The 139,787-nt window shown below is 52.0% G+C and overlaps 6 protein-coding genes across 7 annotated transcripts; 1 reads left to right on the forward strand and 5 right to left on the reverse strand.

The window, feature by feature from the left end:
• The first annotated feature begins 11,919 nt into the window (after nt 1-11,919).
• On the forward strand, nt 11,920-21,463 carry SLAMF8 (SLAM family member 8). Its single transcript, XM_060008650.1, has 5 exons — nt 11,920-12,042; nt 14,865-15,191; nt 18,497-18,802; nt 18,884-18,988; nt 20,729-21,463. Exons 1-5 carry the CDS (start codon nt 12,003-12,005, stop codon nt 20,791-20,793), a joined length of 843 nt encoding a protein of 280 aa, XP_059864633.1. The 5' UTR covers nt 11,920-12,002; the 3' UTR covers nt 20,794-21,463.
• A 15,733-nt stretch (nt 21,464-37,196) lies between these two features.
• On the reverse strand, nt 37,197-45,169 carry VSIG8 (V-set and immunoglobulin domain containing 8). The gene is made up of 7 exons (XM_060008664.1): nt 45,014-45,169; nt 41,214-41,389; nt 40,456-40,657; nt 40,114-40,332; nt 39,242-39,367; nt 38,729-38,906; nt 37,197-37,828 (listed from the first exon to the last, which is right to left on the reverse strand). Exons 1-7 carry the CDS (start codon nt 45,060-45,062, stop codon nt 37,546-37,548), a joined length of 1,233 nt encoding a protein of 410 aa, XP_059864647.1. The 5' UTR covers nt 45,063-45,169; the 3' UTR covers nt 37,197-37,545.
• Nucleotides 45,170-53,319: 8,150 nt separating this feature from the next.
• On the reverse strand, nt 53,320-94,428 carry CFAP45 (cilia and flagella associated protein 45). 2 transcript variants are annotated; one of them, XM_060008689.1, is made up of 12 exons: nt 94,254-94,428; nt 75,366-75,491; nt 72,766-72,902; nt 70,557-70,701; nt 70,051-70,221; nt 68,144-68,322; nt 66,223-66,352; nt 62,369-62,515; nt 59,769-59,882; nt 58,982-59,175; nt 53,867-54,091; nt 53,320-53,519 (listed from the first exon to the last, which is right to left on the reverse strand). In XM_060008689.1, exons 1-12 carry the CDS (start codon nt 94,335-94,337, stop codon nt 53,441-53,443), a joined length of 1,731 nt encoding a protein of 576 aa, XP_059864672.1. In that variant the 5' UTR covers nt 94,338-94,428; the 3' UTR covers nt 53,320-53,440. The 2 variants fall into 2 exon arrangements, with proteins under 2 accessions (XP_059864672.1, XP_059864663.1); XM_060008680.1 differs by lacking the exon at nt 94,254-94,428 and adding an exon at nt 81,500-81,526.
• Nucleotides 94,429-96,537: 2,109 nt separating this feature from the next.
• Nucleotides 96,538-104,300, reverse strand: TAGLN2 (transgelin 2). Its single transcript, XM_060032419.1, has 5 exons — nt 104,191-104,300; nt 98,854-99,060; nt 98,206-98,380; nt 97,797-97,899; nt 96,538-97,490 (listed from the first exon to the last, which is right to left on the reverse strand). The coding sequence occupies exons 2-5, from the start codon at nt 99,031-99,033 to the stop codon at nt 97,349-97,351; spliced, it is 600 nt and encodes a 199-aa protein (XP_059888402.1). The 5' UTR covers nt 99,034-99,060; nt 104,191-104,300; the 3' UTR covers nt 96,538-97,348.
• Nucleotides 104,301-107,003: 2,703 nt separating this feature from the next.
• On the reverse strand, nt 107,004-122,713 carry IGSF9 (immunoglobulin superfamily member 9). The gene is made up of 20 exons (XM_060008710.1): nt 122,656-122,713; nt 122,229-122,417; nt 117,203-117,355; nt 116,165-116,319; nt 115,822-115,939; nt 114,077-114,218; nt 113,833-113,985; nt 113,605-113,692; nt 112,260-112,400; nt 111,612-111,728; nt 111,252-111,402; nt 110,932-111,055; nt 110,547-110,722; nt 110,059-110,309; nt 109,765-109,849; nt 109,492-109,668; nt 109,252-109,294; nt 108,072-108,923; nt 107,704-107,831; nt 107,004-107,473 (listed from the first exon to the last, which is right to left on the reverse strand). Exons 1-20 carry the CDS (start codon nt 122,711-122,713, stop codon nt 107,292-107,294), a joined length of 3,483 nt encoding a protein of 1,160 aa, XP_059864693.1. The 3' UTR covers nt 107,004-107,291.
• Nucleotides 122,714-131,233: 8,520 nt separating this feature from the next.
• SLAMF9 (SLAM family member 9) lies at nt 131,234-134,012 on the reverse strand. The gene is given in 5 exon segments (XM_060008722.1): nt 131,234-131,439; nt 133,170-133,436; nt 133,439-133,478; nt 133,480-133,514; nt 133,967-134,012. Coding segments are annotated over 5 exon segments (594 nt in total).
• Between the last annotated feature and the right edge of the window lie 5,775 nt (nt 134,013-139,787).

The following is a 139,787-nucleotide window of genomic DNA, read 5'->3' on the forward strand; positions in this document are numbered from 1 at the left end:
GGAGGTTTGCTATTAAGTAGACGCTGTATTTGAATTCCCTGGCCCTGTTTCTGGCACATGGTATGTTGTCAAAGTTATTAGCTTTTCCTCCTTCTGAAAAGCAGCCTGACTGGTGAGTCTGAGCCCTTTCGATGCAAGGATGGGACCCATCCTTTCTGACCCTGCTTCCTCCCAGTTTGTGATTCCCATGGAGCCATCCTCCCCTCTGGGGTATTTTTCAAAGGAAACGTCCCATAAAAGTTAACCGTGTCCAGGGCTTCCCTGGTGGCGCAGTGGTTGAGAGTCCACCTGCCGATGCAGGGGACGCGGGTTCGTGCCCTGGTCCGGGAAGATCCCACGTGCCGCGGAGCGGCTGGGCCCGTGAGCCATGGTCGCTGAGCCTGCGCGTCCGGAGCCTGTGCTCCGCAACGGGAGAGGCCACAACAGTGAGAGGCCCGCGTACCGCAAAAAAAAAAAAAAAAAAAAAAAAAAGTTAACCGTGTCCAGACCTGTGAATTAACCGTCATTAACAAACCAGCCTCAGACCTCCAGCAACCTCTCCTGGCATTCTTTTTTTTTTTTTTAGTTTAATTTTTTATACAATTTTTAAAGGTAATTTTATACAATTTTTTAAAGGTAACTGACATTCTTTCTCTCAGCCTCTCTGTCCCCACTGTCCAGTCTGCTCTCTGAGGGTGCTCAGTGAATTGTGCCTTTGCATCTCCTAGGGCCCCTTCCACCCCGAATCTGCCCCCAGCCGCAGGTGGAGAGGAACACCCACTGTATGTCAATGGTAAGGACTTGCAGTAGCACCAGTGTCTGTCCATAAAGGCAGAGAAAGGCCTCTTAAGGGGAGTCATGAGAAAGAAGGCCCCATGAGCCCGAGGCTCAGGAATCAGAGTCATCTGGGGAAGGAAACAGATGGCTTCTGGAGAGAGCTTAAGGGGCCAGTGCATGGAGCTGGTGGTGGGAGAGGGAAGCAGGAAGGGATCCCAGCCCCCAAGAGGGAGGTGTAGACCCAGGGTTAGCAAATTTGACCATGGGTCAAATCTGGTCCACCAAGTATTTTTGTAAAGAGCATTGTGTATGTGTCATGTGTGGCTGCTATCACACTACAGAGCCAGGTATTTGCAAAACCTAAAATATTCACTACCTTTTTTACAGAAAAAGATTGCCAACCTCTAGTTTAAACAATGTCAGGGCTGGGGAAGCTGCTAGAATCTGCTGCAGGGGTCAGGCACCTACTACCAAGATGGATATCCCACATTAATAACTGCTTCCCACTGCCAGTTATCTATCATCATAACAGCCCCTAATTAGCTTCCCTCCATAAGTGTTTCTAGGTCTTGAGGTGGGAGAGCAGGTGGGTCCTATTCAAGCTGCAGCTGCGTTCCTTCTTTCAGTTCATTGCCAGAATGAGAACGATGAAGGGGTTATCTGCTCTGTGGTACGTACGATCCCAAAGGAGAGTGAAAGGTGAGTGATCTCGGGTCAAACTTGACATCTTTGCTAATGTAAAGGGGAAGTTTGGGGCCTAGGGTGAGGTATCACTACCACCATCATCACCATGACAACTGTCATCACCCTGACCACCATCATCCCCCTGACCACCAACATCACCCTGACCACCAACATCACCATGACCACCACCAACACCCTGACCACGGCCACCTTCACCACCACCACCATCATCTCCTCCTTCACTACCACCATCACCACAAACAGCGCTATGTCCACCATAATCACCATCATCTACATCATCTCCACCACACCTCCACTGTTACCATCCCAACTAGGGAGGAATTTTTTTTTTTTTTTTGCCCTTTTCTGAGCATTGTGGAGCAACAAAGGAAAAACAGAAAAAGAATGATACAGTTTGTCTTTGACCCTGAGTGTAAGTCTAAACAGGACAGCCTCAGCTCTAAGAGGAAGCCATAAAGACCATGAACCCCGGCCGCAGATACCAGAGTCAAGACGGCAGGCATGGGGAAGGCTAGTCCACTCTCTAACAGACAAACAGGCAACATGGAATCATGAGAGAAGTGTGGGAGTCAGTCAGAATTGAGTTCTGTGGAATGTGGAGTCAGTCAGAATTGAGTTCAAAACTTGATTCTCTGTACTCACTGTGTGCCTGTGGGCAAGTTATTTAAGCTCTCCGAGCCTAATCTATAAAGTGTAGATAATGCCTACTTTGTAAGATTATTATGAATGGCTAGGAATAGAACCTGGGTTCTAGAATCCATAAAGATTGTCTGGTATGCAATAGGTGTTCAAAAATAGGGAGCTTGTTTTATGTCTCACCTGTGCTGAGATTTCAATTCCTGGTCTGTCAAATGGATCTGAGTCAGTCTAGGGACTCTGCTCCCACCCATAAAGGGCACTAGGGAAAGTGGACAGCCAGGACGTCTCTTGGACTCAGGGCACTTCTCCCAGGACCTGACCGGTTGCTGGCCAGAGCATTGCCAAGCAGATGGGAAAGCACACGTGGGTCCAGTTCCTTCCTGAGAAGAGTCACAATGAGGACTTAAACATAAGAAAGGAAAAATGAAGCCAACCTCAGACTCCATGGTTTTCATTAGCAAAATAAGGAAAATAAGAAAATGTGATCCTTTTAATCCTAGCAGGCAACAAGGGTGAAGGCATGATGCGGGGCAGGGTTGGGGTCTGGGACAGTCTGCTTGCAGCTCAAGCTCTGAGCAGGCTTTCCCTGTTGGGTGGGTGCAGGGACCTGAAACCCAGAGTAAGGAGAGCTGTTATGTTCCAAGATGCATAGAAGAGGGGATACTGGATCTTTTATCAGTGGGAGAATGCTTCACGTTCACAAAGATTCAATATTTGCCTACGGTTCCACTTCTTATGGAAGTGACTGTGGAGAGTTATTCACCTCGCTGAGCCTCAGTTTTCTCTTCCCACTGTGAGAAGGCATCAATACCCCCTACTTGGCAAGACTGATGTGAGATTGGATATACAGAATTATAGTTCTGTTAGCAGTATACTAGATAGATCAGCTATATAATTTTCACAGCTAAATGGTTGCCTGGTGCAGAGTGGCTGTCTAATGGAGGAGTTATTCTAGAAGTATCTTGAGCACCTTCTTATCTCTTGCTTCACACCGTAATCCTGCAAGGCAATCACTGTCAACACCACCACCCTTTCCTGGTTGAAGCAGCTGAGACTCAGAGGCCAAGTGACTGGCCTCCGGTCACACAGCTGGGGTCTCCTGATTCCCAGGCCCACCTGCTTTCAGCTTGAGAGCGAGAAGCCCTGAGAAGTAAAAGGGGGAGCAGCCCCCCACCCTGACCGGCCTGTGCTCTCTGAAGGAAGGTGCCACGAGGAGGCGGGAAGGGGACACCCTGTGAACCCAGTGCCCTAACCTTACTGCTGCTCTTCCCCACAGCCAGGCCTGCCCAGTCAGCCCGGCGGGAAACGGTGAGATGGGACCCCTGCTCTTTGCTCATTCTCTGTGTGACGTCTGCTTCCTCACCCTGACCTGACTCTCCCACAGGACATTTCTGTCATCTACGCTGAGGTGAGACGCCCTCAGCTCAGTGAGGTTCCAGCCAAGGGGCTGAAGAGAAGAAGCAGGACCCAGCAAGATCCCGTTGGTAACTGCGGGGGGGTCCTCTGCTAGTGATGGCATCTCCTTCCCCCAAGACACACAGCCATCCGCAGCCCCCAGTGCTCCCCAGGAGACCAGGGGACCCCAGCCTCTTCTGTGGTCCTCCAGTTCCCCAGCCCAGCAGCCAGAAGCCCCGTTTGGGGAGCACATCAGAAAACTCTGTTACCCCTTACATGTTTAAAAAGATACATGGTTGTAGAATCTATTTGTTAATAAAGGTGTATCAATTTGTTCCATATTTTTCATCAGTAGCAATCATTTGGGCTGCCTGATAATTTGGTCTGGTTTATTCAAGGAGAATGGACTCCCTGTGGACCTGACTGGTGATGAGGGAGATGAGAGGGCGAGGAAGGGGTAGAGTTGCCGGGGCAGGGGGTGGGAAGGGAGGGGAGTCCAGTCCACAGCCAGAGTGCTCAGTGAAGGATTTATATGTTTGCTCCTGTGAGGCCCTGGCCCCAGCTTGCAGGCCTCTGCACTGGAATCATGGGGAGTGAGGTCCAAGTTAGCAACTCTGGTACCCTCCTCCCCTAGCAAGAAGTCTGCTTGTTCAGAGCACTCTTGGCCCCTCAGAGCTGCAAACATCTTGCATTTCCCCTTGAGCTTATTAGAAATGCAGATGCCCAGATCTGCTGAATCAGAATCTGCATTTCAATAAGATCTCCAGGAGATTTGCAAGTACATGAAAGTTTTTTTTTTTAATCATCTTTATTGGAGTATAATCGCTTTACAATGTTGTTAGTTTCTGCTGTATAACAAAGTGAATCAGCTATATGTATACATATATCCCCATATCCCCTCCCTCTTGCATCTCCCTCCCGCCCTCCCTATCCCACCCCTCTAGGTGGTCACAAACCATGAGCTGATCTCCCTGTGCTATGCGGCTGCTTCTCACTAGCTATCTATTACATGAAAGTTCTAAGAGCCTGGTCTACCTCCAAAATACAAACGTCATGGAAGTTAATCAGTCCACTTGCCTTCGGGAGCTTAATTGCCTGTGGTTCTGCTCTGGGTAAAGACAGTGGATAAGGCAACCCATGCTAGCCTTTTTTCTCACTTGTCTTCTACTCCGTTTTCTCCCTTCCCTCCTCCCAACCCAACCCTTCGTCTTCCTCATCCTCCCGTCTCTGTCATCACCAGTCAAAATCCACAGTCAGAATACACCAGGGTCCCCTCCCCTTTGCCTCCTTGGTTCTGCCAGGATGACTGAGAGGCACACACCACCTAGAAGCACAGGGTCTTCACTGGTCAATCAGGAAGCACCCCCGACCCTAAGCCCCCGCCACGCCCTCTGTAAATGAGGCGCCCCCTTCTAAAAAGTGAAAACATCTCCAGTCGTCCCCACAGGCCACCTGCTTCCTGAGCTTTCATACCTCCCTCCTCCCTGCCCTACACCCGAGAACTCAACGCCTGGTCCATGGACTGGGGGCTGTCTGTGAATTGGATTTACCAGTCCAGGCAAGATAATAGAACAATCACAAGCAAAAATTTAGGAACTTTTATAGCAATCTGACAGAGTAATTTTATGTTTGTTTAATATAATCATAAAAATTAAGGCTCATATATGGTACCTCTCTTTTAATTTTTATTTTTGGTAATGTGTTTTTATTATAATTTACAAAGTATAGCTCCACAGTGGACTGGAAAGAAAAACAGGTCCTTCAACACAGGAAGGTGAGAAGTCCTATCTTACACACACACACACACACACACACACACACACACACATTCTCACTCACACACCACTGGCCTGGTCTCTCAGACACTTCGCTCTCTCCTCAGACCCTTAATTTATAAAAGAATGAGCTGGGATTTTCCAAAATGAACAATTACTAGGAAAATTAAAGGAAAAGAGAATTCCCCAAAACAACATAGAGAAAACAGAGTTTTCAGAGGAAACCCACACTCTTCAGCCCAGACTCTCTCTGGTTTGCCTGATATCAGCACACCCAGCCCCAAATCCCATCTCCAGTCCTCAGAGCAGCCAGCTACTTCTGTTCCTAGAGGATGCTGGCGGAGAGCATCCGCCAGGAGAGGAAGGGCCACAGCCAAGGGAGGATGGGACCCTCACAGTTCTCCAGGGCCAGACCCTGCAGACGCAGAAAAAGGATGCCACATTGCCCAGCCTGCCACAGTGCTGCTCCCCACAGGAATGCACACAAGCTGTCTCCACACTTGATCAAGGCTCTGAGCTATGAAACCTTATTTTTCTCTCCAAGTCAGAGCTAAATGCAGACACATATCCAGCAGAGGTGAGTTGGCTGTGCCTCATCTAGGGACCTGTGCTCTGTGGGGTCGTATCACTTACAGAGTAAGAAGAAAAGAAAGAACTTAGCTGGGATGAGGATGGAGAGGCAGCCTGGAGCTGCCCCCTTAAGGTAGAGAGTAAGAGGACAGCCAGCAGCCTCAAGGCTGCCCTCTGGTGGCCCTCTTGGGTAGTCAGGGACCTGACCACCGGCCTGCGCTGTGGTCTGATCCGTTCATCGGACAGCTTCTTTGGAAGATATCATTAGACACCCCATCTTTGCCTTGTATGTGGCTACACCATTTAGATACAAACAATAAAAATGGAGCATGGCCTTTTCCTGAACCAGGCAGGTTGCACATACTGGAATTTCTTTCAGTTCCAGGTTTGTTATTTTTAATTTGGCTAGGAAATAGACCTCCTACCTTTTTATTTAAATAAGCACCCACTAAACAGCTCTGTGTCCTTCATCTTTGTATCATCTTTGATGACGGTAAGTACAGACAAGGTGCACAGCACGGGAAAGACCCAGGCTTTCCCATATCATATCTCCGTCTACACTGCCGGAAGGAGCTGCACCCAGCAGACCTGGAGCGTCACTAAGGCGGCTCACTCAGCACGCACCACTCTCTGTGAGTGAAGAGCCTATGTTGTACTCGTTTCCGGAATTCTCTCCCATGTGACGTACAGATGAATAGTGACTGTTCCTTTCATGGTCAGGAACGTGGTCACTGTCCTCATCTGCATATGTTCCTGATCTCATGGGGCTTACACAGGCTAGGTGTTCAATAAACGTTTGCCCGGTACATTAGTGTGCACAAGATGGGGATCCAACAAATGCTGGGTAAGTGAGTGAATGAAGAAATGAGTTTCCAGCCTCTGGCTCTCTACCTCAACACAACACAGTTGTGGCTTTGTTTCTTTTTTGTGCAGCCTTCCTTTGACTCTCTGGGAAGGTATGTCTTTGCCTCAAAAGCAGACCCTACCAAAGCCTCAGATGCCTCCCACCCAGTCTCCCACGAGCCATCTCATAGGCTCCTTCTTTTCCCCCCTCCTCAGTTTCCCCCCTTGCAACTGTGAGCACCATGCCCCTGGTCCATCGAAGGTTCCATTCCCTCTAACTACTCCCAGCAGGGCCAAGATGAGGGTGAGGCAAGAGAAGTGCCCCGGGCACAGATACTGAAGAGGGAGTTATCTTCGGGGCTGTGCATACATGAGAGTGCCCTCTGGGGCAGGTAAAGTACTTCCATTTCACACATGCATGCACTGCCTCAAACCCAGTCTTCATCCACATGGCAGCGCCACTGCCCAAGCTGGCTGCCAAGGGAGGGGCGCACATGGGCTCCCCTGCCCAGGGCAGCCTTTGGGGCTGGCATGGTGTCGGCTGGCAGATGGTGCAGGCAGCTGGTCCACTCTATGGGAACTGCGCCGGTGAAGGTAGACACAAAGACAGGGCTCAGGTGGGGGCCTACCTGCTCCCTCAGCCCCATCCTGCACAGCCCCCTGGAAGTGGCACCCAGAGGCCCACCCACCCTCCAGCAACACTCTGCCCTCTTCCCTCACCCCTGCTTTCCAAAAGCCTGCTGAAGGCCCCTCCTTCCTGCCCGGCGCCGTTCCTCTGCCTCCTTCTCTGCCAGCTCCCTTCTCTCTCCAAACATCTCACCTTTTCTTTTCCCTTCTCCACTTCCCCCCATCCCAGGAGAAGCAAGGCCCCATTCTGCCCTCAGGCCAGTCCAAGGAACAAGGACGAGTGTGAGTGGACAGGGACAGGGCATCACTTGGACCACCCTTCACACCCCATCAAATTCCACCCAGCCCTGAATCTCTGCACCACGCTGCTCTCAGGGCTAAGGGTTGAGCTCAGATGCTGGTTTGGCCACATTTTACACCTGCTCCCCCACTACCCCCACCCCAGCCCACAGCGCAGGTGGGCTAATGGCAGGTGCAGCCCACGCTGCCTGGCAGATGGCGCTACCACTGCACCTGCCTGGGCTGCGGCAGAGGCTCCCGGCTTCCCAGAAAGGCCCCAGGGAGGCTGAGCGCAGCCCCGGCTGCCAGCTTCTCTCTTAATTAAAGAAGGTGGGGAGTGGCCCCTTTGAACTTACTAGCTAATTTACTCCATGCACTCCCCCTGTGGCTGGGTTATTAATGTGGTCTGAACCAGTAATTAGCACTGGAAGGGGGGGAACCTGCCACCGCAGACTTAACCCTTCCTATGCCTCCATCAGTCCATTCTTCTCCAGCTGTCGCAGGGCTGCTGGAAGTTTTTCTTTTGGGGGAGGTGGGTGGGATACTTTCAGGTCCTCACCCAACCTCCCCCTTCCCACTTTCTCAGCCTCCCTGAAATTCCCCTAAAGGAAAAGGGCTGGGGTGGTGCATAGAAGATTGCAACTCATTCGCTGCTTGGATGGACCACTATGGACCACCCCTTCTGCTGAGAGGGAGTGTGACTGCCCACTGTCTCCTCCAAAGGAACTCAGCATCCGTATTGCCAGCATTCACACACCAGCCAGACTCCTGCATTCCACGGCCACCCCAGACCTGGCCTTGACATTTCAGAATCATTCAATCCACTTCAACACATGCTTGAAGGGTACCACCTCATGGAAATCCTGTCCTTGGCGATATACAGGGTGCGGAAATGAAGGGGGTCTGATCCCCGCCCTCAGGAACTGGGAGAAGAGAGTTGAAGCAGGGCGGCTAGCACCTCAACACTCCTTTACCTGCATTTGCCCAGCTTTCCCTTCTTCCCTCTCTCTGGCCACTTAGTAACAATGGTTAATTTTTTTGAGAGCTGATTGTCAACTGAAATTAAAATGCACAACGTGAGTTTCCTTTTTATTTGGGGACTTACGGAGGACTAGAGCCCGGGAGACAGCCTCTCAGATAGCTCTGAGGAACTGCTCTGAAGAGGTAGAGGGGGAGGTCAGCATATACGTGATTTTGGAGAAAGAGTACGTGCAATTAAGCACACATCTTGGTAGAAGGTTACTGCTTGTCACGAGGCACAGCTATCTTAGTTAATGATTTTAGTGCTTTTATAAGTATGGGAAGATGCAAGAAATTGGCTTCATAAAATATCTGAGGGTCTGTTCTGCCTGTTTTTCCAGAGCACAGAATGGCTCATCTTGACTGTCCCCCTGAATTCCTTTCAAGGTGTGTTGTAGGTCAGCAACTGCAGTAGCCAGTAACTTGTAGAACTGGATGGTGGGCCACATCCTTTATTTGACCTGACTATGCACCAGACCCTATTTTAAGTGGTTTCACCCTTACGGCACCACGAAGAGGTAAATACTGTTATTAATTCCCGTTTCGTGAATGAAGATGCCGAACACAGAGCAGCCACTTTGCTCAAGGTTTCACAGCCAAGACCTGAACCCAAGAAGCTTGACCCCAGAGCTTGAGTTCTTAAGTCCTACCCTCACCCTCATCTGTTTATATCCTAAGGCTCACCTCAAACACTACCCACTCCATGAGGCCCACCTGGCCTCCTAGCCCCCCAGCTGGCTCCCACCCATCCACCCTCGGGCTCCCATAGCATCCCATGCACGCAGCTGGCATTGCTCTGACCACACTGATTGTAATTACTGAGTTACACGTCTGTCTTCTCATCTAAACTGCAGACTCCTTGAGGGCAGAGGCTGTGCCTTTCATCTTTGTGTCCCCAGCACCTGACATGTAAGTAGATGCTCAATAAATAGCTGACACATGGATGATGGAATTGACAGTGGAGTCACAGATCAGTCCTCTCCCTTGGCCTCTGTGTCCCATAGGCGGGTGGTGTCCGAGTTCTGTCACAACTCCAGCTCTGCCCCTTTCTCTCTAGAGAGTTCTTTTCTACTCCAGTCAGGACAATCACAATAGTTGCTACCCAGACCTCCCTGCCTCTTTTTTCTCCCCCAATCAGCCCTGCACGCTGTCCTCCCACTAGCAAGTTAGCCCCAAATGGACAGCAGCCCCCTCCCTCCAAGCAGTGCTTCTCAGAGCCCTCCCTCCATTCACTAGCTCAGAATCACCTGGAGTGCAGTGTTTGTTAAAACTACAGGTTCCTGAGCCCCAGCCCAGCCCTACTGAACCAGAATCCCTGAGAATCCAAGTTTTCAGCACGGGTGAGAGTGGCTGGCCTCCAGAGTAAAAGCCTAAACTTAACTCAGTACTCAAGGACCCCATAATGTGACCCCCAGCCTCCCTTTCCATTTTACCCAAGACAGCCCTAAAGGATCCCTCCCTCTGCTCCTTCACTGTCTCTGGAGCCCACACGGGACCTCCCCACTGCCAAGCTTTCCCCTCATGCTCAGAGCCCACCCCCAACCTCTGGCCCTCCCTGTTTTCTAAGCCTATCCAACTCACATCTATCTTCAAGATGCAGCTCAAATTCCACCTTTTAAGGAAGTGTCCCCTGCCCACATCCACAGAGACCTCTTCCCATGCCCTCTTGCAGCGTGGACTGTCTGTGCTTTTTTGTTTTATATATATATATATTTATTTATTTATTTTTGGCTGTGTTGGGTCTTTGTTTCTGTGCGAGGGCTTTCTCTAGTTGTGGCAAGTGGGGGCCACTCTTCATCGCGGTGCGCGGGCCTCTCACTGTCACGGCCTCTCTTGCTGCGGAGCACAGGCTCCGGACGCGCAGGCTCAGTAGCTGTGGCTCACAGGCCCAGCCGCTCCGCAGCATGTGGGATCTTCCCAGACCGGGGCACGAACCCGTGTCCTCTGCATCGGCAGGCGGACTCTCAACCACTGCGCCACCAGGGAAGCCCTGTGCTGCTCTTTTGCACAGAGCCGTGTCTGTCTGTTGTGGGCCTTCCCTTCCCGGGCATATCTTGTTCCTACAATTTGGTGGTGAGTAACTGGAGGGCAGGAACCCTGTTCTGGAATCCTCCTGCCCACGTGCCACCACGTCTGCCTCGTTCCCAGCTGGGTCCAGAGCAGAGCGTTCAGTTTGACCGACAGGTCAGAAGCTCTGCAGGACTAGATACCACAAGCCACGCTCAGGAAGCTCGGAGATTTTCCTTATCTTCTCGCAAAGCCTTCCCTGACTAAAGAAACCAAGTTACCGCCGCAAGTGAGAAGAGAAGCGGAGTTAGGATGGAGCGACTGGCAAAAGGGACCACACTTGGAAGGCTGAAGCTCCGCTCATAGCTCTGCTTCTCTGTGACCTCCGAAAGGTGCTAACCTCACTCTGGTTTTCAACCTCCCCCATCTCTAACAGGGTGATAATCCGATCCTCTCAGAGGAAAGTTGTAGGGCTTCCAGGAAGCAAAATAGGCAGCAATCTCTAGAACTCACACCCCGGTTTAACAAATGTCCATTAAGCGTCCATGACACGCCCAGCACCGAGGGGTACACAGAAATGAACATGAGACCTCGGCAACAAACCGTCTGTGGAGATGAGAAAACTGCTGCGAAACAGTGTGCTAAGAGTTATGACAGGAACGGGCAGGCCCTGGGCACCCAGAAAGGAAGGTTCCTCAGGCTGCCTGTGGTCAGGAAGCCTGGAACAGGAGTCCAGCCAGCTGCATAGCCTGCATAGCCAGGCCACATCCAGAAGGATGAACGGAACAAGTACAACGAGCGGAAGTGTGGAGTTGGCAGTTCTGAGAAGAGGCAGTCCTGGCTTGGCGTGGCTGGAGAGCGGAATGGACGTGGGACGGCAGGCTGGAGAAGCAGGCTGGGGTTGGACTTAGGAGAACCTTGTACGCTAGCCAAGAGTTTAGTCTTTATCCTGAGGGCGGTGGGAGGCTGCGGAAGAATTTTAAGCAGAGAGGTGATGATGGGAATCGCAGTTAAGAGGGTTCTCTGTGGTGACAACAGGAAAGGCAGGGGGCAGCCGGGCAGAGTGGGATGCGGGGATGCCTGGCGGGAGTCAGCGAGGAGGATGTGGGCTTGTGCGGGGGGGACTTGCCGTCTGCATTGGCCAACCATAGGCATTTGAAAGAGGCTGACTTACAAGAATCAGCTCCTGAAAGAGCCCAGCTGGACCCGAGGCCAACTTCCACTTTCCTCTGGATATTTTCACTTTCAGGGCGGCCTGTTCTGAGTCAACATTCCTCCTTCTAACCATGGGACTTTCCAGAAGGACCACAGCTCCTTCCATGCATCCACTTGACCTGGGATGTCCTGGATTTGGCTGTCTAGCGACTTTGCCTGCCTCTCCGGAGTATGGCCGTGTGGTCCCTGTGCAGTCTGCTTCTCTGGGAAGGTAAGTGGGGCAGGCGGGTGGCCTGGCCTCAGAGAGCTGAAGTCCCTTCCCCAGACATCCGGGCAGGATCCTCTCCCCAACCCGAGTGAGAACCCAGGAGCTGTGGAGGGGCAGGGAAGACTGAAGCAAGTTCTTGGGCGACCTTAAACGCTAGGCAGAGGCAAAGAGATGCAGGATCCTGGGTAGAAGGGTGGCAGCACAAGGAACCTCCATGTCCCTGAGACACAAGCTGTTTTGTGGCCCAGGGAGGTTAAAACTGAGGCTGGTGGTACCATTGTTGTTTTTTTTTGTTTTTTTTGTTTGTTTGTTTTTGCGGTACGCGGACCTCTCACTGTTGTGGCCTCTCCCGTTGCGGAGCACAGGCTCCGGACGCGCAGGCTCAGCGGCCATGGCTCACGGGCCCAGCTGCTCTGCGGCATGTGGGATCTTCCCGGACCGGGGCACGAACCCGCGCCCCCTGCACTGGCAGGCGGACTCCCAACCACTGCGCCACCAGGGAAGCCCCCCATTGGTTTTGAAAGAGATGGTCGTGAGAATGTGAGGGTCTGGCAGTGTTAACGCATGCAAATTCTAAATGTGGTCTGGGGAGAGCAGGGGAGGGCAGGGCCCTTACAATCTGAGGATGTCTTTCCAACAGCCTGTGGGAGAGCTGAGACTCCTCCCTGCAGGTCTGTGGAAGTGGACATTCAGGAGGGATGAGAGACAAAAGCAAGTTAATATATTGCCTGTGGACTTGGGGTGGTCGATAGCGGTGTGATGTCAGAAGAGACAAATCAGGTCTCTTCAACACTGGGCGACACCACCCCCCCCATCCTGTCCGATGCCTGACTTCCCTCCCTTGGTTAACAAGTGGTCAGTATGACAAGGGCCAGCGCTGCTAGGCCAGGGGATGGGAGCCATGGGGTGTGGCAAGTACTCAGACACTTTTGTTTGTGTCAGAAGCTCACAGGGACTTCAAGATGATTTTGTCTGATGTCCCCACCTGAGTTCCTGGCTCCAAAAGTCCGCAGATTTCAACATTTCTAAACATGTGAAGGAAATCCTGCCAAAAAGAGGGAATCTGTTTGGTTCACAAATCTTTCAAACCCGTGGACATGGGAAGCAAAAAGAATTTTTGTGAGTGGTGAAAGAGATGAGTACCACTGGTTGAAGGCACCCCCTGCTTTACGAATGGGACAACGGAAGCCTTTAGAGGGAAGAGGCATGCTGAGGATTGCACAGCTTGTTAGTGGCAGAGCCAGGGCAGGATAGAGCAGGAGTCTGGATTGACATCCAGTGCTATGCTCTCTTTATGTGACGTCTCCACTGTGCCTTAACCCTGAAGGCATCCCCAGTTAGGACTGAGACGACTGGGGCTGGCAGGGCAGTGAGACGGACAGGAGACTGGAGCTACCAGCGTCTGGCTGAGTGATCATCCAGAACACGGCTCCCTAACTAAACTCCCAGCACTTGGGTGCGTTCTCCATCTGCTTTTATTCTGCTCTGAACCCTCGCGCCCACCACTGTGCTGGGTACGAGGGAAGTCCTCAGCCAATTTCGTCATACATTCAGTATATCTTCTGAGCTTCTCCTACATCCCACTCCTAAACTGTGTTGGGCACAGGAAGTACAAACATGAGAAGAGGAACTCACAGTCTCGTGGGACTCATAAACACGTGGTCACAATAGAGGGATAGGAGCGTTAATAGTGGTGATCCCGGCCCGCTGTGGGAGCACAGAGTTTGTAACCTGCAGTGACAGATGGCAGAGGCCAGGGGAGGCAGTGATGCCTCAAGGAGGAGCAGAAATCAGTCAGCAGAGGAGTCAGAGGGGCACTTCAAGCAGAAGTGTCACCCCCACAAGTCACACTGAATATGTTCCCAGCAAAACAGCCTCTGGACATCTCACCCCCATTCTGTTTCTCCTCCTGTTCTGGATCACAGAGAATGGCATCCAGTGGGTCCCAAGGACCTGGGAGCCATCCTTGACTCCTGGCTCCCTCACTCCCCAGATCTAATCTGTTACCAGACCCCACTGACTACACACAATAATCTCTCCATTCCTCCCACTTCTGCCTGTCTCATCTGCTCACTTCCTCAGTACAAGTTTCCATTGTACGTCCAGTACCAGTACAACCCCACTCTCCTTGGGATTAATAGACGCAGCCTAGGTCTTGCCCCACCTCCCGTGCAGCCTGCACACCTCTGCTGGAGCCGTCTTTCTAACCATGGATCTAATCACGTCACTCTCTTACTTAAAGACTATCCAAGGCCCCCCCATCGCTCTAAGGATAAAGGCCAAACTCCAAAGTTGCTTTTAGGGCCCTGCAGGATCTGGCTCCCACAGACTCTGCAGTGCTATTTCTTACTCCCTCTGCAGAGAACTACTTTCAGTTCCCCACAGTGCACCGAGCTCTCTCACCGTCCGGGCCTTTGTGTGTGCTGCCCACTTCGTCTCTAACACTTCCCCATCCCCACTCCAGGCCGCCCTCTGCGTGACCTGGCTGATTCCCATTTCTCTTTCCGGTCTCAGCTTAACCTTTTCTTCTCTGAGTCCCTCAAGGCCTGGCAAGGTCACCCTATCAGCCTACCTGTGTTCTCCCGGGGCACCCATTTTTGCCACCATGGTAAATTGCTGTCTTAAGAGTCTGAGCTCCATGAGCACAGGGACTGGATTCCCTTCCTCACTGTTTTATTCCCAGTCCCTGGCGCAGTGCGCTCTCAGCTTGGGTGGAGGGAGTGTGGAGAGAAGGGCCCTCACTTGCTCCGCAGCAGCTCAGCTGCACGCAGGAGAGAGATGAGGACGTTTGGGGCAGGCAGAGTGATGGGGTTCTGTCCTTTCAGCACTACTTCCCTTCATTGTAACCGGTGCCCAAGTTCAGGGCCAGGTGGGGGGCTCGGCGCTGCTGGTGGCAGAGCGCCCTCCCGGCTTCCAAATCCGAGAGGCCATCTGGAGATCCCTCTGGCCTTCAGAGGAGCTCCTGGCCACGTTCTTCCGGGGGTCTCTGGAGACGCTGTACCACTCCCGCTTCCTGGGCCGAGCCCAGCTGCACAGCAACCTCAGCTTGGAGCTGCGGCCACTGAAGTCTGGAGACAGCGGCAACTTCTCCGTGCTGCTGGTGGACAAGGAAGGTCGAGCCTGGACCCAGACCCTGCAGCTCAAGGTGTATGGTGAGTGCACCTGACTCAGGCTCTCTGCCCCACCTCCTCCCACAAAGCTCCGGAAAGGCATCCTGGGTCCTGGAAACTGGGGAGAACTGGGGTCTAGAAACCTCTGGCCTCTGACCTCATGGCTGATTCAGGGAACAGCTGCTTCCCCACAGACACAGGTAAGAAAACTCCTCGGGTTCTCGCAGGTGAGCTTCTGGCTGGGGCAGCCAGGCTTTTCCGCCCTATTGTCCTGGTCTGAACTCTAGCTTGGTCTTTTCTTATCTCAGTGGCCTTGGACACAATACTTACTCCCTGACATTGACCTTTCTCACTTGTAAAACCAGTATAGTAATATTACCATGAAAATCCCAATAAACGTAAAATCAGTGGCATTTGAGAAAGCATCTGGGATAGAGGCTGGCCTAGGCATCATCAATTCTAAGATAACAGGTTATAAGACGTGCCATTATTTTATGCACCACCAAAAAGAAAAATAAGTATTGCAATTAAACTATGACACAATGTTTTTAATTTAAAAATTCATTTTAACTAAAGTATAGATTTTTTTTTTTTTTTTTTGCGGTACGTGGGCCTCTCACTGTTGTGGCCTCTCCCGTTGTGGAGCACAGGCTCCGGACACGCAGGCTCAGCGGCCATGGCCCACGGGCCCAGCCGCTCCGCAGCACGTGGGATCCTCCCGGACCGGGTCACGAACCTGCATCCCCCGCATCAGCAGGCGGACTCCCAACCACTGCGCCACCAGGGAAGCCCCCTAAAGTATAGAATTTTTATGTCATATTTCTTAAAAGAGCTCTTTTAGATGTATTGAGAGATTTTAAATTTACATCATTCATGGATATTCTCTGTTATTTGTTATTGCAAAATAAACCATCCCCAAACTTACTGGTTAAAAACAACAAATATTTTTGTTTCTCACAAGTCTGACTTGGCAGGGCTCAGCTGAGGTGATCCTCTGTTCTGCGTAGGTGTGTTAGGGTCATTCATAGAGCTGCTCTCAGCACCTCAGCTGCGGTGACTGAATTCACTGGAGGCTGGATGGGTCTTTCTTTCCAGCAACTTCACCTCCACCTCTGTCACAACCAGCACCTCCACAACCACCACCACCATGCCCTCCATCACCTGCACCACCATCACCACCTCCACCTCCACCACCCCCACCATCACCTGCACCACCATCACCACCTCCACCTCCACCACCCCCACCATCACCTGCACCACCATCACCACCTCCACCTCCACCACCCCCACCATCACCTGCACCACCATCACCACCTCCACCTCCACCACCCCCACCATCACCTGCACCACCATCACCACCTCCACCTCCACCACCCCCACCATCACCTGCACCACCATCACCACCTCCACCTCCACCACCCCCACCATCACCTGCACCACCATCACCACCTCCACCTCCACCACCCCCACCATCACCTGCACCACCATCACCACCTCCACCTCCACCACCCCCACCATCACCTGCACCACCATCACCACCTACACTTCTACCACAGCCACCATATTTCTGCTGGTAAAGATAAAATGGCCTTTGAGCTCCTATTCATGTATCTAGTGGCTTGGAAAAGATATGTCAGTGACCCCTATTTCAGTAAAACCTCAGAAATTGAGATAGAATAAGGGGAGGAAAAGGTCCAAATTTAAGAATGGAGAGTAGAGGTGATAGCTGGGCAGAGCGAAACACTGAGGGAGAGAAAGGCAGTAGCAAACTGGAAAGAGAGAGACCCTCCCACACCTAGAGGAAGATCACTGGCTCATCACTTAGATGAGCCACACGGGCTGCCAGTGTACAATTAAATGTGTGTCCTTTTCAATGCACACGACCCTGATCCATGTTGCACCATGTTGGCAAGCAGAGTGCTGGCTGGAATTCAGCACCCTGCCCTCACCTGTTACCCCCTGAGCCCAGCGCCCTTGCACAGTGAACAGCCTTCACAGCCATCCAGGCAGCCAGGGAGGCTCTCCCCCGTTCTGGGTCTCAGCTGTCACATATGTGAAATGAGGACGTTGAATGGGATAATACAGGCAGCACCCACACCACTAAGCTCTAAAATGCCTTGTTCTCAGCATCTGAATTACAGATTTTAAGGAAATTGCTGTTTTATTGCTTCCAAATACGTAGCGTGATTAGAACTAATTGCACAAAGCTGCCAGGCAGCCGTCCTTAGGAGCTCTGCTTTGACAATAGATAAGAATGATTTGAATTAGCAGATCAGTTACTAGAAATGTCAATGGGTGTTTCTACTGTGCCTGATCGTGTTTGGAAGCAGCTTGTCCTCTGAAGTAGTGTAAATATCTCCCTCCCCTGTAATCTTTGTTTATGCTATTAGGGCACCCAGCAAATCTTTTCTTTTTTCATATCGCAAATCCCACCAGATTGAGCTGGCATTCATGAGGTTTTACTCAGCTTAACTTTGGAATGCTCTCAGAGACTGAGCCCTCCCACTGTTGCCAGAATGCTCTCCCGCTGGCCCCCTTTGCCGTGAGACTCGTGATCTACTCATCAACCGATGTAGGAAAGGGCAGCCATGGCCTGGGATGCCAGGACACCAATTTGTCCAATGGCCCAGGTAGCTGAGCACCTTGAGAGCAAGGGTTATGGAGACAAAAAGGTAGAGCCCCTACCCCCTGGCCCGCTCCTTCACAGAATTTTGCATCCTTGTGATAATTTTCTTAGTTATTCATAATCACTTGTTAGTACGTCTTCTTCACCAAACTCCAAAATCTCCAAAAGTCCAGGAATGTGTTTGTTGTTTTTGTGCCTACCTTAACAAACGTTTATTGTCTCTCTGACTGATGTATCATGTATCGGGGAAATTTGATGACAAGGGATACAGAGAGTTCTCAGAGGGCTCAGAGCCGTACCTGGAATATCAGAGAAGGCTTCATAATCAGAGCAGTAAGAAGTGTGTCCAAGCTGGGCCTTGGAGGATGAGTAGGAGTTTTCTAGGAGGGTGAGATGAGAAAAGCATATGTGTACAGCTGAGCCACATGAAAGATATGAAGCATGACACGTTTGGGAGAACAGGAAATTAATTAAGATGGGTGGAGAGGGTCAGCAGGAGGTACAGCTGGAGAGGTTGACATCAACCATTTAATGAAGGATTTTGAATACCAGACTTAGAAATTCAGCTTCTGTCCTGTGGGCAATGGGAGACTGATGAGGCTTTAGAGCCAGAGTGGCCTAGTCAGAGGTGGCACCTAGCCCTGCATGGATCCCAGAGCTGGAGCTATGGGCCCCGCTCAGCATCCCTAAAACCCACACTGGTTCTGCTGTCCTTGCTCAGGTGCAGTGCCCAGGCCCGTGGTGCAAGTGTTCACTGCTGTATCAGGGGATGCTCAGCCCCCCAAGACCTGCCAAGTGTTCCTGTCCTGTTGGGCTCCCAACATCAGCGACATAACCTATAGCTGGCGACGGGAGGGAACCATTGACCTTGATATCAAGCCAGGCGGCCTCTTCATGGACGGACAGGTGCTGAGTGTGTCACTGGGACCAGGTGACAAAGGTGTGGCCTATTCCTGCATTGTCTCAAACCCTGTCAGCTGGGACTTGGCCACAGTCACCCCCTGGGAGAGCTGCCATCACCAGGCAGGTATGCCGAGGGCTGGGGATCAGTGGTTGAGGGATTGTGAAGCCTCCAGTCCACCTGTGACCCTGCCCCCTCCATGTTCAGCTCCAGGGATGGCCTCCTACAAAGATGTGCTACTGGTGGTGGTGCCTGTCTTGCTGCTTGTGATCCTGGCTGGTCTCTCTGCCTGGCACTGGGGCCCCTGCTCAGGTAGGAGTCCTGCAGGGGCTAGGGGTGGCTGGAGGAGGTAGGTCTTCTGGGAAGGAGGGCCAAGTTTGGACGGCCTCCTATTTAGGCTTCCCTCTCCCGTGTCATCTCTTGGCCCTCTCCATCTAATATTCTGGTCTCCAGTCAGACTGAACTACCTGAAGTTCCTTTAGCAGTTTTCAAATGAGCTACTCTCTTGCATGCCTCTGCAGGCATTTGCACATTCTACTCTTTCTGTCTGGAACACATTTTCCATAACTTCCACCCAACACGCCTTCTTCATTTGGCTGTCACCTCCACCATCTTCAAGGTGTGCCCCCTGCAGGAAGCCTTCCCGACCTTCTCTCCCACACCCAGGCTGGGTTTGTGTCCTGCCTTGACTCTCCAGTGCTCATCTCAGTCACAGCACTTACTGCCCTCACTCTCCCACGGAGTTCTCAGGTCTTGAAAGATAAAGGCTGAGTCACCACCCCCTGACATCTAGCAAGGGTTCCTGGAACATAGCTGGTATCAATAAAGGTGTGTTGAGTGAAAATCTAGATGAATCCCAACTCCCTCTTGCCAATCATCCTAGGAAAGGCTTCCTGAGAGAAGCACCTCTCTGGCCAGGGACTGATAGGGCCTCCTTCCCCCAGGAGAAGAGGGAAGGGGACACTCAGAGGTTAAGCTGGGTTCTGTGCTCTCCATCCAGCTCCTGAAAGAACTACCCCAGCTGACCTGGGCTTCGTGGACATGTCCATCCTAGGCTGTCTGGCTGGTCCCAGGATGGAGAAAGTGGGTCAGCAAGGAGAAGGAGGCATAAGACTTCAGTGGATGTGTCCTAAAAGGCAAGAGTCTTGGCCCAGCCACTGAGCATGCAGCTGGGCTGGCTGGCTGGCTCCTGTATGTTCTTTCCACAGGCAAGGGAGGGAAGAGGGAGCAGCAGGGGTCACACTCCACCTAGGGCCCTGTCTGCTCCTGAGAGGGTCTGACCTGGCCCTTTGCCTCAGACAGCCCCCAGGATTTGTGGTAAGAAGGTGGAAGCCAGGAAGCAAGCAGCTTTTTGTTTTAACAGCTTTATTGGACTATACTGCACATACCGTGTAATTCATGCATTTCAAGTGTAAAACTCAATGGCTTTTATTACAGTCACAGAGTTGTTCATCCCTCGCCACACTCAATTTGAGAACATCCTCTTTACCCCTAAAGGAAATTCCCAAGCCCCTTAGCCATCACTCCCTAGTGCCCCTTTCCCTTCCAGCCCCAGGCAACCACTAATCTCCTTTCTGTCCCTAGACTGTCTCTTCTGGACAGTCTATCCTGTAAATGGAGTCATGCACTGTGTGATCCTTTGTGACTGACTTCTTTCACTTCGCCTAATGTTTTCAAGGCTCAGAAAAGAGCAGCTTTGGACACTGAGAAGTGTAGAGAGAATCCAACTACCGGGGATAGTGGAAAGGCTCTACCCAGGGCATCTGGAGGCTGACCCTTGGCTCTGACACGTGGCTTCTGCCTAGTCATTTAACTGGGTCCATCCCAGCTCTAAGTTTCTATACCTTCTACAGCTAAATGCGTGCCTTAATTGCAGAAAAGTCTAGACATTAGGAAGAACTTCCTGTCCTTGAAGCATCTCCTTTTCCAGGGTCTTGGAAAACCAGGAGAGCTATTCCTTGCCTGAGGTGATCTTGAACTAGGACCATCAGGATTCAGAGGCCTTAGGTACAAACTTTGGAGGGGTAACCTTCGTTCTGATCTCCTTGCCAGGGACAAAGAAGAAGGATGTCGGTGCTGGTGAAGTGGCTCCAGAGACAGAGAACCCCCTCGTTTAGGGTCTACCGTGAGCAATGCCTGGATCACGAGGAAACCGACTGCCTAGCCACATGATGCTCTGGGATGTAGCTGGTACCTGGAAACCACCATGGACCTCGTACCTCCTGTGAGACTCCTGTACCACCGCTCAGGAGCAGCCTGGGCAGCCATCACACTGGGAGGACAGGAAACACTCGCACAACCTTCCACACCTTCCCCCTTCCCTCTCCCCTGGTTGCATGTCCTGGCTGTGCTCTGGGAAACATGGGCCCAGCAGGACATCCCCTCAAGGACACTGGAAGTTCTCCAGGATCCATAGATTGATTGTCCAGGGCACTCACTCCTCCACCACTGTTCATGAAGTATTGTTATGGATTGAATTTGTCCCCTTTAAATTCACATGTTGAAATCCTAACCCCCAATATCTCAGGATATGACTGTGTTTGGAGATAGGGTCTTCAAAGAGATAATTAAGGTTAAATGAGGTCATTGAGATGGCCCTAATCCGATATGACTGGTATCCTTATAAGAAGAGGGAGAGACACCAGGAATGCACACACAGAGAGAAAAAGCCATGGAAGGACACAGAGAGAAGGAAGCCCTCTGCAAGCCAAGGAGAGGCCTTGGGAGAAACCAAACCTGCTAACATCTTGGTCTTGGACTTCTAGTTTCCAAGACTGAGAAAATAAATTTCTGTCGTTTAAGCCACCCATTCTATCGTATCTTGTTATGGCAGCCCTAGCAGACTAACACAACTATTAACCAACCAGCATCAAAGGATTACTTCCAGCCTGGGTCCTGGCCTCTAAAAGACATTGGACAATCACCCACTTTCAGTCCTAACCCCAGCCCCTGTCATTTGAGACCCTGATGTTTCCCACAACCAAGGAATTATAAGAAAAGCTCTAGAACCTGATGAAGAAGAAACATGGGGGTCAAGGGTTTCTCTTTCCGGCTTGAAGGACTTGCAAGTTCATGGTCCTCAAAGGTAATTTACAGCTCTAGACAATCAAGGGATGGTTGATATCTCATGGTTGGGATGGGTGCCATTTTGCTGGTAACATCTTTTTAATTGACATCTTCACCCTCAGCACTGACCATCATACCTCCCACAGGAGCTGGAGTTGGGTTTGAGATTCTCTCCTCACTGTCTAGCACAGTGACCAGAAAAAGAGAGATTAAATTCCTCAGCCAACAGGAAGTTCTTGCACAACTTCAAGAAGATCAGCTCAGCTCAGGATGAGAGTCTCTGCCTGAGACTGAGAGAGGGAGGAGCCAGGAAAAGTTAAACAGAAGGGAAATTATGGAGGGAAAGGAGCTGAGGCATCCTAATATCTGCCACACTCATTTTCAGATGCAAGTGCAGAAGATCCACCCAAGTTCAAGGGACCCACCACTCAATGGGAAGATGTTCAAGGTCACTTTGAAAGGAGCGCATGTGGGATGGAAGGTATTATTATTGTGGCCATCTCTGCAAAACACAATCTGTCACTGAGCGATTTTGTCTTAAAAAGCTCTGGAATATTGCCACTGGAAAAAATAATTGATGAGCTAAACTTACACTTAAGAATTAGTAGATGATATGGTCCAGCATTACTCCCTCCCAAGTGTAACCGGATTTTTTTCTGGGACCTCACTCAAGTCTTGATGATAGAGGAAGGAGGCATTGAAGAAACAGGGGTAGGTTTTGAAGTATTTTCCTAGGACGGCTTCAATCCCTCCACCCAGGATGTCAGCCCTGTGCAAGGGGCTTCCCTCTTCTCCCCAGTTCCTGGGCAGTCACTTCACCTTAGACAAATGGTCATCTCAGCTGGCCTCCAGATTCATATGGCCACTCCTGCACACGACTAGTCCTGGAATTTCCCTGCCTGCTGGCTCTGCTCAGAGGTCCCCTGCTGGCCACCTGACTTCACCTAGTCCTTATGCCTCCCCTGCATCCACTTCTCTCCCATCACCTTCTTCCAAGTCCACCTGAACAGTGCACATGGCCACAGTAGCTAATGCTGCCGCCACCTGTCATCAGAGGCATTCCCCAGGCCTGGTCAATGAACCAGGCAAAACTGGCCTTAGTCTTTAAAACTGATGTGAAAGAGAAAGCCCAGGGTCTAGCAAATGAGCCATGGTGGTTGAATGAGGGAAACACACACACACACACCACTCCCCTTCTCTCTTCCCTTCATCTCCAGGGCCCGGCCTCAGATCAGAGCAGTTCTGGATGGGATGGGACCCACAGTTCTCCTTCACGCGGTAACCCTTGGTGACGTCATGTAGACGGTGGTTTTGTTGTGTGGTATGCCAGGGCCTTTTGAACGTATTCACGCTGCTCAAATCAACTGAGGTTCCCATCCCCAATGACTCATTTGTCCACTAGTGGAATAATTAACCCACCACAGTGTTCGTGTTGAAAAGCATCGGGATTGATGCTTTAAAAGTCACCCAGTCACAAATACTGATCGAGTGTGCGGCATGCACTGGGTACACTTCAGGGCACTGGGGACTCAGTAGTGAGTAAAGCAATGTCCTTCCTTCATGGAGTTTATATTCTAGATAATATAAGTAAGCAAGTAAGCACATGTCACATGTGGATAAGTTCTATTAAGAAAGCTAAGGTGGAGTAAATGGCAAGAGAATGGTGTGTTGGGGAGAAGGGGTCTGTCTTAGATAAGGGGATCAGAGGACACCTCCTCCTGATGAGGTGACATGAGAACAGAAGCCTAGGGCAGTGGAGTGAGCCATGCAGTGGCTGGGCAAAGAGCGTTCCAGAGAGCAGAGGATGCAAAGGCCCTGAGGGAGAGCATAGTTGGGGTTTATGAAGAAGAGAGCGGAGACCAGGGCAACTGGGCCAAAACAAAGGGGGTGGGGAAGGAAAGGGGAGGACCATAGTGATGGTCTGGGGCCACAGCACTTGGGACCTTGTGATCTGCAGAACACCCCGTTCCTGGGGTTAGGGAAGCCAGGAGCGACCCCTTCTGTTTGAGTGTCAGATTCCTCCCATAATGACCTTGGCACCATTAACTCCAGTGGGCTCATGGTCAGACCAGAATCCACTCCAAATCTGTGTTTGCTTTTCCTTGTTTTCATTATATCTCCTTTGAGCAAGAGCCTTTGTACCTGTCCTCTGTAAATACAAGAGCTGCTCGAGCAAAGGAGTCATGTGCCACGATGTCAGAAGGAATGGAGCGGGGAGGGTATCGCAAGAGAGAAGGGTTAGAGACACATTTTCTCACCAGTGGAGCTATGAGCACCCAATGCCTCATTTCAAAAAACAAAAAAACATTGGGGAAAGGAAAGGAGGATGGGGCAAGATAGGGGTAGGGGATTAAGAAGTACAAACTACAGTGCATAAAATAAATAAGCTATAATGATATACTGTATGGCACAGGGAATTATAGCCATTATTTTAGAATAACTTTAAATGGAGTATAATCTATGAAATATTGAATTACTATTTTGTACACTTGAAACTAATATAACATTGTAAATCAACTATACTTCAATTTTAAAAATTGATAGTATTTATCAATTTTAAAATTGATAAATAAAAAAATAACTGCTGCAAACATGAATGATATCTCTGGCAAATCTTCTTTCCATGTTTATTAAGAAGCAGCACCTATTCAGTTCATCAGCACTTGGTTATGTACTGGTCTTCAGAGGAAGCACCATCTCCTTCCAGACTTGACTCCATGGCTCCCTGCATCTGTTCTGCATGCAGGTTGAAGGAGGGCCTCTAAAATATACAATATATCCCTAGATTCAGGAAAGTTTTAGTGGGCTGTGCACTGGTCAGCACCGGTCCCATCAGCCAGGAGGGCCAGGCTGATCACATGGGTAAAGAGTGGGGATAGGGGACTTCCCTGGTGGTCCAGTGGTTAAGATTTCGCCTTCCAGTGCAGGGGGTGTGGGTTCGATCCCTGGTCGGGGAGCTAAGATCCCACATGCCTTGCGGCAAAAAACCAAAACATAAAACAGAAGCAATATTGTAACAAATTCAATAAAGACTTTAAAAGTGGTCCACATCAAAAAATATTAAAGAGTGGGGATACCCCCACTGCACAACTAGCCCAGGTCCAGTTCTGGGAGCCACACCTCCAGGCAGACATTGGAAAACTCAAATGTCCAGAAAAGAATGACCAGATGGTGAAAAGTCTGGAAACCTCATCATATGAGAAATGATTAAAGAAACTGGGCACGTTTAGCTGATAACAAAAAGCTCAGAAGGCCATTAGTTCTCCAATATTTGAAGGGCTGTCACATAAGCCTTACTGTGTAAGTGAGGCCAATGGAACATGTCTCTGTGAGGCAAATACCGACTCACATGAATAATAGGATCTTCAAGCTGGAAGGAAATTTTGTGGTTACTCAGTTCAAGTTTTTCATTTCTCAGGTGGAAGACTGAGGCCCGAAGAGACTGTTACTCCTTAGAATCACATACCTAGTCAGTGGCAGTCAATCAGAATTAGCTTTAGGTTATCTAAATCAACCCAGCCCCTTACTCTGCCCCATACTCCCAGGGAAGAACTTAATGACAAAAGGAGAAATCCAAATATGAAGTGAGCTGTTCCAATGAAGGTGCTTAATCAGAAACCATCTCAGAGCAATGCTATAGATCAGAGAATTTTCAGACTAGATGGGAAGTTGCATTAGATCAGGAATGACAAATATGTGGTACATATATCCAGACTTCCACCTTCCATGACCATGTCGAACGTGGAGAACTAATTATGACACAATTTTCCCACTGAGTTCACAACACTCAAGTAACTCTGACCAATTGATTGAAGCAGGAAGCCAAGATGCTATTCCTGCCCTAGACAATCCATAAGATCCTTCCAACGTTAAGAATGGATTATAGGACTTCCCTGGTGGCACAGTGGTTGAGAGTCCGCCTGCCGATGCAGGGGACACAAGTTCGTGCCCCGGTCCGGGAAGATCCCACATGCTGTGGAGCAGCTGGGCCCGTGAGCCATGGCCGCTGAGCCTGCGCGCCCGGAGCCTGTGCTCCGCAACGGGAGAGGCCACAACAGTGAGAAGCCCGCGTACCAAAAAAAAAAAAAAAAATATATATATATATATATATATATATTTAAGAACAATGGGAAACTATTTTTGGATGCAAGCAACAGAAACCAACTCTGGTTCTAACTAAAGTGGGAGAAAGAATTTATTAGAAATTCGTGGGTAGCTCAGTGTCGTAGTCAGCTTAAGCTGCTATAAAAGAATATGATATTCTAGGTGGCTTACAAACACCAGAAATTGATTTCTCATGTTTCTGGAGGCTGGGAAGTGCAAGATCAAGGCAACAGCAGATTCGGTGTCTGGTGAGAGCCAGACTTCCTGGTTCATAGACAGCTGTCTTCTTGCTGTGTCCTCACATGGCAGAAGGGGCAAGGGAGCTCTCTGGGGTCTGTTTTTAGGGGCACTAATTCTATTCCTGAGGACTCCATCCTCAGGACCTAATCACCTCCCAAAGATCTCACCTCCAAATATCATCACACTGGGAATTAGGTTTCAGCATATGAATTTTGGGGAACATAAATATTCAGTCTATAGCACTTAGAGAACCAAAGAAAACCCTGACCAACCAGGCCTTGGGAAGAACAAAGCCTGGTGGCCCTGGGGAATGCAAGCCTCAGGCCCCTTCCTTAGGGGCCACTGTGGGATAAATCTCTGTTTTCTGTTCCCATGTTACTCACTGAAGATTAAAACTCTCAACAAAAGATTGAGCTGGCCTTAGCTCTGGGGCAAAGGGCCAGTTACTCCTATGCTACCAAGTTCTGGTATGAAACTCAAATAGTGGGCTTCCCTGGTGGCGCAGTGGTTAAGAATCTGCCTGCCAATGCAAGGGACACAGATTCGAGCCCTGGCCCAGGAAGATCCCACATGCCGCGGAGCAACTAAGCCCGTGCGCCACAGCTACTGAGCCCACGTGCCACAACTACTGAAGCCTATGCACCTAGAGCCCGTGCTCCCCAGCAAGAGAAGCCACGACAATGAGAAGCCCGCACACCACAACAAAGAGTAGCCCCTGCTCACCCCAACTAAAGAAAGCCCGCACACAGCAACGAAGACCCAACACAGCCAATAAATAAATAAATAAATAAAATTTATATTAAAAAAAAGAAACTCCAATAGTCCAAAATTTCTGAATCCAAATCTAGACTTCCAGGCCATTTGGAAGGTATATGTGTCAAAGTAGGAGGACAGGACATGTTTTATGTAACAGTTTGTTAGCCTGATTTATCATTACAAAAGTTAAGGGCAGGCCTGAATATGGGGACCCCTCTCCCTGGACTTTTTTCTGTCATGATTCCCATCCACCTCCTGAACCTGAGACCCTCCCCCTGCCGTGCCATGATGAAGAGCAAGCCCCCAGCTCACACTGCAGACCAGAATCAAACTGTTCTGGAATCAAAGGGGGGACAACAGCCCCCTGATTCCCTGCAGGACTGAGCCGTGAATCTCCAGCGTTCATCATTCAGCGTGTCTCTTGCAGGCAGCTACCGTGGCCAGAGACACAGGGAATACAGCTGTGAGTAGGGCAGATGGAGCTCTGCACCCAGGAAGCTTGCCATCTAGTTGGAGAGAGCAGCATGAAACAAATACACACAACGATGTAATTAAAATTGTGCTAAGCTCTAGAGAGGAAAAGGACTGAAAATTGTGAGCAAGAATAATGAGGGAGCAAAATATAGCTGTTGCAGGGCAACCCCAATGGCTCCTCTGAGGAGGGATGTTCCCGCTGAGACTAGCAGGGACAGTAGTTAGTAAAGCAAAGTAGGGAGGACTGCTACGCTGAGGATGAGCGTGCTGGGAAGACCTTCCGGAAAGACCTTGGCATATACGAACGTCTGAAGGAAGATCCCCATGGTCAGAGTTTAATGAGCAAGGGGGGCCCTGGGAGGAGAAAACAGCAGAGGTCAGATCATGCAGGGTCTGGTAGGACATGGTAAGATTTAAATTTTAATTCTAAATGTAAACGGAGGCCACTGAAGAGTTTTAAGAAGGGAAATGATATGATCAGACTTGCACTTTTGAAAGCTCGCTCTGGGGGCTGTGTGGAGAATGGATTGATGCGGGGAGAGTGTGAAAGCAGGAAGATGAAGTTAGTGCAGGGATCCTGGCAAGACACGGTGATAGCTTTGAACTGAGGTGCGCGAGGGCGGGGGCGGGGTGAAGAAGTGGATGATTCGAGAAATACCTAGGAGCTAGACTAGACAGGACTTTTAGTTATGGGAAGGGGGGTCTGGGCGGGGTCAGGAATGACACTGGGGCGTCTGACCTGAGTAACTAAGCAGGTGGAGGTGCCGCTTACCCAAACTGGAAATACAGAAAGAAGGGCAAGTTTTAGGGGGAAGTTAAAAGTTAATTGGCCCTTAATTATCGGGGAACGGGACTTTAAAAGGAACAAGACATTTGGAGGCTGAACAATGTATTGGGTGGCATCATATGAAAATGGTCATTATTATACGTTAAAAAATGCTCAAATATAGGCGATTTCATACGACCCAAACTAATAAATTAAATGTAAATCGGTTTAAGGAAGAGAAGCCATCGATCCCTCTGCCCCGGTCCACTCCCACCCAGGACAGCTGTTTCATGCCGTAACCAGTTAAGTTTTTACATTCAGCTCCAGAATTACATTCTAGACCCCCCAACATGAACCTGAGGTTGAAAGGGCTGCAAGACAGCTCGGGCAGAGGGGTCCTCCCACAGCACCCTCAGCGCCAACTGCCCCAGCAGATCCTGTCCTGGTCAGTTTCTCAGCCACCTGGCCTGAATCCTGCCTAGTCACCCCAGAGAGCCCCTAAACATTCAGGACCCGAGGTTAATAATGGTGGGGCACACTAGAGCTGCCTCTCTGGCCATGAGGGGCCGTCCTTGACCCCAACACCCTCTGAATGCAACCCACACCCTCAGCATTCAGAGTCCCACCTAGTTGTCCAGGTGGAGCCCCGATGCTGTCTCAGGAGAGCCTTTCCAAGCAGAGGCCGTGTCATGGTCAGACAGAGAAGAGCAGCACATCAGTCACTCGAAAGGAGTCATCGTCAGACACCATGATTGTCCCATAGAGATAGGTCTCACCAGCCAGGTCAGAGGCCCTGGGCCTCTCTCTGAGGCATCCTTTCGTGGGGGGACTTCAAGAGGAGCCGCCTCAGGGTCAGGCTGGCTGGGGAAAGGAGAGTCGTCGGCTATGCCTTGCTGGACGGTAAGGAGGGTGCAGCTTCCTGGGAATGGAAACCCGTGCCTGCCAGCAGGGGGCTCTCAGCCACAGAGCTGGAGGAGCGCTAAAGCAGAGACTATCTGGCTACTCAGTGCTCTGGACTGGGAATGTTTCTTATTCTTCCAAAGTGCCAATGGGTACTTAGGGGAGGGGAGGGCAGGGCTGAGAGTCAGAGGCAGTGAGGCAGCATGAATCAGGGCCTCGGGGTGGCGGTGTTCTCAGGCCAGCAGAGGAGTGTACTAGTGGTCTGCTGTGTCCCATCCCTTGAAGCTGTGGTCATCTAGCCATCACTGACTGCAGTGAACATCCTCTCCACTGACACACAGCCTCCTGTGAGACAGTCCAAGCACCCGGTTTGAGGGACACCCAAACATCCCATCACCAAGTTCCCTCTTTGCCTCGGGGACCAACATAGCTTAAAGGCTGCCCTCAGAGCACAGCCTCATTTCTGGAGGACTGAGTCATCTGAGTCCCTTACGCTAAAGAGAAGAGGAGGGTCAGGTAAGTCCCGGGAAGATGGAGAGGAAGTTGGAGTTCCGGACAGATGAGGCTTCATGGTCACTTTCAGTGAAAGAAATAAGGGCCCTCAGACTGGACCGTGGAGAAGGACACACCTCCCTTCACGCTCACCCCTACCCCTTAGTGGGGAGCATACCAGCTGACACACACACCTCACCTCCCCTCTCCCCCAACCCCACCCTGGGAGGCCTTAAGATGGAGGTGACTCAGCAATTAGCAGCCCCATCTCACACCCTCCATGCCAGACAGGCCCAGATTTTGTCTGTCCCTGAACCTAACAAGCTCATGCACTTTGCCCCTTTTTGCAGGCTCTTCCCCTACCTCTCAGCCTAAAATATACTCTTTATCCACCTTGTTCTCCAATCAAATTTTCAAAGCCCAGCCCTAGGCACTCCTCCTCCCAGAAGACTTCCCTCAAGGAATCTCATAGCATCACCTCTCCTAGCCTTGCATGAAGCTGAATCAGCAGTCATGCGAATCATTCTTTAATTTTTCCAAATGGATTAATGGGCTCCCTAGGGAGGCTGGGAGCTCCTGGAAGGATCAGGTTTAATCCTGCAGTCCTACCACAGACACGCAGGAAGTGCATCGCCAAACATACTTGTGAACTAAATGGTTGATGCAGAAGTTGGGGACATAGAGGTGGAAGACACGTGACCATGGTTCAGACATCCCCTCAGTGAGGAAGCCAAAAGTCTCCGGTTGGGAGATTCTATATCACCCCGGCTTCTCTGTTGAGACAAAGTGTAGGTGAACAAGGGAGGAAACAGGGAGATCCGTTGAGACACTGCTGCTGTAATCCATGCAAAAGATGATGGTGGCTGGGAGCCGTTAGGTGACAGTGGTGGAGGAGCGGATGTTCAGATTCTGGATCTAAGCAAGGTATAGCCAACAGGACTTCCTGACAGATTGGATGTTGTGGGGAGAGTGGTGAGAGAAAGAAAGGTATTAAAGAAGGACAGAGTGGCCATCAACTGCAGTGGGCAAGGCAGTGGGGGCAGTAGCTTTGGGGAAGACCAGGGGCAGGGTTTGCTGAGTTTGAGGTGTCTGTTACACATCGAAGCAGTTATGGGAGTGTGCAATGTGGGAGAGAGGCCTGGCCTGGGTGCATAAATTCGGGTTTTGTAGGCATATCCATTTTATTTACTTATTTATGTATTTGGGGGTACACTATTTTTTTTTTTTTTTTTGCGGTATGCAGACCTCTCACTGCCGTGGCCTCTCCCATGGTGGAGCACAGGCTCCGGATGCACAGGCTCAGCGGCCATGGCTCACGGGCCCAGCCGCTCCACGGCACGTGGGATCTTCCCGGACCAGGGCACGAACCCGCGTCCCCTGCATCGGCAGGCGGACTCTCAACCACTGCACCACCAGGGAAGCCCAATTTTTTTTATTAACATTTAAATTTCAAACAATGAGCTCAAGCTTATACTGGCCTTACATTTAGATTTGATATAAAGATCAATGGACAGGCAGCTTTGAGGGTACAATGTATTCAACAACTAGAGACAACCTAGGGTGTGGTATAACTATATATACTCAGGAGCACAAGTATAGGGACAAGCCATGTAATTGAAGGGAAAACCTCAGCTATTCAGGACTAAACACAGGTCCTTGGGCATATCGATTTTAGCTGGGTGGATAGATAGAAAGGTGGGGGGCCAGGTAGGAGATGATTCCCATCCTCATTCCTCACTTTTTCCGACTGAGTGTTCCATTCCTGGAACGGCTGATGGGTATTGAAAGGAAGGAATCCGATTTCCCCAAGGAACAATGTTATCATAGCAGATTAGGCTCCTGCCCAAGAACCTGTTGCTCAGTTTTTTAATGGCAGTGATCAGAAGATGGTATTTCCACAAGTCCTTAATATACCGAATGGAAAGCCTTCATGCTGTACAGGAAAGAGCTTCCTAAGGAGCCTGCTAGTCAAAGGAACAGGGGCACCTGGGGGGATATGTGTGGCTTTGTCCATCATGTACCACTGAAGTCATTACGGGCATTGGCTATTGTCACCCTAAGTTAGGAGAGGAGTATTTAGTCCAATCTTTATCCATCACACTAAGTTTAGGGAAGGTCAGCTCATGAAGAGATTCTGAACTCTCGAAGGGAGTAGGTGTTGAGAAAAGAGGTGACACAGCCCTGCCCTCAGTGGAAGCCTAGTCTGATGGATATAAGAGGACGACAGGACATTCCCAGGACAGGGCAAAGATCACAAAGTAAACACCACTTCCCCTTATCTGGGAGCAGGGTAGAGACTAATCATGAAACAGGATACGGCCAGGCCACCTTTCTGAAGAACGGATGCTGGGTGAGAAAGAGGATGTGAGAGGGGGAGAGAGAGTTACAGGCAAGGAAAACAGCCTTGAGCAAGGGGCTGAGTCCCGCTGGGGGCTGGGTCTGGAGTCGGGGTTGGGAGCTGAATTGAATCCCAGCATCTGCGGAGCCAAGGAGATGAGCAAGTTCAGGCGAGTCAGGGCAGGAAGGGGAGGGGCCACAGGCTGCAGGTGGCATCCAGGCAGAAGAACGGGAGGTGCCCTGACCAAGGGCATCTGTAGGGCCTGATAGGCAGCAAGTGGGGCCTGTCGTCACTGAAGGAGCTCAGTTCCAAGGTGGAACTGATTCCCCCAAAAACGTTGAAGAAAATCTCTGTGCCCTCAGCTGGGAGGGTCTCTCCTCAGCTTTGGGAGAGCTGTGTGGAGACCCTGCTGGAGGGGCTGTCAGGTCAGTGCTCCATGGGGTGCTGCAGTGGGCACTGGGCCCAGTGGGCACACCCTGGTCCAAGGAGGGGCCTTGAGAATTCTCGCAGCTCATCCTCATGCCTGGCTCCGGACCATGCCGAGCTTGTGTTTCAGGTGCTTCCTGTTATTATTAGCTTCACCATTACTAAAGAGGACTGTCATCAATATTAATACATGCACGTGCCTCCCAGGATTCAGAAGCAAGGCCTGGTTCTCCTACTTTTCTAGTTGCTGCTTCCTGGGCTGCTTGACTCATCCCCCAGGTGGTGAGCCATCCCCCAAATTCAATCCTAAGGCTTCATTCTCCTCACTCCCTCCCTGCCTTGGACCTCCCACTGCCTCAGCCTCCACCCCCCACCCCTGTGTGGTTAGATCTCTGCCTCCAGGCCTGCCCTCCTCTGGGAGATGAAATTACATTGAAGACTAAGGACTTGGGATCAACCATTCGCAGAGCCCCTACTATGTACCAGGCTCTGTAATAAGCACGTCACACAAAACAGCCCTATTACTATTCCATTTTAAAGATGAAGAAATTAAGGCTTTGGGAGCTTAATAATAACAAGGAATCTACGTTTGTCTGAATCCAAAACTGAGGACTTTTCTTTTGCATATGTGGGCATGACTAAATCACAAATATTTAGTACAAGTTTTCTTCCTCCCTCTTTTCCTTCTTTTCTCCCCAAGACACCCAGCATGGGCCCACCATCACCTCAAACTCAGCCACTATAAAAATGAGCTCGAAAACTTCACTCCATCCTCCTCTGCTCTGCTCAAAGCCTTTGTCAAGGGCTTCAGTCTCCTCCTTAACAGTGTCCCATCCTGCTGTCCTTCTAAAATATAACCAGAAAAAATAAATTAATAAAAATATAAATTAAAAAAAATAAATAAAATAAAATACACCTGGGAAGACTGCTGAGGGCAATGGCCACAGAAGGGTGGCAGAAGACTATGTTGTCCTCTTCTCACTGGCAGGCACAAAGACCATGCCCATGCTTTTCCACCATCTCCCTGCCTGTACAGTTCCACATCTCTCAACGTTCTTTCCCTTTGCCATGTTTTTCCTCATCTAACTGCAAGGAACTGAATGGAGACAATTTTGTTCCCGTACACCAGGAATAAATGAAATGATTCCTCCAGGTGGGCTGGATAGACAAAGAGCATAAACTCCAGAGACTCACCTGAGGCTCCCTTGGAGCAGAGGCTACAGGGATAAACCTCCAGACAGGTTGCTGCTTAAGTTGTGACTCTGGGTAATGAATTCTCAAAACTCCTTTGTTTCTAGTGAAGCTTGGAAAAAAAAAAAAAATGAATCCCTCCCCAGAGTCACACAATGTGACTGGGCCTAGAGTAACTGAAAGGTAACAGGGCAGAAAGGATAGTTATTCTACTAGGAGCACAGAAGAAAAATCACCGGGATTCCATACAGTCCTGCTCTTGAGAATTTCAGGTTTAAGAGAAGATGACTAGAGAATTACTTCCTAAAACCTAAGCAAGAGGACTAGAGAAGGAACTGAGTCAAGAAGGACTCAGAATGTCCCTTGAGTAGATTTTCCAGGGTTGGATGCCCTGGGAGACCCATTCACGGAAATTCTGTGGATGCCAAGTTAGGTTTCTGATGGTTACCAAGGACATATAAATTATCTGAATAAGTTTTCATCGACCAGAGGAACTAGGATTCAGTTTCCGCAAGGCTGGGACACAAAAAGGCAGAACTAGGAAGTGGGATGAAGACAACTGACTTGGTGCTGTCTGTGTCTCTCTGGAAAAATGAGAAAAATCAAGACTGAACTTAAGATTCCCTCTCTATTTATTTATTTATTTTTGGCCGTGTTGGGTCTTTGCTGCTGCGCGCAGGTTTTCTCTAGTTGCAGCGAGCTGGGGCTACTCTTCGTTGCAGTGTGCGGGCTTCTCATTGCAGTGGCTTCTCTCGTTGCGGAGCACGGGCTCTAGGCGTGCGGGCTTCAGTAGTTGTGGCATGTGGGCTCAGTAGTTGTGACTTGTGGGCTCAGTAGTTGTGGCTTGTGGGCTCTAGAGCGCAGGCTCAGTAATTGTGGCGCACGGGCTTGGTTGCTCCGCGGCAGGTGGGATCTTCCCTGACCAGGGCTCGAACCCGTGTCCCCTGCATTGGTAGGTGGATTCTTAACCACTGTGCCACCAGGGAAGCCCCAAGATTCCCTCTCTTGAAGCAACATTTGTGTACACAGCCTTCTGCCTGCCTGGGGACGTGGTCTGCCTAAGTTTTGCAAGCCAATCATTAAATGCTGCCATTATTAAAATTTAAACTATATCAATTTACAATTAAGTGAATTCTTCTGAGACACAGGAGATAAGTACTCAAAATTCATCCCTTCCTAATTAGTTTCTATAGTTCCTGATTGTCTCAGGTCTTGAGGTTATTTACTTCGGTAGGGATGGTGTGTTACTGCACATTTCTCACGATTCCACACCAGGACATCACGCTGGTAGCCTGAAAGCAGCCATGATAGGAGAATTTTATTCAGGGAAATAGCACATGATACACATCAGGGCTTCCCAGCCCCCTATACCCTCAACCTCGCTCCCAAAGCCACTGGTAAACATTTACCACCAGAAATTGTTCTCCTCTAACACTGACAAGATTTCACGCAGGAGAAATGAAAAAAGGTCAAGGTGTCCCTGAAGCAAAACCTTAGAAGCAGAAACTTCCCTCCCTCCTCACCCAGAGGTGATAAGTGCAGTGATAATTTATTTAGGGATTCGGGAACTCCCCTGGCTTCTCTGTTGAGTCACCCTGCCAAAAGTTGTTTGCAGAGTCTCTCTAAAATCTCTTACGTCTCTTTAAAGAGCTTTTCTTGCCAGAGCCTCGCTGTTCTCACCTTTCAAAGGAAGGCTAAGTCTGAGCCCAGCTCCCTGGTTGCTAGAATGGGGAAGATGATGTCATTCAACACAACCTGTACAGCTGACTGACTCTGTCCCTCACCTCCTTGCAGAAAGCTGAGCTGGAGGCTCCTCAGACTGGGAGAGCCCTCCCCAAGTCACCCTATTCAATCCCCTGCCTTAGGGCAAAAGTGTGCCAGGCCCAGCGCCCTGCTTGAAGCTCTAACTATTTTTTTTTTTTTTTTTTTTTTTTTTTTGCGGTACGCGGGCCTCTCACTATTGTGGCTTCTCCCGTTGCAGAGCACAGGCTCCGGATGCGCAGGCCCAGCGGCCATGGCTCACGGGCCCAGCCGCTCCGCGGTATGTGGGATCTTCCCAGATCGGGGCACGAACCCAGGTCCCCTGCATCAGCAGGTGGACTCTCAACCACTGCGCCACCAGGGAAGCCCAAAAGCCCTAACTATTTATGAACAAATCATCCTATAGGTGCTCGTAAATGTTTCCAAATAAATGAGGGGATGGATGGTTCCTGCAGTTCTGTTCCCCTCACTGCTTCATCCCTTTACCCGCTGTATCCCCATCCATCCTCAATAATCCCCACCTCCCCGCCCTCACTCCAAGACGTTTGTTCCTGGCTCCCTCTGTCCCATCATCATCTCCACTTTCTCTTCCCAAGCTCTATCAAGGCAGAACCAGAGATGCCATCACGCTTTTGCAAATAACCAAGCCAACCAGAAGGGTTTCCTAGTTATGTACAACCAAGCATGGTTTGGGGGCTTCCTCTGTCAACAAACTCTGAGGTCCATCCATACCCCACACTTCACCTGGCCACAGGGTAGAAGCAGAAAGAATTAGGAAGCCCAGCTTCTCCTCAAGAGGAGAAGAGACAAAAAGAAAAGGAAATGCCTGGGCTCTCAACAGGCAGATGGCAACAGGGCAGAGGCAGGTAGAACAGAGTGACCTTCAAGTACTATGCTCTTCAGAAGACCCTCAACCCCTAGACTAGGCATCGGTCCATTTTTTTGCCTGTTGCAGTCATCCTGTATGGAATACAGCCACTTGGTCCACTAGAGGCAGCTGAATGGGAAATGTGACGCTTAGGGCTCCCTAAGAGTAGAACTTGGACCAAGGGATAAAAACTATGTGGGGTCCAAAATTGGGTTGAAAAGGAGAAATATGGATATATCTCTGACCGTCAGAGGCCAAATGGACTGCTTTGAGAGGTAGTGAGATGCCACTGCAGGTATTCAAGAAGAGGTCTTTTGTCAAGAAAATATCTTTTGTCAGGCATGCAGTAGAAGGAATCCAAATGTCAAAGAAAAAGCCTGATGTCCCAGAGTCAGACATGCCTGGATCAAAACCTGTTATTACATTTGTGGCCTTGGTTAAGATAACTAGATCCTCTGAGCCTCAGTTTCTTCATCTGTATAATGGATACTGCACCTCACAGGATTAAAGTAAGGATTAAATTAGACAAAACATGGGAAAGTACCTGGAATTCAGAGGGTGCCCAAAAAATGTCAATCCCCCTTCCATTAAAAAAGGGACTAGGTTAGATGCATTTGGTCTTTCTACCCCCAGAGTATGACTCTGAAACCCTTCCCGGTTTTTGAGAAGGATGGCATACATCTGGGAGAGATAAGGAAGTCAAGATTTCGTAGGTAAGGAGAGAAGGAAGGACGATGCTGAGAATGGTCAGGGGATATTCAGAGAGGTCATCCCTGCCAGTACCTTGTTTCCTTTCTTTTGATTTCTGGAATAAAAGAGAAAAGTGGGATTCTGGATTTAAAATCAAGCCTGAGGAGTCTCAGTTTCCCCATCTGCATAGGGAAGGAATAGGATTAGACAGCCCCTTCCAGCTCTAACTGTTCCCGATCTAAGGAGGGGGAGGGGGGAAATGGTGCAGAAATGATGCGGGACGACAGAGGGAGCAACGCCCCCCCCCCCATCCCTGAGCAGGGCCCACCACCCTGACCCCATGCCCAACCCGCCGTGGAACCACAGTCACCTCAGTCTCGAGTCTTACATTTTCTTTATTGTGCTAACACTGCCGCCTCGGAGCTCAGGCCTCACACGCACAGTTCAGCCCAGACCCCCACCCACCCGGCCCCCGGGTCTCTCTGCCTTGGCTGGGGACACCTGGTCTCCGGCCTCCAGCGCTCTCGGACACTTCCTCCTCCCTCCCTCTGCCCGAGCCTCAGGGCCGCGGGGATGCGGAGAGGGCCGAGATGGTCTCTATTCCCTCCCCCTCCCCCTCCCACTTTAGGGGAGGAGGCGCAGCCGCCCAACTCCGCTCCCGAGGGAAACTCTTCCAGGCCCCCTGCCGCCAGGCGGCCCTAGGCAGGCGAGGTCGGCGCCGGCCCGAGCGCGTCCCCAGGTGCAGGCAAAGAGCCCGCACCCTCCTCCTGGCCGGGCAGGAGCCGGGCGCCGCGCGCTCACACCAGGAGGCCATCCTTGCACGGCAGCGGCCCCTCGGCGGCGCAGGCGGCTGGCTCTGCACTCTGGACCTTGACGTAGACCCGGGACTGGTCCGCTTTGCAGTCTAGAGCGGCGGCGGCGGCGCTGGACGCCAGGGCCAAGTCCTCGGGGCCTTCGCAGTGAGGAGGCGCGTATTTGAGGCTCAGAGAGTGCCTGATCTTCTGCATCGGGTACCCCAAGATGTGCGTAACGCTGCTGCCGCGCCTTTTGGCCTTGCACCCGGGCGCCACGTCGTCCTCTCTGTGGAAAACAGCAGGCGCGCGGGTGAGCGGGCTCCTCCGCCGCGCGGCGTGGGCACGGCCTGGGCAGAGCCGGGGGCTCTTGGCAACCTCTCCTCTCCCGCGCCTCCCTCCGCCTGCCCTCGCCTCTCAACCTCAGCCTCGACCTACTCTTTTCTCTGCCTCTTCCTGGGCCAGCGACCCCGCAGGACTCCCGGGGGCACCATCCCCACCCTCCAGACAGGGCTTGTCCACACGTGTCCGGACAGCCCACGGTAGGCAGGCAGCCCCATCCAGGCGCCCTCCACTCCCCTTCTGAGCTTTTCGCAGGACCACCGGCTCGGATAGAGAGGTCACCTTGGAGATCCAGAAGGAGCTGCTTTCCCTGTCCTTTCCTTAACTAACCTTGACCTTGCCCACCCCCCTTCTCCTCACCTGCCTCTTAATCTTCTCCCTCTTTTCCTCCATACCCAGGGCATTGCAATCATTAGCACTGCTAGTCTTGTTCTATTTTTATTTCTAGTTTGTTTCTAATATAAGTTATTAGCGCTATTATTTATATTAATTAACTCTTCTTAAGTAAGCATGTCCAAGAGTTCTCACCGGTGCAATACAGGGGAAAAGTGAGAAAATACATACAGGCCCTGCCCTGCAGGAGCTTACAGTCTAGATAAGACAGACAGACAGGTGCAAAGACGGGAGGGGGATGGAGGGCAGGGAAGCAGAAGTGAAGACTGGACATGGGAAGGGGGAGAGAGAAAAAACATACGACGAGTGGCCAGTCAACATGCTGGGGTCCCAGCACTCCATGGCGATGGCAGGCAGGGTTGGGGTGGGGATCCCAGCCAGCCGGTGGCAGGCAGGGGTGAGAAGGGGCAGGGCGCCAGCCCCCTGCAGCACAGCAACAGGCATCAGATTTTACCTGATATCATTAGGCAAGTCGCAGCAGGCATTTCTGCGGACCTGGCTACGGCAGCAGAAGGCACCGCGGGGCCCCCTGCAGCAGCAGCGGACGAGCCCCCAGATGCCCAAAATCAGGCAGCCCAGCAAGAGTAAACAGCCCAGCACTATGCCAATGATTATTCCTATGTGCGCGACTCCTGGGGAGAGAAATAAAGATTAGTCAGGCTTTCTGAAGACTGACAGATGCCTGGCTAACCAGGAGTTGCAGGGGCAGGGTGTCTGTGGGAAAGAGGATGGGGGACCCAGGGGATCTCAGGGCCCCTGGACACACAGGGAGGAATATATGGAGAGATGCAAGTTAACCCCTCATGTCTGCATGTTTCTCCTAGGGCTTCCCAGCTGCCCCTGGCAGAGCTATGCACTGATGGCAGTGGGAAGGCAGAGCCAGTTGAGGCTCCAATATACAGCACAAGTTTCTCCAGTCCAACCCTCCCAGCCACGGGGCCTCCAGGGCCACTGCCCCTGCACCCACCTGAGACCTTCACCTCCACCACACATACGCTGTGGCCTGCATGGTTGGCCACTGTGCACTGGTACAGCCCATTATGCTTGTGGGAGAGATGCTTCAACACCAGCTCACCGTGGCTCATGCCTGAAACTGAAGGAGCATCAGAGAGCTATGGTGAGGCCGAGGGGCCTGGTCTCTGAGAGCTTCACCCCAGCCTAGACCACTGCAGGGTGGGGCATGGAAGGAGGGAAGGGTGTGCGCACACACACAGGTCCACCCCACTCTCCAGGTGAGTCACCTTCTCCCTGCTGAAACAGAGAGGCAAGGAAGGGACCCTTTCCCAGCAACAGGAGAGAAACCATGAATTCACTCTGTGACCTTAGGGAAATATGTCCCCTCCCTGAGCCCTGGTCTCCTCATTTGTACAGCGAGTACAGGGTTACACCAGAGGAAGTCTAAGGTCTCTTCCAGCTCTGCTAGTCTTTGATTGTGAGTACTAGGCAGCTTCTGCCTGTGCCAGAAGCTTTATACACCTCATCCATTTAATCCGTACCTGCCCCTGGAAGATAGACATTATCATTCCCTTTTCATATACTGTAGAATGAAACTAAGGCACAGAGAGGTGAAGCCACTTGCCTGGGTCTTGTAGCCAGTTATGGTCCAGCCAGGATTCAAGCCCAGCTCTACCTCAGACCATGCTCTTTCCAAATTAACCATACTGCTTTCAACGGACTCTCCCCTTTTGCCTCCTCTTCCCTCCATAGCAGCTTCTGGAACAGGCTCACAGGAGGGGTCTCCCACAGCGGTTTTATGTTTGACTTGGCGCCACTGATGAACCAGGGAAGCCCCAGCGGGACCCAGCGTCCCAATCTTCCCCTCTCCCCGGGTCCCCTCACCTTGACTTGTGGAGCTGAAGGACTCGTCGTAGGAGAACTCAGACTGGAAGGTGTCCTGGGACTGGTAGGAACTGGCACGGTAGGGGTGGGCGCTCCAACTGATCCTGTTCCACTTGTAGGTGAAAGGCGGGCTGCCCCCACTGACGAAGCACTTCAGCACCACGTCGTGGCCGTATAACATGTGGCCCTCAATCCAGCACTTGGGCTCCACAGGCCGTGCTGCAGGGGAGGGGGCAGTTGTGAGCCAGGGTCCAGCCAAGAGGCAGAGCCAGGCTCAGGGTGGCCAAGCCGCCCTTGGCTCTGACGTCTGGGGAAGAGGAGCTCAGAGGAGTTTGGTCATACCTGCGACAGTGATGATGACCGTCCGGGTGGCCACGGTGGTCTTCTTCACCCGGCACTCATAGGTAGCTGCGTCGGATATCTGCAGGTTCGAGAGGTTGATAGAGGCATCGTACTGGCTGGGATCTGGGGCTGCAAAGTGGGCCCTCTGCTGCAGATCGGGGAGGTCGCCATCGTTGGCCCTCTTGTCCCCGTAACTAAGGAACTGTGAAGAGAAGAAAACAGAGATGGTGAGACAGGGAGAGCCAAGGAAGGCCCTGTGGTTTGGCTGTCTTGGGCAATGCACTGAACTTTTCTGAGACTCCGCTTTCTCAGCTGAAAAATGGGAACAATGATGCCTGATCCACTGACTTTTAACAGAATGTGTGAGATCAGATGAGATCAAGCACTCTCTGCCTAACGTCTACCTTCCAGGGGCCTGTGAGGATTAAATGGGATGAGGTGTATAAAGCTGCTGGTACACAGAGCAGCTGACTGGTACTCAAAATCAAAGACTATCATCGGAGCTGGAAGTATATTGTCTGGGCCAGGACAGTGCCTCGTCTTCCCTTTGGAGTGGGGTGGGAGGAAGCTGACTCACTGGCTGACTTGATCGGTGATTACAGAGCTCCTCCCTGTTCCCTCATTCTCTGAGAAGTCTTGGGGGAAGTTCAAGGCCTCGGTTTTCTTATCTGCCCTGCTTTTCCCCTCAGGGTGCTGGCTGCCCAACAGGTAGATACCATGAAGTGTAGAGTAAGGGGAATCCTGTGCCCAGCACCTACCACTTTCTCCTGACGTGAGGGTTCTGGGTTGACCTGCATCCACTCAATGCCCAGCGCATCAGAACCAGAGTCCTCAGGGTCCAGGATGTAGGGGCAGTTCAGTCTCACGCTGTCACCTTCTGCCAGGTTCAGGACTTCTTTTGCATTCCCACTGATCCGCACAGCGGACAGCAGTGCTAGGACACAGGCAGGGCAGATGGGGTAAGGGGAGCAGGACCAGGGCTTGGGTGGCCAGCTTCAGCCCCCCTCCCTCCACCATTCCTGTCAGTGGCGACCCAGGGCTCAGTGAGGGTTCCACAACGAGGAGGGGCTGCTCTGAGCGTGTGCATAGGTGTGTGCGTGAATTGATAGACGCATGTCTATGCAGACTTGTGTAAGCATGTCTCTATTGTACGATTGTGTAGGGTTGCATCTATACAGTTTGTATATATATATAGCTGTTAAGAATGCTTGTATGGGGGACTTCCCTGGTGGTCCAGTGGTTAAGACTTCGCCTTTCAATGCATTGGGTTCGGGTTTGATCCCTGGTCGGGGAGCTGAGATCCCACGTGTCTCGCGGCCAAGGAACCGCGACATAAACATAAAACAGAGTGATATTGTAACAAATTCAATAAAGACTTTAAAAACAGTCCACATCAAAAAAATCTTAAAAAAAAAAAAGAATGCTTGTATGATTGTGTATGCATGTATGGGTGTATACACATATGTACGTTGCATGTTTACGAGTGTTTGTGGCTGCTTATGTGTACTGTAGGGAGATTCACACACATGACCAGGTAGAGTGTCTGCTTATATATTTACGTGACAGCGCATGTGTGTGCGTGTGTGTGCGTGTGTGTGTGTGTGTGTGTGTGTACAGGCACATGGAGCACATAGAGTTGTTAAGTGCTCTGATGGAAGAGGCTCGTTGGTTAAAAGCCACCTCTGTCTGGGCCAAGTGAGGTGATCGTGTCTAGAGGCAGGAGGATGGACACCGTGGCCCCTGGAGTCCCTTTCCAGCCCAAGGAGTAGGAGAATGCGTATGTCTCTGTGTGTCTGTGTATGACAGCGTGTGTCTCTGGCTGTATGCCCGTGTGACAGTGAGTGCCTGGCTGTGTAAGTGCTCTGAGTGATAGTGCGTGCCTGTGCGTGACTGTGACCGGGAGCCTAGCTGGGTCTGTGTGTGATAGTGAACGATGGTGCTGGGACCATGGCCACACGCATCTGTAGGACTGGTGAGCCTCGCGTGAAGGCGTGTGGCATTGTGCGCTTTGCGTCCTTCCCCTTGTGTGATCGTGTGGCCACCTCCACGTGCTCGCTCCAGTTGGGGCCCCTCCCGCTACTGCCAGCCTCAGTCGCACTGAGTCAGCCTGGGATGAAGAGCCAGGATCTGGAAGCTCAGGAGTGATCTCTCCCTCCCTAACCTGAAGCCCCAGGCAAGCGCTAGCCCCAACCGGTTGGACCCAGAGAGGAATATGAAGGTGGAGGTGTGCCCAGGGCCCCAACCCTGGCTGGGCCGGCAGCATGCCACCTCCCAGCCTCCTGCAATCCTCCCTCTGCCAGCCCCTCCCCCAGCCTGGCTCACTCTCCTCCTGTGAGAGGCAGCAAGTCCTTTGGAGCCCCAGCCCTTGGTCTCAGCAACTCATCGTGCTCTGCCCTTCTCTGGCTCTCTCCTGGGACCACCTTCACACTTGGAGAGCATCTCACACACACAGTTGCACACTGTCACAGCCAAAGAGATCAACACATAGACACACTCTTATAAGCCTTCAAAATGCAGATACCTACCTATGCAGTCCCACCTTCTCACACACACACACACTGTCGAATCCATACAGACACACATCTACACACAAACACAAGTGCGCATTAATCCAGAAGACACACCCGCTGTGCACACTTAGAGCCCCGCCTGTGTATTCATGCAAGACCAGACATACCTGCAGAAGCTTAGTCTGGTTCTAGAGAGCCAGCAGGCACCCTTTCAACACCCCTAACAACTCAGGCATCACTGAACCTGCCCCTCGGAATCCTGGCTGGGCCGTCAGCCATGTCCTAACCCCCGCTAGGCTCCAGGTTAACCCAGAGCAGGCAGGCTAGCTGCTGGGGGCTTTAACGGGACCTGGTGATGCCTCCTCCAGCGCCAGGCCAAGCTAACACCAGCCCACTCCTGAGATAAGGATCCTGATGCCATCTGCCAGGTCCTGGGCTGTCACAAGGCAAACCACGAATGAGCCAGAGCTCAGCAGAGAGCAGAGGCCCCACCCTGGGGAAGGACTGCCGAAAGCAACCCACAACAAGAGAATGGTCTCCATGCCCTGGGAGCCAGCCGGACAGGAAGGTAAGTATTCCGGGAAGGGGGCTTGAGAAGGAAGGACAGGCTGGAAGAGGGTGCCTCCACCCTGCACTAGGCAGAGTGTCTGCCCTTGTCCCAGGCCAGGGAGCCTCACCCTAGCCTTTCCGACTCCCTAAAAGCTTTCTCAACCTCCTGCCAAGGGTTCCAGCCTTTCTGCACCCCTCGCTCTCCTGAGGAAGTCGCCCCTGGTGTCTCACCTTCATTCCTCTTGCTGTGGCACTGAGGAAGTATTTCCAGGGCATGTGAGAGAAGAGAGAGGCTGGAGGGAGGGAAGAAGACCAGAGTGGGAGAGAGAGGTGGGCGCAGAGACTCCGAGGGAGGGAAGGAAATCACAACAGGCTCGCCAGGGAAGAGGAGACACCTCAATAGTCATGTCTACTCTAAGTCTGTAAGTCCTTTGTGAATTTTTCAGCTTCCTCCAGAGCTCCTAACCCTCCCTCTGCAGATGAGGGAGGGGAAGAGAAGGGAGGGGAAGAAAAGGGAGGGGAGAAAAGGTGGCTGCCACAGAAGGGATTGGTGCATTACAACATTAAGACACACTATACACAGAGATGTCCCAGGTCCCCACAGCACAGCTCCTGAGTGAGCTCTGCCCGGCCAGCTCTTGCCAGACAGAGAGGGTGTTGCAGGCATCCTGCTAGAAATGCAGCCATTCACACATACTCGTACTCTCACACCAAGGCTGAAAATGCTCCTCCCTTCCTGAGCTCCTCCCCCAGGCCCCTTTAGCCTGAACCCAGACCCCCAGGAGGGTCTCAGAGCCATTTCCAGCAATGCCCACCCAGATGGGCCCTTGCTGGGACTTGCCCCATCCCAGGCAGGCCGCCATGATATCCAATCCTGAGCCCTGCCCTCCAGACGTGCCCCAGGGAGGGGGCTCTGGGAGTTACCCTCCACACCCTCCCAGGCTTATTCGAGAGGGGGTGAGTGCTACTCTGGAACTCTTACAGCACAGGGGCCCTGAGCAGAGGTCTCAGGCCCCGGCTCTCCCTGGCCCACTCACACTCCACCAGCCTGAGGCTCTGCCCTCTCAAGGCAAGCAGGGTTGGGGGAGAGGCCCTCCTGCTGGAAGCACAGAGACCCATGGAAAGGGAATCTTTCCCAGGCTCTTCCTCAACCCCCAGCCAGCTTTGCTGCTCACCTGCCCCTCCTACCCCACCCCCAGCTCCCCCAGTAACTCAGGGCGAGCCCTATGCTCCCATTCACAACATGTGCGTACACGTATGAGCCCCACACGTTCACAGACACCATGAAGAACCATACAAGAACACGTGCCCCAAACCTTCAGGTGCAGGGCTCTCCTGGGGAGAGGCCCCCTTGACAACAGCCAAACCCCGGTAGCAGCAGGGCGAGGGTGAGAAGATATCTCAGTCCACCTTCCAGGTTCCTCTGTGAGCCCTTCGCTGCCCTTTTCCTGCCCATCCGGCATCATGCAGGCCCCCCCTGCCCCTCCCCAGCCCCATACCTGGGCTCAGGCACACGAGCAGAAGGTGGAATGCTCCATGGACTCTCATGTCTCTAGGCTCAGCGTTTCGTCCTCCTGGGCTGGGATCCCTGGGGCCAGCGGTGTTGTAGGGACCAGTAGACGGAGGGAGAGCTGAGGGCCCAGATGCTACCTGGAGTGGCAGGAAGGTGCAGTGAGGGCCCGGCTGGGGAGCGGCCAGTTATTACTATGGGGGGGCGGGGGGCCTGGTCCCCGCCTTGGGGAGGAGTCCCAGGAGCCCTAATTAGCAGGGTGACACAGTGGCTTACAAAGGAGTTACCCAGCCCTTCTCCACACTCTTCCCTATGCTGACAGTAGCGCAAGACAGCCAACGGGACATGTAATTAGGCACCTGTTAAACATCCACTTCCTCCTGGCCCCAGCCTCGGGGTGACGACAGTTGCCCAATTTTACAGTGTCCACGGGGCTCCCTTCACCACACATTTACTGCCTCCTTCCCCAGGGGAAATGGAGAAGAGGAAGGAGAAGCCAAGCTGGGGATAGAAGGGTGGTCAGGCCTTGAAGGGCTCACACTGACCCCAGGACACTGGTGTCTGACATGCCCGCCCAGCGCAGGCTCCAGCATTTCAAACTGCGGTCCCCTCCTCCTATCCCTGACCCTCCAGACCCCCTCCCACCCAGGTCAAAGTCTGTGGGAAAGGTCACCAGGGAAGGGGTCACTGGGGCTGGAAGGGAGGTCCCGGATGATGAAAGGGCCCCAAGACTTCAAAGGGAGTCAGGCCTCCTGATCTGAAAGAAGGAGGGAAGGGGTGTGTAGGGGAACAGGGTCTTCCCCTGGCTGCCCCCTCTGGAGCTGTGCCCCCCACCCATACGTGACGTGAGGTCACCTCCAGGTGCAGGGAATCCCTGGGATCTGGGGGTGTTACAGGGGATCCAGACCCCCATCTCCCACACAGATCTAAAACCAGTTCAGTGAGGCCTGAGAGGAGAGGGCCCAGGGTGTGTGGAGTGAGTGAGGTGAGTGGACAGGTGGGTGAAGGGCTGCTAGGAGAATAGCGCCAGGAGGGCCAGGAAAGGGGTGTGCCCGAGTGCCCGTATACCCCCTCACCAGGATGTGTCCTTGCATCTTTGTTGAGGAGCGCCAAGCCCCTCTACGTGCCCCTCTGTTAGGAATCGCTTGGTGCCCTGGCTTCTATGCACAGGAAGGGAAACCAAGAACCTCAGAACCTGGACTGGCATCAGGTGACTAAGCCATCACAGTTCTGGGCAGGTTGGAGCTGGGGTGGGGAGGTCCTGCTGGGCAGAGGGAGAAGATGGAGGGCCAGCCCTTGCTCATTGGTCCAGGGGGGTCCCAGAACAGGCCTTGGGCCTCCCCTGGATTCCAGGACTGCCCCATAAACAGTGGTAGGGGTCTGGTCATGAGTTGCCTTGTTCAACAGCTCAGCCCTCTCAAAGGAATCAAGGGCCTGCCCTCGTCGCCGACAGATGCACAAGAAGGGTGGGGGGGCTCAGGATGCTGCCAGGGCCCACCCCCGGGAAAAAATAAGACAGAACAATAAGGAAGCACAAGGACTCCGTGCATCTCTGCATTCCAGCCCCCCAGCTGCACTCCCAACAATAACAGGGTGCTCTGGGACCCACAAAATGTACACAGTGAAGATCCTTATTTCCTAATTTATCTTGAGGATTATGGGGTTGCCCTGCGCACTCTGGAGAGCAGGGATCATTATCCCCACCTCACAGATGGGGAAACAGAAGCCTGGGGAAACACGAGGATTCAGCACAGGTGATGCTGCTGGGGCCTAAGTGGGGGGTATGCAGGCGTCCTGACTCTCAATCCAGAGTACACCAAGAAAAGGGCATGGTGACCCTGTGTGTTACCAGACCCACCCATGGGGAAAGTCAGTGATGGGTGGAGGGGTGAACAGGTGGGACCAGGAAGAGGGAGTCTGAAAAGAGAGGAGTGAGTTCGTGGTTCCATTACTCTGAAGTATAAGGCTGGAGTTTAACTGGGTTCTGGATTTTAGCTGATGTTAGAGTTGGAGTGAAGCCTGGAGCTGGGATTAAGGTTGGGATTAGTTAGGTGGAATGATGCGTGAGGTTGAGGTCAGATTTGAGGTTGGGATGAGAGTTAACACTGAGATTAAGCCTAGAACAACCGCTAGAACTGAGGCTACGGTTTATGGCTGGGATTCCTGTTATGATAAGGAATAGTGTTTTAGCTTCATTGCGAGTTTTTCCTGGGAATACATTTAGAGCTAAACTGAAGGCTGGGGAGACTGATTTAGGATTGGATTTATAACTGTGTTAGACTTTAGTTTGGGATTTGAGTTAGAATAGGCTGTGGTTAGGGTTAGAACTTGGGTTAAAGTTTTATGGACAGAGGATTCATGGGGATCAAAACTTAGGTTTTATTTATGATCTAGAAAGACCTTAGCCTCCGTTCACTAAATCGAAGTTTGGTTAGAATTTTCATCCCTTTGCTCTGGGAGAATACCAATGGCACATGTTGATTGGGGTCCCAAGATTTTGGCAAGAGTTCCAGATACACATGAGCCCATCTCAGAGGTATGAAGCAACTGAATCCCACAACAAATGGAACCTCTGAAATTCTGCTCCACAACCTAAGCTCACCACCTGGTCAAGCTCCCAGAAGGATATTTGGGGAGGGGATGCAGGAACGTACAGCAGTGAGTGGGGCTCTGAAACCAAATTGAATTGGAAGATGGGGTCCATCAGAGGCAGTTTTACTAGGGAGGAGGGGAGTCCTGGTTTTGGAGTCCAGGAGACGGGAGTTGGGAAAGACTGAGGGCCTAGATGCTCTCGGAAGAACAGCCATTTTTGAGGGCTCCATACAGGGGCCCCTCAAAGCCTCAAAAGGCAGGGCACGTTGTTGCTCTCCTTTGATCCACCTACGTCTAATTGCCACCTCCTTGCAATCTGGGGACCGTTAAAGAAACTGTCAGCATTCCTGCCCTGTGCCCTGACCCTTGCAAGGGTTTTGAGGGGGCAGTGTTGGAGTGAGGGCACTGGGGCATCAGCTCAGTTTTCATAGCACAAGTCCAGCCTATGGCCCCTCCCCTGGGACCAGCCCACAGTTCACATTACTCTGTGGGCTTCATCCTCAGCAGAGGAAGAGGGCCCATTCCTGGGAGGTCACCGCCCCCAACTCCTCCCTCTCTTCTTCCCCACCAGTCTCAGCCCCAAACATCCCATTGCCCCATCCACTTCCTTTTCAGGTCCCATAAAGGTCTGGACAGATCTCGGAGACTATTGGGATTGCCTCTGTGCCCCCAGGGAGAAAGAGATTGGGAGAGGCAGTGGTTAGAAAAGGAGCAGAGAAACACATGTGCCATCCAAATGGCCCAACGAGAGGCTGAGAGAGAGACAGGAGGCAGAGGGCCCAGGCTACAGTCAGGGTCCCAGCACACCAATTTCCAAAAGGGCCCCTTGCTTTTCCCTGAGTAATCCATAGCTCCCCGGGGGGGCAGAATGGCCCCTCTTTTCTGCATACCCCCCCAAGATTGGGTTGTATTAGCGTCTGTTCTAAGGCAGAAGCAGAAACACAAAGACAGAAGCTTGGAAAGGAGTGAACAGAGGTACAGAAGCAGAGAGAAGAGGTGAGATAAGGACCCAGAGAAGCCCAGAGATTGCTTCTGAGAGGAGGTACAGCCCAACCCCAGAACATCGCGGGGAGGGACAGGCCAAGGATGTGGCCCGTCTACTCTTCCTCCAAAGTGCCCTTCACAGCAACTCTGCACAACGCCTGTAGGCTCTCCCCTCACCTGCCTGGACCTACCCCCAACCCCTCTCCCCAGGCCTCCCAGGCTCAGGTTCAAGCTCCCCATTTCCCCTCCAGGGCCCCGGATCTGCAGCTTGACCCTTTCTAAGCCCTCACACACAGAGTCAGCAGGCTCCCGAGCCCCTCTCCCAAGTCCCCCTGTAGACCCAGGCTCACCCCTGCAACATCCATGGAGTGAGAAGCAGCCCTTGGAGTGGCCATGTAGAGAAAACCTCAGAGGAAACGGTCTGGGAGTAGGAGGGCCATGGGATTGACAATGCCATGCTTAGAGAGGACAGACAGAGGCACAGGGCACACACAGTCACAGAGAAGTCAGGGAGCCCCAGCAGCTGCTGCCCTTCCACCAGCTCTCAGCGAAGGTTTGGGGTTGGAGGACCCCCAGGTGAGGCCCTGGCTTGGACGACAAGAGTGGTGGAGCTTAGAGGTGGTACAGGTGGTGTGATGGGAGCAATTGCGTTGAGACGACGAAGGGTTACAGTTAGCTGGAGAGAGAAAGACAAGATCCACGTGTGGGGTTCAGTTTCAGGAATGGGATTGGGGTTTAAGGACTGAGGCCCAGATCAAGGCTAGTGGACAGAGCTTCTGACACGTGAGACCCAGGGATTCCCTGGGTCTTGGCTTCAGCTTCCCAAGCCTCAGTGATTCCTGCTGGTCCACTTCAGAAGAAGGGGGACCCTAGGAGGGAGCCTGGATATGCCGAGCTCTCTCCCAGCGGGTGATGATATCCTGGAGCTGACCCAGACTCCTAGGAGCAAACAGCCCTGAAATGGTTCCCATCCCTAAAAGGAGTGGCCTAACCTACTTTATCAGCAAAGCATCTTAGCAGAGGGCGGCTGATTAAATGTTATAAACTGAACTGTTATCAAGGGAACAGTGAAGGAAAGAAGAATTTGCTTTTAAAGAGTATGCGAATCCCTGAAGAAGAATTAAGAGACCCTGAAGATAAAAGGTATTGCACCTGGCTGAGATCAACCATATCCTTCAGTCATTCAACAAACCAACGGGGCCTTGTGCTAGGCCCTGGGGAAGCAGCGGCTAACAAGACTCTATCTTCTAGAGCACCCAGTCTGGAGGGGGAGACAGACGAGGGAAGGGGCACCAACCCCTCGTCACAGGCTGCTGAGCTATGGTGATATTTGGCAAGACCCCCCTGGCCTGGTGGAAATGACCTTTAAACGGCGATCTGAAGGATAACTAAGGATGTGTCGGGCAGGACTGAGAGTGGAGAGAGGTGACCGGAAGAGTACCTCAGTCCTTGAAAAATAAACCAGGGCCCTGCCAGACACAGCAGAGAAGAGAGTGAACTCAGGATAGACAGCTGATGGGTATTTTTGGACTGAGGAGGGAAGATCCTTGAGAACTGAACCTCTGGGACCTCCTGAGTGCTCACTGGGGTCAGAGCCAGACCCTCAGGATAGACTAGGCGGCTAAGATTGATCATCCTGAACCGTGTATGTTTGGGTGTGGCTTTGACTTCGTCAAAGTCATCGAAGGGCAGGGAGGTGATGACTACCCCGCTCCCAAGAGGACATGGAAAATGCAGGAAGAAACGCAGAGCTGGGAGTCTGGGAGCTTTGGGAGCTAAGGCAGAGGGAAAGTCTAAGCTATTTAAAGCCAGTCAAATCAAGAATAACTTAGCCCTTTCTGGGACTCTAGACTTCTGTGATGTTGGACATGAGCTTCTTCCGGGTAACCTTCGTGTGATTTGCCAGGATATCTCTCAGAGTGTGGGAGGGGGAGGAAAAGGGGGGCAGGTCACCTTGGCGGCAGCCTAGAATTGGGGAGAGACCTCTGGTCTGGAGTGACCCATCCCCTCCCCAGCAGTCCTCTCCGAGGCCCCAAGCTCCCCAGAAGCAGCAGTGGGGTCGGATGAGTGAGAAAACAGTGAGGTGCTCCATGGCCTCAACACCCAGACTTCTTGTCTGAGACTAAAGCATCTCCCCTCCACTGTCACCTCAACAGCTGCCACTCTTCCTCACCCCAGAAGCCCTGATTGGCTTTGAAATCTCCTGAGCCCCTTTCATTCGAGCTTAATCAGAGAGATTCTACTGAAACCAGTTAATGCCCAGCGGGGGGCCCGAGTCATTGACAGGGATGTTGAGGCTTTCAGGGGTATTGGAGGACATCCCAGGCCCCCACTGAGTCAGGGACAGCCTGGCTGGCCCACCAGGGTTTGCTGCTGAGTCATGCCCAACTGGTGCTGCTTCTGCAGCAGGTGCAAAGGTTCTGAGACCGCCTCCAAGCCCCGTGACTCAGGCAACACGTACACATGGGCAGGGAGAGCATGGAGCCCAGCCAGGAGCTGAGACATACATTCCCAGGAGGCAGCTGCCTGCAGACCTGACTCAGTGCTCCAAGGTGGCACCCAGCCACTGGATAGACCAGGCTGCACCAGCCCAGTCTGACATTGAAAGGACCGGAAGACCCAAGGAACTGAGAAGGGAGCTGGGAAGTCAATGAGGTACACATACGACAAAGTTAGTAGCTTGGGCCCTTTTTTTTTTTTTTTTTTTTTTGCAAGCTTCTAATATCCTTACATCAACAGAAACAATGCACTAAACAGCACTTCTTACTTATCTCCAGATTTCCCCAGCGCTGCTCTCCAGCTCGGAATCTCGCAGCTTCCTAGATACCCCGAAGATGATTCAGCAGCTTGGAGGGGTGCACAGAGTTTATTTCTACCCTTGAGCCCTAGGAGGGAAAGTTGAAGCCATCCCTAGGAGAAAACACTGCCCACCCAAAAGTCCAACCTCTAGCAACAAGTCTGAGGCTGGTTGTTCCTGAGCAGGGCAGGTGGGGGGCAGCTGGGGGGAGGTCCACTTCTTGGCCCGTACTCCAAGGGAGCTTGTTCCTCTCAGCCCCGAGATGGAAGAGATCAGTAGCGAGCTGGGCAAGCTCCAGGCCCCTGAGGTCCTTTCTGGCTTTCCTGGGAAGAGGGTCCCCTGAAACAAGTCAAGTCTCACTCTTTGGTCCCTGCAGGTATTCTTAATCGTGCAATAGGAATGCTTAGAGAGAACCTAAGCAAGTATGCCAGCTGCCTCAGTGGCATTGCCATGTCTTCTCTCCCATCCCAGGCTGGGTACCACATCTTCCCAAGACCCCTAGGGAGGAAGGGATTAACGTCTTTAGGTAGGAGGTATGCGCTTAGGGGTATGGAGCAGGGAAGGTGAGAAAGCCTCTTCCCCTAGCAGCTGGTGGGGCTGCCCACCTGGTTTGGGGGAAAAGGGGGCTGCAGTCTTCTGTGGTGGGGAAGGTGAGGAAGGTGCCTGGGGAAGCTGCAGTTGTCCTGAGGCAGAGGAAGCACAGGAAGCAGCTTGCCCACTCTCCCTGGGCCCTGTGAAAAGAGGACTCTTGCCGGAGGTCCTTGTAACCTGGCATTGTAAACACTGGGGACGCACCCAGCAGCTATCTTCTGCCTCCTCTTAGTGCAGGACCCACCGAAGGAGACAAGACTCGGCTCTGGATTTGAGAAATGAAACCGAGGGGGAAGGAGGCTGACATAGTGATGGGAGCCGGACGGAGGCCCTCTCCCCTCAAAGGCATACAAAAATGGGGGAAATGGCTTCATCCCGGAAAGCTAGCACACAGCCTCCTCCAGATCCTCCAGGTCCTTCCAAATAGGGGGAGACCCTTCTAAAGCTACAAGAAATTTTGTGGGAAGCAGCACGGGGGCAGTGGGAAGCAAGAGCAGACTGACTGACACAGATGAGAAGCTTCTGTGGAGATGGAAACAGGTCTGCTGATTCACGGAGAACTGACTTCACTAGAATGTACCCAGCACATGGTAGGCACTCAGAGGTACCTGGATGAGTAAATGAATGAATGAAGAATATCTGGGGGAAAAGCGAGGCCAGCCAACACAGATCTTTATCTTTGGGGATAAAGCTTTGGGGAGCCTCACTTGTTGGAGAGAGGTGGACTAAGGAGAGCCGGCCACTTGAGTGGGGCGGGGGGCTGTGTTTGGGCGAGGGGAGCAGGCTGGCAGCGTGAGACGTTGGGCCCTGGTCATGCCCGATGGAGGATGGAGTGGGTGCCTATGTTGTGACACTACCTGGCATTGAAAGGGCTCTGGCATGAGAGGGTTGAGACAGGAGCGTGAGCCACAGGTTCAAACATCACCCTCTCCACATTCATGATCTGGGTCACAGGCGCGCAACTGGTAAGAGCTCTGACACCTCCTTCCCCAGCACCGCCCAACCCAGCCCTTGCCCCAGCCCCACCCTGAGAGAGCATCTCTAGCTCCTTGCCCTAAAGTGCCTCTGAGCTGGGCGTGGAATGGGGACAGAGATAAGACTGAGCTGAAAGTGGACATGATGACAGCATCCCAGACAGTCACAGAAAAGCCAGGAGACACCAGGACAAAGGGACCATCTGGCTCGGGAGGGCTGACCGTGAGAGAATCCTTCCATTCTCTGCCTCTGAGCATCATACGGCCCACAACCTGGGGCTCCCGTAACCAATTTTGCTCCTCGTTCAGTGCCCGTGGCAGCCACATCCCCGCAGCAAGAAAGCTGGACTGTTCCTTAGAGAAGTAGAATAGATTTAATCTGTAACTCAGAAGTGTCTAGATTAGCTGCAGTTATGGACACCGAGAGCCTGGGAGGAAGCTGCCCGCTGAAGGCATCCCGAGGGGCCGAGAGGCACCCTCAGTCCACAGAGGTGTCGGGTTGGATGTTAGCTTTGCGCTCAGCTTCAGTGCAGTACTTCTCAGGAAGGCCGGTGGCTCTGCAGGAGAAACGCAGGTGTAAGGGGTGGAAAGGGTGTAACGGGTAGGGATAGAGAAGGAGACCAAAGAGGAGGCAGCAGAAGCAGGCATTTACAGAACCTTGGGACGTGTACCCCAACCCTGGTCCCCCAAACACATCCCTGTCAAGCCTCCAGCATCCTGCCAAGGAGTTCCCAGAGAGCCAGGAAGACCCCATCCCAGAACTTTCTCCAGGAGCCCCCTTCAGAGGGCCACAGCCCATGTGGTCCTGGAGTCAGGCCCTCTCCACACCCCTGTCACCATCCCTTCATTCCCTTAATCCCTGGGGAAGAGGAGAGGAGCTGGGCAGGAAGCGATGCCGGCACACCTCAGCTCCTCTATCTTTTTCTTCTTGATGCCTTCAATGCGCTCACGCCACTTCTGGGCCTCCTCTTTGAGGCGCCGGCCTTCCTCGAAGGTGGCGATCCGGTCCTGCAGCTGCTTCTGCTGGTTCTCCCGCACCTGGCGCTGGAGCTCATTGGCATACTGTAAGCGCCCCCTGGCCTTTTTCTCCTCCTCCAGCTGCTGCTTTTCAATCTGCTCTCTCTGAGCCCTAGAGGAGGGACACGGTCGAATGGGCTAGGCTGAGCTGTCCCAGCCCAGGGAAGTCTTTGGGGCAGCTGCTGGGTAGGCTCCTCCTAGGACACGCTGCAGAGACCAAGGCCCTCCACACTCAGGCCCTTCTCTTCTGTGGCTCAGAGATCAGCCCCAAAGGCTGATCCCAGCCAGGCCCGGGTTCATGGCGTGTGACTCTATGCCACGGGCATGTCTAGAAGGGCCCAACGCTTGGGCCCGGAGCTAAGGCTCTGCTGTCACTGTTCTGAAATTCTTAATTGTTGAACAAAGGGCTCCACATTCTCATTTTTCACTGAGCCCTGCAAAGTTTGTAGCTGGCCCTACAGCCAGGATGTCACCCACTGGAAGCTATTGTTCCCACTCTTCTCTCCTATAACGATGCCTAACTCCTCTCCAGCTTGTTCTGAGATAGCTTTCTTTCTCTCTCTCTTCCTTCCTTTCCACTAACAATAATAATGACATTAACAAAACCAACAAAGAGGATGTTTAGGAGGTTCAAAGAAGTTGTAAACTCTGCAATGCTGGTTCTTAGTTGCTGGAAGAAGAAGGAACTTAGCCTGTTATCTCTGATTTTTCTTACTACTCTCAGGAGCCTCTTCCACAAGAAAACTTCACGAACCCTGACATCAGAAGGAAAACGGCTAATGTAGGCCAGATGTTCCCAGAAAAAAAACTCAAATGAAATGTATTCACATCTCAGAGGAAATGCAGTCATAGGCCATCCTGAGCTAACTCCTTCTTTCTTCCTCAATGTAATCAAAAACAAAAGCTAAATTTAAAATCACCTTAGGCCAGGACGTCTCAGCTGGGGTCACTCATACCCCAACCAAAAGCACCACTTCACAGACTCATTTCCCTCTAGCTATCTTCCAAGCTCCACCATGCATGGCATGTCCTCTCGGTGCTCAGCAGCTCTTTTACACCATGTAGACACCTCCTAAAATTCTACACCTTCCAGGTTTATCAGAAGAAAACTGCTGACTTCCTTGCCCCTCGGTACTTATACACCAAATCCCCACTGCTCGGACACATCTATGAAAGCAGAAAGATTCTCCTCCTTGCCTTGCCATTATTTTCCTATATAGAGAACAGTTTTTTATTGTTTCACATTATGTGAAACAGGGTGGAAATGGGGAAACTGTATGTGTCATGAGAGAGCCCCTGGGGTGGCAGGCAATTGGAAATCTAAACGGGGAAGGGCCTGGTAATTTCACAGGGCTGGGGCAGGGATCCTGGAGGCTGGCTGCATTACAATCATCTTGGGGCTTTCAAAACTACTGAGGCCTGGGCCTCACCCCAGACCAGTTAAATGAGAATCTCTGGAGTTGGCTCCTGGGCACCAGTACTCTTTGAAAGCTTCCAGGCATTTCTAAGAACCATTGGGTAGGGAAGGTCAGCTATTTCTGCTTAGTCAACAGGCTGACAGTTAAAGGCATCCCTCTGTCCAGAAGCAGGAAGTCCATATATAGGCCATAGAGGAGGCCATGCTCTTGAAGTAGGAAAAGTTGGAATTCTGGCCATGGAAGAGATGCTCCTAGCACTTGGAGATGCCCACTGTGGTGGTCACATGGCCCTGGAGACCCTAGGTCCAGATGCTAACCTAGAAAAAGGTGAAATTGAACTTAAAGCTAGGGCTGGCAACATCGTTCTCAATGGTGAAAAACTGAAACCATTTCCTCTAAGGTCAGGAACAAGACAAGGTTGCCCACTATCACCACTGTTATTCAACATAGTTTTGGAAGTCCTAGCCATGGCAATCAGAGAAGAAAAAGAAATAAAAGGAATTCAAATTGGAAAAGAAGAAGTAAAACTGTCACTGTTTGCAGACGACATGATACTATACATAGAGAATCCTAAAGACGCCACTAGAAAACTACTAGAGCTAATGAATGAATTTGGTAAAGTTGCAGGATACAAAATTAATGCACAGAAATCTCTTGCATTCCTATACACTAATGATGAAAAATCTGAAAGAGAAATTAAGAAAACACTCCCATTTACCATTGCAACAAAAAGAATAAAATATCTAGGAATAAGCCTACCTAAGGAAACAAAAGACCTGTATGCAGAAAACTATAAGACACTGATGAAAGAAATTAAAGATGTTACAGACAGATGGAGAGATATACCATGTTCTTGTATTGGAAGAATCAATATTGTGAAAATGACTATACTACCCAAAGCAATCTACAGATTTGATGCAATCCCTATCAAATTACCAATGGCATTTTTTACAGAACTAGAACAAAAAAATCTTAAAATTTGTACAGAGACACAAAAGACCCCGAATAGCCAAAGTGGTCTTGAGGGAAAAAAACACAGCTGGAGGAATCAGACTCCCTGACTTCAGACTATACTACAAAGCTACAGTAATCAAGACAATGTGGTACTGACACAAAAACAGAAATATAGATCAATGGAACAGGATGGAAAGCCCAGAGATAAACCTGCACACCTATGGTCAACTAATCTATGACAAAGGAGGCAAGGATATACAATGGAGAAAAGACAGTCTCTTCAGTAAGTGGTGCTGGGAAAACTGGACAGCTACATGTAAAAGAATGAAATTAGAACACTCCCTAATACCACACACAAAAATAAACTCAAAATGGATTAGAGACCTAAATGTAAGACTGGACACTATAAAACTCTTAAGAGGAAAACATAGGAAGAACACTTTTTGACATAAATCACAGCAAGATCTTTTTTGATCCACCTCCTAGAGTAATGGAAATAAAAACGAAAATAAACAAGTGGGACATAATGAAACTTAAAAGTTTTTGCACAGCAATGGAAACTACAAACAAGACGAAAAGACAACCCTCAGAATGGGAGAAAATATCTGCAAACAAATCAACGGACAAAGGATTAATCTCCAAAATATATAAACAGTTCATGCAGCTCAATATTAAAAAAAAAAAAACCCAATCCAAAAATGGGCAGAAGACCTAAACAGACATTTCTCCAAAGAAGACATACAGATGGCGGAGAGGCACGTGAAAAGCTGCTCAACATCACTAATTATTAGAGAAATGCAAATCAAAACTACAGTGAGGTATCACCTCACACCAGTTAGAATGGGCATCATCAGAAAATCTACAAACAACAAATGCTGGAGAGGGTGTGGAGAAAAGGGAACCCTCTTGCCCTGTTGGTGGGAATGTAAATTGATACAGCCACTATGGAGAACAGTATGGAGGTTCCTTAAATAACTAAAAATAGAATTACCATATGACCTAGCGATCCCACTACTGGGCATACACCCAGAGAAAACCATAATTCAAAAAGACACAATGTTCATTGCAGCACTATTTACAATAGCCAGGTCATGGAAGCAACCTAAATGTCCATCAACAGATGAATGGATAAAGAAGATGTGGTACATATATACAATGGAATATTACTCAGCCAGAAAAAGGAACGAACTTGGGTCATTTGTAGAGACATGGATAGATCTAGAGACTGTCACACAGAGTGAAGTAAGTCCGAAAGAGAAAAACAAGTATTGTATATTAATTTATATATGTGGAACCTAGAAAAATGGTACAGATGAACTGATTTGCAGGGCAGAAATTGAGACACAGACGTAGAGAACAAACATACAGACACCAAGGGGGGAAAGTGGCAGAGGGGTGGGGTGGTGGTGTGATGAATAGGGAGATTGGGATTGACATATATACACTAATATGTATAAAATGGATAACTAATAAGAACTTGCTGTATAAAAAAAAAAAGAAAGATAGGCTGCATCACTCAATCTCTACTTATCTGAGCATAACTTCTGTAATTTTTGTAGCCTTCCATCCTAATTAAAATTTTGTTTGTTTTATTTCCTATTTTATTATTATTTTTTAAATTTTATTATTTTTTAATGGCTACACTGCACAGCATGCGGGATCTTAGTTCCCCAACCAGGGATCGAAAGTGGGCCTGGCAGTGAAAGTGCCGAGTCCTAACCACTGGACAGCCAGGGAATTCCCTTGTTTGTTTCCTTTAAAAATTTTTTTGATGTTATAGAGTCTGGACCAGAGCGAGAAGAGAGTCTTTCCCAGTTAGGCCAGAACACTTAGAGCCAGTAGAACGTCCCAGGGGCCAGGTCTGGTGGTGGAAGATCTAACTGGTAGAAAGTAGAACTACTGAGACTGCTCACTGCTTTGGGGTAGGAGAAGGGAGACAGACAGTGAGAGATGTGAACACTTAACTTCCACTTCTGTGTTGGAATTATAACTAAGCCAACATAGAGAACAAAAATAAAAGGATAAAGAGCTGACAAGGCCAGAAAGATGGAGAAATACAGGTGAAGCCCATCCAAATACGAGTCTCTAACATCCTTCTTAGATGAATGGGCAAGAATGGTGCTTTATTCATCTCTAATATCTCCCACAGCATCCAACACAGAGCCTAGACTTTACGTGCTTAGTACATATCTGTCAAAAGACCTCCCTCAAAGCCCTGCTCTGATGACTTGCAACCCTGAGTGTGTGAGTTCTTCTCTCCCTCTCTCTTCAACCTCCCCTGCTGCAGTTTCAGCCCAAACTTGTCGAGGGACATGGAGGTGGGGAGGGCAGAAGAGACCAGATTTATACCTTTATTTACACTTTTAATGCTCCCGGGGAAATAATCCCTATAACAACCAATTCCTTAATCACTTCCAGGTAGGTGCTATTTTCCAATTCTTTAATAAAATTCTTGCCTCAAGTGTCTTTGAAATATTTCAATTATCCATCTAGTTAGAATGACCCCACCAACCTGGTCAAGGTGGATGCACATCTGTCCGTGGACATGCCAGAAACTGCCTCTCCACCCAGTACGGACCATCCCTGCCACAGTACCAGGAAGGGAAGCTGAGGTTCCCAGCTCCTCTTACCGAAGAATCCTCTCGAACTCATCCCGGTCCCGTTGCACCTGAACGGCCAGAGCGTGCTCCTTGAAAGCCACCTGTTCTTGCCGACTTTTCCGCAGTCTGGCCTCAGTTTCCATCTTCTTCTGTGCGTTTTCCTTTTCCTTTCTGCGCCACTCTCTGTCGGCAACCTCCTGGTTGCGTTTGGCCCGCAAGGCATCCTGGGAAAGGAGAGGGCGGGGAGACCAGTGAGGATGCAGAGTAACCTCAGGTCCCTTTACGAAGACACCTACTTCGGACTCTGCCCCAGCTTGCTTTGAGAAGCCCCCCGAATTTCTCTAGCAGCAGGGTTATGCTAGGAAAGAATAAAGGGAATCCTGTCATAGAACTTTCAGGTCAGAAGATACCCTGAGGGGTCATCTTGTCCTTCCCCCACCCCCAGCTCATTCCAGTTCTCTCCCTATACCTGAAACACCTCCCGGCTGTCCTGCGATCGCTTCTAACTTTAATGACTGCTAATGATGGAGATGGCACAGTTTCCTCTGGTGACACATTTCAGTGGTTAGTTAAGGTTGAAAGTTCTTTATGTGGCAGCCAAAGTCTTTCTCTTGGACCTTAAGCACGTAATACACTTCTCGATCCTTGCTTGCCGTGGGCTTGGAAGCAGGCCCATCTCTCCGTCCTCCAGCTACTGAAGTCGAGATAACTTTCATCCTCTCTTCTATACCCTCACCCTTGAGACCATTCTACAGGCTGTCAGAGGAACCGTTAAGGGGATGGGAGAGGCCGAGAGAAGCTGAGACTGAATAGGTACCTGCTCTGCCTGGTAATCCTGGGCCTTCTCCTGCATTGCCCTCAGGCGGGCGATCTCCTTCTCTTTCTCCCTGCGGATTCTCTCCTGCTCAGCCTCAAACTCTGCTTCTCGAGCCTGCCAGGAAGAAAAGGCGTCACAGCATGGCTCCCATTGCCCCAGGCTTGCAGAGAGAAACTGAGACCCTTGTCTATTCAATATCCCCTCTACCCCTTCCTGACTCCTTTTAAGGTAGGGCAAAATGACTAGCAATGCATTGACATGAAACTAATCAGCATTTGTAAGATGCTTCGTTGCTTACAAAATGCCTTCTCCTGTAATATCCCAGATGGTCCTCACAACATCTCATTAGATTGATATTATAAAGAAACTGATGTTCATAGAATTCAAGGGTCCTGTCTAAGATGGCACAGCTAGTAAACTACCAAACAGATTCAAATGCAGGTGAGCCCAGCCTTCATGCTCTCTCTGCTACTGCACAATTTCCAAGTTGCAAGGCTGCTGGGCCAAGTTTCTAGAAATAACAACTGTGGCTTCCTGCCTGTCTTGTAAAGTAGGAGGTGGAAGTTATCTCATTACAGGAGGTGGAAGTTATCTCATTAGTCCTTTTGGGCAAATGGCCAACCGTGCGATGTGCGGCCCCCCAGGGGTTAGCAGATACCTAAGGAATGAACTATCAAAATTAGCTCCCTTTGCCACTTCTCTGAAAAAGCAGACATATCCCTAAAAGCTTTCCGTACACAGCTTCCCAACTATGATTCTTGGTTAGTCATAAGACTAATAATGGCTTAGGTTGGGTGGAAATGTGATCATTCCACAAAGAATGTTCCTTAGCCTCGTTCCACCTTTCTACACTTCTGTGCACCCAATGAGTTGTCAGCTTGTGAGCTGTGCACAGCTGGCTATGTGTCAAGCTGGTCTCTCTGCTCCACGTTGCCCTAGATACCAGGGCAGGGAACTCTGGAGGCTTCCACCACCAATCTCTGCCTTTAGCTCTAAAGCGGCAGCCCCGGCTGTAAGAACAGAGACCACTGTGAGGTCAGGGAAGGGCTTGTGATACACTTGGATTCTTCTGGTGGGCTGTGGGCATGCCCAAGTGCCCGATCCCTTTGCCAGTTTCCTGCCTCTCCCAGGTTCTCCTGCCAATGACATTTTCATGTACGAAGACAAGACCTATTCTTCTCCCGCTCAGAAATCAATGGCAATTCCTCATCGTTCCACACTTGCAGCTCTGCTCAAGGTCCAAGGCATTCCCAACAACCGTTCTCAGCTCTCCATCATCTCGCTACCTCGTTTCCCATCACAACCACCAGAGACTCTCTGCTGCAGCCAGTGAAACTGTTCACCAATTCCTACACGTGATTGGCTTATGATCGCCACCTTCGCCCATTCAGGGAAACAGTTGCTGAGTTCCATACGTTGTACATAGCATTACTCTAGGTACATTCAGCCTGTCTGATACCGGACACACATTGAAGCATTCAGGATCTTTTCAATCAGTCAACGACTAGCTTCACAAGGTGGTTGTAACGACTAGATAAGACAACACACAAAGCCCTTAGCACAGAGCCTGTGTACAGACTAAGTGCTTGATTAATGGTAGTTGTGTGATCGCTGTTATGCTGGAATCCCCGTGTCCCCAGTCTCGCGTTCTCACTCTGTTGCCTGCATATCCCTGGCATCCAGTAAGGAAGCCACAGCCAATAAATGAGCTTTGCTGAGCTTCATTTTCTCTCGTTTGCATTTGGAGTATAGAGGTATATCAAATATGCCTTTTCCAATTGCACCCATACCCTCCCCCTGGCCATAATTAAGAATCCCTACCATAGAGAAGTATGGTATCATCATGGAACCTCAAAGCTAGTAGGGAAGGCAGGACTCACGCATGAGGAGTTGAATAACTTTCCTGCCACCTCAAGTCTTTCCTTCTCTTCTTATAGAAATCCATGCTCACTCCATCCAAACCGTGCCTAAAAGCTTTCTTTTGCCCTCCATTCCTCACAGACCCCAACCATGACATTACTCATTCTTGCCCCAGAATGAGTCCAGACATTCATGAGCTGCATCTCCCTATAACTGTTCGAGGGTATTGCTCCCTGTTCCGTGGTGCATTTGTTCTTATAAGTACTACAGGGGGTGGTGGTTGAAGGCTCTATTTTCTGAGCCTAGCATCCAGTATAGGATGGATGCCCAATACAGGAATTTTCACAAGAAGTTTATGGGGCAGCTGACCCATGATTGATTACTGAAGATATAATTATCCAGGTCATGAGGAATCCACGAAAACTTTACTTTCACCAATAGTTTTAATTTTCTTCCCTGCCTGCACCTGACCCTCACCCCAACTTCTAATCAAAGGTGTTAACAAGGACAATAATACCCTAATTGGGGTGTCCTTTCCAGGCTACTCTCTGGTAATGAACAAGGGGACTGGCCAAGTTGAAGAGAAAAAGAAGCCAGGCCCTTGAACTAAGGACATGAATTTTAGGATGACGACATCACTATCTTCTGTTGCGTTAGCTTAGTTCTCATGCCTGCATATCCCTGAGACAGACACCCCATGCCTGCTCAGAAGTCCCAGGCATCGGTAAGCAGGTCCCTACCATCTTCTTCTTGGTAAATTCCATCACCATCTGGTCTGCCAGCTTCTCCTGAGCCAGCAGCTCTGCTTTCTGCCTCTGGTTTTCGTCATTGATGCGTTTGATCTCAGCCTGCATCTGCAGCTTTTGCTGGTGTCTTCGTTCCAAGTCCTGCCACCGAAGGGAGAGAGCATCAGAGTAGAAGGGGAAAGATCAAAAGATACTGGCCTCTTGGGACGGAGAGACACAGATGGAGGCAGGGAGAGAGATGCACACTCTGAAGTCTAACTCCAGTTACTGCCCTTGATTAAAGCTGTTCTTTCAAGGGTCATCAATGACCTCTTCCAGCCAAATGGCCCTTTGCAGTCTTCATTCACCTTGACTTGGCGGCAGCCCCTGACACTGTGGATCTCTATGGACTCTCAGGAAGTGGAGGCTCTTAAAATTCTACTCAGTGTCTCCCCCATGTCAGGCAAAATCCTATCCTTTGTTCATTATGCTTTCCTCCTGCCTTCAATTTCCTTCCCCTATTCAAACCCAAACTTTTGGTCTCTGTTCAATAGTGATGATTAAAATAGATAAAATAGAGTATTTGGGAGGGAGGGAGACGCAAGAGGGAAGAGATATGGGAACATATGTATATGTATAACTGATTCACTTTGTTATGGGGCAGAAACTAACACACCATTGTAAAGCAATTATACCCCAATAAAGATGTTAAAAAAAAAATAGGGTATTGCACTAATTGAGTACTTTTTATTCATAAGACACTTTATATAACCTACCTCTAGCACCTAAATGTACCCCAAAAACCCTGAAAGGTAGTCCTTGTTATCTTTCTTGTACAGGTGGAAAAACTGAGGCTCAGAGTTTAAGCGACTTGCCCAGGGCCGTACAGCTAATGAACTCCAGAGCCAGAATTTTGGAACCTGGTCTGTCCAAACTAAAGTTCCAATCTTCTCTGGAGCTCTTACTTGATTGCCCCAAGTTTTCATTCTCTCTGCATTTCTGAATTCCCTTTGCACTTAAGATGGTGCCACACCTCCTCGGACTTAATCATACGTTGCCGTGAGGATCCCATTCGCTTCCTGTGTGTTCCTTCTGTCCCAGCCAGAGGACAGGGACCATGTGTAACACTTCTTCTCTTTCCCAATACTGAGAGGGAAACAGCAAATACTCAATAATGAGGCAGGGAAGAGGGGGCCAAGGTGAGTGGCAAGTGAGATAGAGAAAAAACCTCAGCGAGAAAAACAATGAGTGATGGACATCAGAGTCCCAGTCGCCCTGAGTGACAAGATCCCTTCTAAGGAATGAGCCTGAGCCTTTGAAAGCTCCCAGTGATCAGACCACTTCTAAGCACACCCTCAGGTCCCAATGTGGAGGGGCACTGGGACCTTGGGCAGTGGCCTCCCTACCGTCTCGAACTTGGACTTCTTGCTTCAAACTCTCCTACCCATCCACTCACCCCACCTCCCACACTGCTTCCCGCTCCTTCCATTTCTTCAAAGACTAACCGCTACCTGGCCTCCCAGTTCCTCCTCAGCCCAGCTTCTGCCCTGACGCATCCCAGGCAACACTGCTGACCCTCCCCCAGCTTGGCTCACTGCCCAGTTCAGGGCTCTTTCCTCCAGGAAGCCTCCTGAACCAGACCAGCACAGTGCTGTGTGCCTCCCCCCAGGTCCACGTGGTGCCTGAGTCACGGCCGCCAGCATCCCCTCACCCACCAAGCACCTGCCTCCTTGCTCACGCCACAGTTCCCCTCCTGACACTCCAACTCCCACACTCTTTTTTCCCCTTTTTCCTTTCTTCCTTTCCTTCCTACCTTCTCCCCATCAGTTTTACACGTGCCATTGGTACCCCAGGCAGTATTTAATCCCACTGACCCTCAAAGCTAGAAAAGCTGCTGACTTCTGATCTATGACATACATATAATCATATATTTACTTACTTCTTTGCCTATTTATTTACTTTTTGGTTTGTTGTTTTTGTGGGTTCATTTCATTTCCAAGAAACCAAAGGACTTCCCCCGTTTCTCATCTTTGAAGCCATCGTGAAGCAACCCCAGAAAACTCCCTTCATTCTCTCCATCTTGCTAGCAAGGTGGGGAAAGCTGCCCTTGCATCACCGGGAGATGATGCAGTTCTAGGCTGGGGAGGCAGAGGTTTCTACCTCTGCCCAATGATACTTCCTGGAGACTTAGGGAGTGCCTAGAAGGACGGGAAAAGGACAATGACCTAACACCGGAGTAATTGTGTTGACTCCGTGACACCTGGAACTTTCTCAATGAACCCACCAATGCCCATTCCCCACAGTCAATTTGGATTTTCCAGTTTCCTGCATATCTATCCCAGACCTGTCCTTCCTGTCCCTTTCCCTCTCTCTCCTGAGCCAGGAGCTTGGCCAGGTCTTGTCTGTCTTCATGGCCCTGTTGCTCCCCTTCTCATGCAGTTCACAAGGCTGCCTGCCCCTCATCTTCCCTGATCATCTGGTTATCAGCCTCCCAGCCCTCACACAGACCCTCATACGGCAAGTGCTTGAGAAGTCCTCATAATTATAAGGCCCCCCATGAGATCCTTCAGGGCCCCCTGTTGCTCCTCACCATCAAATTCACTGGGAGATGACAACTCAATCACCCATAAACATGGGGAAGGAGGAGAACAATAAAAGAATATGTGTTCCACAAGTTAAATGGTACCATGAGGAAACAATCAGACAAATCAGAATGTGGGACATTCTTCAAGTCAAATGTCCTGGATGCTTCAAGGTATCAGTGCTATGAAAATGAATGAATGAATGAATGAGTGAGGGAACTCTTCTAGATCAAAATAGACTTAAAAGACTTAGTGAATGCAATGTGTGAACCTTGATTGAATCCTGGTTTGGACGAAAGAAAATATATTTTTGTAACAACTGAGTAAATTTGAGTGTAGAGTAAATATGAAATGATATTATAGAATCATTGGATTCTAATTTTGTTGATAATGGTATTGTTGACTTGTAAGCAAATGTCTTTCTTCAGAGATACAGGCTGAAGCATTCAGCAGCAAAGTGTCAAGACGTTGGCAACTTACTTTCAAACAGTTTAACAATATCAAAATACGTATATACATCTAAAAGAGACAAGCAACTCAGGCAGATTAACAACCACTAAATCTAGGTGAAGCATTGATGGGTGTGGTACAGTTCTTTCAACTTGTCTGTGTGTATAAAATTTTTTTTAAGTGAAAAATTGAGGGGAAAAAAGAATAAATGCCCCAAATGCTTGCCATGTACCTCACTATGCCAGGGGCCTTTGTATACTGCAACAGATCAGATGAAGCCAATAGAAGAAGATTTGTTTACATCTTCCTGGTCTGAACAGATGTGTCATCATTACTTTTGCAACAATATGCTTACTAATTTTATTGAGGCTAACAGGAACAAAGGGTTTGACTCCTCAACACAATTAATGACACTGGGAGGCAATGTACTTTGGATGAGGCAACAGCAGCGAGTCTAGGACTAAGACACTGCTATTGTTCACCTACAAAGTCTATAATATCCCTAGGTAATTGAGGGAAGACAATAAAACATCCCTATGTTTATTTGTGCAAAGCATGTAGCCGTATCTTTCCTTCATGTGTCCATTCACACGGATATGTCAGTCCTGGACACCAAGTCCCAGTAAGGCAGGGACAGTATCCAAATCACTGCTCCTCCCCCAGCATGACTCCACAGCCAAACAAATGTTTCATAAGGCAATAAAAAGTTGATGGTGACGATGATGTGAAATGAGCGTGTGCCTGACGGCACGTCAGCCCACACACTCAAACCCCAGTGTTGGAGGGCTTTTTTGCTGTTGCCGGTGGAACTTGGCATTATCTGTGCAGCCCTGTTACCCTTAGATCCTCCTCTTGGAGCTGCTCCATATACGCCCGTATCTGCTCCTTATCCTGTTGCTGCTGCTCGGCAAGCAGCGATCGCTCCTCCTGCTTCTTTTCCATCTGTTCCACAATGTGCCGTCTTCCTCTGGGAAGAAACAGTGCCACGGTGTCTTAGAAACCAAGGGTCTGTGTCTCTCTGTTCTAACCTCCACCCAAATAACCCCCAAGATGGGAGGCATCGTAGGAACAATGTGACAAGTGCCCCCTAAACATGGCTATGCTTCACGAACCCAGACCAAAGTCCTTCCCCAGAGGGTCCTGGCAGGTTGGTCCTCTCCCTTCTGAACTCCTGGTTCTGGGGCTCACCGTTCTTTTTTTTTTTTTTTTTTTTAATTTCATGCAGTCCACTTTATTGATTTTTTTCTTTCATAGATTGTACTTTTCTCTTGTTGCAGAACACGGGCTCTAGGCACGTGGGCTTCAGTAGTTGTGGCTCACGGGCTTAGTTGCTCCACGGCATGTGGGATCTTTCCGGACCAGGGCTCGAACCCGTGTCCCCTGCATTGGCAGGAGGATTCTTAACCACTGCGCCACCAGGGAATCCCAAGAGCTCTATCTGAATGTCAATCTCGTACTCCTTCCCGTAGAAGGAGTGTGTCTTCTCCCACTCTCCCAGCCTTCCTGCCCTCTTTCTGCCCCAGTCCGGGAAGATCCCACATGCCGCAGAGCAGCTGGGCCCGTGAGCCATGGCCGCTGAGCCTGCGCGTCCGGAGCCTGTGCTCCGCAACGGGAGAGGCCACAACAGTGAGAGGCCCGCGTACCGCAAATAAATAAATAAATAAATAAATAAATAAATAAATAAATAAAGGTAGAGCTCTTGAATGACTCCAGATGAAATACACTAGAGCAATGAGTAAAAGAGTTACATGGAAGCGGGTTTAGACTCAACATAAGGACCAGGTCAAATCATTAGAGCTGCTGATAAGGCAGAGATTTTCCTTTCATTGGAACTGTTTATGCAAAAAATGAAGAGCCACTTGGCCATGAAATAAACTTTTATTGGGAGCCTGCTATAGTGAGCCAGGTACCTACTAGAAGTACAAAGATGAATGGTACATGAGAACAGAATACAGATGGGGAGAAAGAACTGCCACTCAGTGTGGTGCAATGACTATTTTTTTTACAAGGACTATTTATAGAGGTAATTCTTCAATTATATAGTTGGCGTTCTAAATCCAGGATACTATGATTCTATAATTTACCTGCGTTGGGACTTGTCCTTTCCTGCAGAATGAAGGGGACTGAATTTATTCATTCTAACATGTATTAAGCACCTACTACAGTCCAAGCACTCTGGTAGGCCCAGAAGCTACAGAAATGAATAAGACAGGGACCCTGTCCTCAGTGAGCATACAGCCTGGTGAGGGTCAGGGAGCCACAGTGCAAGGAGGGGTGCGCCAGAGTATAAAGAGGGTGTGGCGGGACCCAGAGAAGGGAGCCCTAAAGCCTGCCAGGTGAAGTGAGGGAGGTTTCTCAGGGGAGGAGACGGCAAAGCTACATACTAAAAGAAGAGAGCGCGTTTTTCGGGGGGAAAGGAAAGAGAAGGGTATTCAAAGGAGAGGCAACAACAAAAGTCATGAGCTTTTGTCAAGACCTGGCATGTTGGGGGAAACGAAGGGAAAGCCTCATAGAATGGATGGCAGGAAATGGTGCAAAATGAGGCTGAATGGGGGCCAGATTATGAAGCACCTGTTGTGATCTTGGAAATAAGTTTTAAGAAGTTCTGTGGTTCTCTGAATCACTCCGTAAAGGTTTTGAGCTAATAACAGAGGAGGATAATGACCATTTCTCATGTCTTCCCCCTTTGCAAGGCTATATGGACCTAAAGACACATGGAAATGACTAAGAGGGGAAGGTGCCAAAGCCATCTCTTTACCGGATGCTCTCTTCCCGCCTCTTTCTGTGCAGCTCCTCCTGCCTCTGAACGGATTTCTGCCGCTCCACCTCCATCATCTGATCCAACCGCTTCTCCTCTGCATCCAGCTCTTTTTGGATCAGCTGCTTCTCCAGAATCTGGGCATCCCGGATGGCGTGGCACTTAGCGTTGAGGATGATCTGGGGAGGGGAAATAAAGCTGTGGTACTAGGCCTGGGAGTAAGGATGCGGGGGAATGCATCACGGGGATAGGGAAGTGGGAGCGGGGAGAAATGGGAGCAGAATCCTATTGAGTGTGCTCACAAGCCCAGAAAAGCAATAGTGTCGGGGCTTCCCTGGTGGCGCAGTGGTTGAGAGTCTGCCTGCCGATGCGGGGGACACGGGTTCGTGCCCCGGTCCGGGAGGATCCCACATGCCGCGGAGCAGCTGGGCCCGTGAGCCATGGCCGCTGAGCCTGCGCGTCCGGAGCCTGTGCTCCGCAACGGGAAAGGCCACGACAGTGAGAGGCCCGCGTACCGCAAAAAAAACAAACAAACAAAAAAAAACAATAACGTCTTTCAGGGTATTGGATCTTAGTGTTTGGGGGGTCATGGATCACGCTTTGGGAATATAATGAAAGCTATGGGCTTTCTCCTCCATAAAATTCATTTGCATCTGTACACACAAAATTTCCATAAAACTTCAGAAGTTCATGGTCCCCCCTTAGAGACCCATGAACCCCAAGCGAAGACCCGCTGCTCTGCACTTCGGGGAAACAAACATTCTTGCAGAGGCCAAGCCACTAGATTTTTAAACTAGAAGAGCCCAACATGACACATAACGGAATGAAAAACCATGAGCCATCAATAAGAACTATGGAGTAAAAGCTTTGGAAAATAAAAGGAAGTAGAGAAGATTTACCTGAGAGACAGAAACTGTAGATGAAGGGGCTGGGGAGTCAGCATTTTTCATTTGGCCAGGAAGTGAACCACACGCAATTGAGTTACACAATAGAATTCCCAATGAGCCTCTGGTCTTTATGCTCTCAGCTAAGGGAAGCACTTTGAACATGACAAAAAGAACCCAATTGCCTGGGACCACCATATGTGGCCAGAATTGAACTAGCCGGATAAAGATACAAGTAACATCCTCACATGCATTTATCGACCCACAGTTCGCAAAGCCTCTCCCATATATTAACATATTTAATCCTGCCAATAATTCTGCTAAGTAGTTTCACCACCCTCATTTTACAACTGAAGTGAGGCTCAGGGAGGGCAAGTGACTTGCCGAAGGTCACACAGCAGGCACGTGGCAAGTGCAGCTCTCCACCCCGTTCCCCTGCCAAGGCCAGACCCTGACCTTTCACCCCTGCACCCTGTCTCCAGCTGGAGCCCATGCTGTCAGGTGTGTGAATAAGAGATAAGAGGAGGGAGGACTTCCCTGGCGGTCCAGTGGTTAAGACTCTGTGCTTCCACTGCAGGGGGCATGGATTTGATCCCTGGTCAGGGAACTAAGATCTCGCAAGCTGTGTGGCACGGCCAAAGGGGAAAAAAAAAAAAAGGAAGCTTGATAGAACTTCCCTGGTGGGGCGCGGTGGTTAAGAATCTACCTGCCAATGCAGGGGACACGGGTTCGAGCCCTGATCCGGGAAGATCCCACATGCCGTGGAGCAACTAAGCCCGTGCACCACAACTACTGAGCCTGCGCTCTAGAGCCCGTGAGCCACAACTGCTGAAGCCTGGGCGGCTAGAGCCCGTGCTCTGCAACAAGAGGAGACACTGCAATGAGAAGCCCGCGCACCACAACTAGAGAAAAGCCTGCACACAGCAATGAAGACCCAATGCAGCCAAAAATAAATTAAATTAAAAAAACAAAAAGAGAGAGAGAAAGAGAGATAGGAGGAGGGAGGGAGAAGGGAGAGCTCACCTTGCTCACGTCCTTCAGCTCCTCCTCCTGCTCCATCCGCAGCTGCCTGGCTCTCTGAAGGAGGTTCTGGGCCCTGTCCTTGGCCACCTCCTCCAGATTGTTGAGCTTCTTGCTGGTCCTCCAAACCATTTCCTTCTGTTTCATGATCTTCTTGCGTGTGGTCACTGCGTCCTATGGGAGCCACGTCGGGATTAGTGGGGGGTTACTGCCTGTGCTGTGTGCCCTGGGCACTAGCCCGGCTGCCACGGTTGACCCCAGATGAGTTTCGCCTCACCCCACCGCACTGTCGGAGCCCAGGGGTTTCTCAGCCTGGCTTCCTCACCCTTCCCGCCGCCCTGCGGTTCCTCCCCACACCCACTCTTAATTCTACAACACGTCCTCTTTAGCACGTTCACGCCCCATTTCAGGGTCCCATAACTAGAGCTCCCAGTCTTGTGGGAAGCCGGCCTCTCCCCAGCCCTTCTCTTCAACCCCCCTCTGCATAGATGGGGGACGGGGGTAGCTACCACAATGGCTTCCTTCTCCTCCTTGAAGGCCTGCTCCCTGGCCTTGAGTTCTTCTCTAGTCAGCACGTGGGATGCCCATTTGATCCGCTCAAACTCCTCAGGGCTCATGATAAGGGACTCCCCGGAGGGGTCCTTGGTGGGGATGCTGACACAAGGATTGAACAAAATTAGGGAGGGGAGGGGAGGGAAGGGCAAGCTCTCAGCACCACACTGCAGGCTGCTCGGCTCTCTTCCCTGCCCCTCATCACTGCCCACCCGCCTGCAGGGACTCGGGCAAGGGCAGGAGAGACAGCCAACTGCGCAACGGGTCCACTGGGGAAAAGTGGTCCCAGGCAAGGGTGGAGTAGCGTCACGGGCTAAAGAAGGGACAGTTTAAGGACTTTTGCTAAAAGGTCCGGTTCATATGCTACCTTCTCTGTGTCGCCGTGTATGACCCTCCCCCATGTATACGTACATAGACCACCTCCTTCCCTCTGCTCTCCCTGCCAGTGTTGTGGGCAACTTCTGTTTCCCTTGCTGGCTCACAAGCTCCTCCAGGATACGGACTCTGTCTTAACCCCACAGGCAGCCCAGCGTCTGGCACAGTGCTGGGCACAGACTGAGGACTCATAATAAAGTTGTTGAATTGAACTTTTAAAATAGATGATTCCTCAAGGATGACATACAAAGAGCAAGGGGTTGCCAGACAAGGATGAAGTGGATGCCAGTGAGAAACAATAGCATCCCTGTGCATCCAGCCCAGAGAGAAGTTTTGAAACCTAAATATTAATTAAACTCTCTGATCAACAATAGTCAGAGACATGTCTACAGACCTTTCTAGCTGCCCAGCACATTCAACAAACCAATAGATAATTATAAAGATTACAAACAAATGACACACATTAAAGATGGAGCAGAGGGGTGGGGATAAAGATGCTTCTGGGTGAGGCGATTTAACAGGTACATGGCTAGGAGGCAGGAAGTTAAACTTCCTCCAATAAAACTGGTGCGGGGGGGCTTCCCTGGTGGCGCAGTGGTTGAGAGTCCGCCTGCCGATGCAGGGGACATGGGTTCGTGCCCCGGTCTGGGAAGATCCCACATGCCGGGAGCGGCTGGGCCCGTGAGCCATGGCCGCTGAGCCTGTGTGTCCGGAGCCTGTGCTCCGCAACGGGAGAGGCCACAACAGTGGGAGGCCCACGTACTGCAAAAAAAAAAAAAACTGGTGCAGGGGAGGTGTCCAGGAGGTGGACGAATGAGCGAGTGGACTTGAGGCTTAGCCAAGATCTTGTGGTTCACTGGGTGGCGTGGCCCCAAACATCTGGGATGTGGAATAACAAAAAGTGATCTAAATCTGAGGCAGCATCTCACGCTGCTCTCAGCAGCCCTGACAAGTCCCCTCCAACGTGTTTTTTAGGGATGGACCAGTCCAAGAAGGAGACATGTCTTGGGCCCCAGGAGTACCTGTAGGGCTGCTACCACATCTGGCCATTTCATGCCAGAGCTGACCAGACAGTGCTCCTGGAGCTGTGTCCCAGCCGAGCCTCCCCAGCTTGTGACACAGGCTGCATTTTCTGGGAATTCAAGTTTTTAGTGAGTGGAGCCAGAGTAGGAAGAATGGTTTGGAGAATGAAGCACGAGCACAAGAGCTAAACCACTGAGTGACGGTGTTGGCTCATTTCACATGGCTGAGCTGGGCCTAAACCCCACAGGAGGGGCCCAAGCAAGGGGGCTGCTCCAGTCAGGAAGCCATGCTGAGCTAATCCCAAAGGAACCCAAGAGCCCTTGGGAATTTCCTCTTCTGGCCTCAGAGCCTGGCAAGAAGCCAAGGGGCTAATTAGGCATCTGGTCAGTTTCCCTTTGCTTCCTATTCTTGATGCAGCCAAAAGGAAGTGACTCATCTGGACATTTCCCTTTACCAATGGGAAAGTGCTCTAATGGGGGCTCAGAGAGGACCCCTAAGCACCTCCCCTCTACCAGCCCCATAGGACCCAAGGCAGCCAGAAGAAAGGGAAGAGAAAGAAGCTGGGAATCAAGGGCAATGGCAGTAATAGATACAAGGTGGGGAGAAACAAAAGAAACCAAAATGGAGAAAAAAGGAGAACCAAGAAACGAAAGGGGGGAAATGAATAGGAAAGTGGTGGGGTCCGCAATGACAGAATGAGACCAGGTGGGTTTCCCCATCTCTACGCAGAGGTCCTCAGCGGAAAGGCTCTGTGCGCTAGGTACTCACATGAGCTCCCGGACCATGTCCCGGGTGATGAGCTGGACGGTCTCCGGCTTGTGGTCCAAGCCCAGGGCAGTGAGATTTTTCCGAATGGCATGCTTATCTCGGAGCAGCACGATGGGGCCGTCGCTCTGGGTCAGAGGCTGTGGTGTCAGGAAGGACAGCTTAAAAGCTGGTCACCACACTTCCTGCTGGTCAGCCCTAACTTCAAGTGCAGCCTTCCCCTCTCCTGGGGCTTCTACCCCATCCAGCGGCAGAGGAGGCCGGCTGGGGCCTAGACTGCAGGACCACCAAGAGTAGCCAGGGCACTGAGAGCAGCAGCGTACTCTGCCCTTGAACATGGCCAGATGTGCTCTGTACCGACCAACTCTTCTGAGAGCAAGCCTTCTTTATACCTTGTACAGATACTCCCAGAGGGATGGGGGCGCGGGGGGAGGGTTGCTAGCATACGTCCATTCCTAACCTAAAACCATCAGGAATGAAAATTTGGGGTCTCTAGGTTCTCCTCCCTCTGTGGTTTACGAAAGAAAAAATAATTAGCTCTCCTGACCACGCTGTGGGTTTGAAGCATACAATTTGTTACAGACTCATCTAATCTATGATATTTGTTATTTTTAATCCTTTCTAATGATTCATTTACTTTCATCCCCCAAAAAAGCCATATGGAGGAATTTAGAAATAGCTAAATGGCCCTGGTGGAGACCTGCCCTTAAATCTAATGGGATGAGGGAGTCAGTGAATCAGATTTCAGCAAGGCAAATACAAATTAGATATATGAGGTTTTTTAAAAAATGCTCTGACCATGAAGGAGTAACATAGTAAGAAAATGAAATCACTTTTCAGGAAATTTTGAACACAGGAGAGAATTTCATTTGTCATGAATGCAGTATCTGTGGTCCTGAGTAGAGGCAGGGGCATGGCTTCGGTGGAGGTCCTTCCTGTCTGGAGAATCCCGCTTTGCACACCCGTCCCTGGAGTGCTGCTGCCACCTGGTGCCCATCTCTGCTTCCAAGTGGCACAACTCAGTCAGGCCACAGGCCACTTCTGCCCCCAATTGCCGGGCTGGGAGACTTCCTGGACTCTCACCCAGCAAAAAGGCCAAAGAACAGGCCAGGAATAGGCATTACTTTGCCTGCACACTCTTGCAAGTCAGCAAGACTAAGCTTGGAGAACTCGGCCATTTCCAAATCTATCTTCAGTTTAACTAGAAGACTCCCCATGGACTCAAAACAAATAAACGACACGTCTGTAAGTGAAACTGCATTGCTTTGATTCTTTCCCTTGTCAATAGGAAACTGCTGCAGAGTGGGCATCTTCTAAATGGATAAAGATGCCCATCTGGAACACTCTGGAAAGTTCTTTCTTGTCCGCAGTGAGGGGAGTGAGGGGCAGGGGTAGATGTCAACTCTCGTCTCCCCAGTGTGCCTGCAGCCAGAGCTATTCACACTAGTATTCACACCACCACTGGTATCTTTCTTCTTTTTCGCTTTTCTCTGCCTCTTTTTCTATTTTTCTTCCAGTTTTCCTGAGACATAGTTGACATACAGCCCTGTATAAGTGTACAGCATATTGACCTGATTTACATCCATCATGAAGTGATTATCACCATAAGTTTAGGGAACACCCATCGTCTCATATACATGCAAAATTAAAGAAATAGAGAAAACCGTTTTCCTTGTGTTGAGAGCTCTTAGCATTTACTCTAACAACTAGATAACATACAGGCAGCGTCCCTCTCCTCTCTCGATCTCTCACCACCCTTCTCTCCATGTCTCATCCTCTTTCTCTCCTTGCCTCTCTTCCTTCTTACCGTCTGAACATCACGTGTACCAAGGTTATTCCAAGTTACACTCTGGCTCTCCTTCTCAAGTCGTCAGCCTCTTAGATGGGATGACATTTGCAAACAAACACCTGCCTGTTTCCCAAAGCAAAATAACTGTATTTTCTTTTTTTTTTTTTTTTGCGGTACGCGGGCCTCTCACTGTTGTGGCCTCTCCCGTTGTGGAGCACAGGCTCCGGACGTGCAGGCTCAGCGGCCATGGCTCACGGGCCCAGCTGCTCCACGGCATGTGGGATCCTCCCAGACCGGGGCACGAACCCTTGTCCCCTGCATCAGCAGGCGGACCCCCAACCGCTGTGCCACCAGGGAAGCCAAAAGTAACTGTTTTAGCTGAGCAACCGGGAAAGAAGGCTGATTCTGTGTTTTTTCACTCTGATGCTGTTCTCCGATGGAGGGGTAATTATGTTGGTCTGTATCTGCAAGCTTGGGCCAGTGGCCCTCAAACATTTCCATCACGGGGCGCTCACTGAGCAAAGAGCGAATATTGAGTGCTCTGCAGCTGAGACTCCCTTCAACGTTATAACAGATTTTTAAATGCTGTGAAGACCTAAGGATTTCATGGTGGAGGAAGCCAGGTGCCCTGTTTGCTTGGGCTCCACTAGGCTTCCGAGCTCGTGCACTCGAGCCTCAGAACCCCTCCCGGTCTTCAGTCTGAGAATTACTTGGGAGGGGGTGGCCTGCCCAGAGCTAGCTTTGTCCTGAGCAATGCTAGTTTGGGTCACTGCCTCCAAGTGGCCGCTCCCTGGAGGGGCTGGGTGAGGGTTACCTTGATAGCTCCGAAGAGGCTCTCATCCACCTCGGAGTTCAGGGCTTTGGTCCGATAGCAAGGCCTATTCCTTAACCTGTTGGAAGTGGTAGAGGAGGAGCTCAGGATGCCGGCTGTGCTTAACGGCTGCAGGGAGAGGCAGAGAGTTGGGGTCATCAGTACTGAGTGCCATCTGGACCCCGGGCAAGGTAGACACTTCGCCAGCCCGTGCTGGGGGGATGTTGGATGGGCATGTGGGAAAGCCCCTGGGTAAGCCCTGAAATGTAGGGGACACCCCACAGGAGCAGAGGCGGGCACACCAGCTCAGTGAGGACTCCTGAGGCTCCCCAGCTAAAGACGGCCAAGACGCCGTGCGGCAGGGAAGGAAGGAGAAAGGACACAGGACGGCAGGAGGATGATCTCAGTGTCAGCTCGGTTCTAGTTTTCCACAAGCACAGTCTTGTGAGGCCACGTGGGCTTTCCTGCCCAGATATGTGCAGTGTCCTCTTCACCTCCAAACTCCTCAGCCCGAGTGCCAAACCTCCTTCGTAACTGACACTACTATTTGCCCTCCTTCATGTCCCCACCATCTCACAAGGTTGTGGTGGGGACCTGAGGGCATGCAGGATGGAAAAGCACTTCGCCTACTGCTGGCGGGTGGTTCAGTTTTGTAACAGCTGCCAGCTACAGTTAGGCAGACCAGTTCAGAGCATCCACCGTGATGCTCTTTCACTCCCAGGACCCCTTTCATGTGCATTAGTCAGCTTTTAAGCATCCAGTACTTTCTAGATTGGAGGAGTTCCCCATCTAATGAGCTGAGAGTGACAAGGATCATCCGTGAATGTAGAAGCTGAAAACACTAGATGTTTGTCTTCCAAGCCTGGGCAAAGGACCCCTAGGCTGAGCCATCAGATACCCCAAGCCTGACAATAAATAGGGAACTAGTGATGCAAGAAGGAGAACATGGAAACCCCTTCTGACAGAGGCAGCCACACCCCGTGTCTGGGGCAATGCTGATAAGGGTACCAGTGGCAACTGCCCACAGTAAAGCTGCCGGTGCTGGAGGTGCCACAGTGCATCGAGGGTCTTTGCCAGACCATTTCTGGATTGTCATTTAGGCCTGGGTTCCGGCTGCAGTGCCTCCTTTGTTCTCATTTTCCAAGCCTACTTGCCCAGCGTTGGTGTGAAGTCTGTGCGCGCTCCAAAATCCTCTCCACACATTCCCTTCTCCTTAAATTCAAGTTCTGGCTCTGTTGCTTATAACCAAGAACCTGACTGATACAACCTCCTTTCCCCAAGGTCAGTCCAGCTTCAGCTCACACCCAAGAGGAGAAGTCTATCTCCAGGAGGCAGTTTCTGTGAGGACCGCAGGACAACTCCAGGCTTCATCTAAAGCTGATTCACGTCTCGCTCTGGAGGAGCCCACATCTCCCGCAGTTCTCTGATCTGGGACACCTAGGGGGAATGGACTGGGCACGTCAGGTCTACCAAGCCTGGGAATGAGCAGCTGTCCACAGGACACGGTGGACAGGGAGACACATTCCAGGTCACTAAACACTGGACAGTGTGCTTTGAAAGTTCTCTCTGATCTGCCATGACCACACAGACACCCTCCCACCCCGGCAGCACCTGTTCCACCTGAATCAGGTTTTCACACTAAATCGGGCGATTATTCTCCAGCTGGCTCTGTTCCACACAACGGGCACTGCTGTGTGCACCCTTTCCCTCCCAGCCTGGCACAGCCAGCAGGAGGCTTACAGAGGGCGCCTCCCTTTACAGCCTTGGTCAGCCCCCGTATAGGAGAGCAGAGAAACTCGGCTTCATTAAAAGGTAAATACGGCAGCCCCAAGGATGCCTAATAACAGACTCTGAAGGGTTATTATATGGTAACTGGGGAGCAACAGCTCCCCTTTCCACCAAAAATAGAATAAGAGGAGATGAATAGAAACCACTATAGGTGGGATTGAGGCAAAGCATTGGGAATAAGCAGAAAAGATGGAGGGCAATGGAACATGAGAGATGGCGTGAATTCTGTAGACAACTAAGGGGAGAGGTGCCTGGCATGTAGTAGGAGCTCAATATGTATTTGAGGAAGAATGAATGAATGAAGCCAAACAAGACGACCTCTTGGGGGCTGCAGGCCAGATTGAGACGGAAGCCTTTCCCGAGTATGCCACCATTCCACATTTTCCATATCATGGATGTGCTCTGCACTGTGGAAAATAATGTATGAGAAAGGGCTTCGGAGCACAGATGGAAAGCATTATTGTTTTGCATTTTTTTTCCTGCTTCTTTTCAAGGGCTCCTACAAGCTTTTCCCTTGGCCTTGGGTGTCCACCAGACCATAGGTTCCTCCAGGGCTGGGACTGCATCGTTCTCTCCTATGCTCTTGATACCCAGATCAAAAGGAAGTCGCACAAGAGATACTCGACTGCCTGAGCCTCGAAGTCAGAACATAGGAAGGAAAACAGATAATGACCACAGTAAAGCGGCCACTGGGCAGAGCAGAAAGAAGCCTGGAGTTCTGGGGTTGGGTGGCTGAAAAACCTTATTGGGGAAATGCTGACTTTGAAGCCACAAGCCTTACACCAGGGTTAGAATAACCAGTTTTGCCAAAAGCAACAAGAAGGATTAAGGAGGTCACTGTGTAAAAGTACTAGAAAAAAATGAAGAACCAAGCAGAAATGGAAAGTTAGATCCCTCTGGGCTAGAGGCAATAGGCAAGAGGTTCTTTCAGGAGGTGAAGGGCTGGTTTTATTTCTTGCATGACCAAATAAATATCCCCAAGAAGCTGAGCCATACCTAGAGAGAAGCCGGCTAGTCTTCCCTGGTGGAAGGCAGCTTTATTTTATTATTATTTTTTTAAATTTATTTTTGGCTGCACTGGGTCTTCACTGCTGCACGCAGGCTTTCTCTAGTTGTGGCGAGCAGGGGCTACTCTTTCTTGCGGTGTGCGGGCTTCTCATTGCAATGGCTTCTCTTGCTGCAGAGCACGGGCTCTAGGCACGCGGGCTTCAGTAGTTGTGGCACACGGGCTCAGTAGTTGTGGCTCGCGGCTCTAGAGCACAGGCTTAGTAGTTGCGGCACACGGGCTTAGTTGCTCCACGGCATGTGGGATCTTCCCAGATCGGGGCTCAAACCCGTGTCTCCTGCATTGGCAGGCGGATTCTCAACCACTGCACCACCAAGGAATTCCCAAGGCAGCTCTTGAAGGTAAGGAAAGACCGCTGAGGAGACAAGGATGATCGGCAAAGACGAGGACTGGGACAGAAAAAGATGCCAGCTCTGCCTTGATATTTTCCTTTTGGTGACCTAGCTGACTCCCTGTCTCTTCAAATACCATTCCATCCCAGGTTTACAAGAATTCAGCCATTGCTGGGGGCTCTGGGAGAGACTGATGCAGAAAGATTAACTGGTCATTCAGAAGATGATTTTCACTCCGTTATAGATACAGGATGATCTCCCTAACATATTAAGTTTATATATATGTTCTAGTCCCTGCTTTCAATTCTTTTTTTTGTTTAATATTTATTTATTGGTTGCGTTGGGTCTTAGTTGCCACATGTGGGATCTTTCCTTGTGGCACGCGGGCTCACTAATTGTGGCACACGAGCTTAGTTGCCCCACGGCATGTGGGATCTTAGTTCCCCAACCAGGGATTGAACCGGCAACCCCTGCATTGCAAAACCGATTCTTAACCACTGGACCACCAGGGAAGTCCCCATATTAAGTGTTAAAGAAAGCAGATTATAAGAAACATGGAAGTACAGCAGTAAAAATGTTCATGTGAAGGGTATTCATCCAGAATGTGTTACTAAAAGGAAGTTCACAAGAATGTTTAACAGTAATTTCATGTGAGTATTAGCATCTTAAGGTGTTTCTTGTATTGAATAATGTTCTGCACTGAGTAGGTAACTCTCTTTATGACTGGGGCAGGGGGAGGGGGGAACTATTTTTATTTGACTACAAAACAAAGCAGTGGACCTGGTGCCCTGACTCTGAACACAGAGAGTGCAGCCCTTAAAAAGCTGCAGTGCCGGGCTTCCCTGGTGGCGCAGTGTTTGAGAGTCCGCCTGCCGATGCAGGGGACACGGGTTCGTGCCCCGGTCCGAGAAGATCCCACATGCCGCGGAGTGGCTGGGCTCGTGAGCCATGGCCGCTGGGCCTGCGCGTCTGGAGCCTGTGCTCCGCAACGGGAGAGGCCGCAACAGTGAGAGGCCCGCGTATAGCAAAAAAAAAAAAAAAAAAAAGCTGCAGTGCCAGATGTCCCGAGATCCAGGATGTTCAGCTCAAATCCAACAAGACAGATCTTGAACAGGGCTGGAACAGGGCAGTGTGGAATTTCCATGACGTAACTGTAACACCTGTCAACTGAACAAAGACAAAGGCTTGTCCTTTCCTGGATGTCCTCTCCACCTGGGACCTAGTGTCTCTTTTGCATATAGGTTCACCGCAGGCTGGCAAATTCAGGCTTTGAGCTCTTAGCCTGATTCTTCCTGCTTTCTGTAGACTTTGGTTACTAAGAAGGTGGGGATGCCCATGAACCAGGTACCTTACCTTCCACTGAGTGATACATTCAGGTCACCTTTTTCCTCAAATAAGACTGGGTTGGCCATCTGTGGAGTACCATTTGAAGATGACATGCTACTCAGTACTGAGGCCCTGTCCCTCCTTCTGGGGGATGGTATTCATTGTTTTTGTAAGAATCCTGGAGGTCTGCCTCATTGTGACCCTCCCCGCAACTATCACCTCTCCCCACTCCTCCAAACACTCTCAAAAGCTAGTAAGTAGCACCATACACACACACACACACACACACACACACACACACACACACACACACACACACACACACACACACACTCTTGGTCTCACAGAAGGGCAGAGATCATTAACTTGACCCATTGCTTCTCAAAGGTGCTCATATGCCCAGTCCTGTCCAAGGGACTTCAGAAGGGCTCAGTCAACAGACCAAAACCCCTCCTTGAGTGGCCCTTGGGTGGGGAGTCCCTGATTTGCATGAGCCAAAGCCCACAAGTCTAGCCCAGGTGCAACTCACTGATGAATTTGGACTTGGAAATATGACATTTTTGAAACAGGAGAAAAAGAGAACTAACATTTACTGTGTGCCCTTAGATGCCAAGTGTGACGCTAGGCCCTCAGAGACACACACACAGCACTGGGCCTGTAAATCACTCAGGAAAGCTGGAGATAAACATGCATCGTAAAATGCATAAATGCTCTTTGTGGGAGATTTGTTTCTTTTATAATTAACAAGGGTCTTCTTGAAATCCTGACTTGGGGACCCTGAATTTGAACCACTGAGTCCCAGAAAAGCAGTGTGACCTCTGAACATGAAGTGTGTCCACAGGTACATCAGAGACTCCTTTGCCACCAGGTGTTCACCCAGAAATTCTAAGGTTATTTCCAGTAACCCAAGGCTCCAACACCTATCCTCTGCCCCTCTCACTTATTCCTCAGGGACCACACCCTCCTCATGGGATCCCAGACATCATCTTCATACCTCCTTCCAGGCCTGCTGCCCTTTCAACCCTCATGACCCTTGTTCTCTCCATCCTGGGGAACCTCAGGCCTGCTAGACAGTCCCAATCCCTCTCCAGGGACTTTCAAATCTGGTACCCTCTGCATTCATTCATTCATTTGCAAATGTTTGTTGAGTACCTATGAGTGACCCAGAGCCCCAGTAACAAGACAAGGACTTGTAGGCTCAGGACATTAGGTGACTTACACATTGTCACCCTGCTGGTCAGAGGCAGAACGCGTACCATAACCTGTTATCTGGCCTCCTCACCAATGGTTTTCCCACATCACATCCCACAATCCCCAGCCCATGGAGGCCCCAGACCGATGGGAGGGGGAAGAAGGTTGGGACAGCCCTTCTCCCCACCTCCTCTGCTCAGCACCAGATCACATTTCCAATCGCTATCGACCCCACCCCTAATTTCTCTTTTGGACCCCCCTCAGGACTTCCCTTGCCTCTTCCAGGGGTGTCATCCCCGCTCCTGGGCCTTCCTGACCCCAGACCCAACTTCTGTCAGTCTCCCAGATGCCCACTTTCCCAGATTAGAACCCCAACCCAATTGAGGACACATGAGGCCCCCATCCGAGGTTCTCCTCCACACCCGGGACCTCACCATCTCAGCCGCACTCTCTAACTCCGCTCCTCCACCGCCTCCGCCACCTACTGCACCACCGACGCTTGGTGTTGACGCGTTACCGTAGTAACCAAGAGCCCGCGTTCTCCGGCCCGGGCCCCGCCCCCTCCCGGCCCCGGCCCCGGCCCCGGCCCCGCCCCTCCGCTCTGATCCGCTCCGGCTGGTAGACGCGGCGCGCTGTGGCTTTAGAAACACGAACCCCACCCTCTGACCGTTCCCGCCGGCGCTCGAGCGGGAGCTTTGGCTCTGAAAAACTGTCCCGCCCTGGCGCGCCCCGCTCTTCACTTAGCTTTGGCTGAACTCTTGGGTCAGGACCCAAACCGTCAAGGTCCTAGCATTGGCCCAGGGGGTCTGACTTGCTGGCAGCCACTCCAGGAGCCAGGCCCAGGGTCACGGTTTTTCCCCTACACCCCATCTAGGTTACCATGGTAACCGTTGCCCCAGTGCTTGTGAGGGGCCAAGCCAAACGCTGATGAGAATTTAGTCTGCAGAGAAGCAATCAGGATCAGACGAAACAAGTTTCACAGCAGCAGAGAGTCTGGTTAGACCAAAGAAAGAACTTCCAGCCATGAGGATGTGTATGTAGTTTCAGGAGCATTTCCTTAAACTGTGGGCCTCAGACCTCCAGCTCTGAATCGCCTGGGAGAGTTTATTAAAAATGAAATGTAGACCCTACTAGAGTATCTGAATCGAAATCTATGGACCTGGCTTTAGGGAACCTGCCTTTTAATGCTTCCCAGTTTGTATGTACTGTTCTGGAAAGCCTTTTAGGAGTTTTATGATTTTCCCAATTTGGTTTGGCACCTATACCTCCCAACCTGCAGGGACAAGATTGGACTTACCCCACAGCTGTGCCTGCTCCGGGCCTCACAAAGCCTTCCCACAAGACCGAGTCCTTTTGTTTTTTTCTCCAGTGCTGATAAACTGAACTCTTAGACCAAAAAGAAGTGGTGACTTCGGTTCTGAGCTACTTTCCCACGCCCAAACCTCTCTCCACAGCCCACCTTTCTGGGGCTTACTCCAACCTGACTTTTGTGTTGTAAAGCCAGTCACTGCCTCCTCGGACATACTCAGGGCTGAAGGATCGGCTGCAGAGCTAGGGTGGTTGAGGGCTGTTTACAAGCTCCAGGGGAGTGGGGGAAGGGAGACCAGGTCACCTCCAGTTGTTTTTAAAAGGGCTTAACTCCGGCAAGCTTCACATTCCTTCCCTGGATTTTCCAGCCTTATCTCCTTTGGGATCCTCAGAAGGACAAGTTAGGGGGTGGGGCGGGCAGAAAGTGTTGGAGGTGGGATCAGAGGGAGGGAGAAGCCAGGGTAGCTACCATACAGGTGCTGGCACGATCCTCCCGGCTTGAGAGTGAGGGAAGGGCTTTTCTGTTCCTGGCACCGTTCTTTCCCCAGCCTCTTCGTAGCAACCCAGAGAGGAGGGAAATGAAGTAACCAGTCCCCTGTGGATTGGATGCTTCCCCTATGTTTTCCACCCAGTTCTCACAGCCACATCTCTATGGGGTAGTTATTATCCCCATCACCAAAGAAAAAACTGAGACCAAGAGAGATAACTGTCCAAACTCAAAAGTTAGTGTTCTTTTCTCAACTCAGGCTGCTTCTCTGAAGGAAAGGTGTGAGGTTGAGGCAGAAAGGAGGGGGATGACCAAATGCAGAGTAAGGGAATTGCTTCCCAGGCTTTTGTTTGAATTTACCTCAAAGCTATCAGTGCTTAAACTTCAGGTCTCCCATTTGCCTGAGCCCCTTGAGAAAGTAAGTTGAGGGAATTCCCTGGTGGTCCAGTGGTTAGGACTCCGCGCTTCTATTACACAGGGCACAGGTTTGATTCCTGGTCAGGGAACTAAAATCCTGCATGCTGCGCGGCACGGCCAAAAAAAAAGTAAGCTGAATTAAGCATACATTTTACATTTACATACATTTAATGAAACAGGTTTGTGTGGTTCTCCACCACTTACACAGATAGTTAAGTTACTGCCAGCTGTCCAGGTGGAGGAACGGCTGCCTGGAACACTCCTTCCACCAAGCCACTATGCCACCTCACCTGATGTCAGGACAGGAGGGACTGGCCATAATCTCCATGGGAATATGTGCTACGCTGCTCACGCCAAGAGTATTTGCAAAATGGAGGAAAAACAAGGTTTGAAATGAACAAAGCCAGAAGTCCCTCTGTGAAAAGATTCTAAGCCTCTGTTATGTAAAACTGTAAGTGAGTATTCTGTTCTTATCAAGACCTGGTCAAACTGAAGTCCTCTCTGGCCTGGAAGAGACCCAGTGGTGCAACATATGTAATTATAAACACAATATGCATCTCATCAGAGAAAAAAAGCTGCCTTCAAAGGACCTAAACTCATTGACTACTTCTGTTTTTCCAACAGTGATAGGTTTTCTTTTCGACTTCTAGATAATTTTAAACACACATGCTTACTTGGATTTTTCTAGGTATAATGAGATGGTCTTTCCATTTGAAAACTCTTCAAGCCTTGTGTATTCGTTTTCTACCACTGCTGCAGCAACTTACCACAAACTTAGTGGTTTAAAACAACATAAAGTTATTATCTTACAATTCTGGAGTTCAACAAGGGTCTTACTGGGTAAAAACCAGGTGTCGGCAGGGTTGCATTCCTTGCTAAGGCTCTAGGCTGAATCCTTTATCTAGAGTTTCTAGAGGCCACTCATGTTCCTTGGTTTATGACCCCCTTCCTCCATCTTTAAAGCCAGTAACATTGTGGGATTTCCCTGGTGGTCCAGTGGTTAAGACTCCACTCTCCCAATGCAGGGGGCCTGAGTTACATCCTGATCAGGGATATAGATCTCCCATGCTGCAACGAAGATCCCGCTCGCAGCAACGAAGATCCCACATGCCGCAACTAAAACCCGGTGCAGCTAAATAAATAAATTAATTTAAAAATTAAAAAAAAAAAGCCAGTAACACTGCATCTCTCTGAGCACTCCACCCTAGTCGCATCTCGTTCTGGGAAAGGTTCCCTGAGTTTTAGACTTGTGATTAGGTTGGGTCCACCTGGATAATCCAAGGTAATCCCCCCATCTCAGGGTCCCTAATCTAACCATATCTGCAGAGTCCCTTTTGCCTGTAGGTAAATATTCACAGTTCTGGGATTTAAGAGGTGGACATTCGCAGGAGGGGAGGTGGTGCACTGTTCTGCCTCCCACACCTTGCTACATAACAGTGATATTTTAATGATCTATAATATATTCTCAAAAAGTTGAAACAACTTACATATGCCTTTCTAAACTGCTTTCTGGAAAGTGTCTTTAAAAATTAAATAATACAGGGCTTCTCTGGTGGCACAATGGTAGAGAGTCCGCCTGCCGATGCAGGGGACGCGGGTTCGTGCCCCGGTCCGGGAAGATCCCACATGCTGCGGAGAGGCTAGGCCTGTGAATCATGGCCGCTGAGCCTGTGCGTCCGGAGCCTGTGCTCCGCAACGGGAGAGGCCACAACAGTGAGAGGCCTGCATACAGAAAAAAAAAAAAAAAAATTTAAATAATACAGACTTCCCTGGTGGCGCAGTGGTTAAGAATCCACCTGCCAATGCAGGGGACACGGGTTTGAGCCCTGGTCCAGGAAGATCCCACATGCCGCAGAGCAACTAAGCCTGTGCGCCACAACTACTGAGCCCGTGAGCCACAACTACTGAAGCCTGAGCACCTAGAGCCCACAAGCCACAACTACGGAAGCCCGCACACATAGAGCCCGTGCTCTGCAACAAGAGAAGACACCGCAATGAGAAGCCCGCGCTCTGCAACGAAGAGTAGACCCCGCTCGCCACAACCAGAGAAAACTTGCATGCAGCAACAAAGACCCAACGCAGCCAGAAAGAAAGAAAGAGTACATTTTCTTCTTTTGTCAACTTTACAAGTATGTATTAAAGGATGGAAAATTTACTGAAAAATTAATGGGTTTATTCCACACAGCAAAGGAAACCATCAACAAAAGGAAAAGGCAACCTACCAAATGGGAGAAAATATTTGCAAATCATATATCTGATAAGGGTAAATATTCAAAGTGTGTAAAGAACTCATACAACTCAACAGCCAAAAAAAAATTGAAAAATGGGTAGAGGATCTGAATAGAGATTTTTCCAGAGAAGACATACATACAGCCAACAGGTACATGAAAAGATGCTCAATGTCACTAATCATCAGGAAAATGCAAATCAAAACCACAATGAGCTATCACCTCATAACTGTTAGAATGGCTATTATCAAAAAGACAGGAAATAGCAAGTGTTAGCGAGGATGTGGAGAGAGGGGAATCCCTGTGCACTGTTGGTAGGAATGTAAACTGGTGCAGTCTCTGTGGAAAACAGTATGAAGGTTCCTCAAAAAAATTAAAAATAGAACTACCATATGATCCAGCAATTTCACTTCTGGGTATTTATTCAAAAGAAACAAAAACACTACTCAAAAAGATATATGCACCCCATATTCACTGCAGCAATAGCCAAGACATGGACGGAATCTAAATGTCCATCAATGGATAAAGGAAATGTGGCGTATATATACGGTGGAATATTATTTAGTCATGAAAAAGACTGAAATCTTTCTATTTGCAACAATATGGATGGCTCTTGAGGGCATTATGCTAAGTAAAATAAGTCAAATAGAGAAAGAGAAATACTGTGTGGTATCACTTATATGTGAAATCTAAAAAAAGACACATAGGTTCAGAGAACAGACTGGTGATTGCCAGAGGCAGGGCAGGGGGTCAAAAAGTACAAACTTCTAGTTATAAAATAAATAAGTCCCAGGACTTCCAGGGCAGTCCGGTGGTTAAGACTCCGTGCTTCCACTGCAGGGGGTGCAGGTTCAATCCCTCGATGGGGAACTAAGATGCCATATGCCATGCAGCATGGCCAAAATATTAAAAAAATAAATTAATTAAATTAAATTTAAAAGTCCTGGGGATATAATGTACAGCATGGTAACTGTAGTTAGTAATATTGTATTGTATATTTGAAAGTTGCTAAGAGAGTAGATCTTAAAAGTTTTCATCATAAGAAAAAAATGTGTGGTGATAAATTATTGTGGTGATCATTTCACAATATATACAAATATTGAATCATTGTATTGTACACCTGAAACTAATACAATGTTATATGTCAATTATATTTCAATAAAAGATATTAATGGGTTTATGAAACATAAATAATAAAAATGAACCATGAATCAGTAGAAATTGTTTTGAAATTGAGAAGCAAATTGAAACAAAAATTTTCAGATTACCAGAAAAGGTAATTCAATAAGAGGAATAGACAAATTCTGAACAGAATAAACAAGCACTTGGATTGTTTAATAATCCAGCTAACAAGGGGAAGAAAATTGTATGAACATATTGGGGAAATATTAACTTTCTTGTTGATTTGATATAAAAGATTGACACTGATGGAGATTGCATAAAACACATTAGTACACTAAAATGAGGACTTATGACAATCGGGTAAATGAGTGTCATCAACTCAAAGAACACTTAAGATTAATTACTGAAGGACTTCCCTGGTGGTCCAGTGGGTAAGACTCTGTACTCCCAATGCAGGGGGCCCAGTTTCGATCCCTGGTCAGGCAACTAGATCCCACGTGCAAGCCGCAGCTAAGAGTCCACACGGCACAACAAAGCTCCCGTGTGCCGCAACTAAGACCCGGCACAGTCTAAATTAAAAAAAAAAAAAAAAGATTAATTACTGGACAATCTCCTGAAATTCTACAGCTCATGTAAGAGAGAAATTTCAGAGATTTTTCCCAAATGTGACAACAATCAAAAAATTGATACAACAAGAAGCTGTGAAATGAAACATTCTAATCTATCGATAATAAAAGTGTTGATCAAAATCATGCCAGAGGAAAAAAACTGAATTATTATTCTGTTCTCCATATAAAGTAATATTACAAAATCTTTATCGTGTGAAGAGACAAAGAATAAGCTGCCCAAAAAAAAGGTAAGGGCGAAAACTATTTTAGACTTGTTTCAGGCAGTGAATTCATACGAATCTTATGTCATTCTTCCAGATGTTATGATGTTTATAGTATTTGCCAGATTTTTATTTTTTAAATTTTTTTGCCACACCGCACGGCACGTGGGATCTTAGTTTCCCAACCAGGGATGGAACCCGTGCCCCCTGCAGTGGAAGCACGGAGTCTTAACCACTGGACCGCTAGGGAAATCCCTACCAGATTTTCTTTTTTAATGTATAATTTGTTGTGACATTATTCTAGTTCAATGTTTACTCCTGTCATTAATTTTGTTTTGTTTTTCTTAAAAGGAGCTTCCAAAATTGTATAAGCTTCAGGTCTCACAAAACCCAGTTCCACCTCTGAGAAGTGAGGAGGCAACCTTTCCCGTCTCAGCGATTGGCTCAATTGCCCAGCCGTGTCCGGTGGGTGTGGGCGGATTGCCCTCGCTCTCACCTCCCGACCTCAGCCACGCTCAGCCCTCTCCTCCCCTCACCAGCCTGTTCCACCTTCTCCCCTCTGCCCTTCCTCTTCTTCCTGTCTCTTCTATTCGCTGTGCACCTTTGGGGACTTCCTCCTTCTAGCCCAGTCCTTAAGCTCTCATTTCACTCTCCTCCTGTGCTCTGTCCCATTTTCAGCATTCTCATTGCCTAGCAAGCCGAGGGATGAGAACAACGGGTGGCGGGGGAGGGAGGTTTAAGAGGCTGGCTGCTGCCGCCTGAGGAAGAGGACAGGTCCAGATTATCCGCCTAACCCTAACTCCACCTCTGGCTGCCTGACGCTTCCTACCAGATCGCCACTCCCAGAGAAGTCTCAGAGTAAACCCAGGATTGCTGGCCAGGAGCCAGGAGCCCAGATCCCGCAGAGTTGCTGGGTGCCTCGGAGCTGGGAGCAGAGCCCAGGGGCTGGGCTGGGTCCCGCAGGTTCTCCTCACCCTACCGGGCCTTGGGGCGCTGGGTCAGGCAGGCCTCACCCTGCCGTTCTCCTGAGATGCTCCCCACATTGGCTGAGGCAGGAGGGATAGGAATTTTGACTCTGTGATGAACAAGCACGTTTAAATGGGAGGAGCCTGGGAGACGGGACCCAGAGGAGCCATTTGGTTAAAATGAAAACTCTGGCCTCTCACTAGAGCATGTCTCCTAAGAGCATGAGAAAGGAGACTGATTCCCTTTCTCCCCCTCTCTCCCTCTCTCTCTCTCTCTCTCTCTCTCTCTCTCTCTCTCTCTCTCTCTCCCTCTCTCTCTGATATGCATTTAGGAACAGGGATCAGAGTTGTGGAGTCTGGATGTGGCATGCAGGGAGCCGGGCCCCACATGGACAAAGGGCAAAAAGATGGGGCTTCCACATTCCCATAAAAGAATTTGTGTTGAGTGCATGGAGGTGTGGGTTAGTGGTGGTCTACTGCTCTCCTGTTTTCTCTGAACTCCTTTGCCATATATACACATCCTGGCAGTTCTCCAGGATACAGGCCCCAGCTCCTTCCTCTGGACCCACCTCCTTGGGCAGCTTCTACTCCCATCTTAGTGGTGACACCTGCCCATGATGGGAACTCTAGGATGCCCATCAGGTCTCAGTAAATCATCATTTCCTAGGCTGTTCAGAGCCCCCAATTCTATCTAAGGCAGCCTGGAAGGTGCTCTCCCATGACTTGTGCTCCTGGGGCAGCGCAGTGAAGAAGGAAAGTAGTGACTGATTTTGGAGTCCAACAGACTTGGACCCCTGTCACCATTACTTATAGCTGAGAGACCTTAGGTGAACTGCATAACCACCTGGGCCTTGTTTCCTCATCTGCGCAGTGGGTAATAGCCCAAAAGAGAGGCTCTGGGAAGAGCAGACCAGGCTGGAAAATCAGTTTGCATAGTGCCTGGTGATCTTCTTCCCTTTTCCTTCCCACAGAGCAGGGAGATACTGGGGGCGGGTGGGAAGAATGTCTTTTATCCTCAGTGTCGTATAAACGACCAGGAGTCAGACTGTAAATCCTCTAAGTTGCAAAGGATGCCTGAGAGACCGTTTCACAGCCCCCTTCTTCCTGGAATACTTGAACTATCAAAATTGCCTCAAGTCTCTCTAAAACACAGTACGGCTTAAAAGATAAATAAATACTTAAATGCATGAATTATTTTCCTCCAGGAATTTGCTGCCTTCCTGCTTTCTTCCAAACTCTCTCTCTCTTTCCCATTCTTCAAAACTGTAGAGCCTTCCTGCTACAACCTGAGAGACTGGGCAAGGGACAGGGATGGAGAAGAGAGTTTGAGGAACAAGAAGAAATTTGGGGCCAAGGAGAAAGATAGTGAGCACGAGGGAAAGAGTTGGGGTGGAGCGGAGCTGGGGGAGGAAGATGGTTAGGGTGGGAGTGGAAGTGGAAGCCGTGACAGAGACAGCCCCCTGCTGGTCATACAACCCCATTTCCTCAACATCCCCACCTGGCCACATTCCCACTGGGCAGATAACCCTCAGACCAAGGAGAAAGTCGTCAACAAATCTGCAGCCTCCCCTACTTCTTCTTCAAAATCTCATCACCCTCCTGCCCGCCCCAGGTCCTTGGGCCAGTGTCGCCCTGGTGCCCTGCACACGTCTCCACACACCTGGCACCAGCTTCCCCTCCTACGTGACCAGCACGGCCCTGGACTGGGTGGCGGATGCTGAGATAAGACCAAGGAGGGGAAAACCACCCAAGCCAGGAAGTTACACAGCCTGGTTCCCCCGGCAACCCAGCCACAGTCGCCAAACAGTACAGCGTGGGGCGGGGAGTGGGGGGGACAACTCCCGTTCAAGGCGTAGCCAGGGCTGGCTCAGACCTCAGTTTTCTTGTTGGAGAAACTTCTCTCTCCAAACCCCCTAGGGCAGTGTTGCCGCCTAAGAATTATGGGGGAAGCCAGTTTGAAATGCAAATTCAAGACACCACCCCCATCACCTCCACCACAGATTCCCGGCCTAATAGGTCTAATAGGACTAACTAGAATCTGCATTTCTAACCAGTACCCCAGGGGATTCCAATGCTCACAGTCTTAGAGGGTAGCTGGGTTGGGGGAAAATACAGGATGGGGCCTACAGTCAGCCCATCCCCAGGGATGCCTGACATGGGTATTTTCAACACCCGGCGACTGACCAGGAGTCCAGAGACCTGAATTCTAGTACATGCAGAACCAATTCAAAACCATGAACTTGGGCTGAGCGCCTCTGGGCCTGCTACTAATGTTCTGAGAACTATGCGCCATTTAAAGGCACATAAGGTGTGCTTTCTACTCTCAAGATCCCTGGGACCCTGGCCCATCACTTTCAGTCTCTCGGTTTCAGTTTGTCTCTTCTCCCCAAAGGGTATAAAAATATTCAAGCCTTCCCAAGAGGTGACAAGTCTCCCTGGAATTAATAGATATGCAAGTGTCTTGAAAATACAACTCTCAGATACTCTCCTGGGGGCTGTGGTAGTCTTTATGGCTAGAAGGAAATGGTAGGCTGTCAGAAGGCTCCAAAAAGTCAGGGGACCTTGGGCTTCCCTGGTGGCGCAGTGGTTGAGAGTCCGCCTGCCGATGCAGGGGACGTGGGTTCGTGCCCTGGTCCGGGAAGATCCCACATGCCACGGAGCGGCTGGGCCCGTGAGCCATGGCCGCTGAGCCTGCGCGTCCGGAGCCTGTGCTCCGCAACGGGAGAGGCCACAACAGTGAGAGGCCCACGTACTGCAAAAAACAAAAAAGTCAGGGGACCTTCAGGACAGAAACCCCAAGGTGCAAGATCAGGGGCTGAGTTTCTTAGTTCCTTCCTGTGGCTGCCAGATCTTCATTTGCCTTGGAGGGGTGGCAGCTGCAGAGCTGAACTTCCTGCACCTCTTCCTAAGCCAGACCTCTCCCTTCCTCACTGTGGCCCTGGCCTCCACCTACAGAAAAACCACAGTTCATGCTGGCTGCAGGCCGAACCCTTCCCCAGGGTCAGCCACCAAGCCAGGGAGCTCCACGATGGGGTGAGCAATTAGCTTGGACTTCTTCTGCCACAAGTTTTAAGTCCCAGTTCAGCCACCTGCTAGGTAGGTTCTGCAAGTTACTTTTGCTCTCTTAGCCTCAGTTTCCTCATCTGTAAAATAGGAGAGAATAACATTCTGTGGTGGTGGTCAAGCCCCTTCTCCTGGATTTCCCATCCTAGCCACAGACACCATTTGCTTAGTGGCTGAATCCAGAAGCCCGTCTTTCTGGATCCCTCGCCCCCTTCTTCAACTCTGCACGGTCAGAGTACTAAACAATTTTGAAATCCAGTCTCTTCTTTCCATCCCCACTGGTCCTCCTTCCCCAGGCCACTCTTGCCTCTGCTGTGACTGCTGCAGTAACCTCCTGGAGTTGGCCTGCCTCACTCACTAGTCTTCTCCAACCCTAGGCCATTCTCTACCCTGCAGCCTCAGGAAGTCGGCTAAGTTAAAACCCAACTCTCATCTCCTCATCCCCCTGCTTAAAATCCTTCAATGTCTTCCCCTGCCCTTAATGAAAGGTCCAAAATTATTCATGGACATTGAAGGCCCTCTGAGGATGTGCATTTCTCAGCACCCACCCCTCCGGCCTCTAAACATACCCATTCTACTGTCCAGCCCTGTACATTCCCACCTCCAGCCCACACCCATGCTGCAGCTCAGCGGAGACCGGAGACCGCTGTCCTCTTCAACACTACTGGCCTCTCCTTTATGCTTCTAATTATCCTTAAATCCTCAGTTCAGACCTTCCAGAAATCTTCACTGATGCCTCTCCCCGTGAGGCTGGGTTAAGTCCCCTCCTCTGGGTTCTCACCTAGACTTCCCTTAGCACGCCACAAATCACATTATAATTGCCTGTCTGCTCTTCTAGTTCCTCCCAGGAGGGCACAAACTGTACTTGTTTTGTTGACTTCTGTATCCTCCAACACCCAGTAGATGCCTCGCCCTGAATAGGTGCTCAATAAATATTTTTTGAAATAATGGAAGAACATATACAGGTCAAGCTCTCAGCAGAGTGACTAACAGAAAAATGGTAGTGAATCATCATCATCACCGTGATGGTTCAACCCCACACCGAGCTACATTTCTCTCATGCAAACACAACTCAAAATTCAGGCCCTGCCCACAGCGGGGTGAAATGGTGTGACAGCCCCAGCGTTTGGGGAGATGCTTGTATGACCCACTCCCCACCTACCCTCCCCCAGTGATGTTGATCTGTCCCCACCCAATCCCTGGTTCTCACCCTGACTCAGGCTTCTTTGACCACCCCCACTCCAGGCAGGAAAGGAACAGCCCCTTCATGCCCCCCCACTCCACCCTCCCACCCCCACCCCCCGCACTGAAACTTGACCTCTGACCACAGAGCCAGTGACTACTCCTTCTTCCGGAGGAGCAATCCCACCCCCACCAACCAGCAGCCCCACTCCCCCCAGCAGATCAGGGGAGAGGATCCCCGAGACACATAGCCTCAGCTCACCATGACATCACCACCGACCTCCACCCCAGAAATGACCCAGGGCTGCGGGAGGCTGGCAAGTGATCCTCCCAAAGAGCCCTACTTGCTTTTCTCCAAAGGCCCATATCACTGGCTTTCTGAATTATCATGGCTCCTATCCATATTTTACCTCCGCTACAGGACGAGGTACTTTTTGAGCAAAGAGATCATGTATGAATAATCTTCATAGGCCCCATAAGGCCTGGCATAGGGTAGAACCCCAATAATTGTTGAAGGAATGAATACATGAATGAAAAAATGGGTGTGTATATGAGTGTTCCCAGGCGGAATTGCTCATTTTCCACTTTAAGATGAGACTTGTCCTATTATTGAAGACCTTCCTCCTGACCCTTAAGAGAATCCAGAGGCTAATAACACCTCAGGGTCAGGAGGATCATTTTTCCTTGTTTAACCTAAATTTCTCTAGGTGCAACTTCCGTGCCTTTTCTTTTAACCTACCTCCCTAGCCACTGGGACTAAAACTCATTTCTTCACAAGGAGACGGTTACTAATTTACCTTTAGCCTTCTCTTCAACAAATTGAATCCCAGGCCCTCTATTGCTCCCTCCCTGGGGCCCTACTGTCCAGCCCTTTCCCTGTTCCACTGGTCCTTGGGCCTTTTGCCAAGCTCTCAAAGGCCTCTCTGGGCTGCACAGGCAGGAATGGACATATTGTTCTTCAGGGAGCCATGGACAAACACTCAGACGCTTACCCTCTGCCTACACACACCTGACACACACCTCTCTGCACCCCCAGTCCCCAGTCCTTGGTAAACACATACTCACAGGCAGCCTCCACACAAGATCACAGTTTCATCTCCTCCCACCCGCACCGCCGAGCCCTGGCCCTGTGAATTCTCGCACACCTGGACGCACACTCAGTGCACATGAACAGACCGCACAGAACTATACTTTTCCCCTACAGGTCAGCCACACTGTGAACCCCTCCTCCTCCTCCCCCTCCCCTCCCCTCCCCCTAGCCTCCCCTCCCCTCCCCCCTCTTCCTCCTCCCCCTCCCCCTCCTCTTCCTCCTGCCTGCCTTCCTTCTCCAGCTCTCCTTCCCATCAGCCACCATGGGCCAAGCCTACTTTCCCTTTACCTCCACAGTGATCTTCCACTGCAAGGCTGAAGGCAAGGAGTAAATGAACCAATGCTGGCTCCTACCCCTTCCTCCTGCCCTCTTCCTACTTTTTTTCTGCCAAATCCTCAAGCACCTTCCACTTGCCCAGAGCACACAAACCACCCTCCATCCCCTTCCCAACCTCCACTCCTCTGGCTATAGGGAGAACCCGCTTCTCAGCTTTTTACCTTTGAGAAATGAACAATGAGGAAGCACTGGAAACTGACAGGAAATGAGGAAGCATTGGAAACTGAAATGGAAACTGGTTTCATTTCAGATCCGATGACAGGCTGGGTCACTGGGACCCTGGGCTGGCCGGACACCAGGCCAGGGGATTCGGGAGCATGAGGGCAGTGTGATATTCACTCATTCATTCGTTCATTCAACAAATATTTATCCAGCGCCTACAACACGCCAGGCACTACTGTGCATCAACAAAACCAGCACAAACCTGCCCTTACGGAGTGTACATCCTGTGGGTGGAGACAGAAGATGAATAAGTAAACTACATTAGTATCATGTAGTGATAGGAGAAAGGAGGGAAGGAGGATGGGGTGCAGGCTGAGAGTGGAGTGTGCAATGTTAAACACGGCGGCCAGGGAAGGCAGTATGTTTGAACTGGAAGGTGACATTTGAACAAAGACCTGAAGGAGAGAAAGTGGCCACGGTGACACCTGGAAGGGGAGATTGTTCGGGGCAGCAGGAACCGTCCTGCAGGCGCAGGGTGTTAGGGAACACCAGTGTGGAAAGCCACGGGGAATGAGTTGCTAGGAGATGGCAGGAAAAGGGGTTGCCACTCAGAGAAGCTTTTCCCCCTATTCCCAGGGCTGGGACCCATTCTGGGCTCCAGGGCCTGAAGGAGTGCCAGGAGAGATGAGAGGGGCCAAATTAGGGATGAAACTGTGATTTCACACGGAACAAAATGCTGTAAAGCAAACAGAAAACAAAACAAAATGTTGAGGAGTCAGTGGAGGCCATTTCCAGAAGGAAGGAGCTGAACCTGGAGCGAAGTGGATTAAGGGGAGACGTGGAGGGGCCTCCCAGAGCTTGCCGGTGGGTGGTGGATCCAGCCAGGAGGGAGGTGAGCCCCGTGGCTGAGCACCTCTCAAATCCAGTCCGGCTGGAGCAGCATAGGCTCAGCCAGCTCCCAGCCAGGATGACCTGGGTTCAAAACCCCTCTGCCCACTAAATCCTTATATGGCTTTGGGTGAGTTTCTTGTCCTGGGACCCAGTACGCTCATTTGGGAACGAAATGAGGGAAATAATAGTCATATCCACCTTGTGGACTAACATGGGAATCTGCTGGGAGAAGACAGTGGTCCTCAGTCTTGGCTCTGTGGTGTGCCGGTCCCAGAAAGTCGTGAGGCCTGTGGCCCATAATTCATAGCTATAGTTAAATCAGAGAAGGGTGCAAATGGTTTGGTTTTTTTAGTTCAAATATCAATGAATTCAATGTTGCGTCTGCAATGACATCACTCTTCCTCACTGGCATTCCACGGAGGCTTCCTGAATGGGAGATAACGGGGTGGAGTGACAGCTAATCCCCGGGGAATTTGCAAATAGGCTGTACCCTATCTTATCTGAGCCACAGCCCAAGGGAGTACAGCAGGCAAGCAAACACCATCTTGCCCATGGCTGGGGCTCGGATAAGGCGGAGAGCCCCTGAGCTGACGGCTAATGTACAGCAGTGGCATGGGGCCTGGCACACAGTAGGTGCTTCTTGGCAGCGGGAACCACAGTGGGGTGGGCGAAAGGAGAATGGAAGCTCTCTTGTTATCCACCACTGCACAATTTGTCACCCTCAGGCACAACGTTGTGCCTTTCCCATCCTTGGGAAATAGAGACACACGGAAGTGGACATGGGGAGAGGGACAGTGGAGGCCAGGTTGGCTGATGCGGGTGGGAGCTGAAGTGGGGGACTGGCCCAGAGCCTCTAGGGAGACACAGGGTCTGATGGGAAGGCCGTGGGGTTGGAACTACATTCATGCCTGGGTCAGGGCTGGGAGCTCAGGACAACCTGACCCCAAAATTGATTATTGTGGTCCAGGGCCACCCGTCCAGAAGGAATGCTGCTAGGTTCTCACCAGCAAGTAGCTCACAAGTGCCTGGGATGATCAACAAGGCTTCCTGCCTCCAGCCACCACCACCAGCTCCTTCCCAGACTGGTCTGGCCACCAGAGGTCACCTTGCATCAAGCCTGCCTGAGGGCCTCCCACCCAGACACCTGCCAGGACTCAGGGCTGTGTGGACGGCGGCCCCACCTTCCTGCAGTGGCTGAGAACTGTTCTGGCTGTGGGAAGGGCCCAGCCAGGAGCACCTGGGTAGGTGACGGCCCCCCCTCCCTGTGAAGCCTGCCCACGTATGCTGTCATCATGGCTTCTAGCCCGAGGGCAGCTGGAAGGGCCTGTCCCATCTCAACCCCACCCCTAAACCAAGTGAGAAAAAGAATGGGAAGGAAATCGAGGATGGGGAGATGTTTGTAACCTTTTATTTCAAAGCCCTCTTCCCTGGAGCCAGTCACCGCCCTTCCCCCACATTCCTCCCTTCCCAACAGTGGACTCAGTGGCCCCAGACACAGCCAGAGTCCATCCAAAAAAAGACAGAGATTCTTTATTTAAACCAGCAAACTCAGATTCTTCAAGCCCCAGCCCATGGTGGGCAGCCTTCCCTCCCCAGTCCCCTCACCCCCACCCGTTAGCCACAGAGAGGGGAATGGAAAATGAGAAGCCTGAAGGCCTCTGCCAGGGCAGGCTGCCTCAGAAGTGTGGTGAGCGTAGTCCAGCTGGGGCTGAGGGGGCAGCCGCCACAGACCCCTCCCTATAAATTAAGTCCCTGCAGCCACAGCTGTGGGCGAGGCGTACTTGTGGGGAGAAGGCCATTAGGCAGCATCCCTGACTCCCAGCCAAGGAATGGATTAGGGCACAGGGCTCAGGCGAAGAGAGGCCAGAGAGAAAGAGAAGAGGTATGGTGGGGAGAGGGGGTGATGCCCCCCTAATTTTGGTCCCGTGGAAAAGAGGCCAGTTGGTCCAGTTTTGGTGGATTTAGAGAAGGGAATGTATTAGTAAGCACAGTGGGGAGGCCATCGTCAGGCACCCCCAGAGGAGACAGGCCAGGCCCCCACCCTGGCAGAGGGGAGCGTGAGAGCTCCAGGGGCTCTCAGGGAATGTCACTGCTAAAATATATATATACATATATATATATATATATATATATATATACACACATATATATATGTATATATATTAACCATTCACGGCAGGCAGGGGCAGGGCTGTGGGTGGGATCAGAGGATCTGGCGTGGCATCCCGTAGCCGGTCATGCCTGCCTGAGATGCCCCGCGGTTGGTCCCCATCTGTAACCCAATCACATTCTTGCCCTCCTGCAGCTGGTTGTCGGAGAAGTTCCGAGGGTTCTCCTTGGATTTCCTGGGTGGAAAGGGAGCGTTGGTTAGGAGGAGGGTGGAGGCTGCCCCAGTAAATGTCCTCCATGGACACAGCACAGGCTTTCTTTGGCTTAAGTACTGGTGCCAGCTCTGCCCTGGAGAGCCTTGAGCTCTCTGAAGCCACCCGGTCATCTCTCAAAAGGGACTGTCCCTTGCCACCCCGGGAGACTCATGAGGATTAAGTGAGACGAGGAATGTGAAAGTGCTTTGTAAAGGGCATTTCCTAGGGGCAGGAGTGGGAAGGATCACCGCGCCGGCCCGGGGCCTGGGCTGCCCCAGCAGTACTCACTTGGGAAACCAGTTGGGATCTCCAGAGAAGAGCCCATTGTTCTGGGCTACCGCCAGCCCACCCAGGTTCATCAGTGTCCGCTGCACACAGGCCATGTTCTTTCCTGGGAAGGGGGAGGGGGTGTGTTGGCCTCAGTGGGTCTGGGGTCCTGCATGCCAGGCTTCCACCTCTATCACTAAGTCAGCAGGCCCAGCTTCCTAATTCTTTTACTCTTGGTCTCCCGACCCTTCTCCAACCCAACCCCCAATATGGCCAACTCCTCCATAAACACACACACACACACACACACACACACACACACACCCCACTCTTTGTCCTCAGGTATCAGAAACCTGCCCCTTCTCCCTGGTGGACATGGCCCAGCCCAGCCTCTGGTCTTCTGGATGACGGTGCCCTGGCCCTGACCCACCTTCCCAGAGGTCCACAGTCTGGAAGATGTCAGTGGTGTTGATGCCGTAGCGCTCGGCTGCTTGCAGGAACTGGGAGATCTGCTCCATCTGCTTGAAGGCCATGGTGGAGGCCTGGATCTTCCTCACCGGGGCCTGCCCCTCGGGGTACAGCCCGTTAATGAGCTCACACAGCACCTGGGTGAGGACAGTAGGTGTGCAGAAGTGAGGCCCTGCCTACCACAGATCAGAATGTACCATGCTCGGCGCTAGAGACAGTGAACCGCAGAGGGGCCTCTCCTACCTGAAGACAGCTCTGACTCTACCTGGAGTGAGCACAGGCTCCTTCCTGCCCAGCCCCCTGCCTCTGAGCCCAGAGTGTAAACCGTGCTATTCCAGGATTACCAACTACAGCACACCTCCCCCAGCTCTTCCCTTAGAGTTCCTCTTCCTTCTGTCACACACGGCTTCCACTGCAGGGAGGCACGTTCACCCTTCCACTTCCCTCGGCGGGAGGGAGGAAAGCAGGGGGCCTCTGCACGATGAAGATATCCCGGCTCAAGAAGAGCTGGGAGGGGGCTGCCCTCCATTCTTCAGCTGAGACAATCCCCGGTCCCTCAGACCCAGCCCTGCTCTCCTGGCACTTCTGGTCAGCGGCGCCCAGCTCTCACCGTGCCATCCTTGAGCCAGTTCTGGAAGTTCTCGCGCCCAGGCTGGGGCCGGCCCACATCCTTGCGGCACTGGGTGGTGATCCACTGGATCAGGATCTGCTCCAGGTCTGCATCATATTGTTTCTCAATCTTCTGCTGCACCTCCCGGCTCAGGCCGTAGGAAGGTCCCCTGTTGGCCATTCCAAAGGGCGGTGGTGTCTGGGGGAACTGGGGAGAGGACACATCCAGGCCTGTGGTCAGCACTCTGCAGCCTGTGGGGTGGGGGATTCTGACACACACCATATCCCCAGGGTGGGCCCCGGAGGTGAGGAGGTGAGAACAGCCACCAAATGAGGGAAGTCTCACCTTAACCCCTGGACATGGGCTAGGCTCTCAGTGCTCAGAACTCTAGGAGGTGTTAAGGCACCTCTGGGTTCTTCCACCCCTGTGACAGGTAGCCTGTCTACTCTACTGAGGCTTCCCATTAGATTTCATTTGAATGGTTCCACTGCTACAATGAAGTATAAAACCCACTGGAATAGAAAATAGGGTAAATGAGGCCAGGATTGGGGGTTCAGCCCCTCATTTGGGGTGGTCAGCTTTAGCAAAGGCAAACTGGTCATTCTAACCCCAACCCTGCCTTTTCCAGTTCTGGGCAAGAGAATGATTTGGAAAGAATATGGAGTGGCTGGAGAAACCTATGTCAGGAGCTAGGGGACTGGACAGATCTACCCTTAATTAGCCACTGGGTTTTAATTGAACACCCACTATTTGTGCTGGGGATTGTGGAAGACACAGAAGTCCTTGGTCCTAAAGTTGCCCACAGTGCCAACAGAGAGACAAAGTGAGCACCTATGAAAGGGCAAGAGTTGTACATGATGAATATTAAACTACACAGTCAGACCACGTGTTATAGGAATTGAGAGAGGAGTATTGGCAGAAGCAGCCTGGAGGGCTTCCTGGAAGAGGTAGGTCTGAGTAGGTCCTTAACAGATTTCACCAGGCAAAGGGGCTTCCCATGAGAAAAGAGGTAATACCTAATTCTACTTTCCTTTCTAGAAGCAGTGGTAGGCAGAATAATGGCCCCCCAAAGGTGTCTATGTTCTAATTCCCAGAACCTGGGAATGTTACCTGATATGGCAAAAGAGATTTTGCAGATATGATTGAATTATAGATCTTGAGATAGGGAGAGTACCCTGGGTCTCCAGGGGGGCCCAATGTACTCACTACAAGGGTCCTTATGAGTGAAAGAGGAAGGCAGATGAGTCAGAGTGGGAGAAGTGAGAAGGAAGCCAAGGTTGGAGTGATGCAGGGTCATGAACCAAGCAATGCAGATGGCCTCCAGAAGCTGGGAAAGGTAAGGAATGGAATCTCCCCTAAGTCCCCTGGAAGGAATGTAAGCCCTGCCAACACCTTGATTTTAGCCAGTGAAACCTAGCTCTGCAAGATATTACATGTGTGTGGCTTTAAGTCACTCAGTTTGTGATAATTTGTCACAGCAGGAATAGGGCACTAATCCAGGAGCCTTGGGTGGCATTTTTAGGGAAACCCGGGAAGAGAGGGAGGGATGGGGAAATACACAGCGGGGTTTCTTTAACTTAGTTGGAAGACCTCAGGAAGAACTGGGTGGTTTCCTGACCACTGGCCTGGGTTGACAGCACCTCGCAGTGGGCAGTCTGCCCCCACCTGCCACCTCCCTGCCTAGGTCCCACACCCAGAGCCCTGTCCTAGGAATGCTACCCATGCCGAGGGGGAGCCAGGACCCCATTTCCTGCCCCCATCCCCTCCCCATGGGCTCTTCTTTCTGCTCTGAGATAGAGCTGGCTGACTGTACACAAAAGGGGATGCCCCAGGCCAGGCACCTCTGTGCAAGGGGAGGGAGGAGAAACACTGCCTCTCCCTACCTCTGGCCCCAGGCCAGGTCAGACTTAAGGGACGGAGTCACTCTGGCTCCCTGGGTCCCCCGCACAGCAGTTTGAGCCACCCCAACCCCCCCTCCCTGGGCCTCGGGGCAGGCCACAGGGACAGCAGCTGCCTCAAACGTCCTCCCACCTCTCAGCCCCAGCAGAGGTGGGGTTCGGGCCAGTCCCCTCCCCCCCACTGCAACATGGCTGCTCCTTCCGACTGCAGCCTATTGGGCTGCACATTTCCGGCAGCGATCCTCCCCATAATCAGTTATTTTTAAACCTCATTAAGACGACCCAGCCCCACTTCACCCAGCCCGGAAGCCGGGCCAGATAAATGTCAGTCTGGGCCTTGACCCACACCACGAGCCAGCACACACTCAGCAGGGACAGGGCAGGCCGGCCGAGTGGAGGGAGGGAGACAAGATTCTCTCCCCTCAGCCCAGCCCCAGCTGCCCAGCCGAGAGCCACTCGGTCTCCATAAGCCTGTGACCCCTGACGCACAGGGCCACGGCTGGGAGGCTCAGAAGCAAGGAGAGGGGGGCCAGAGGCTGCTGCCACCAGTAAGACCCCTTTTCCCAGCCCAGTGTTCAGACCTCACTTCTGGGAGCAGCTCCACTGTGGTCACCTGGGCCTCAGGGCTGTGTCTCCATGGAGCCAAGTGGCCTGAGGCCCAGGGATCACTACGGCCCAGGGAAAGAAAGGACAGGAGAATGATTAACCCAGACACCAGGGTTAGGAGGGGAGCGCAGGACCGAAGAGTGACCCCTCCAGTGTCACTTACGGTATGGACGGACAGGACAGACTCGGCCTCCCAGACCCACCTCTGGGTCTCCCTCCTAAACTCTGGTGCCTGGGCACATCTGGCAAGGTCACAGACTCCAGCTGCAGTGTCTCGGCTCCACTCTGGAGCCATTGCCCTAGATCCCGAGGTGCCAGAGCCGTAAAGCAGAGCTCTGGGAGGAGGCAGGCCAGACGGGCCCAGCCTGCCCACGGCTTCTCTCCCCACCCCCACGAGCAGGCACACGCTGAGGGGCTGCGGCCACTGGAGCTGGAGTGGCCCACGCTAGTGACACTCAGGGGACCTACCCTGGCTCTCCCTTAAAGGAGGGAAGGTAGCCAGTTGCCTACTGCAGTGGGGAAAGGCTGTGTGGGAGATGCCCAGAGCTGGGGGTCCGAAGGGAAAACAACAGCTGCACAGCTTGGGGGGTGGATTGGCAGTGAGTAACCTAAACTCCAGAGCTGCCTACAGCGGTGGGAACAGCCCTCACTCCCACCCACAAGGTTACAACAGTTGGGAAAGGGGGAGGGGCCACAAAAGGCACTCCAGCCCTCAGCCCCACCCAGACCCTGGGCTGGAAGCTGACCTCACCCCACCGCCGACGCCAAAGAAAAAGCGGACATGGGGTGGGAGTAGGATTCCAGGGCTCCTGGCTGGGGTGTTGAACTGGAAAGACAAAGGGACTCTCCATTCATTGTGCAGAGAGGACACAGGGGAACCTCCCAATCCAGAATTGGCATTAAGACTATTTTGAAAAGGCGAAACAGGGATACTTGCCCCCAAAGTGAAGAGCCACAGGGAGCGGGGGTGATGGGAGACCTATGATTGAAGGGCCACCTTGGGGCAGCCGCCTTGGTATCAAGAGTCAGCGAGCAGAAGAGAAAGCTGAAGCTATGCAAACAGGAAGCCACAAGGCTTGCGCAGGAGGAGGGGTATGGTGGGGGCCGTTGCCATGGCTTCTGTGTACCAAACACAGGAATGGGGCAGGGTGGGGGCACCAGGCAGAAACATCCACTCGGCGCAGGAGTGGCGGGGAGGCTCCGAGTGGGGGCGGAGCGGGGGCGGGGCGAGGGCGGGGAGCAGAAGTGGGATCCTTGGGAAAGGGGCCGCTTCACAGGTACAGACAGGTGCAAGGGATTCCTCAAGGAAGCAGCTGTGGAGGGTACGGAGGGCGTGTGGAGAAGAGAAATTACAAGTTTGGGGATAGAGAAGTAGATTTAAGGAAATAGTTCAGGAGTAGAAGAAATATCCTGGGAACAGAAGGTACATTCTGAGCTAGAGAGCCCCATAACTGAAAATCCTGGGTGGGAGAAGGGATGGGGGTGGGGGAGAATGGATGGGGGTGGGGGAGAGGGGATGGGGGTGGGGAGAAGGGATTAGAGGCCAATCCCCGGAGAGCAAAAGAGGGACCCGGGCTGTGGAGTGGGGGGGGGTGGGGTGGGGGGAGAACTGCACTTGGACAAAGACTTATTTGTTGATTCTGGAAGGGGAGGGCCCTGCCGGCCCCACCCTACCTTGGCCTCCTCGGCAGTCTTCCCTGTAGACTAGGAAGGAGAAACTGGGAGTGGGGTTAAAGACGGGGAGCTGTCCCTCCGTCGGGTGCTCTGGGGTCAGAAAACTAGGAGAGCCACAGGCCTCCTCCTACACCGGATCCCCACACCAGTCCATGCTCACTTCTACCCCACTTCTTTCTGCTCACAGATACCAAGGTGCCCCAGAACTTCACAGATAGCGGCTCCAGGAGACTCCAGGAGGCCTGCAGAGGGAGGGGGGTGGGGGAGGGAGGTGGCAGTCCATTTCCGGTCCTGCCGCCCCCCCCTCGCCACACCCTGGGCCGTTACTGGGATGAATCACCCACCGCCCGCCGCTGGGGTGACGCAGTGGTCTGGGCAGCCCGCCCGACCGCCCGCCCGCGGCCACCACCGACTTTCCCAGCAGCAGGGGGCAAGGGGTGGGGGCATCGGCTCCCGTAGGGGCTGGAGGCCTGGAAAGCATCCATCCTCCCTCAACACCACCTCCTACAGACAGGGCATGATGGGGCGCAGTCAGGGCTGCAGCCTCCCAGATGTTTCAGGTCGGGGGGACTCTCCTGGAGGCGATTGGAGCTTCAACTCCCCTCCCGAACCCGGGAAGGCGAGGCCATGCGGGACCCGCGCACGGAACCCCCTCGCCCCAACCCGCGACGCCGAATCCCCAGAAAAACGAGCTGCAGGAGAATAAACAGAAAGGTCGGCTTCGGGGACGCAGAGGGCAGGCAGCACCCACACGTGCTCCTGGAACTAGGAAGTGAAGTGTCGCTTCGGAAGCCCCGGCGGCGCCGAGCTGGCCAGGGTGGGCGCCGGGACCCTGTACGCTCCATCACTGGGGGCCAGCCAGCTAATCCCTGACGCCCCTCTTTCCCCACCCCAGCGAAGACCCGGGGCTGGAGCCGGCGGGCGGGACGCAGTCCCCGAGTCCCTGATCCGGACGGACGGCCCCGTCTATGCACTAGCAACAGCGGCTGACCTCATTGCTCAACAATGCGGGGTCAGAGCCTGGGGACAGACCTGACAGCCCGGGGAGGGGCAAAGCAGTCAACGGACCCTTGCCTGCCAGCCCTTGATCACCAAGCTCACTGGAGCAAGTCGCAAGCTCTGGCTTCTAGCTTTCTAGAGACCCCTCCCTCCAGCTCACCGTTCACGCGGACCGAAGAGTTGCGCACTCCAGGCGGGGTCTGCAGCGCGAGTGAAGCGCCGGGGCCGGGCCCGGCCGGAGGTTTTCAGCCTGCTCCCGCCTCGGACGGGGCGGACCAGGGGCGGGGCAAGGGCCGAGAGGGTTTAAAGGCGCCGCAGTCCAGAAGCTGAGGGCAGTGCTTAAAAGAGAGGGGCGGTGGAGAAGAACCTGAGTTAAAGGACCTGGAGGCAGTAGCCTCCACTCTTGAGAACCTATACCCCTACCCCAGAGCCCTTAAACTTGTGCCCCAGTGGGAAACTTTCTGCCTAGGTTAGCTCAAGACTGTGGGCGTTTTTATATGGGAAGAAACCTCTTGGTTTAAAAAGGGTGGTTAAGTAAATGGAGGTACAGGAAGACGCTCACTGCCCCCACTCCACACACACACACACACAACCGTCTAGGGTGAGGCAGGACTGGGGCTAGCAGGCCAGGACAGCTCCTGGTCTTGGTGGTCTTGCTCCCCACCTTCTTCAAGCCCCAGACTAGCAGTGAGGTGATTCCGTGCCCAGGGCCCAAGAGGCATGAACAGCGTTGAGACCCAGGGTTCAGACTTGACTTCTTTTTTTTTAAACAATTTTATTTTTTTATTTTATAATTTATTTATTTATTTGGGGGCTGTGTTAAGTCTTTGTTGTGGTGTGTGGGCTTCTCATTGTGGTGGTTTCTCTTGTTGTGGAGCACAGGCTCTAGGTGTGTGGGCTTCAGTAGTTGTGGCACATGAGCTCAGTAGTTGTCGTTCGCGGGCTCTAGAGCGCAGGCTCAGTAGTTGTGGTGCACGGGCTTAGTTGCTCCACGGCATGTGGGATCTTCCCGGACCAGGGCTCGAACCCATATCCCCTGTATTGGCAGGCGGATTCTTAACCACTGTGCCACCAGGGAAGTCCCCAGACTTGACTTCTTTCCCCTTCATTTCCTCCTCCATGACCTGGCACCTCTTCTTAATCCTGGAGGGATTAAAAGAACCCTCAGTGGAGGAAGAGGCTAGCAGTTCTTCTGTCTCTGAGGGTGGAGGAGAGCCTCGTTTGGGGGTTAAAGGAGGGCTCCCTCCTCCCTGTTTTCAGGCTTCAGTTGAGCAGTCCCTCTGGGGTGGAGTCTCTGCTTACATCCATCAGTGGAGTTCTTCACAGATGATAGAAGACCCAGTTGAGCCTGGTTTTCAAGCGCATCACCAACCAGTGCCGGACTTCCCTGGGGGTGCAGTGGTTAAGAATCCGCCTGCCAATGCAGGGGACACGGGTTTGGTCACTGGTCCGGGAAGATCCCACATGCTGCAGAGCAACTAAGCCCATGCGCCACAATTACTCAGACTGCACTCTAGAGCCCGCGAGCCACAACTACTGAGCCCGCGTGCCACAACTACTGAAGCCCGTGCGCCTAGAGCCCGTGCTCCACAACAAGAGAAGCCACTGCAGTGAGAAGCCTGCGCACCACAACAAAGAGTAGCCCCCGCTCCACACAACTAGAGAAAGCCTGCGCGCAGCAACGAAGACCCAATGCAGCCAAAAATAAAATAAATTTTAAAAATAATAATTAAAAAAAAAAACCAGTGCCTTCCCACTTTTCCATTCTCTCTTGCCCGATCCTCCCTACCCCTATATTCCAGTGATTCCCTGGTAGGCCAAGGAATCCTCCGTGCCTTTACACAGGCTGTTCCTCTGCCTGGGATGCGTTTCCTCCCTTGACTGACTTCTCACCTGCTCTATCCACCACCAACTTTGTGACTTTTGGGCAACTTACTAAAGCACTGTGCACCTCAGTTCCCTAGTCTATAAAATAGAGCTAATAGTACTACCTACCTCAGAGTGGTAGAGAATTAAATGATACATGTAAAGAGCTTACAGCAGTGCCTGGCACATAGTGAGTGCTCAGCTGTGGCTGTCATCATTGTTCTCACTTCCTGTGATGATGCCTGCAATCGTCCCAATTTATCCCAGCGCAAGCTGTAAGCATTCACTGTTTGCTGACTCCTTCCTTCATGCTGCCTTAATAACCAACACATAGTTTATCACAGAACTTATCACATAGTACTGTAACTTTTTTTTTTTCTTTTTTTTTTTTTTTGCGGTACGCGGGCCTCTCACTGTTGTGGCCTCTCCCGTTGCGGAGCACAGGCTCCGGACGCGCAGGCTCAGCGGCCATGGCTCACGGGCCCAGCCGCTCCACGGCATCTTCCCGGACCGGGGCACGAACCCATGTCCCCTGCATCGGCAGGCGGACTCTCAAACACTGCGCCGCCAGGGAAGCCCTGTAACTATTTCTTTACTTGCCTGCTTCACCGACCAGAAAGAACTCCCCAAGAGCAGACATGTCTTGTGAAATTTGTAGTTCCTCTGCATCTAGCTCAATGGCTGGTCTCAGTAGGCATTCAATAGCTGACCTCAGTAGGCACTCAGTAAATACTTTTTGAATGGATATTGAACGTACATCCATTCATTCAGGAAGAGTACCCTCAGGAAGAATACCCTCCTTTTATTTTTTTCTTTTTGCGGTACGCGGGCCTCTCACTGTTGTGACCTCTCCCATTGCGGAGCACAGGCTCCGGACACGCAGGCTCAGCGGCCATGGCTCACGGGCCCAGCCGCTCCACAGCACGTGGGATCCTCACGGACCGGGACACGAACCCATGTCCCCTGCATCGGCAGGCGGACTCTCAACCACTGCACCACCAGGGAAGCCCTACCCTCCTTTTTTAGGGTTCAGGGATTTTCCAACCTCCCTCTCAGATTCAAAGCAGATGACACACAGAAAGATTTTTCAGACTTTCTTTATTCACCTGTAAAAAAACCTCACCCACACCACAAACACCACACACACGCGCATGCACGCGTGCACACGCACACGCACGCGCACACACACACACACACACACACACGGGCAGACCTAAGATCCCTGTTCCAGTCCCCAGACTCTAGAGGCTCAGCACATCCCACACCAAGCCCACTGTCAGGGTCTGTGCCTGAGCACCAAAGGAGGAGGGGCAGTGTCCCAGGCTGGAGCTAGTTCTTGCTGGGGGCCTTCTTTGCAGGGTCCGCGTGCCTTCCCCCTGCCTCACATTAGGGCATTCACAGCAGAGTGGCCTGTTCAGGGTGGGAGACTGGCTGTCGATAGGCTGGTAGCCGGAACCTAGCAGCATCTCGACGGCGGCGGAAGGCCAGGAATTCCTCCCGAAGGGCAGCACAGCGGGCCTCAGGGCCAGGAGCGTGGGCGGTATTCAGGAGGCAGCCCTCCTCTGGAGTCTTCGCACCTGCAAGAGGGCAGAATAACGAGAGGAAGAAGTCTTAAGGTTCCCTGGGTGAAGTCTTGTGGTTCACCGGCACCGTGAAGCTCCCTAGGCCCTGCCAATGCAGAGAAGCCAAGACAGCAAGAGGAGAGGGCCTGGGGCCCAGGGCCCAGCTGGGAACTGACTAGGTCCTAAGGGTGTGGGTGCAGGACAGCAAGGCCAGGGGTGCCTGCCTTTCTGGAGGGCTCCCACACCTAGCTCTGGCTCAGCTTCAAGTCGGGATCGAGGGCCAGTCAAGCCCAGGTGCAGAGTCTCCAGCAATTCCATGTCCCCTGGGAATTCTGAGTCCCATTCATAGTTCTCATCCACAGATGTGTTCCTCCTGTTAAAAGGGACAGACGTTTGGTATGGGTGGAGCAATGGAGGGTAGCCAGAAAAGCCTGAACCCGGGGACCCCCAGCTGAGGGTGGGCCATGGGTTTCCTCTGAAGATCCCTGGACCTCAGCAAAAGGACCTCAGCTCTCCTGGTCCCAGGGTGGGAATGGAGCAGAGAAGGCAGACGGTATAGGAGAGGGGTGCGGAGAACCTGGATAGGGCAGGGCTGGGCAGGGACTGCCCTCACCTGGTGCTGACCGTCACCACATGCTCCCTTCGGGGCCACCTCTCAGGGCCACTGGCCCAGCTGCTGGTGTCTCCTGGAGCGGGGCTGAGGTAGCTGCCTCCTGCAGAGGGGGCCGTGGAGGGGGGCCGAAGGAAGGAGGCGCTGCCCCGCCCACTGCTCTGGCTTGTGAGGCTGCCCCGAGGCGCAGCAGGCAGAAGGCTTGGCAGCAGCCGCTCCCTCAGTGTCCAGTCAGTCAGCGCTGTGTACGGGGGCTCTGGGGAGGCCCCAACCCCGAGCACGGCCCCAGGAAGCGCCGCCCTGGGGAACTCAGAGTGGGAGTCCAGGGGGTGGAGGAGAGATGAGGTGGGGCGGGGCCGGGTATCCATGTAATCTGGGGGAGGAGCAGGCTCCTCCAAGGGGGGCCAGTCCCCATCTACGTTCATCTCCCTGAAGAAGGGCAGGCTCAGGTACTGGAGCAGGGGTCCCGGACCTGGCAGGGAACTGGGTGGCGCTGCTGGAGGGGGCCTCACAGGGCTGATGTCTGCAATGCAGAGGGGCTGGGCCATCCCACTGGGGCTGCTGCTGCCATCATAGGACCTGGCCTGACGCTGAGCTGGGGTCCGAGGCTCAGCCTGCTCAGGGCCTGACTTTTCTTGGGAGGTCCCCACCTTGGGTCCCATCACAAATCGCCCATCTGGTCCCCGGCAAATGGGCTCCAGGGGTAAGGGCCCCCGGCTAGGTGGAGGATCCGGAGGGGGGCTGGGGGGTCCAGCGGGTTCCCCCCAGAGCAGACTCTGGCGCAGGCTGGGGACTGGGGAACCCTGGAGCTTCAGCTTCGCCACGCTGTCAGGACTGCCCGAGCCCGAAGCAGAGCTGGGGAAGGACAGGAGATCAGGGTCTGTGGTAGGGGGCCAGTCCCCCTCCCAGGAACCAGCGTCAGGCCTTGAGAGGTTTGATGCAGAACAGAGCAGAGCTAGGGAGAGCAAGGGAGAAAAGGACCCACAAGGTGGAGGGGTGGAGCGGTGGAGGGGAGGCACAGGCAACGCTGGACCAGCCCCCAGGCTGGGGCCTCTGCACTTCCATCCTTACCTCCCTCTCACTTCTGTTCCACCTCTCCTACCCCTCCTACCCCAAGGTGCAGAAAAGGAAGCAGAGAACCCTGGTGCTCACAGAAGGAAGCCGAGGAAGTGGAGGGACTTACTGGGGAGCTGACTTCCCGGGCGGAGAGAAGATAAGAGGTGCATCTGTAAGGACAGGAGAACCAGAGGTGACACAGGCACCCAATCTCATCTGCCTGGGAAAAGTGGAGGCCAGTGGGGAAGCAGGACCACGGGCTGTGGGAACACACCTGGCCCACGTAGGAGGGAGGGATTTCTCCTCCAGGTAGGAGGTGCTTATGGAGGGGCGGGGCCCTTCTTTGGCCGGGCCCCAGGTGGCCTACCTTGGCGGAGGCGTTTGCGGTGGCGACGCGCGGCTCTGCGCCGGTTCATAAGGCAAGCGGCCAGGATACTCACGAGGACAGCCACGCCCAGGAAGCAGACCCCGCCCACCACGCCGGCCAGCACTGGCTGGGGCAGGAGGCCCGGCAGCTGTGTGCGCGAGGGGTAGACCTCCAGGCCTGGGCAAAGGGCCACGGGGGAGGGTCGGTGTCCACGACTTAGTGGGCTTCGAGCCCCCCAATGCCCAGGGCTCTGCCCTCCTGCCAGATTCTCACCAGAAGTGGAGACGTTGGCCGTGTTGCTGGGATCACTGACATAGCTACCGGCGAAGGCCACAAGGCGGAACTCGTAGAGAACGTCCTGGAGGTTGGGGTCCAGGAAGGGGGTTAGGGCTCAGCACTGCCCACCCCCAACCCCGTTCGGAAAGACTTTGCAGTTGGAAGGTACGGGTGAAGTGGACAGCCGGAGGTGAGGATAGTCAAATCAGGGTGAGATCAGGTTTGGGGAGTGGAGCAGAGGGCAGGAGGGCTGCTGGGAGGACCCTCCCTGTGCCCACTTCCCACACCTACCTTGATAAGTCCCGGCACCAACAACTGCATTTCACTGCCTGCCACGGCCCGATCCAGCACCTCCCATCCCTGGGAGCTTTGCCGTGCCTCCAGGACGTAGCCATCCAGTCTCTTAGGGACCAGTTCTGGGGGGTCCCAATGCAGGAGTACCCCCCGGGCTGTCCTCACTGCCACCAGACCTCTCGGAGGGGACAGGGGAGGCGGCATCTCTGTTGCGGGAGGACTGGGGGCAGCTGGTGTGGTAGGAAGCCCTGAATGGGACAGATAGACTCGTAAAGATGGGATTTCCAGTGCTCTTCCCCTGCTCCTCTGGCCTTCGACATCCCCTGGTGCCCAGCTGCTCTCCCAGAGCCCCTAAAGACAAGCCTGGATCATCTTCCACAAAGCCCTCTGGCCCCCAAGCTGCCCAGCACCTCTGCCCCCTCCCACCCAGGTCCCTGCAGCCCTTGCCTATCCCTGTCTGCTGCTCTGGGTAAGAGGTCTCTCACCTTCAGGAGCAGACAAGACGATCTCGCTGAAGGGCCCGCTCCCCAGCTTGTTCTGAGCGAGGACGCTGAACTGGTATTGGGTGTGGGGCTGCAAGCCTGGCACTAGGAGGTGAGCAGCCCCCAGGGGCACAGCCAAGGACACCCAGTCGTAGTGGGCTCGGTCAGGACGCTTTGCCCTGGAGGACAGGAGGAAATGGGGGCTGACCTCTCCCCTCCCTTTCAGCATCCGGGGTCTCAGGACCTGGGCCATGAGTCCCTGAGATTCTCTGGAACTCGGGCAGCAGAGTTAGGGCAGGGCTGGGATAGAGGACTGGGAGAAAAGACAGAGGGCCAGAGAGAGAATCAGGGTGTTGAGGGAGAGGGATGGCAGGGGCAGGTCACTCACAGTGGGGTGTACCAGACGCTGAATCTCTGCAGGTAGCCACCATCAAAGCCAGGCTCCCAGGAGACATTGGCACCCTTGGGCAAAGGCACGACGGACACATTGGTGACGACGTGGGGGCTGGTGCCTGGGTGGGGAGAACAGAGGGATGATGGTCAGGGTGCTGAGGGACAGCAAAGAGCTAGGGGGAGACTAGGGCTTCGGCCCTCCACCCATCATCCCAGGGGCACCCCACCCAAGATCCCCCATCTGGGCCCCCCAGAATGATTTATTCCCATCTCCTTCCCACATGGCTGCCTCCAGCTGGCTCTGCCCCCACTAACCCAGCACGTAGACATTCGTGGAGGTGGCCACTCGGGCCACAGCATTGCTGGCTGTGCACTCCCAGCGCCCGTGGGCCTCCTTGGTCAACGGTCGCAGGATGAGGCTACTGTTGCTATCCACCTGGGCCTGGCCCTGCAGCCCCCGGCCCACCTACAGAACCACTGGTCAGCCCTGAGGACACACGCAGCCACCCCTCACCAAGGGCGCCACTCATCTCTCTGGGCAGCTCCAGTTTCCTCCCCGCCCTGCCTCTGACAGCCCTCTCCTCCCCCTTCTCCCTCCCACAAAACGGCCAGGGGTACGGAGAGGCAGGGGCATAGGAGGCGTGAATACAGGAGGAGCAGGGTCAGGAGCCTTACCTTAGCCCAAGAGATAGTAGGCGAAGGGTCTCCTCGGGCAGAGCAGGGGATGAGTAGCTCCCGCCCTACTTCTTGGAAATATTCTTCCTTGGGCCGTTCTAGAAAAGCTGGGGGAGCCTGTAAGCCAGATCTGGCATTGGGAGGGGGCTCTCTCACACTGCTGTCTAAGGGTCGTTCCTTCCCCTCTGCGGGGCCCCCGTCATGCTGCGTCTGTCTCCATCTCTCAGTGTCTCTCTAGCTTTCTCTCTGTTCCCCAGCAGGGAAGCTGGAGGGACATTGCTGGAGAGACGAGGGCCTCTCTGGAGACGTACAAACCTCTGCAGAACACCCTTCACCCTGCCCTCTGCTTCCCACTCTCTTCCCTCTAGAGCGGAGGGCAGCCTGGTCCAAATTAAAGGGTCGGGGCAGGCAGGATATCTTACTGTGTGGAGGTGACCGATGCCCCACCTCCCCAGCACCATCTCTGCAAAAACCTCTGTGATGGCATCTGACAGCTGCTGCCGTGGCCACCGTGGGAAACACAGACTGGGAAGCCCACCCCCCCTCCCCACATGTGTCTGTCCCACCCGCCTCTGTCAGCCCGGTGTCAGCACTAGGTTCGCATCTTCGGCCACCTGACCCGCTGCCGCTGGCCCCCCCGAGCCTCACCTTGAGCAGCACGCGGGTCACCGGGGAGGGCCCTGCAGTGCCAAGACGGTTGTAGGGGGTGCAGGAGTATTCTCCCAGCACATCCTCATTCCCCAGGGCAATGATCAGAGAACCTTCTGGGCCCTGGGACCAGCCAGGGAACTGGAGGCATGAGGAGATGACAACCAGAGAGAGAAACTCAGCGGAGGCCAGACCAGAGATGGAGAGAGGCAATGCCCGGGAGGGACCCACATCTATGCAGAGGATGCCACAACCCTACCCCTAGGCCAGACCTCTCTGTGAATTCCATCCTTCCTTTCTCTTTCCTACAGAGGGGCCACTACCAATGGGGGTGAAGACTGGGACTGCAGACTCCAGGAGAGCCACTCACGGGGAATCCAGTGTGCACGGCACACCCTGGGGTTGAGCTTCAAAGGTGTGGGTCTCCCGGCCTGCTGTCTTCCCAGCACTCCGAGATTACATTCTGCATCTTCCACCCCAAATCGGTTCTTCTTCCTGGCTTCCCTAGTTCTGTGTTAAAGGCTAACATCCGACTCCTCGCTCTGTCTCAGGCCCCACGTCTGTCCTCCTGGAAAGGCCTTTTGTCCCATCTATCTTCATGTCCTCCTTTCTAGCTCAGGCCTCGTAACCTCTCACCCACACTCTCATTTCAATAGCCTCTGTACCCCCTCTGTCTGTCCAGTCTCTTCCTCTCCATTCCTATCACACCGTTGCCCAAGCAACTTCACTGCCTCCGAATGCCTTTGGACTTTTTTTTTAAACCTTAGACAAAAATTTATTGAGCACCACTACAGTTGCAGTAGCCCTGGGGAGACTAGGATTAAAAGATGAAATACTAGCCCACAAGGAATTTGTGGTCTTTGCCGACAAACAAAAGATCTCAATCCCCGTGGAATGAGGTAATATTAACTTGGCATCCATAGTTCCTCCTTTTGGTCCCAACCAGTCTTTCCAGATTTCTCTGCACCAGTCACGTCCCCATAGGCACTGTAGCTCCCCCCAGCTGGGAGACTCATTATGCCATAAATGCACTATACTGTTCCTGCCCTGGTTTCTGCATGGAATGTCTCTCCACCCTTCAAGGCCCATCACCAGAGTCCCAGAAGCTGTTGCTGATCTATCCTCAACCAGTCCTAAGAGGAAGGTGCTCGCTGCCTCCTGGCCTTCTAGCAGTGTCTGCACGGCTGTGCTGCCCCCTCTAGGCATGGGTGTCTCTGCTCCTGTCCCCCATGCGACAACCTACACAGCATGTTCCCCAGTCACTGAATTGATCTAATGCTGCCCCAGCTGTCCTGACTAGAATACCACCAAGCTAAGTCCTCTATCCCCTGCCCCAAGCCTGTACCTTGTCCAGCTGCAGGGCCTGCCCATCCTTGGTCCAGCTGACAAAGAGCAGTGGGGGGTTGGCACGAACCGGGCACCGGATCACCCCCCGCATGCCCATGGGCAGGGGTGTCTCAGGAGGCATGGCAGTCACCTGGGCGGGGTCTGGGGGGAAGCAGTGACAAGTTGTCGGGGAGGAGCTTGGCCTGGCCCAGGGGAGGAGAGCAGTCTGGGGAGGGAGCTGGGGTCAGGCTTACAGAGAACAGTGAGGTAGGCAGAGGCCGAGGGTGGGCGTGGAAGGCCATTGCTGGGTACACAGGTGTAGCGGCCCGCATCATCAGGCTGGGCGGCCTGCAGCCGCAAGCTGCCATCCACCAGGATCCGCACTCGGGGCTGCAGGCGGCTGCAGTATGGCACGTGGGCAGGGGGGTCCAGGTCTTGCTGGACTCAGACTGCCCATCAGTACCCCACCCCCACCCCACCCCATGCCTCACCTAATGTGGAAGACATTGGTGCTGTCCTGGAACCAGCTGTAGGTGAGGTTAGCGGGGTACGCCTCAGCCTGGCAGGCCAGGGAAACATCCTGAGAGGCATTGACCGTGCTGTTCTTGGGGGGCACCACGATGACTGGGGGTCCTGTCGGGGGGAGCACACGGGGGAGGGGAGGCCTCAGCCCAGTCTGCCAGGAACCCTAAGGGTCACTTCTACAGTTCTTCCCAGGTCCGCTCTCTGGAATACAGGGCTGGTTGCTACAAAGCCTTGGGAGTGGAAACAGGTCCTAACCCTTTTATTTAACACAAGTTCTTCCTCTGCCCTGGCTAGCTCCCCTTCCCATCACCTCCATTCACCTAGTTTCCGGTGTGTGTGTGTGTGTGTGTGTGTGTGTGTGTGTGTGTGTGTGTGTGTGTGCTGGGGAGGGGGAATCAGTTCTACCCCTCTGATCACCCTTTATACCTTTACACCCACTACCCTTTCCATCCTTCATCTGTCACACCTGAAATCACCTCTATGTCTCCTACCCTAATCTGGGTACCCAGTACCTTACCCCAAGATGCTGCAGCAATCCCTGACTCCAGGCTCCGCCATCACTGCCACTCTGATGGCCATTCATGCAGAAATGTCCCCCCCACCTTTGGCCACAGAACACTTCTACTCAAGAACCCACAACAGCTCCTGGCTCCTAGCACATTAAGCTCAAACTTCTTGACCCAGCCCCGTGGGCCCTTGTAACCCCTGCCTGGCCAACTGTCTTTTCATATGTCAAGTCCTTGTGAACTCTTTCAGGTCAGTATGGGCAGCTCACTGCGCCTAGGCCAGACTCACTCCCATCTCCATGCCTTTGCTCTCTGGACCCGCAGTCCAGAATGCTCTTCCCTGAGAGCCTGGCCTTCCCCGAGAGCCTAGCGTCTGCAGCTGCACTGCTGTTTCCCTTCTCTGGGCTCCTATAATAAGTGGTCAGTAATAAGCGGTAATGATATGAGTTGGTGTACAGGCATGCCGGGCATAGCTGAGCACCTTACCTGCGCTATTCTCATTTAATCCTCCCAAGAGCCTTTTGTGGTAGAAATTATTGTCTCCACTTCATAGGTGAAGACATGAAGGCTCAGAGGCAGAGAGACTGTGAGGTGACTTGCCCGAGATCAGCGGGGAAGGCAAATTCAAACTCAGGCCTTCTCAACACCAGACTCGACACCACTGCCCAGCACTGCCTCTCCCACAGTACCCAGGAGAGAGGCACTTCGCCACTGCGTCTTATTTCCCCCTGTGGATAAGAGGCTCCGTGAAGGCAGAGTCTACTTCTCAGCTTGCTTTCTAAGGGGAAGGGCTTGGCCAGGAATTACTATGATCATTGTGCTCGTCTGAACCTAATTCTTGTAACAATCCTGCAAGGAACATAGGAACCTCTTCGTATAGATGAGGAAACTGGAGGTCAAGGGGGTTCCATGGCTCATGGTCTAACACCAGCACCCACGCTCTTCTCACTATACCACATTGCTGGCTCTAAATATCTATCTCCGTTCACTGATCCTTTTACAGGCAAGATGCTGGTTTTAGAGGAAGAGCCTGTATTGGGAGCGCCCTCCCTCTCCATGGGCCCCTCACCTCAGGCACAAGCCTCCGCCCACCCCCCCCACCCCACCCCACCCCCACCCCCGGCTGCTGGCTGTGTGCACCTCCAGCCACAGGTCAGTCCTCTCACGTGTGTGTCCTGTTTCCCGGCCCTCCCCCGAGACAGCACCTAGCACCAGCAGCTGGGTGGCGTGGATGGCGCTGCCCTCAGTGCTGGAGGCTTGGCAGGTGTAGACCCCGGAGCTGCCTCGCTCCACCCTCCGGATCCTCAGCGTCCCGTTCTGCACCTAGAGTCAGAGTGGGTGAGGAAGGACTCTTGTGTCTCCCCTGCCCACGGCGGGCCTCAGACCCCGCACTTCCCAGTCTGGCCAGCAGAGGGAGGCAGCGTGCTGGGCTCAGGGAAGCCTATGCCAAGCCCTCCTCCGGCCCGTCTCCCAACCTCCTGGCCTCCAGCCCCGCTCCCAGGCCACTACCTGCCTCACACTCTCACCCTGTCCAGCCCTGGGACTCACTTGCACCTGACTCTGGCCCTGGCCGAGGTCCTGTCCTAGGAGCTTCCAAGTCACACGAGGTTGGGGGCTGCCGCGGGCCGCGCAACGCAGGGTCACAGGCTCCAGTTCCCGCACTTCCAGCACCTGGGGAGGCGTCTCCAGGAATTGAGGGGGCGCTGCAAGGAGAGAGGCATCAGGGATTGCCAGAAGGGCCATCAGCCCAAAGAGCAGCGTCCGAGGACCAGAGAGGCAGATCAGGGCCTCAGCCTTCAGCCCATCAGCCCACCAGCTTCATAGGAATTCCCAACCCAGGGCCACCCTGTCTGCTGCACCCAGGACCCAGTAAGGAGGCACAAGCCCGTTCCCCCACTGGCTTGCAGAGTTGGTTAGGGAGCTGACCACCAGGCTGGGTGTTCAGAGCTGGGAGAGAACTAGGTGCCCTCTAGGAAAGCACTGTCCTGGGAGTCAGGAGACCTGAGTTCTAGACTGCTCCGCCACTAATCAGTCGTATGACCCAGTCTCCCCATGCCCCATCTGTGAAATGGGAATAATTATGACCTCCTTGCTTCTTAGGGTTGAGACAGAATTCATGAGGTACTGGGTTAAAAGGTGTTTTGAAAAAACAAAATGTTGTATATACGTGAGTGATGGTTCACTCAGGGCTCAATAACCCCTTATCCCCTCCTACCCATTACCCTCTCTTGGCCAGGGAGGCAGGAGCAGGGAAGAGAGAGGAAGAGGAAGTTCCTGACAAAGAGTCGAGAAGGCTGATTGGATTCAGGTTTGAGGAACTGAAAGGGCAGGAGTGGGGGTGGCAGGGGTAAGATGCAAACAGGGAGCCAGCAAACAGGAGGTGTCAGCAAGGGTGGGGCATCGGGACTGCCCTCCTCCCCTCCCCCTCCTCCTCCTTCCCCTCCCCTCCCTCCTCCTTCCTCCCCTCCTTCCCCCTTCCTCTCCCCTCCCTCCCCCTTCCTCTCCCCTCCCTCCCCCTTCCTCTCCCCTCCCTCCTCCTTCCTCTCCCCTCCCTCCTCCACAGCCTGCCTGCTCCCAGCCTCATACAATTGACTGTGAGGTGCACCCAGGAGCCGTTAGCAGAGTCGTCCTCGGGTCTGTGCTGGTCCAGGAAGAGCACGCGGCACTCGTACCAGCCCTGGTCCTCAGCCCGCAGCCCCTCGATCTGGAGAGATGCCCCCTTCTGAAGCCGGACGCGCCCTGGGGGAGGAGCCCTGGATCAAGGGTGCAGAAGGGACCCCATGGGAACCCCAGGCCCCTGGTCACACTGGTCATTCTCAGACGTCAAGAACAGGCTCAGTGTCTCCCAGTTACCCTGATAGAGTGGGGTCCAGAGAGGCACAGATGGGGTTGGGGTCACTGAGGGCAGATCTCTCCCTTCAGCCCCTCTGATGGCTCCTGCCTTTCAGCAGCTGGGACCCGGCTTAGACAAAGAGAAACCGGAGCAGCAGCAGGTGGGCACTGAACTACGCCCAGCTTCCAGGACTGTAGGGGGAAGGGGCTTGAAGAGCCAACACTCAGTCTCCTCTGGATTCATACAGAATCTGCCCATCCCTGAGCTCTTTTTGTAAGGGGAGTCCCGGGAGTGCTCCTGCCAGAGGACTCGGGGCCCAGAAACCACAGCTGGGTTTGGGATCCACACCTCGCCTACCAAAGCCCCCTAATCCGCCAGGGCTATTATCAGCGGCCTAAGCGCCTTAGGGTGGCCAGAGTCCAAACCAGCCAGGCAGCAAGGTCAGCAGCCTCCTCACCCCATCCCCTCACGCTCCAGGGCATCCAAGCCCCGGCTGACAGACTACATAGAGCTCCACAAATCACCCAGCCCCAGCGCAAGCAGACGGCGCCCTCCCACTCCGACGGAGCCCTGCACCCCAGACAGCTTCGTGGGTCCCTGGCAGTGCAGCCTAGAAAGCAAGGCGCACGCTGGGGAGCCACAGAGACCTAGCCTCCGGCTCTGCCATTTACTTCTTTGGCCAGATCACTTAACTTCTCTCTCAACATCAACTTCTTCATCTATAAAATGAGAGAGAAAAAAATCCAGGTAGGGTGGATGGAAGGCAGGCAGCATGGTGCCTGACATCGGCGGGTGCTTAAATAAAAGCGGTTGAACAAATGAAGGAGCTCATGATCTGAAATCAGCAGCCTGCATTCAACCTTGGCACCACCCCTCACCTGACAACACACCCTCTCCGTCTTCTCCCCTGTAGTAGTGAACAGTGCCGTCACGCACATCACCCTACCAGAAACCTGGTGTCACCCAGATTGCTCTCTCCATTAACCCCACATCTGCTTGTTCAGTAAGCCTTTCAATTCTACCTCCTGGATGCTGTTTCCCTCTCTGCCACCTTCTCTTTAGTTTAGTCCCATAGCATCTCTCTCCTGGGTTACACCGACAGTCCACAAAGAGGTCCCGCTGCCTCCAGCCTCCTGCCCTCCACATTCATCAGCGACCCACCCCACCTTGACCTTTGATAGGGACAGCTGACATTTTCTAATTCTTGTGGGTTATGCCAAACGAAAGCAACCAGACTGCGCCCCTACTTTGCCCGTTCTAAGACTGGGCAGTCTGAAGCTGCTCACACACTTGCCCTCTCCCATCTGCTTGCATTCTACCTCTAGGGTTCACCTTTCTGAAATAGAATCAAAACCCATGGGGGCCCTGAAGACATCAAGGAAAAAAGAGGAGATGATCAGGCTGAGGCCGGCGCTGTGCTCATAGGCAAGGGACTTTTTTCTTCCAAGAATGAGGTCCAAGGGCGCAGACTCTCTAGAAAGGGTGGAGCTGCTTAAAGGGCTAGGTGTTTAAATCCCCACCTAGAAGATAAGCCTGGGTCATGCAGGTAAATATTTAATATGATCACACCCTTCCTCCCACCAGTGGGATTCCTCAGTAACCCTAAACTGCCTGGCCATGGGACCCCCGCAGACCCCACTGCGACCTCTTCTTTTTTCTTTTTTCTGGCTGCACCACGTGGCTTGCTCCCCAACCAGGGATTGAACCCCGGCCATGGCAGTGAAAGCCCGGAATTCTAACCACTAGGCCACCGGGGAACTCCCTGCGACCTCTCCTACGTCCCGTGTGATGGCAACATTTCATTACGGTGATCTTCGGTCGCTACAAAGAAGGAAGAAGAGGGAAGGGAAATAGAGTCTGGGATATGAGCCACGTAATATTAGGCATTGTCACCATACTTAATCCTTCCAAGAATTCCATTATAGAAGAAGGAATTGATGTTAAGCTTCTTTCCAATAAGCTACTCAGGGATCCAGCCAGGCCTCCTTTCTCACGATGCAGCATGCTCTCCATTGCACACTAGTGTGAGGATCAAGGGACGCTCAGGGCACTGATCGCCGAGCATAGTCAGTATATGTTCACTCGGGGGATGTTGGCAGCCAACGGGTAACAGCTCCAAACGTCTGTTGATCAGAACATCTAATAAAGCATAGAGTATGTCCTAACTTTTCTGTGAGGTACGAATGGCTAGACCTGTAGAGTCGCAGAAGCACAGGAAGCTGGCCAGGGGCAGGCCGTCCTGTATCCTCCTGAGTCCTGGGCCCCCCTCCACCCGCAGAGCCGGAGCCTGAGTGTCTTTGGACCTCCCCACGTGCAGGGGAGTGTAGAGGAAGGAGGCACAGTCCCCATTCTTGCAAGCTCTAGGAAGGCACGGAATCCACACTCATGGACACGTGCAAGTTCATATACACACAGAAGCTTAAAAAATATTCCAAGAGGCTAAGAAGCAGGAGGAGTATGGAAGGCTTCCAGGAAGAGGTGACTCTGCAGAGGGGATGCAAGGCTAAAGGTAGTGAGGGGAGATGATGACAGGGAGCCAGGTGGTTCTAAGTGGAGGATAAGATAACTGATTTGTATCAAATGACTCAGGACAGAGAGAAAATTCATGTCCCTTCTGCCACATGGGGTATCTTGAAACTCCCAAGAAATATAGCACAGAAGTCGAAGACCCAAAGCTGGTCCCATGAATTAGAAGAGCTGATCTCAGATCCACCCCAGGAAAGCTGGTGTAGAGGAAGTGGACCCTCTTTCCTCTGCACACCGAGTCACGGTTTCACACCGTGCAGGCACTCTGTACAGGCTCTGTGCTGGGTTCCTTACGTACAGCAGCTAACTTCATCCTAGGATGTAGTCCTGGCTTGTTTTATCCTGCTTTTTACTACTTTTATACTCGTCTATAAATCCAGTCTCCTCTGCTAGATGGATTCCAGGGTCCTCAAAGATTGGAAGCCTTCTCTTCAGTGTCATCCCTGAAGCCCCAGTCTCTCTCATGGTCCCTCCCACATTCTAGGCCACGGGCCTCACACACACAGTCCCAGGCCATCTCCCCTTCGCTTGCCCAGAGGGTTTATGACAGGACAGCATTGTCCTTAGCAACCTTCACCTCCCGTTGCCTAGCAACTGCAGTTCAGAGTCCCCTACACAAAGGCTGAGAGGCCCCTTCCACACTGGGAGGCAGTAAAAGGGTTAATGGGTGCAGGGGCCTCTCCCCAGGGCCCTGACTCCCCAGACTAGCCCTGCCCGACCAGGAGCTCCAGAGCTGGGGCAGGGGTGGGCATGAAGGGCAGGGGTAGGAAGAAAGACTTGCAGCTGAAAGGAACACCACAGAGACAGAAAGAAAACCCACAGGTAGCAAAGTTGCTACCGTCCAGGGGTTTGTCCGCCTGAGGGACCTCAAGACAGGACAGAGGGCAGGGGGTTGGGGGGAGGAGAGTTGCACATCTCCCTGGGGGAAGCCCAGGAAAAGCCCTTCTCTCCCCTGTCCTCCACCTCCCCCTGCCCTGCCTTCAGTCGGGCAATGTTCTGCATCTGCGGAGCCTCAGCCTGGCAGCCCAGCTCCTCCCAGCCCGGCGGGCAGAGGCAGGGAGGGCTGGTGGGCACAGCCGTTGTCTCTCCACTTGTCCTAATTGGGGCCCCGCTTTCATCAGTTCTCCGGGGGCTTGTGCAGACACATACGCTCCCACCAGGCTGTTTGCCAACAACTGACCCCAGTTTGAAAATAAACTCTTCCCTCCTGCAGCACCTGCCTGAGCCTCCTCCCCTCTCTGCTCAGCCTGCCCCGCGGCGACAGCTCAGCCAATCCTGTGGCTTCTCCCAGGATTCAAACTAAAGAGGGAAAAGGGAGGGGGTCCCCCTGCCCCCATCGACGTCCTCCCAGGTGGCCTTTCCTGGGCTTCCCCTCTGAAGAGGAGGCAGCCAGACTCTCTCCCCAGCAGCCCCAGCCCCAGCCCTAGGCTCTCCCACACACTGTCCTCGGAGACCTGCACTAAACCGCTCAGATTAAGGCTCCATCAGGGATTAGGGGGAAGCTGAGCCTTTCGAGGGAGCCAGCTGGGGCACAGGAGAAGGCCCCTAGGGAGGCCTATACACTATTTTAAGTCCATACAGAAACCAGCTGAAGCAGGAACCCAGCCCAGCTCCATCCATTTGCTGATCTTTAAGGGAGCCTGGTCCATCCCCAGCCCACCCCGTCCGTGCACGAACTCTGCTGTACCCAGAATCAGAAGCAGTGGAGAAGCAGCCAGGTCGTAGACCCACCCACCCTGCTGCCCCCTCAGCCCACTCCCTAGAAGCCTAGAACACCCAAACTAGCATTTAAGAAAGTAGGGGAAGAAGAGGGCAGGGCAGTGAGAAGATAGCAGAGCTAGGGACCAGGAGAGGGCCAAGGAGGGAGAACAGGGAGAATGAGGATGGTCTGGGAGGTTTCATGAGCTCTAGAAAGAGCGATTAGAGAAGTAGGATGGACACTTGGAATAGGGCTGCGGGATCTCCTTTGGAACAGACCATGTGGAGTTTTAAAGAGACCACATGTGTGTCTCTGTGTGTGTGTGTGTGTGCGTGCGTGTGTGTGTGTGTGTGTGTGTGTAAATGAATGAATCCTTCAATGAATGAACACTGCTTGGGAGCAGAGCCACGCTTGTTAAGCAGAGTTCAGGCAGTGGAGCTGGAGATGAGTTTGGGACAGGGGCAGAGCTGTTAAGAAGAGGACTTGTTCCCACTCTACCCAGCCCACCTTTGTTGGGGACACCTCCCGACCTCCCACCTGAGGATAAGCCTTACCCACGTAAGCAGGGTCGATGCGGGGAGAGTAGAGGCCGAACTGAATGAAGATGGGAAGCAGGAATCCAAAGCGCAGCCACTCGATGACGTGCAGAGGGGGCCGGCCAGCCGGGGACAGCAGGTCACAGCCCAGCACCGCGCTCTCCCCGGCCCGGCCCACCACCGACACCACCTCAGGCTTCCCTCGACCTGCAGGGCACGTGGCATGAGGACACAGCAGAGGGCCAGAATCAGGGCTGGGAGGGGAGATACCCTCTCTGTCTTTGTGGGCTCCCCAGGCCTTTGTGAAGTGGTTGAGGAAATCCTCGACTTCTGCAGAACCAGTGTTGCTCCTCCCCTCCGCTGACCTGCGCACAGAGAACCCCAGGGGACCACCACCCACCCCAAGGCCAACAGGGAGTTCCGGAGCCCAGGAAGTCCAGCTCACCGTCAGCCCCCTGGCCGATGATCAGGCTGAGGATGGCCAGACTGAGGCACCAAACCATAGCCCAGCTGCCTGCTCGCCCGGCCCCTCCTATCCACAGGGGCCCAGACGGAGGGGCCCAGGGACCTGCACAGCCCAGCAAGCCCTGTCAATCCTTCTGACTGGGTAACGGGGGTCAGCTCTCACTCTTCTGGACAGTTAGGGCTTGGCTTGTGTAACACCTGATGAAGCCGTCCTCTGGAGCACCGCCAGATCTAGATGCAAAACGCAAGGCAACGTGCAGAGTGGGCCAATGTTGGAAACCAGAAGAAACCCCGAGTTAGAGAAAAGCTGGAGGTGAGCAAAGGCAGAAGGAGAGAGGAGAGCAGATGCGTGGGGGAAGGGCTGGGGTGAGGGAGTGCCGGGTGGGGAGACCAGACAGATGAGGACATGTGGGGAGCAGAGGAGCTGGAAAGATCTTAGAAAAAGCAGAGGGATTCCGGGGATACGCAGGTTACCAAGGCTCTAGGAAAGCTGGGCCAGGAGGGAAATTGGGTTCCTACACACTTGGGAAAGGACTTCTCAGGAAAGCATGGGAGATGAAGAGCCCCATAGCCCAGCCTCTTCTCCCTGTTCTTTCCTTAGTCCTGATGCTGATAACAAGGTAGCAGATAGCAAGGTAGAACCAGTATTATCGCCTCCACCCCACGGTGACAAATAAGGACCTTGGGTATCTCAGAGCCTTGCTCAGGCGCACAGAGCCAGTTAAGGGCAAAGCCTGGATGAAAACCCAGGGAAAGTGGCCCCCAGAGCACAAATCCTTGCCTCATTTCTCCAGCCTCTGTGAACCCTGCAAGCTGGAGGCCCTGTACCTCTTTCTCCATCAGCCTCCCAATACTGCTTTAGCCATGAATGAGTCAGACACTTGGGAGAGGACGATTGCCTCCCATCTGCTGGTATGGGGGCCCAGGCAGCATCCTCCAGGTCTGGGCAGGTCCTGGGGCTGGCGGCTGACGCCACTTCCTCTTCTTGATGCTGTCAGGCAGCCCTCCCTCTGCCAGACACCATGACCCAAGTGCCTTAACCCAATTCCTCCCACTTACTCTCCCTCCAGTATCTTCGGGGCCTAAGGTTTGCTAGGCTCCCCCTTCACTAACCCCAGGGGCATGGTCCATGAGAAGCTAAAAAGTCAACCAGTCCCTAGGGTGTACAAAGTGAGCCCTGGAGCATGGAGGGGAGGAACTCTTGATAGCCCCAGCCCCTGAGCATCTAAGGAAGTCACAGCAGGCTGGGGTGGTGGTGGTGATCGTGGTGGGGGGTGCTGCCTTGGGCCTGGAAGATCCAAGTGGACTCTGCTCTGCGGGCCTCCACCCCACTCTTGGCCTCACAGTTCGGAATGGGCTATAAAACACCCCTGCCTGGACTGAATGGCCCTGCACGTCTAACTCCTGATAACTCACCAGCAAGCACCCATCGCCCTTGCTTCCCACTGTCCCCAGCCACCTCATGGACATATCTTTTTCCAAATGCATAGGAACCCCCAGTTCCCTCCTGGCTCAGTTTTCTGAAAACCTCAGCATCCAGGTTTGCCCAGAACTCCTCTGTGTTTCCTAAGATCCTTCCAACTCTTCTGTCGGCCACTACGTCCTCACCTAATAATCTCCCCACCCAGTACTCTCTCATTCCCCCATCCCAGTTATCCCCACTTCTCACAATTCCCACACCCCAAATTCCTATTTTTCGCACCTGATCTCCAATTGCACCAGGTTTTCTCCGCTTCAAGGCACTCCCTGTCTCCTCCCGAATCGCCACTCACCCACTTCTATCCTCTCTTCCCTGGAATTTCCCTCCCTCGAATTCGCTCGCCTCAGCCCACAGTACACTTCTGGTACCCCGCCCCCAATTCCCTTCTCCCTCGCCTTCTCCGGACCCCTGGAACTTCTCCCTGCTTTTGGAACCCACCAACCCCATCCCCCACCCCCGGCACAGTCATTACCTCCAGACCTCCTCCACTTCTCCAGGAGCACCCACCCATCCACCCACCCAGAATTCCACTTCACTCCCCAGAACTCCCCTAGTTCTGCTCCCCAAAGAATTCCACTTCTCTCCACAACTCCCCCGCTTTTTCCTGTCCCTCATAACTCCCGCACTGTTCTCCATCCCCCCGCCGGCACCCCGTTCCATTGCCCCCAGGGCGCTCCCGCCCTCACCTGCTCCGCACCGCTCCGCTCCACTCGTCCAGCTACACAATAGGGGGCGGACCCGCCTCCCAGCCTCGGATGCCCAGAGCGCCGCCCGTCGCCCTGGAGACCGCCAATCCCCCTCCCGCGGCGGCCAATTGGAGCGAGCAGAAGGCGAGGCAAGGCGGGCGCGAGCCCCGAGCGGCCTGGGAGTTGTAGTTTCGAGGGAGCAGGACTGGGTGGCACGTGGGCCCGGGTCGCCCCCTGGTGGAGCTCGATACAACGAAGGGTGGAAAGGCCGGTTGGCCGCTTCCCGCCGCAAGCTTGAGGGGCTACGCCGGTCAGGTCCCGGGCTCCCGGGGTCGCAGGAGCCGGCCCTCAGCCGGCTCCTTGCACACCTCCCTTCCTGTGTAAGCCACCTTGGACCCTCTCCCCTCCCCTAACGGGCTTAACCGCAGAAGTGGCAGCTAGGGTTGAAATCTGAGCCTGGGGGCAGGAGCACCAAGCGGGGAGCAGGACTCCCCGCCCTCCTCCCAGGGGACCCACTCCGCTCCTCTGATCTCCTCTCCCATCCCCATTCCCACCTCCACACATTTCTTCTCTGGCTGGACTGGAAATACCTGTCTGCACTGGCGAGCTCCCAAATCTTGCCCAGGCGCCGCCCACAGTGTGCAGAGGGGAAGGCGGCGCTCCCTGCCTGAGGTTTGCCAAGTTAGCTACCAGCACCAACCATCCAGAGAAACGGGCCCAGAGGGGAGAGACATCCTGGCACGGGAGACTGAGAGAGGAGGAATGAAATAAGTGATCATTTACTGAACCCCTACAGGGCGCCAGATCCTGGACTACATGCTTCATGACTCTTACGTAACCTGTACAGAAACCCTCAGAAGTAGGTATGGCTCCGTTTGACTAATAAGAAAACTGAGGCTCCACGAGGTGCAGTCACCTGCCCAAGACTTCCTGTCTAGCACAGGGCAGAACTGGAATCAGACCCAGCTGGGGCTCCATCACACCCACCCCCCTGGAAACTTCAACAGCAGGCAAAAATACATCTTGCATGTGTGCCCCATAGAGCTTTCTACCTCCTCACCTTGGTGCCTCCTCACCTTGGGGATGCAGGGTCATGACACCTTCCCCACCAGGCTTAAGCAGTCTTAAGTCTGTCCGGGTGCTGCCCTGGAAGCCTTCCCTAAAAGCAGCACTCTGATCTCCCCCCGGGCTGAAGTCCTGCCACTCCAAGTGCACCATTCCCAGTCATGGCCTCAACACCAGGAGGGATCCAACAGGTTAGGTCTAACCACGGCTCACACTGAACTCGGAGGGACATCGGTGAGCGGTCCTGAAGAGATATCTTAGTTCTCTGCCCAGAAATTGACCCTGAGAAGCCTGGATGAAAACCAGGAATCCTAACCGCCAGACCACCAGGGGCTAGGGGCTAGAGACAAAGTTCCCTGGCTCTTACCTCCATTGAAAGTAAGAATGTTTCAAGGAGGCAAAAACTGTAAAAACAGGTACAAAGTTTTTTTGGTTTTTTTTGCGGTCCGCGGGCCTCTCACTGTTGCGGCCTCTTCCGTTGCGGAGCACAGGCTCCGGACGCGCAGGCTCAGCGGCCATGGCTCACGGACCCAGCCGCTCCGCGGCATGTGGGATGCTTCCCGGACTGGGACACGAACCCGTGTCCCCTGCATCGGCAGGCGGACTCTCAACCACTGTGCCACCAGGGAAGCCCGGTACAAAGTTTATTATTAGAGACACAGCACAAGTGGGAGAGCACACAGAAAAACAGTTTATTTAAGACTGAAGCAAGGTAGAAATATACACCTGGAGAGAAAGGGTATGGGCATCCTCTCTAATGAGGAGAGCAGTGAAGAGGTGATTTAAATCACTTATACAGGACAGTCCTTCTGTGTCTTTGTTTACCTTTGGCCTATTATCTCGTTTCTTTTTGCACACCTGACCAGTCCTAGGACCCTCCCCAACATGCGTGCACAACTTTTTGCTAAGATGGATCCCACCACAGAGGCCTGTGTGGGATCCACACTTATTATGGGGTGGTGTCCCCTCCATTTTTGACCCCCAAGGAGCCTTCCTGCGCATGTGCAGACAGGGAGGTTTCCCTTGACCTCAGGAGTGGGACCCTTATCTCTTTACTTAAGCAGAGCTCAGCTTCCGCCACTAACTTTGTCCTTGGAGTGTCTGGGTGAGAACAAAGCTTTGGTTTTACTCCACACGACAAACACCAGCTGTCCAGCCCAAGTGCCCATCTATCTCCTACCTCAAGACCAGTATCCCTGCCACATCCTCCCTTCCAGGTGGTCATCCAGCCCCATACATTCTGGGCCAGGAAGTTCACCACCCCTTATAGTGACTCATTCCATCTTCACGGACTTTTTTTTTTTTGGCTGCACTGGGTCTTCGTTGCTGCACAGGCTTTCTCTAGTTGCGGCGAGCTGGGGCTACTCTTCGGTGCGGTGCGCGGGCTTCTCATTGCGGTGTCTTCTCTTGTTGCGGAGCACGGGCTCTAGGCACGCAGGCTTCAGTAGTTGTGGCTCGCAGGCTCAGTAGTTGTGGCTCACGGGCTCAGTATTTGTGGCACACGGGCTTAGTTGCTTCGCAGCATGTGGGATCTTCCCAGACCAGGGCTCGAACCCATGTCCCCTGCATTGGCAGGTGGATTTTTAACCACTGCGCCACCAGGGAAACCCCATCTTCGGGGACTTTGACTGCTGGAAAGTTCTTCCAGGTGTAAACATCTGGGTGCTTTTTGCCACAGCCTGAGATGAAAATAGGGGGATGGGAAGTGAGGGAGGAGGCAGGAGCAGTGGCCTGATCTCTCCCACAATCCCTCCAGCAAATTTTCCCAAAGTGGCTGCTTCCAATGTTACAATGTAACAGATAGACCTAACAGTGCTGAGACTCTAATGAAAACATGTCAGTGGACACAGCATGAAAGCAAGGCCAGGCAGAATGCCTAGGGAATATGGTCGAAGAGCGCAACCTCTTTTACATCTTGGCCCCTCACCAACTAGTGGGAAAGATCTCCCTTCCCCATGTTAGAATCAGCTCCATCTCTGGTTCAAAGGTTTCATTTCTGCTGTCTCCAGTGTTTTCTTGAAGATAAGTTAAACTCTTTTGGACATTAAAATAACTTTTTGTAAAATTGGGATTTAAAATGATTTTCCATTTTTTAAAGTTTATAATATGGTCATTTTTTTTTTCTGGAAGTTTATTTTGTGTTTTATTATTACTGTCATTTTGCTCTGATTCAGATGCATCTTGTTGGCTTTTTGGTAAGAAAAGTAACCTAACCCTAACTTGTTCCCTCACCATGCCAGGAGTTAAAGTCCGTAAAGTTAGTCCCTGAGGCTCAAAACTAAAGATTTTCCTCTAGGTTATCCTGGATCTGTAATCATCACGCTCTGGTATAATGTATTCAGTCTGCTAGGATTCTGCCTAGCATCGTTCTACCAAAGCTTCAGCCAGCCCACGTATTTTCAACTTGTTGACAAGAAGACCAGACAATGTTGTCAATTACAGGGACTTTGCTGACCACATGCTATGGGCACTGGTCCTGTCACCTGATCAGAAAAGAGGTATCGTTCCTCATCGACTGTTGGCGTGCCTATCTGCTGACCCAATGAGACTCTAGCTCCATGAATGTGTGGAGTTGGTCTTGTTCATCCTTGAATTCCTCCCCAGCCCTTAGCCTATCAGAGGGGCCCTGCCTACCTCTCCAGACTCATTTATCACTTACCCCTTCATCACAGGGCAGCACATGTGGCCTCATAGTCCCTAGAATTCATGGTGCTTGTTCACTTATCAGTGGCTTCCCACTTATCGTCTGTCTAGCTAGAATGTCCTTCTCTCCCTTCCCTGAACTCACTGCTAATCACAGGTCAAAATTCTGTTTACCTCTTCCCTCCAGGACACCATCAACGACTCCTCCCACCACGCCCTCAACTTCACCCATAGCCCTTGTCACAGCTCGTTGTAATTATATCTTACACACCCCACAAAGAGTTCCTTGAGGGCAGACAGTGTCTTTTCCGCCTCTCCACGGCTAGCCCAATGCCTGGCACTCAATGCTCAAATATTATCCTCCTCTCCTCAGTTTGCTTTTCACCTATTTCCAAACAGCAAACTTTGCAAAAGGCAAAGTGCTGTCAGGTGATTATTATCCTGGCTTCCTGCAGAGGAAGGGGCCTGGGTCTCTCTGAGCTTATATTCCACCTTCTTGAGGGTCTGAGCCTTCCTCTTCCAGGTGCTCTGGACTGGTTGAGGACCTCAGCCTTTCTCTGTTCAGAGACTGGGTGTGAGAAGGTATTTTGCCAAATTCCAGGGAGGGCCCTGGGCCAGCCATACAGTGACATTCATTCCCTTATTGACTTCCTGGGCCAGACTCTGAAATAGATAAGAAAAGACCTGCCCCTGTGTGTGCAAGAGGGCTGTTGGCCTTTTCCACTCAGTCTCCAGAAAGGTATTAAAGGAATGAGAGGAGTTGGGTGCTGCAGGCTTGGTCCTAGAACTTCGTGCCTTTTTGGAGGTGGGCCTCCTCAGCCCAAAGGGCGGCACAGAGAACCAGCCTCAGGCCAGAGACTGCCTTCCAGCAGGACAAGGACTCAGGCCTTCAGGGAGTAGAGTGGATCGGTTGCTATTCTTAGGAGCTCTTTGGGGACAGGTTTCCCAACCTCATCACGTCCTTCCCAAGCCCTACAGGGTTCCATCTGCTGCCCAGAAACCTAGACAGGAAGCCCCTGCTTACCTCCTGGCCCTGCTTCCTTTCCAGCCCTGGAGACCCTGACTCTTGGTTTCCACCATTCCCCTGGCTGGAGTGTCCCAGTGGAGCCCCCCTCCTGGAGTGTCCCAGTGCCTGGTCCATGTGTCCTGTTTTCCCTAAAGCCATCCTTGGTCCCCGTGGTTCCCCAGTGCGTCCCACTGCCCCTTCACAGCCTCAGTGTTCCTTTTCCTGGGAAACACTTTGGAGGTCAGCATCCTTCTCCTCACTGAGAGGGGAGAGCCAGATGCAGAGAGATGTCCGGCATGGCTTCTGCTACATGGCTCTGTCTCTACCCCTCAGACCCTCTTCTAAAATCCCCCGGGGTTACCGGCCCCTCCCGCCCCTGTGGGAGCCAAGGCGTTCACTTAGCCCTGTCTCTGTAAGAGCTCCAGTCAGCTGCACCTGTGCCTGCGTGTTCCTGGTGGAAAGGGACGGTGCCCCCATGGACATCTGCTGGGCAAAGTGTCCCAAGCCAGAGACCAGTGGCAGAGCACAGCCCATATCTCCTGAGATCTCACCCAATGATCTCCCTACCGTATCCTGCACACCACCCTCCTCCAGGTCACTCACTCCCTAGGCATGTCCTGTGAGTTGAGTGGCTTTCCATTCCCTCTCCAATTCACCCCCCTCCCCACCCTGCCGCAGCAGCCACATTAAGTAACATCTACAAGATCTGATGTGGGGAGAATGACCAAGACTTAATCAGAGGGTGAGGAATTCGGACTGATCCCTGGGCTTGGGAAAGAGAAAGAACATATAAACTTAAAGGCTTCTGTGGGGGGCACAGGTAATGTATGTGTAGGGGGTGGGCATTAACCCAGGACAAGAGTCCAGGGAGAAGGTGTGAGGACTGGAAGTCTATGGAGAAGGGACAGACAGGACAGTAACACCAACCACAAACAGAGGTCAAGGGCAGACCTCTGCTATTAATCCGGCTGAGCTGCCATCTCTGTGGGTCAGGTACCAGAGCCCCAGAGAAGCTGGCACCAGGGAGATGACCGAAAGGTCAGAGTAGAAAGGTCAGACCCAGAGTAGGACTGCACTGGGGTGCTTCAGAGCGCCCGTGCCGGACAGCCGCTAGACTGGGGTGGGGTGGGGTGGGTGGGAGTAGCTAAGGGCAGGGCAGAAGGAGGGTGTGAGAGCAGAAAGATTGGCAGGAATAACACCGCTCTTACGTAGCGTTCTCATTGCCTGAAATCTCCCGTTCGGGAGTCACAGCTTCTATTAGGTTAAAAGGAATCTCCCACTTTTCTTATTGAAGTGTAAATGTTATGTGTGTTGGTGGGGAATGGGTTAGGCGTGAATAATAACATACCAACACTTCATTGTGAGCGGGTCTTTTAGACTCACTTTCCTTCCCAAAGGCAGGTGAGGGAAGCACGTGGGGTTGGAAGAGGGTAACTGGAATGGAAGAAATGCAGGAAAGCAGGTTCTGCCAGAGTCACCCAGGGAAGGACCAAACAGCTCCTCCCGAGTGAGGTCACCTAATTTGACTTTATTGCCAGACAATCTTCCCTCAGGGAGCATGGCCCTTGGGACACCCACCCTTTGGCTCCCTGGGAAGAGATGAGTCTGGGAAGGAGAGGAAGGTCTCCCTTGGGGCTGGGAAGAAACAATGCTCAGGGCAGGGGTCCCCAGGGGGCCATCAGGCCAGGCTGGGGCCAGGCTTCCCCTTCTTTCTCAGTCTCATTCTGTTTCTCCTGAGTTTCTTCATTCTTGGCATTTTGCATCTTGTCTGGACTCGGATGAGCCAGAGCCCCACAGCAAGAATTACAAAAAGCAAGAGCATGAGCAATGCCTTGGCCAGGAGACAGAAGGAAGTGGAAGACTTCTCCAAAGGGTAGCCAATATCTGGGACAGAAGAAGGCAAAGAGAGAGGGGCTCACCAGAGGGAAGGTCTGGATTAGGGGGCAGACACCTACCCCAAATTCCACACAGGGGCTCTCAAGTTCACAGTCTGTTGATGTTCCTTGGCAAGTATCCCAGGAAATGTATATTCTATTCACGGAATTTCAGGGGCTGGGGTCTGGGGAGTAATCTCAACCTGAGTAAGAGACTAGAAGGGACCTTTGGAAGCTGGGAGGACTAGGAAGGAGCACAGGGAAAGTGGGGGGCCCCTCCCCAATCCAGGGGTCAAGTCTCCATGGGAGTAGTTAGGTCTAGATTCCATGTACTCTCCTGGGGAGAAGGGAGGGAGGGAGCGGGTAGACTTGAGGCCCTGTGGTCGCTCAGGGGCTGTCTCTGGGGCCCTGGTACCTGCACAGAAGGGCCCAGCAGGGATGAGATGAGAACTGACGTCGCTGATGGGGTTGTTTGCCCTGCATGTGTAGGAGACAGACTTTTCCCCGGGCCTCCAGGACATGCTAAGGACAGGGCCTTCATGGGCCGTGTCAGCGCCGTCCTCCCAGGATATCCAGCAGTAGGTCACATCCAGGCCTGCCTCCCTGTGGATCATGTCAAGGACATATTACAGTACCTTCTTCCCCAGAGATCTCAAAGTTCACAGCCATGTGAGGCTATGACAGCCATCCTAGATGAAGGAGAAACACAAAGACCCTCTAAGTAATCAGGGGTTGGGTCTGTTTTCCTAAGCTCTTCAACACTGGGGTATGGACGCTGCCCACTGAGACCTGCTTCACTTAACAAACAAGCCAAACTAACAGCACCTAGCCACCATCAAACCTATTGTTCCAGAGTCCCCAGGGCAGCGGCCAAGCAGACAGAGCTGCCTTTGGCATCTTCTACCTCCCCTTTATGACTTGCCTTCTCTCTCTTACCTTGGCACCCCACCTTCTTTCAGACTCTGTCCTGCCTCCTTGATCTTAGAAAATATTATCACCCCTCCCAGGGGCATTTATAGTTTAATCAGTGCCTCTGCAAGATTCAAGGTAGAAAATCAGTCAATGGACTTCCCTGGTGCCACAGTGGTTAAGAATCCACCTGCCAATGCAGGGGACACAGGTTCAATCCCTGGTCCGGGAAGATCCCACATGCCGCGGAGCAGCTAAGCCCGGGAGTCACAACTACTGAAGCCTACACACCTAGAGCCCGAGCTCCGCAGCAAAAGAAGCCTCTACTCGCTGCAACTAGAGAAAGCCCACACGCAGCAATGAAGGCCCAACGCAGCCAAAAATAGATTAATTAATTAATGAAAAAAGAAAAAGAAAATCAGTCAATGTCACAGGCACTAAGAGGAAATTTGGGGTCAAGTAGGGAGGAGACCCTGATTAGTAGCCCTCAAATCACACAGGAGGACAAAAGGCTCAAGAATGGAGGTGGCATTCATGCCCAGGATGCAGAATCTCACTGGGAGAGAAAGGCTCCCTAGACGTCTGTAAACGAAACCCCTGACCCGTCTCACTGCGTTGGGCACATCCACAGGAACAGCCTCAGTCCAGGGTCTTGCTACTCCAGGTCACTTTACCTGCAGTGCAGATACTGGGGTCAGACACACTGGAGGCAGACTGCCTTCCCATCCCAGACCCTCAAGCCATAACCCCGAGTCCTAAGACCCCTGATCCTTTGTGTGAGAAGTTCAGGAGAGCCAGAAAAAGCAGCTTTATGGTTCCCAGTAAACTCACGGTACACACGAAGATTGTAGTGCTGCATGGTGGAGATCTGGGACGCCCTCAGGTTGACTTGAGCTTGGTAAGGCCCCGAGTTCTCCCAGCTCAGATTGCTGATGTGCAGGTAGTAGGTGGGCTCCAGGAAGCTCACTCAGCCCTCATAGCGAGGGTTGGTCACCATGATGGTAGCCGGATGTCCCTCTTCCCCTGGCATCACAGTGGCAAGGCTTATGTGGGAGGACCAGATGATGTTCTCAACCTCTTCATCCAATGGTATTTCCGGGGGAGGCTGATGGACTCCTGAAGGACTGCAACAATTTCCTCGGGATCCACGCCATCTCCAGAGTCCCCTTCGGCTGCAGATAAAGAAAGAAAAGATGGAAACAACACAGCTGGTGTCTCTAGGCTGCTGAGACTGGCAGCAGGGCTGTGGTCTCAATCTCAGTTGAGTATTTTCTAGGACCCACACTCAACCTTGCCCTCCAGTTGCCTCTTCTGGCTCTAGCTTTTTGCTGCACCTGACTTGAGCACCTACCAGGGCTCGGCTTCCATCTGTGCCCCACCCTCCAAATTTTCTCTTCTCCATTCGCTGTCCTTCCATATCCCCAGGAGGGATATGGGGCTGCTTCCCCTTCCATATCCCCAGGTTTCCTCATCTCTTGGTCCTGCACTGAAGCCACACCCTAGTCCTCTTTACTCCAGAAGAGCTGAAGCATTTAGTCCCAAAGGTGGTGACTTGCTAGCCCAAGACCCAGCAGGAGAACAGAGGGGGAAAGAGATACTCCTGTCCTGGAGCTAGCAGTCTGTCTCACCTTCCTGGAACAGCAAGAGGAGGAGCAGCCATGGAAGGGCCCCCATGTCCACAGCCCTGTGTCCCAGTGTGCTCCAGGTGTGACTTGGTCAGCCCCGAAGGCTGTGAAGAAGACAAGCTGCCAGGATGCTGCGAGAGACAGAGTGACCAACTGACAGTCCTGAGGAGAGGGAAATGACTCTCACCCTATGCAGCAGCCCTCTAACTTCCTCCATCTCACTAAGCCCCTCCGTGTCCACCTTGGGAAGAGTTCTCTCTCTGAGCCTGATTGGCAAGATGGTTTACCCACTGCCTCATGTTTCCTGTCCCTCAAACTCAGCTGAAATCCCACTTCCTAAATGAAGCCTTCCTAGATCCCTACTCTCTGTGCTCCCAGACTTCCCAGACATAGCACTTTCCCCAAGTTCTTTGAACACTTTCTATCCAGCCCTATCATTTGGCTTTCAGGATGCTCTGCCTCGGGTCTCCCTTAGCAGTTCCTATGTTGCTGTGATCATATGACCATAAAAACATCTTTATCTCCCCAGGCAGACTCTTTCTTTTGGGACATCTCTGTATGTTCTATGGATGCTGGTCCCCATGGAGAAATGATATTTAAGCTGAGACCTCAAGGATGAGTAAGATCTGCTAAGTGAAGAAGAGAATGAAGGAGATACTTCTTAAACTTCAATTTATACAATTATCAAACCTCAGGGGCTGGGTTTTTTGAAAAGGTACATCAGGTCTCAGTCTGAGTATGAAAACTTTTTAACGTAAAATCATTTAAAAAATAATATTAAAGCAAGGAAGAAAAAATTCAGTTGAAGGTTTGAGCACATGCGTTAGGTTCTCTGAGAATCAGATACTGGAATTAGGAGTGAAAGAGGTTTAGGATTTCTCTGGTGGTGCAGTGGTTAAGAATCCACCTGCCAATGCAGGGGACATGGGTTCGAGCCCTGGTCTGGGAAGATCCCACGTGCTGCGGAGCAACTAAGCCCGTGTGCCACAACTACTGAGCCTGCGCTCTAGAGCCTGTGAGCCACAACTACTGAGCCCACATGCCACAACTACTGAAGCCCACACTCTGAGCCTGTGAGCCACAACTACTGAGCCCACGTGCCACAACTACTGAAGCCTGCGCACCTAGACCCTCTGCTCCACAACAAAGAGAAGCCACCACAATGAAAAGCCTGCGCACCACAATGAAGAGTAGCCCCTGCTCTCGCAACTAGAGAAAGCCCATGAGCAGCAACAATGACCCAACACAGTCCAAAAAAAATAATTAATTAATTAATTTTTTTTAAAAAAGAAAGAGTTTAATGTGTGTGTGGGAGGGAGTGTGGGGGGTAAAGCCTGTAAAAGATAAAAGGGAAAGGAAGCAGAAATGCGCAAGGAGAGCCCGGGACCATGATGCTGAGCAGACAGTCTCCGCTAATTCAGCAGGGAGCTCTGCAGCGGAGCTCCCGCACCCTCACTGTGTGCAGTCATTGGCTAGGGCTGCCCAGGAAGTGCATGGGTGCTGCAGGTGCTGCAGATGGAGGCTGTCAGTTAACTGCGTCCCTCACAGCTGAAGACAGGTTCTCTCTTGAAAGGAGATCCAGGGGCGCCTTCACGGCTGCTGCAGTGAATATGCTGATCAGATAAAAGGTGACTGTGTGCAGATTGATTAAACTTGTCTCCATAAACAGTACATTATACTTATTGAGCAGAGGGAAATAATTTGCATCACTCCCTCCCCAGCCCCTACCCCACCCTCACTAAGCCCTTTCCAGCCCAGTGTGGAGAAAGCCCTTCTCCAAACATGATTTTCAAGTGGTCTGGAAATCTGATTTTTTATTCTGGCTCATGGATTGCGACCCAAATGCAACTCCATTTCTGTCTCTCACTGCCTCTTCAATCTTATTCAGTGGGGTGGTCTTCCCCTGAGGTTTCTGCTCTCAGTTCAGAAATGAGAACTTCTGTCCCATGTATTGGGTTGGCCCAAAAGTTCCTTCCATTTTTAACTAAAAATAAAAGACATATTTTTCATTTTCACCAAGAACTTTATTGAACAACATATTCACCAGTTTGTCCCACTGCCTTATGCCATTTTTCAGGCAACTTCATAATTCCATCTTCCCAAAACTTTTTATCTTTTTGAGCAAAGAACTGTTCCAGGTGACTTTTACAGTCTTCTGGGGAATTGAAATTTTTTCCATTAAGAGAATTTTGTAAAGACCAAAATAAATGGAAATCCGAAGTTGCAATGTCTGGTGAATATGGTGGATGAATCAGAACTTCCCAGCCAAGCTGTAACGGTTATTGCCTGGTCATCATGAAACATGCAGTCTTGCGTTATCCTGATGGAAGTTTATGTGTTTTCTGTTGACTAATTCCAGATGCTTTCATCAAGTGCTTCTTTCAGTTGGTCTAATCCGGATCAGTACCTTTTGGAATTAATTGTTTGGTTTTCCAGAAGGAGCTCATAACAGAGGACTCCCTTCCAATCCCACCATATACACAACATCACCTACTTTGGATGAAGACCAGCCTTTGGTGTGGTTGGTGGTGGTTCATTTCGCTTGCCCCACGATCTCTTCTGCTCCACATTACTGTACAGTATCCACTTTTCATCGTCCGTCACAATCTGTTTTAAAAATGGGACGTTTTTGTTACTTTTCAGTAGAGAATCACATGTGGAAATATGGTCGAGAAGGTTTTTCTCGCTTAACTTATGTGGAACACAAACATCAAAGCGATGAACGTAACCAAGCTGGTGCAAAGGATTCTTAGTGTTTGATTTGGATATTTTAAGTATGTCGGCTATCTCCCGCGTGGTATTACGTTGACTGTTCTCAATTAATGTTTCGATTGGATCGCTATCAGCTTCAACTAGTCTACCCGACCGTGGAGCATCGTCCAGCGAGAAATCTCCAGCATGAAAATCCAAAAACTGCTTTTTACATTTTCGATCAGTCACAGCACCTTCTCCATACACTGCACAAATCTTTTTTTGGTAGAAAGGTTTCTACCTTTCTTGAAATAATAAAGGATAATATACCAGAAATGTTGCTCTTTTCTTCCATCTTCAATATTAAAATGAAATAATAATAATATTCTTTCTTTCTTGAAATAATAAAGGATAATATATATCCTTTATTATTAAAGGTATATAAAGGATAATATACCAAAAATGTTGCTTTTTTCTTCCATCTTCAATATTAAAATGGCTACACAAAAATTCACAAATATTCATAAGATTTTTTTAAATGCACGCTGAAATGACAGCTCTCACAACTGAATCTAACAAAATTGTTTCAAATGAAGTTAAAGACAACTAAGCGCTACTAGAACCATCTTACGGAAAAAAAAAAAAACAACGAAATTTTTGGCCAACGCAATAATATACCAAATTCCAAACTTAAACAGAATCAAGCAATCTCCCCTTGCCCCGGCTTGCGTCTGTTTCAGGCTGGAAGCTTACAGCAGGGCAATGGGGGAGGTCCTGCTCTCTGCTCAGCTTCCCCCTTCCTCCTTCTCCCCTCAGCTTGCCTCCCCAGTTCATGTTCCCCCTCCCCAGGAGGGTGGAGAGCTGGTAGAATTGTTCTTATCTGGCTGAGTGGCTTTGCGCTCTACGGGTCTGGCAGATGGTTAAGATGAACTCTTCTGAGGAGCAGTCTCGTGGGTTTTTACAGGTTTCTGCTGGTTCTTTCTCTCCTACTCTTGACCCAGGAAGGATGCATCTCTCTTGGAGGTGGTCCTTTTTTTTTTTTTTTTTTTTTTTTTTTTTTGCGGTACACGGGCCTCTCACTGCTGTGGCCTTTCCTGTTGCGGAGCACAGGCTCCGGGCGCGCAGTCTCAGCGGCCATGGCTCACGGGCCCAACCGCTCCGCGGCATGTGGGATCTTCCCGGACCGGGGCACGAACCCGTGTCCCCTGCATCGGCAGGCAGACTCCCAACCACTGCGCCACCAGGGAAGCCCCTGGGTGGTCCTCTGAAAGTCCTTCCTCAGCTCCTGGACACCTGGCTGCACGTCTCATCTCCACCCCTCCAACTGTCCCCACTGTATGGTACCCAGGCCAACCAAACAGGCTGTGTCTCATCGGTGGTCCTCGGTTGCCCTCCAAAAACATTCCTGACCCCTGACAGATTCCAAGATCTACAGCACATTGCCACACTCCTGGCTGCCTCGCGGGAGTCCCATCTCAGTCCACAGTTGTTTTTAATTCTCCGAGCCCTGATTTAGGCTCCGGTCCCCTTACTCTCACCTGCAGGCACACGTCCTCTCTCTGAAGTCCCCTCAGACATAAAATCATCTATCCTTTGAGGGATGAGGTGGGGACTGACAATAAAATAACAGTTATTTCTAAAGAACTCTCCTTCCGGAATTCCGTGGTGGTACAGTGGTTAGGACTCTGTGCTTCCACTGCAGGGGGCACGGGTTCGATCCCTGGTCAGGGAACTAAGATCCCACAAGCTGCGTGGCACAGCCAAAAAAAAAAAGAGAGAGAGAAAAGAAATCTCTTTCCAATCTCCCTCTCTCAACTCTCCATCCATGGATGAGGGGGTTCCAGGAGCAGTGACACAGGTTCTCCTTCATTCTGGTTGAAAATTTCACAGGGGGAGGTCTCCCTCACGCTGCCTTTGATCTCTCCATTCCTGTCCCATGGACACCTCCGTGGAACCACGGCAGGGAGAGTTCCAGTTAACACATAGGGTCCCCTTACCACAGCCCGTGACCCAGCTGATTTCTGCAGTGCTGTGGTGGACAGTTTCACGACTGTGCCCCTCCACCCTGAAGTTTGCACCTCTGCTTTTCTGCTTCAGGGCTATCTCTGCAGCAATGGAAGGGCATCAGCCCAGTTGCAGTGCAGCCGGAAAGTGTAGGGAGTGTACAGACCCCAGAGGCAACCCCTGGAGCCCATAGAGTGCTGCGTTGGTGGATAAATGCCCCAGCCTCCCTGACCTTCCATGGGATAATTCTGGGGCTTGTTCTCCAGAGTTCTTCAGCAGACTGAGCCCGGTTGTCCACACCTTTTATGGGCTTTTCTCCCTTCCCCATCTCACGTTCCTCATTCATTTATGTTGGCTTCCTGGATCATCTCCCAGAAAATACTACCTCTACCCAAGTTCTTGTCAAAGGTACTGCTTTGGGAGGAACCTAGATTAAGATACTATTATATATGATATAGTAGTTCAGCCAGTCAAAGTTAGATGCCCTGTCTCCTCTGCCTGGGTCTTTAGGGGGCAAATAAGTTAATAAGAAATGAGTCTCGGGACTTCCCTGGCAGTCCAGTGGTTAAGACCCTATGCTCCCAATTCAGGGGACACAGGTTCGATCCCTGGTCGGGGAACTAAGATCCTGTGTGCCGCACTACGCAGCCAATTCCCACACCAATTCTCCTGAGGTAACAGCCTTGGGAAACAGGGGCCGGTGAAAAGCTGGTCTTGTTCTGATGAAAGGATGGGGGGATAATAAAGGGTCAAACCTTTGATCAGATTTTCTCTTCAGCTTCTCGTCAGGAACCGGGACCCACACAGCAGAGCCGTTAGCAGATAAGTTCCAAATCAGTCACCTCCCTCCCACAGCAAAGCACATTGAGACCCGCACATGTCTTCGGTTCCATCAAAGGGGCTGCGCCTGAAACATGGTTTACCTCCTTCCTTTCTTTTTCTTTTTTAAATGTCAGGGTTAAAAGAGTGATTATTCAGTTGAACTATGAAGGTGGCTGGTGAGAACCGCAATAGCCCGCAGACTGCTGAAGGGCACCCAGAGGAGCCATTGTGAAACAGAGGAGAAAGGAGTGTTCCTTGTGAGGGACCAGCCTGGGCAGGACCCCCGGGGTGGGAGAGAGCAGAGCAC

The sequence above is a fragment of the Delphinus delphis genome, chromosome 1 (assembly GCF_949987515.2).
Source record: "Delphinus delphis chromosome 1, mDelDel1.2, whole genome shotgun sequence".
Classification (NCBI taxonomy): Eukaryota; Metazoa; Chordata; class Mammalia; order Artiodactyla; family Delphinidae; genus Delphinus; species Delphinus delphis.

What these genes read in the sequence shown, in the direction of transcription:
- IGSF9 (XM_060008710.1), bottom strand. Translation starts at nt 122,713, where the DNA reads ATGGTTTGGTGCCTCAGTCTGGCCATCCTCAGCCTGATCATCGGCCAG. An exon ending in CCGCAAACGCCTCCGCCAAG is followed by an intron (nt 109,295 to 109,491) that starts GTAGGCCACCTG and finishes CTGTCCTTACAG; the next exon opens with ATGCACCTCTTATCTTCTCT. An exon ending in CCCGGGAAGTCAGCTCCCCA is followed by an intron (nt 108,924 to 109,251) that starts GTAAGTCCCTCC and finishes GTCCTTCCCCAG; the next exon opens with CTCTGCTTCGGGCTCGGGCA.
- TAGLN2 (XM_060032419.1), bottom strand. Translation starts at nt 99,033, where the DNA reads ATGGCCAACAGGGGACCTTCCTACGGCCTGAGCCGGGAGGTGCAGCAG. An exon ending in ACTGGCTCAAGGATGGCACG is followed by an intron (nt 98,381 to 98,853) that starts GTGAGAGCTGGG and finishes GTCCTCACCCAG; the next exon opens with GTGCTGTGTGAGCTCATTAA. An exon ending in GATCCCAACTGGTTTCCCAA is followed by an intron (nt 97,491 to 97,796) that starts GTGAGTACTGCT and finishes CTTTCCACCCAG; the next exon opens with GAAATCCAAGGAGAACCCTC.
- VSIG8 (XM_060008664.1), bottom strand. Translation starts at nt 45,062, where the DNA reads ATGAGAGTCCATGGAGCATTCCACCTTCTGCTCGTGTGCCTGAGCCCA. An exon ending in CTTCAGCTCCACAAGTCAAG is followed by an intron (nt 39,368 to 40,113) that starts GTGAGGGGACCC and finishes ATGCTCCTTCAG; the next exon opens with TTTCAGGCATGAGCCACGGT. An exon ending in GGTGGAGGTGAAGGTCTCAG is followed by an intron (nt 38,907 to 39,241) that starts GTGGGTGCAGGG and finishes TTCTCTCCCCAG; the next exon opens with GAGTCGCGCACATAGGAATA.
- SLAMF8 (XM_060008650.1), top strand. Translation starts at nt 12,003, where the DNA reads ATGGCCGTGTGGTCCCTGTGCAGTCTGCTTCTCTGGGAAG. An exon ending in CAGTCTGCTTCTCTGGGAAG is followed by an intron (nt 12,043 to 14,864) that starts GTAAGTGGGGCA and finishes CTGTCCTTTCAG; the next exon opens with CACTACTTCCCTTCATTGTA. An exon ending in CCTGCAGCTCAAGGTGTATG is followed by an intron (nt 15,192 to 18,496) that starts GTGAGTGCACCT and finishes GTCCTTGCTCAG; the next exon opens with GTGCAGTGCCCAGGCCCGTG.
- CFAP45 (XM_060008689.1), bottom strand. Translation starts at nt 94,337, where the DNA reads ATGAAACCAGTTTCCATTTCAGTTTCCAATGCTTCCTCATTTCCTGTC. An exon ending in AGGAGAAGGAAGCCATTGTG is followed by an intron (nt 70,222 to 70,556) that starts GTAGCTACCCCC and finishes TGGCTCCCATAG; the next exon opens with GACGCAGTGACCACACGCAA. An exon ending in AATTTACCAAGAAGAAGATG is followed by an intron (nt 59,883 to 62,368) that starts GTAGGGACCTGC and finishes TCTTCCTGGCAG; the next exon opens with GCTCGAGAAGCAGAGTTTGA.